The sequence below is a fragment of the Ammodytes marinus genome, assembly GCF_949987685.1.
Source record: "Ammodytes marinus genome assembly, chromosome: 16".
NCBI classification, from domain to species: Eukaryota; Metazoa; Chordata; class Actinopteri; order Uranoscopiformes; family Ammodytidae; genus Ammodytes; species Ammodytes marinus.
This window is the reverse complement of record NC_137220.1, coordinates 25,736,868-25,881,046: the sequence shown is the minus strand read 5'-3', so window position 1 is coordinate 25,881,046 and position 144,179 is coordinate 25,736,868. Positions and strand designations below refer to the sequence as shown.

Below are 144,179 nucleotides of genomic sequence, written 5' to 3'. Positions count from 1 at the left end.
ACTCACCCATTCCAGCAGTGGCTCCCCCCCCCCCCCTCCTCCCCCACGCCCAAACACCCTTACACACCCCGTTTTAACCGTTCCTCGTCTAGACAGAGTGCAAAGCGATTATTATTGGCATTATTAAGACTTATAAAGCAATGCACTTTTTTTTGTCATTGTCACATTCCCAGCGGTACACACGAGCTGCCCAGGCAATGAGCCCTCATTTCCACTGCAGAGGACACTTCCTGGTTGGTCGGGGCTTGCGCAGGGCTCCACCTGGCCAAGCTGTAGCTGCTCGGACTTGACACAAATGTATCTCGCAGTTGGAATTACATCTATTTCCTATCATTTTTTTTCCGTACACTGTGGTTTCCCCTGCCTTCTGGCTCCTCCGGTCCACCTCCCCTTCATAATGCAGTTATTCTGGGCTTGGTCACAGATATTTAGAGTTATTCTAGCCACACCGCCACTACACACACACAAACACACACACACACACACACACACACACACACACACGCACGCACACACACACACACACACACACACACACACACACACACACACACACACACACACACACACACACACACACACACAAAGACACACACCGCCCTTATCTGGCTAGGGACACTCAGAGGAGGATCTTCCAGGAAACGATGCTCCAGCAGGCTTGCAGAGGTCTGTGGCTGCCTGAAGGGACCTAGGATGAACTGAGAAGGGGGAAACAGTGGAGTGGATCTGCGTTGAACAGAACCTACTCCTAGGGGGTACTGCAAGAACAAAGCCATCTGACTGCATTTATAGACAAAGAGGGAAACACATATGGTTCATGTTTGTAGCATGTCGGACTTACACCATTTGCCCCCTTTTATGCAACCCCTCCAGCCTCATTTACATATGTATTCATGCCCAAATGGGAATTATTAGATTAAGATTTACCAGATTCCCTCGTAACGTTTTTTTCTTTTTCTTTTTAAACCATCAGGTTGGAGTTAATGCACTGAAAGAGGACACTTCACAGATTATTATAGTAGGGTGAATCTGATTATGATTATGGTTATGGTTTCAGAGTTAAGACCATTGTTTTTCAGTTATTGGTTAAGTGAATCAATCTTATACTTTGGGTTAGCTTTACAGAGATGTTGAAGGCTGAGCTTCATGAGGCCAAGGAGCAGAGGCCAGAACATTAGACTGAGTGTGCAGCTGGAGACTGGGGGGGGGCACACAGTTGCAGCAACACAGTGAATAATTAGGTTTATTTTCACGTAATGGTCTACTGCCCCCAGAGCAGCACCACTGCTAAGCATATAGGCAAAAAAGCTATTTTAGCGCTGCCACATAAAAAGGAGCTCTCCCACCGCCTTAAAAAAATGGATGTCATTAATGGACCAGGTCTGGTTAAAAAAAGGGGTGAGGGTGGGGACATTGAAGGCAGGGGGGAGGGTCGATACATCAAGAAAGGATATATGGGCGAGAGCTTCCCAATCCAAAATGGCGAGCCTATAGCGGGGCAGGCCTCAATGATACTGCCTTCCTCACCTGTTTTGCATTACAGACAGGGCAAAAGCAACAGTAAACCGTGAACCATAAAGTTTAACTATTAAGCATTGCTATATATTTACCGGCTGTGGCAAATCTGCTCTGAAGTCACATGCTTGAAAGACATATTGCTGAACAGGAACATTCATAATCTTGGCTGTGTAACGGCCACAAGGGAGGATTCTCAGAGCCTTGTTACGATCTAATCACAATCACCTTCCAATTCCATGAGAGCAGACTGCAAGAAATCTGTCTGAATAGCCTTGCTAGCTGAGAGCACATCGTTTACACATCACAAATCAAAATCGATAGTTCACTTTTCATCAACACATAAATATAAAATTATGATAAAATCAACACACTTTAGATCCCGCCCTCCAAACACATTGGTCTGATGTGTGTTTATCGTCATCATTCAGCCTGTTGCCTTGCTTCTGATGTAGCTATCTGGCAGCCTACCCAGCCCCAGTGCAGTCCGAGCCAAGCCTTGCCAGGCCTGTGGCAGCAGTAGGGCCTGCTGGCTTTTACTGGACAGATTAAGTCATGCTTTTTTTGCGTCTGGGAGACATTGTAATGACCGAACGATCATTGAAGCCATCAGTGATCCAATGCAACCAGTGGAGGGGTGCAGCAGTGACGTCCGTAAATCACATCACTCCCCATTCGGTTGCAAACTATCTCACAACCTACTGACAACACTACAGTGCCAAGCTCACCTTGCGACCCCTTTTTCTCCAGAGCTGGACCATAAACTAAATACAAGTCATGTTTGTCAGCAATTTTTTTTGCAGTACAAAGATGTATGGCCAAGAGGTGGTAATAATTATGTAAGATGGACAGGTCCAGGATGAAGGTAATAGCTATGGATCACTGCAAAAAATGGTGGTCATTGGCATGTAAACGATCATATGGAAGTGGTGCTCTGCCTCTGTAGGCCTTTGGGTTTTGGGTGTGTGCCTTCATCTTTGACCTCCATGAGAATCAAGGCGCCTGAGTTAAGTGTACCTCTCTTTGTCAGGCTTTGGGTGCCAGTCAAACAGACAAACCCTAATCACCTCTCTGGCAGTTGACCCAGTTCTTATAGGCTGGCTTTGCAACATGGAAGCTGTGGGCATGTCCAACATATCCATTAAGTATGGATTAATTGGAAGTCGTTACTGTCCCCAGGGGCATGGGATTACCAAAGAAATCTAGGAAAATGAGGACTGGATTATTTATATATTTATATTATTTAGACCAGGGTATGTTTTCTTTAGAAGACCTTTTTCCATGCACGCACGCACACACACACACACACACGCACGCACACAGACAATCGCACACACACACACACGCACACACACACACACACACACACACACACACACACACACACACACACACACACACACACACACACACACACACACACACACACACACACACACACACACACACTCACACACAGCATCATGAGGTAGAGTGAAGTCAATGCTTGGCCCAGAAAGCTAGCGTGGGTACCTGGGATGTCAGGCTCCTGGCTCCACTGATTCAGGCTGTTATTGCCCCTTCCTATTCCTTCCATCCTTCCCACTTTCCATTCACAACAGCAGTGTGCTCTGCCAGTTGGGTTACACTTTGACACAACAGTCTCACAATTCTGTATTGTCTGTGACATGCTAATATTGGTGGTAAAAAGCAAGCGATTCTAGCCAACAATTGACCAAAGGTTTGTGACGTTGCTCAAACATAAACTTGCATCCTTAAACTAAAGCATTTTCAGGCCGTCTCATGTTTAAGTCTTTTAGCCTAATAGCGAAATTAGTATTCATGAAGCATCCTATACTTCCCTGCTTGTTTGCTCTCTGCTGTGTTCTCACCATAAATTTGGCTCCCGGAGCAGCAACTTTCAATGGTGAAAAAATGTTCTGTGAAAGTATTCATGTGTGCCTGACTGTGCACACAGGTCGGACACACATGCAAAAGGGTTATATGCGTTTGCATTATTTGCATTTAAGTAGTTTATTGATACATGTTGTCCACAATGCCTTGCAGTCTGAGAAGTGGATGTGGAATATCCATAGTAACATATGACCTTGTGATGTTTAAATGTGTTAGCAGTGTTTCAGGAAAGCTTGCCATTCTGTTCTTGCCTGACCCTTTTCATGAAGAAACACACACTTTTACAACTTTGAGAAATACATTAAAATGTCAGTGGTGGATAGGGAATTTTAACACACACTTTTAACCACTGGTGTGGAAAACGTACAACCAACAGTGGCTCGCTGGACGTTTAAAACAAGTAGAGTAAGCAGGCTGAGAATGCCCCACTCGCAGAAGCCATATACACCTCAAACTGTTTGAGGTTCTGTATACTCCCCATGACATGGCAAAGGGAATGCACCCCTGGAGGCCACATGACACTCCTAAACCAATCTCTAGAGAAAAGAGAAGTGCAAACCACAGAGGTTATAACAGAATACCTCTCAGTATAATCATCACGTCACTACACAAGCAGGGAAGGACTGATAGGACTGTATTTTGACACTGCGACAGACCCAAAACTTCCTCTTTATTAGGGCTGGAGAAAAAAAAATGTGTCTGGCCTGTATGATATCACCCGTGTCAGACGTGACTGACTAGAGAGAAGTGAAAGTGCATAACAGCCACAGCCCACAGAGATGATGTCAAAACATGTTGGGGAGATGGGACATTTGGTCATGTTGAGAATGTTCCTAACATGATAAGCATGACTTGGAAATGTCCTGTAAAAAGAAAAATCTGAGCTTGAATAATGATAACTCACTTATCTAGCTAGAACTACCTCCTGACTTAATAACAAGGGCATGAGATCAGGTTTTCCTGTTTTTTTTTATTATGAGGAGTAACTCTTTCATCATTATACCCTTCTATTTATCTTATGCTTGTTAATATGTTGTCTAAAAAAAGTATTACCCAGCTGTTTCCTCTTTAGAAAATTGTACTGAATTGATTATTAACAATTGTATGTTTGTTTTTAAAAATTTAAAATGTATGTCACATGATCACCATTTATTTTCAGTATGTAAACCATTTATTATTTTACCTTTTTAAATTATTTCAAATGAGGGACGTAAAAGAAACAGAGCAGATGGACAAGTGCTTTCCTCAGCTACATAGACTCTTTAAAATAATCATAATTGGTATTATTGCTGCTAATGACTCCATGACCCATACAGTGGGGATTCTAGGGGAGACCTGGGGGGACCATGGCCCTTACTGTTCCCCCATTTATTTTTTTTCTTTTTTTTTTATATGTTTTTTTCCTGATATGTAGCCTAGTTCAGAGATGATATGTACTTATTTTTTTCTTTCTTAACTTTTTTTGATAGGTAGTTGCCACGTTCATCACACAAACAAGTGTGCTTGTGACACGCGTGCCACTCATGCACGTGTATGTAGATGTTTGAAGTCTGAATAAAAAAATGCTTAGATTACATGTTAAAAACACAAAAAAAACTTCTGGGGGGGGATGCCCCCAGGGGTTTAGTTTTCTTTCTTTCTTTTTTTTAAAGATTATTTTTGGGCATTTTCAAGCTTTATTAGATAGTACAGAGTTGAAATGGGGAGACAGAGAGAGGGGGGGAGTGACCTGCAGTAAAGGTCCACGGGTCGGACTCGAAACCGCGACCACTGCAACGAAGGCCGGAGCCAATATGGTACACGCTCTATCCACTACACCAGTGGTTCTCAATTATTTTCTGTCATGCCCCCCCTAGGGGACAGAAATGTTTTCGCACCCCCCTAAATTGAAATACTATTGAGAACCTGCTAATATTTATTTATTTATCTGTCCAAATTTATCTGAGATAACTTCTGCAGCAAAAAAATCAAAGTTCAGTTTATTAGCTCAATTTGTAACATTTAAACACGACTGCTCAGTCTATGTGAATCTCAGGACAGAGAAACAAGAGCAAATGATTGACTGAGGTTTGCCTTTCATTCAAAAAAAAATTAAACTGTAAACATAGTTAAGGTGGTGTTTTTATTATTATTATAGGCCAATAGGCAGGGCTGTACGCTTATTTTTTAAAGTGGTAGCACTGGTGCTAGCAAGCAAAAAAATTCAGTAGCACAAAAATAAATTTGGTAGCACACAAAGAATGATCGAAAACTTGCATGACCCTAACCCTTGCGTTTAGCTCTAATTACCTTTGAGCATGTCACCTTGGTTTTATTTGAGATTCTCAATGAATATGATATCCTAGTGTGCAGTAATAATTGTAGAAAAATGAATAGGGGTGCACTGATTGCAATTTAGACAAAAGAGTCTAACCTGCCAATGGCAATTTTTTTGCTGATTCAGAATTATTTCCCCCCCATAGAACTATAAAAATAATGTCTATACCTATATATTTTTATAAACATATCATTATTATATTAGGCTAATAATAACACACATTTTTAGAACATTTCATTCTTTTAATGAAAACCATACTTTAAAACATTGAACATATAGCCTATTAAATACATTAGTAAACATAGTTATACAATTTAGGCCAAGTTAAATAGGTTGTGTCAATCTTTGTTTAAATCATAGATAGTTACTGCTGTTGACTGCTTTCTTTATAGGTCCATGGTTGACTGCAGGGCTGAGAAGCGCTAACTTCCTGTTCTTACCTGCTTCAAAATAAGAGTCAACTCGCATTTGGATAGTAACCGACTTTTATTGTGAAGGCACACAGGAAATGTTCTGTTTGCACACGCACTAACTTGACTGCGTTAATGTAAAGAGAGCCGTCTCCTTCCTGTTTTAACCGTTGGTGAAGTTAGACGCTATAATCGCCGCACAAAGCACAGATCCCGAGCACACATCTTTCACCGGCCAAAGTGGAGGGTAGACTTAATAACTTACTCGCCTAAGACTACATTCACCCGCATTTGGAGAGTGTTAATGTAGAGCCCTCTAAGCAGTATTGTGCATAGCTCCTCTGTGTCTCAAACAGACAGCATCTGCTCATTAGCACTGGTGCGACTGGACTTGAATTCATCATCGCACGTGATCAATTTCAGTAGCAAATGCGATCAAAACTGTCGCACTGTACAGCCCTGGCCAATAGGCCTTCTGTGATCCAATAATTCATTAATGTTATTATTAGTCTACTTGCTTGATTTCTTTTTAAATAGCCTACAGAGACACTTGGAGACACATGTGGACATTTATTTACTGCAAATCGCGGCCTTTCGCGCGGATATGACCATACACAAGCACACATCGCGCTTGCTAGCACTTAAAAAAAAAATTATTTTTTGTTTTTTTTGGTCAGTTGGAAATCAAGGCAGCCCGCGCCCCCCTCGACAACTCATGGCGCCCATAGACGTCGATTACGGGGGGGATGGGGGGTACATGTACCCCCCACTTTTCGTCAAGACTCATTTTGTCCCCCCCACTTTTTAAGCCGGACATGGAGTGCGTCCAGCCGTATTAAAACACAGCGTCAAGGTCTCTCTCTCTCTCTCTCTCTCTCTCTCACACACACACACACACACACACACACACACACACACACACACACACACACACACACACACACTAGTTTGCACACCAGAGAAAACATGCTCCGAAGTCTCCGCTAGTTTGCACACCAGAGAAGACTGATGCATTTCAATCAGCAGCAGAGAGACAACGGCGAGTGGCTTTATAAGTGTCCCGTTGTGAAGTGTAAACTGTAGGGATTACCATCCTCTATGCCCACTAATGACTGTTAATGTAGCGGACACTAACAGCAGCTTGTGTCGCGGCACATGGATACATGACGATGTTGTTTACAGTGATGTGCGGTCAGGGTACTGCCTACACTGGCGCCGTGTGCAAAATAAATAAATAAAATAAAATATTTTTTTTATTTAATAAACTTATATTTGTATTATTACTGTTACTGTTAATTATTTCGATCTTTACATGTAATCCGCGATTACTTTAAAAAAGTGTAGACGTTTTGATTCGAAACGTGGCAGTTAGTAAGTTACGCCAAAAAAATATTGTGCCTTTGCTGTTTCCCATTCATTGTGAACGGCAAAGAATCAGTGCCTTTGCGCCTATTCATTGTGGACGGCAAGAAAAAAAAAGTTTTCGTGCATGCGCACTTGATTCTGTATTATTTAACATGTACGCAAATAAGCATAACTCTTTGTGCCTTTTTTACGTAAATGGTATGCCACATAAGCCTTTACATTACATATCATTCATGGACCAATTAAAATCGAGATATTACTAGACATTTACGCAGTTTAGGCCAACGTCATTATGCTCATTCACGTCGCATTACCCCCGCGGATTTTTAAGTCAACATTGCAGCTGCCGTGCCCGCAGATATTTCAGACTGGAGGAATTTTAACAAATTGGATTATAATTTAAAAAGGAACAGAATGAATAGCAAGAGAAAGGCCTGCGCCAGCCTTGGACGGTGTACAGCAGCAACAGGGACAAACAATGTTCGAGCATTTCAAACGGACAGGTAGCCTACATGAACGGAAGGATGGTAGCTAGCTGTGCTGTCAGTCAGACTGTCACTGGATTACTATCGTCTTGCTTATTTCTACAGCCAGGGAGTCAGATTGGTGAGTCAGAAACTTTTTTGGGGTTTATTTAATAATAAAGTTGGATGAATTGATACCGAGTGCAATCCATTCTGCATTTTATATTCAATTGAGCAGTTGTGTTTTAATTGTTACTGACGGACAAACCTAAGCTCTGCAATGTGGATAAATGGTTACATTCTGATGCTGGACAGGTCCATGGGGCATATGTTACTGGTACTTTATCTATTAAGATAAAGTTTATGGAGTGGAGTTGCCATCAGTTATGCTGTATCCTACATAATGATGAATGCTGTCTTTTATTTTTAAGTTGAATAGAAGTAGTACCGGTAGTTTGAATCGGCGAAGGTTTGACTTGTTGCCTTACGTTTTTTCGGCCCTCGGTGTGAGGGACGGGTCCGTTAAGTCGATGGATGCGATGTTTAATCATTTAGACCAAACTACAGTAGGCTACGGGCAAACCTGAAGTCACCGTCGTGACATTTCATATACGTCCCGTCTGTGTGTGTGAGTGAGTGAGTGAGTGAGTGAGTGAGTGAGAGAGAGAGAGAAAGAAAGAAAGAAAGAAAGGGAGGAACTTATTTGAAATCGGCCGTGCGTGCCGTATATATGTCTATGATCAAGAAGTAATTGCAGCTGATCATGGCTATGCTACTAGCTAGGTTGCCATGGAGACCGAGGCGGAGTAATATTGTTGTGCGACAGTCCAGCCGTGCTTCGGCTCGATTTGAGCACGGTCAAAATGCCTTCGACCAATCAGATTGCTCAGTCGGAACTACCTTTCCAAGCTCCCTTTGTTTACGTCATGTTTGGTTGGGCTACGGGGAGCAGCTAGTGGCTCATATGTCCGCTGCTTTTTGAAAATGCTTTTTTCATCAAATGTGTCAGACATCAGTGTTTTGTATACATTGTATTCATTAGTGAGCGGGTATGCCGTCTTTCAGAACCGTTCATTACCTGCACTAAAGAGAAAAAAAGATGTTTCCTCATTGTCCCCCCCACTTTTGAAAATGCACTCCAGAATGCCTGTTTGTCCCCCCCACTTGTTTAGCCAAATCGACGTCCATGATGGCGCCCCACCATTTGAGAAGCACTGCACTACACTACCGGAACACCCCGGGGGGAGGGGGGGGGGGGGTAGTTTTCTGACAAGCATTACAGTGGATACTAACATGATTTGGGCATTTGGGATTATAAATCATCTTTGAATTGGCTGTACAGCGTATCACATGCTATTCATTCAGGTGTGCGATGGCCACCCCACTCTAGCTCTGTGGCCCACCTTGGCCACCCAAGTCAAAATTTCCTGGAACCGCCACTGCCCTTATACATCTCCTTGAGTCTGTCTTGGCTCCGACTGTAACATTCATGGTTGCACTGCCTGTACCTGCTGCTGTCCCACACTTTCCTCCTTGCACCCACTACGACAAATTGCTCAAAAAAACGAAATGTCACCAAGTCTTTGAGCAACTTCTGTAACTTTATTTAAACAGGGACACTGTACAAAAGAAACATTAACCTTGTTTAAAGCAAGGAGAGATGCATTGTACCAGGTTTTAGCAAACTGCTATTTTCCACCTGTAGTCCCGGTGCAAATGCTATGAGAGAAATGTAGCAGTACAAGGATTTTTCCAGCACCCTTCCTTTTTTCAGAATGCAGTGGAACCAAAGTCTCATACCAAGTATCAGTTTCCACTTTCCAGCTCCCTATAATTGAACAAATTGCTTTGAATCAGATTTACTTGCAACGGTCTGTTCTTTGTTATATGGGTTAAGAGTGATTACAGGATCATGACTGAGCTTTGCCCCCAAATGATGACAAACTACATGGATTCTCCCAGTAATGTGTTGTCCCATGGCCAGATTTATGTTGCTATTATACTGCTTGGCTTGATGCCATATGAAGAGCCATGCTGACTCATTCAGGTAATAAAGGAAAGACGAGGAATTTTGAATTAATTGTTGTATGAAAAAAAAAACGAATCATTTACAGCATCATCCCACTTATAAGACAAATGGTCATTGAGCATTCACTGAGCTGGTATTGGCTCCGAGAAGCATTGCTTCAATTGAGAACAAATGTTTTTCATTATAAAATGATTTGGAAAGTATTTTTCCGCCAAGCTTTCAAGGTTAATAATTGGCCACTCGCTGCAAGCTACTAACAGGTTACCGTACATTTCCTAAAAAAAAAGTTGCCTTCATGTGGATTATTTGCTAAATGCATATGACCCTACATCTGAACTCACACATTAAACATCTAATAATAATCTAGAGTGCAAATTTACACACATTTAGGTGCTGTGAAGGTGGGTATCTTTTTTTGGAGAAAAAAATTGCCCATGAGGAGACGCTTCATTTTGATGCTCTGATGCATTTGTTGTCTTTCAGCTTCACTGGTTCTTTGTGTGTGTTTGTTTGCTTCTTTCTTTGATAGTTAAGTGGCACAGTAGTAAGTGCAGCATGAAGTTTTTGGTTTTAACAATCAAAGTCATTTGAAGAACAATGAGGCTCACACTTTGGATCATCAGCTGAGCTGAACAACAACAACACATCTGCTGGCAAGAAAAAATATCAAATGAATCAGTCTCTTCAAGAATAGGAATAATAACTGATAAAACGAAGATAACAACAATCCACTCATAGAGAAATCTAGACCAACAGGTTCCCCTTTCCCCATTAGACAAGCTATTCAACAATGTACAATCACTGCACAATGCAATAATATAAGTGACTTGAGTTTCTAATCGATAGACATTCCCAGGGTTTCAGCTGTCCTCAGGAGCCTGCCAGGATGTTGCTGGCCCGTGCAAAAGAACTGCCATTTCCTTCCAGGGCCAGGTGATTGACAAGGACACAACAGGCCACAGAGCCAAACTTACCTGCTCTGCTCTACTGCCAAGCACTCTGGCTTATATTCATGAACAAAAGCATCAAGCAACTGGAGATAGCTAGTAATATCAATGTCTTTAATGAGCGCCTTCCACACTGAAGGTTAATAATTAGAGTCAGAGTCCACACCCTTAAAGGAACATGAAAAAAATGCAGTGTATGATTTGCGGTTGTTTCCAAGACCAACAACGTCAAGTCAGCCGGTGGCAGATTTATACTTTGAAAATTGACAGCACAGTTTATATGGGAGGGAGTAAATCATGTCTCTCTCTCAGCTATCATATTTATCTCAACACAGTACACACTGTGATTGTGTAGTGACATGCGTCGGAAGTGAGGGAACTTCATCGCAATAAGAGATAAAGCGAGCAGACGCAACAGAGGGCCAACAAAAACCCTGTGAGTTTTGGTGCTGCCTTGTGCTGTGAACAGCTGCATGTTATCCAGCTTACGGCGATGAGACGTGACCAAGCCTCCCTCTCCGCGGTGCATCAACTCCCAGGATCACTACTAGGCCAGATACCAATCGGACGGGGTTAGCGATAGCATCAGATGCAGGCCCCCAAACATACCTCCGCAAACAATATCTCTAATTTGTTCCTCCCTCTCTCTCTCTCCCTCTCTCTCTCAATTCCCCCAGAGTTCCACTTAGTGTACGTAAGCTTTTTGTTTTGTCAAGCGGAGACAGAGAGACAGATTCCTTGTCAAAACCCTTCTCCTTGCTTCAGGCCTCTTTCATGAATACTTTGACTTCCAATCTGCACTGATTACTCCACTCATCTGTAAGGAACGGTGTGTGTGCGTGTGTGTGTGTGTGTGTGTGTGTGTGTGTGTGTGTGCGTGCGTGCGTGCGTATGTGTGTGTATGTGTGTGCGTGTGTATTTGCGTGCATGCATGCGTGTGTGCATGCGTGTGTGTGTGTGTGTGTGTGCGTGTGTGTGTGTGTGTGTGTGCGTGTGTGTGTGTGTGTGTGTGTGTGTGTGTGTGTGTGTGTGTGTGTGTGTGTGCGCGTGACCTTACATAAGCCTATACACATTTCTTTTGCAGTAGCAGTCGAGCTTGCTGGGAGGAGACGGCCCTCTCTTGACAGGTGTCGTTAAAGTATGAGTAAGTGTACCAGTGCACGGGGACGCACACGGGCTCACTACAGTTGCCTATTATTAAAGAAAACATTCTGCAGTCACCATAGCGATGGCGAGTGCTCTGAGCCGCCTGCCAGGAGTGTGTTGCTGACAGGCCGGTGTCAGTGCAGAATTTCCACCGGTTGCCATTTAGGATCACTCCATCTCTCCACCCCTCTCAACATTTCCTTTGTCAAACCATTGAAGGAGCATTCTCTAATACTACTTTTCTTTTCTCTCATCTCCTTCCCACTCCTACATACATGTTGTCATCTTTTTTTTATTTTTGCTGCACTCCCTACACCCCCCTCCCCCCCCCCCCCACACACACACACACACATATATACACACTTGAACATAGCCACTTCTATTACTTCTTGAGGGACAGGTAGCAGCAGGTAGAGCTCCCTCAGTCTTTCAACCTCTTACCCTGGGCCATACGTCCTCTCAAGGTAGGCCTTCATATTTACCATACAGTCCCATTTGTTCACACTAAACAAAGCCGTCATCTCCAACTGTCTTTAAGGACATTAAAACAATGGGGGAAACCAGTTTGTGCATCACAGCTGTACAACTGTATTCATACAAATGCAACAGATGTAGCAGAGGACATTTTAATCAGGCATGTTCTGCATGAAAGTGTCCTTGCACAAAATGTGTGATGATCTGATCAATGTAAGGGCTGAATAAAAATGGGTTCAAAGAGTTCAACAGACATAAAAGGCAATGAAGAGTACATTGCATTCTCCAAAGTGAAGCCATGCAGGTGATGCACAGCATTCTCAGTCACTGTAAAGTGTATGAAGTAGGCAAATAATGGTTGCTAAACACTCTTGTACTACGAGTGTGGCATAAAGTAGCACCGCCACCTACCCCAGTTCATGTGTCTCAGCCACCCAGCGCTGTTAACTTGGCACGATGCTCTCATCTTATGTGTTTCTGAGTGAGTCAGATTTCCTTATTAGTGGCCTGTTTGCATAGATACAGCACAACAAGAAACAAATGTGGCTGGAGAAAAAAAACTAATGGGCATGTTCAAATGAAAGGAAAGGCTTTAATAAAGTTAAGGTTGAAAGTACGGTCAGTGACAAGTCCATTTAACTGTTGATATCAAAACTGACCGTGATGTAGCCTAATGTGTGCATCACGTGTTTGTATGTATGTCCGCTTGACTGGGACATGTGCTTTCGTCTAATTGTCATTTCAGCACTAGTTCATCAACCCCTTTATCACTCCAACAGAAAAATCCACCACACATGATAAGGTGATGCAACCTATAAGCTTTTCTGTATTACATTGTTTTTCTTTCTATGAGTTCCCATTAAACATAAAATACCACGTTTCCAATGTCAACTCACAGCAGGATTGGGATAATGCATGTCAGTATACATGTGAACACTACTAATATACTAGCAATGCAGTGTATTTTCGGCATCTTTTGGACAGGCTGCAACTGCCAGATCCCTGTAAAGTAATATGCAACAGATAGATGAAGCATAATGCATTTTATGTTGTGGTATATGTGTAATCTATCATCAAATTGTGTGCCTGGTGTTCTCCTTTGCATCACATTTTCTTGACAAAGTACAGCAGCAAATGCAGTGTGTACAGTATATCATTGTAACTATTGAGATAATAAAACATTTAATTTTTTTAAGGACACTGTAATTTATTTTCAATTTGTATTTAATTATGTGTTCGGTTGAGAGCTGAAAAAACTTAAAAGTGGGAAAGCACCGATGCAGAACATTACGCTAGAGTTTGTTGTTCCATTTCTTTCAAAGCTTGTTGTAGTTACCACTAAGGGAACGGAGAACACTGTTGATGTATTGGGCTTTGTAGATGTGTTGACAAGTCACCTGACTGAAAGATGTCAGGTCCCCACCCCTTTTACAGTGGGCAAGCTCCTCAAACTCCTCAGTCATAACAAGTAACATTTCATTGTAGTCAAATCTATCTCAGCATCACTTAGATTGGATGATGTGTTTTCAGATCCATCTACATTTGATTTTTCAGGAAAGCTCTCTTTACTATGACCGGTCAAACTAAACTTTAATTGTCTTTTAATATGTTCCGGCCTCTTGCTCTCCGAGAGATTTGTCATACTGCAGCTACGTGATTTATGAATCATTTTTCCACCGACGTGAAATCGTTACCACTGTGCTTTTACAAGCAGGATAATACCATAAAATAGTAGCACCCCCACCCAACTTTCTTTCATCTCATTCTCTTTTCCCCTCTCAGTTTTTATTCTTAATATCGAAGGCACGTGGTAATGAAGTAGCTAGTAAGGGCTGGAACGGCTGCGATTCGATGACAGATTCATGGCAAATTTAGGAAGAGGCTTTATTCAAGTGACGCACAATGAAATTGTTACATTTCAAGGCATGAATGGATGGAGTTCGGAAACCTTACTGGGTCCAATCGCTTAATGAGCCACGACAACTGTCAAAAGGCTTATGGACAAGGAGCGGTGGATATTGTGCTATGCCAACGTATACATGTAGGGCACACACACACACACACAGACGCATGCACGCACACACACACACACACACACACACACACACACACACACACACACACACACACACACATTTATGCCGATACATCCAAGTGCAGAAACACACACACCATGCTCAGAGCTAGAGCTGCTGAAACTAACTTCCGACTGATACTCTGCAGCTTCATTCACAGGATAGATTCATACACTTTTCATTACCCTTGGCCCCAAGGCCTTTGACACAGTAGGCATTTGCAGCAGGGTGGGGCTCTCATACCTTTTACAGCGGGATTAGACCTGGCAAGGCAGCTTATTAATACTCAAACTGCTAGCCAGCAAATAGCAGAGAACTGTAGAGTTAGCACACGTATGACTACATTGTTAGTCAGTCATAACTGTGATATTATGTTTATTTTGATAGCTCTGTATTATTTGATGCATGCTCCATGACAAAAGAACAAAATAACCTAAATCTCAATCCTTAAAAAAGTGTTGCAAAACTCAAGACTATGCACAAACACACACACAGACACACAGACACACACACAAACACACACACACACACACACACACACACACACACACACACACACACACACACACACACACACACACACACACACACACACACACACACACACACACACAAAGCAGTGCAACATTATCTCACACTGACTATATGGCCATACATGACATCCCACAATTTGAATGCTTTCTCATTCTCAAGTGGTTAGGTATCACCCAAGACAACATCTACTGTATTTAAGCCTGTCCTCCCAGTGAACTGTGCTCTGCGCCCTGACGTAGCGAAGGGGAACAACAGCCCTCATGGCTATGGGACAGGTAAATTGCACTGCAAGACAAGGGGCTGTTTGTGTGAGACAGAAACATGACACGTTCTGATGCAGGAAGTGAGTTTTTTTTCTTCTTTTCTTCCACCATAAAATAAAGAATTAAACCCTGGTAAGAGGACGGGAGAGCATTATAGAAACAATGCTGGCACCTTTGTGTCTGTGAAGGTGTTAGAACAAGGTAATGTATGACTGACAAGCAATACGTTGTACCCCAAGCTGTGCATGTCTCGTCACGAATCAAAGTGCAAAGCAAAGTTTGTACAACAGAGGGATATTACCGTTCAACACTGTAGGTATAGGGAACAGCAAAATTGCCCTTGGAGCTTGCCCAGGCAGTAAGGAGAGCTGAGGAAGTGTAACAGCCTTTCGGAGTGCAAGTCACTGCAGAGCTGACATGGAAGGAAATCTAAAGTTCTCCTCTTTCCCATTTGCATTTGCCTGGAATATGTTGTTGCACTGGGCAACATGGTGGGACCAAATAGAAGAAAGCAGGATCCAGCATGCGGACTCTCATCTCATTTTCAGGGATCAGCAATTTTCTTTTACCCCCATTGCCACTTATCAGCTTCCCCCCCCCCCCCCCCCCCCGGTCCCCTGAGAGACGTCCAAGTGTCTCTGAGCATGCAAACCAACACCCTCACCATCCACACTAAATGGCTATGTATTTATGCCTGTCTCATCTTAATGGGAAAACATTGTGTGTTGATATTCTTCTGTGATGTGTAACAGTATCTGAATATAAAAAATCCTGTCAGCCTCGCCATATAGTAGCCTTGTTTGGCAGCACTGCCGTTTCCCTAACATATCACGTCAGAGAACCATTTTATAATGCCAAGATGCAGAGACACTTATGATTTGTACTGTGTGGGAAAGCGGGTGCAGCCTTGTATGAATGGGATCTTGAGAGATTCAAAGATGAGTAATATGCGACCATGATATGGATACCATATGTTCTCCTGCCTCTCTTCTAGACCTGGAGGTTGAAAGATGATGAGGTGCTAGCAAGTCAGATCCTTGACACTCAGAAAGTTGGGTGATAGAGAGGAGTAAAAGGAAAGAGACGGCGAAGAGAATGAAGATGGGATAGTAGGCTACGGGTGCTGAGAGAGATTCAAAGACAGTTCCCATGCCTCATGCCAAGTATTAGGCTGGGGCATACAGTCTATGACCTCACTGCTCTGCGGCAGAGTGGAGCTGCTCGGCAACCTCACTGCATTAGCCTCTCCACTTTTGTGGTTTTGTTTGGGATGGATCAAGGAAGCCCAAATGGAGCACAGAACATGGAGGTGGGCTGGCAGCCCAAAAAATGAGCCGGAGCCGGCCAAGTGCTTGTGGTCGTCTAGTCAAGTCAATCCTGGTCAGGGCAAAACATCGCCCCATCCATCCAGGCAAAGGCAACTTAGCCCAACCTCTGTAATGGCTGCTTCACAAGAGAGTAGCCCCCTTTCTGTGACCCAGGCCCTTAGTCTGTGCAACCCCTTTGGACTGAGCTTCCATGCTGCTGTAGTGGGGCAGATGCTGGAGCCGGAACCAGGATCACAGCCAACTGGCAATGGAAGAGGGAACCGCCGCTCTAACCCTGCACTAATGTGAAAAGTAAGGCTGTATGTGAGAGCAATGGGAAGGACCATTTGGGGATTAGGGTGCAGTATCCCCAGGGGGATAAATTGAAGCGGTGAAAGAATACATCCTGCTAATACACAAATGGAAAAAAAGAAAATTGATGAGGGATAAACGTCTGAGAAATGAGGAGGATATGTGCTGGGTGGAATGAGCCGGCCCGGGGAGAATGAGATGCTTCAAATCCCATTCTAGCCACAGTAAGAGTCAGAATCCATCCTGCTCAACTGTCAAGCAACCCAGACGAACTGGATACACCTCTTAGCTTAACATTTGGCCACCGTGACCAAACATGGCAACGTCATTATTTAATATACTGTACATCGTTTTTGTACCATTTTACAACTGATGAAGTTAGTGCTACTGTTAGTTTTTTTGTCAAACAAACAAACAAACAAACAAACAAACAAACAAACAGACAGTAAGCCAATGCAGTAACATCTGATTTGTACATCCTTAGTAATGACATTTGAACATTATTATTAAACAAGCCTGTTGATTTCATAACAGCTATGTTGATTATATTTTCCTGTTAGACATTCTTTGCAACCTCTGTCCAACTATATTATATACACTCAAATGTGATTTTGAAGAGATGCATGATACAGCTGCAAAGGGCATAAGGTAGGCCTATATGATGTATAGACATTAAGAGATAGATTAAGCTGTGCATGTGTGAATTGATTTGTAGGTTTGAGGATGTCCATGGGACGTGTGGTGGCATTCACGTCATGCTAACAGTAGAAAAGCATTTTTTTTTGTTTTGTAACTTGTATTCACCCACAGAGCTGAACTTTATCCAGCAGCTCCATCCAACTCTTAGCAAAGATGCTAACCAGTCCCAGGTGCTGTCAGGGCTAGGCTAACACAGTAGGCCCACCTAGACTGCAGGGCCTTGGGTTTCATCTCAAACCGCAGGCAGCCCTCACTCAAAGTTCCAAACTATACCATAAAAGGGCTGTCGTTAGAGCCGGCTAGCCCTTGTTCAAGCAGGTCCCGTCATGCATTATGAATCTATCTACATTTGCATCATGCACTCAGATCCTCAATCACATTTCTGAGTTGTATGGATTACTGTTGTTTGCTCTGGTAAAGTCCTCTGTAAGCGCTGAACAAAAGGGATTGCTCAATGCTCCCTGCGGACCAGTAGGGCTTGTAAATAAAATAACAAGGCCAAATCTGAAACCAAGCAGGCTCTGTCAAAGCCTGGATACTATACTTACTGTCTTTTGTCAATCTTGATCTTGATGAACTAGTGTACATTTAAGGTATTTGTCCGAACTTCCTGTATTAGCCACAATACTTCCTGTTTCTGTTTGAAGTGCACTGTGTGTGTCTGGTTGATTAAAGAGGCAGAACTAACTCTAGTTTCCCTTTGAGTCCCTGGTCTGCTGTCTACATATTTGTACTCCAGAAAACCTGGAAAGTTGAAGATTGATCAATAGATACACATGCTGTTTGCTGTTGAAACGAAAAGGCAAATGCAGCTGCTACTTTGATGCTTGTTAATCTTTACCGCCATTGTGCCTTCGCAGCCATTCAGGTGTGGGTATTCGTCCGTGCAGGCAAATATGGTCTGCACATTGCCTAGATGGCCTTTTGCCAGCAGTGTGTGAGGGCAGGTGAAGGGAGGGGTGCAGTGGATATGTGCATGCAAAATGGTTGTACAGGGGCCAAGGCTTAAGGGGCATGGGAGAGGGGAGAAGGAGAAGGAGGAGAGGATGTCCCATGATAAGTATCCTATACAGCACACTAGGCCGCGCCACCATGTTCTGCATATGCTTGACATACGAGTGCATACCAAGAACAAGCTAAATAACACGTATTCTCTTCCATATCAATTCCATCGCAGACCTTCCCGTGTGCATACATTCGTATAAACTCACCTACAGCCACCCTGAGCCCCTTCCAACCCTTATCTCTCGTTCCACCCCCTTTCGTCTTGTCCGCAAGTTAAAGCTGCCACCTTCCATAAAACCAGTGGGTCTAGATAGCAGCCAAAACGACTTGATGACATCATATGTTCCACAGCTACTATCGCCCCCATTACCCCGTATCCTGCTCGCCAGTGTCATTATCTCACCTGGCATCGCGCCCATGATTTGTTGCCTGTGCTCCCGTCCACTCCCCCCACGTCCCACTAAAAAAAGTGTGTACGTACACACACGTTGACACCACTACCCTGGAAGTCTGAGCCAAAGCCTGCAGCAGGCAAGACTATGAGAACATGTCTCCACACATCCACTTCTTGGAGGCCATTTTAGCTTGTTTAGCTTGTCTAAGCCGTGGATGACACAGTACGAAGCTGTAATACATTTGTCTTCCAATCAGGGGACTGGAATCCTTTTGATAGGATTCTACTGCAGCAACACCATGCCATGAAATGCACATGGGATTGTAAACATCGGACTGACTTCAGCCTGAACACAAGAATCAAGTCACAAGCAGAACCCAGCCCATAGCTGCAATGCTACAGCTTTTGGCCCGGACACACATCGAAGGCACATGCCTCCAAAGACGAGGACAGACATATACCCCACACCCCCTCCCCTCCCCAGGTAATACAATTGAATCATAGCAGGAGAGACGACTCTCTTCCAACATAATGAGATAATTCCCTTCATCTTATTATGCCTTGCTCTCATAACCAGGGCTGTATCACTTCATCTTAAATGTTTGATGAATCGGCTGGGTTTTTTTATCTCGCCTTGCCTTTTGTTGCTGCGTCGCGGGGTCAGCCACAGTCTAACTGATGTCACCTGATTGCGAAAGGCTGATTCTTTTGTAGTGTCTCTATCAGTATAGTCATCTCCTCCAGCTACTGTTTGCTTTGCAGCCCACAAAAGAGACACAACTCTTGTCAGCACTCACACATGACATCATGAGTGAGAGGCAGCAGCTCGTTAGGGCGTGAGTTAGGTCCGCGTTATTTGTGTGTAAGACAGTATGAAAAGCAGAGGTACACAAAGTGAAGGAATTGAGAGAGAGAGAGAAAGAGATAGAGAGAGAGAGAGAGAGAGAGAGAGAGAGAGAGAGAGAGAGAGAGAGAGAGAGAGAGAGAGAGAGAGAGAGAGGTAGAGCACACAGTAGGCCAAGAGTTATGGGGAAATGAAACAAGATATCCTTTTTAAAGCCATGTCCTGTGGAGGGAAGCCCCGCAGAGTGCAAGGTAGAGAGGCCTTTGGTGCCCTCTGTCAATACTGTCACAACAAGGATCCATCCTTAACTTTTAGCAACTACAAGGACCTGCCTGAGAGTGCAAACAACATTGATGCCGTGCAGTAATGCTTGCACATTCAAGTAGGTACAGACAGAACTTGTTTCAGGAATGAATTTGAATCCAATGTGGATTTTACCAGAGGTCCAGTGGGTTGGGCTTGGTTTACATTACAAATATGTATAGGAGAAAAAAAAACACCTGAAATTATAATTTAACTCAGACCTCTCAAGGCTGTAATGAGACTTTACTATCTTGACAGGTCAATCTTGTTGCATGTCTCGTTGCAAACGCTGTCTGAGTTGATTAGTGAGCGTTGAGTGACAGCGTGGGTGACTAAACCAGGAGGAATTAAAAAGAGCATGAAAAACAAGTATTGTTACCTGCCTGCCTGTCACTGGCACCTAACATAAAAACAACACAGTAAAGCACTTCCGTTCATGCACCTTCTGCAAACATTTGTTCATTTCACAGGAAGCGTTTGGCTATGGAGGCTGGTGGTCAGGGGATCAGTGTGTGTGTGTGTGTGTGTGTGTGTGTGTGTGTGTGTGTGTGTGTGTGTGTGTGTGTGTGTGTGTGTGTGTGTGTGTGTGTGTGTGCGTGCGTGTGTGTGTGTGTGTGTGTGTGTGTGTGTGTGTGTGTGTGTGTGCGTAACCCTAACAGAGAGGAAACGAGAGTGAAACTATTAAAATGACGTACAGTACACAGAGTAAGTTCTGTGACTTGAGAAAGTCTTCATTTTCAGTTTGTCAGTTCTCTATGTGAATGTGTATATGCATGTCTTTTTGTCTGTGCAATGTCATGCAGGTGCAGGGCAGAAAGGAGGGACGGAGGGAGGGAGGGAGGGAGGTGAAGTACTGCATGGGGTTGCGCTGCGAAGAGGCGGTGGGTGGTAGGGGTGGAAGTGCAGTGGAGATAATCCCCGGCTTTTGCCCTAAGTCCTGTGCACGCTGGGCAGCTCAGGGACTGAGGGAGGGAGTGGTGCTACCCCGTGGCAGTCACCCAGCCACGAGGACCTTCCACCTGACCAGCCTGGCAGCCCTGCAGCCCATACGCCTGGAGACTCAGCCTTCAGCTTCCATCATCAGGAGCTGCTAAACACTTCTGAGTGAACAGACTTTGAGCCCACTGTTGGTGTGACCGTGTCCCAAACTGCCCCCTGTCCACTCTCAGCATTAGCATGCTCGGAATTCTTGCTCACACACAGAGCCTTTCCATTTCCTGCTCACCTCAAAAGGCTTGGTCGAACCTCACATTCTAAGTTTCATACTTTTTTGCGTCTTTAACTACAATGACTATTGTTACTACCGAGGATGAAGTGTTCTATGTATCAATAAGCAGGACAGAGAGGGGGTCAGTGGTTAATGCGTTCAGTATGGCTATGAGTTTGGCCCTGGGGAGAGATGAAGTTGATAGGTTAGCCCCCGGGGGTCAAAAGGTCAGGTAACCCCGAAGCTCTCCTCCAGGCCGAGCCCCGACTCAGCTGGACACCCCGAGGAGAGTCCCCTTCAACCCACACATCACCCTGCAGGCAGTCGGGAGCACCAGCTGTGAGAGGAGCGATGGAGGGAAGCAGGGAGGGGAGAGGTAAAAAGGGAGCTCAGCTGACAGGATGTGCTCCAGTCTCAAGACACTCCATCCATCCATCCATCCATCCATCCATCCATCCCACATTCTGTGTGTTTGTTATCAGTCATACTAAGCATGTAAAGCATGTGAGCAAGCAAAACTATGTCCCCATGACAGCAATGCTTTAACAATTTTACATAGCATCATAAGACAGCTATAAATAATGCCTTTAAATGGATTTAAATTACAGCAATTTCTACATTGCGGGATGTGAAATCGTAAAAAAACATTGTGGTGTCCCAGTTAATTGGGTCGCCCCAGTGGCAATAAACTGTGGCCCTTCCTCGGCCGGCCGTAACCTCTCGGCAACCCCACCACTACCGCTGTCATTATGGTCGTCACAAGAGTTCTAATCATGTGATACGGGAAGGTTGGCTCCAGCTGGGTGTCCAAACACAGCATTACACCCATTGTCCCTGGTTATAAAGGGTTGTGGTTAGGGTACCAAAAAACAAGAGGACAGCATATTGCAATTCTGGAGGGATTCTTTAGATAGCCAGGCTAAATGTTACCACTATGTACACCACATAAGTCCCTGTCACTTCCCTCCGTCACAAGTCCCTCTCTCGCTGTCCCTCTGTCAGGGGAGTTCCCAGGTGCTTTTAAAATGAATGCAGGGGGTGAAATGTTAGCAGTGTCATCAAAACAGGAACTGAAATGACTTGACTTAGGGGGGCATATAAATGGTTTGATTTCTAGTTTATGTCAAGTTTCAGTACAGCAGTGTGAGTACATTGGATGAAAGTTAGGGCTCTTACAGTAGGTGTGCTCTGAACAAAGGTTGGGTGACTGAGCGGAAATAGAATAATTAAAGCTTTCTCACAGTACAATAGTTACAATACAACAGTAAATTGTGATTCCTAATTAGACCAGAAGATACTGTATATCCCATGAAAAAAACTGTGGGCCTATTTGATCGCAACATGTGCAAAATTACACTCACCTGCAAATATGACAATGTCATTGAACCGTTTCAGGTGTGGATGGGACTGTATGTCAATGGATGTTCTCAGGAGGATTTAAGGTAAGGAATGCTTCTTATCCACCAGTGAGCACAATGGAATTTTTCACATCTGCATCCACGGAAATAGCTTAATCATACTGTGAAGGCATTTACTACACAGTTCTATTCAAACACACCTGACAGAAGCACACAAACAAAGACACTATAGATTCACAATCAAATGCGTTTCCTTCATTTTCGTCAAGCTGAACAGTATACACAATCAGCAGCCAGTATGGGCAGCATTTTGGCCCTAAAGAGTCTTTTCAACCAGATTCTCAGAGGAGGCTTGGAGGCGCACACAGCCCCCGGTCTTGCTCTCCCACACACAAACATGTCCCAAGAGAGAGAGGACACATGGAGCCAAACTGCTGGAAAATGTTGCACAGTCTTTAGACTTAGTCACATCAGGCACTTACCCCAAAAACACCACTCACTGTCAGTGATTGATGTGTGCTCATACGAGCCACATAACAAATCAAAACGTGCCTCAGCATATGAGCGTGTCACACAAAACATCCATATTCAGAGGGTCTGGCCTTTTTGAATTGAAAAAAGCAGGGTTTTAGAGCTTGACTTTGCCTGATCAGTGTGTATTATGTGTCATACGTTGCCACTGACATACACTACTGTTTCTACTTTTGCTCCAGAACACTCACTGACTGGACAAAGGCCAGTGCAATGCATGTTTCCCTTTCCAAATACAATTCCCTTAAATGAGTGAATTGATGTTTGTTTCTGAGCAGAGTAAACCCTCGGGAGTATATAGCTCAGCCCTATAACTGTGTTGTTTTAGCAAATGGACTGGCTGAGTCGTGTCCAGACACTTTTTTGAAACCGCTAAAATGAACAGAGCTTGAATTCTAGAAACACACCTTTTAAACATTTCCATAAAATTATCCAGTTTTGGAATCGGCTTTGAAAATTAGCATCATCATTTGAAGGACATTAAAGTGTCACTTTTGAAGAAATGACCAATATCATATTGTTACTGCCTTACTCTTAATAGGTGCGCATTCTGGAACAACAATCTGTTTTTCATTTTCATTATACCAATTCAAAAACCATAAAGTAGAAAGATTTTCTTGTTTTTCCTAATATAAAAAGGTACCCTGTTGAGTTTTTTTGACCACTAGTGCTATGGAGCAATGTTTTTACAAGTGGGTCCCTGCTTTGTTCTCAATGCCTTCAACGCTATTCAAACGGAACCGCTGGTGGCGAGAACTGACGCAATGTGCCAACAGAGGCAGGGAAGAAGAAGACTGCTAACGAGCACTCAATGCAGGTTTTTAAAATGTTTAAAAAAATGATCAGCATTGCAAATGTTTTGCAGGGGAAGAAAATGCACTTATGGTGTTTGTTAGGCCTCCAAGGATACACATAACAGCATTGGGAAGTGACACACCGCATGTAAACAGAGACGTTGTTTACAAGAGAGCTCAACAGGGGCACCCGAAACGATAAAGAGATAAAGATCACAGACGTAATGTATGCTGCTTATCATGCGCGTACATTGTGCTACTATGATGAACTTGATTTGAACTTTATCTAACCATTGTTTTGCTTTTAACCAGGTTAAATCAGATATTATGTTTATATGTGACACATCATTATATCAATCAGATTAAATTAAGAATTAGTAAATGAAAAGGGTCATATGTTTAAAACATTCATTAAACGTATGTCGACGTCTGTGTAAAAAACAAACATTTATGTAAAAGATCTTTAAGGATCTCAAAATGAGTCGATTACTATTCATTAAGGTGCGGTCACAGCAAACGTGGTACGCGCGTAGGCTGCCGCGCCTAAAGCGCCTAATCTGCCGCATGATCATTTCGTGTCACAAAAGTGATTCAACGCGCCTACGCAGCTAGATGAGCCTAGTCTCTCTCCCCATATATTTATTTATTCCCCTAATCAACCATGGCTGCGATCAGACCCGACACAACAGCGTGTATGTCCGCACAAAAATAACGACAACAACACGGCCAACAACTGTGACAAAAGACAAATAAACAGCAACTGAACAGCACAAATAGCCTTAAAACAACATTGCATATTCACGCCGCTCGTAAATGCACAAACAGCAAGGCAGCAACATACCAAACACATTTACAGCAGCATTGTGTGCACGGCGGTACAAAATAAAGGCAAGTAGCCTACATTACCCTACCTGGCTGTGACAGGGGACCGTGGCTGGCGTATATATAAACACCGGTGCTTCGTTGTACTTGTCGTGAAAGTTCCCCGGACTTAGCCGTCATGTTTGGGTTCATAATATGGAGGTGCTAGCCGCACATAACCGGGGGAGTTAACTAATGCTATCCGACCGGCGATAACTTGGTTTATCGGCTAAAGCACAGCCGCACATATTCACTGAATTAACCAGGAAGCCCATTCTCCTGGCTCACTTTCCCCACGTCTTCTAACCCCGAGCGGCTGTCATACAGCAACGGACGCCAGCAAATACATTTTCCTCCTCTGTGTTTCTCAGCAACTGTGTACACTGTCCTCCAACCGTGCGGATGTCCGTGACGTCGTGTCATTCTCCCAGCTGATTGGCTATCGCGGCTAAGCGTCACGCGTTGGAGCGTAAAAAGTAAAACATTTTGAACTTTGCGCGTAGGTGCATAAGCGCCTAAAAGCGCCTCTTTACCGCGTGTAGCGCATCAACGCGCCTAAACCAATGGTCCCCTATGCAAAAATGACGATTGTTTACGCCTCTACCGCACGTGTTTCTTTTCTAACTCAACTCAACATAACCAAGATGGATTAATCATGATATGCTCTTAACATTTAGGAATGTTCTAAGACCCCAGAGCTTTCGAAGAAGTAGGAAGCGTTTCGAATTTCCTGCGAGGACTTTTCTTGGGGCGTCGCTGATAAAGATCACAGCATGTCAACTCTTCTGGGACACATTTCAAGCAGGATGAACAGAAAGACAAAGCCGCCCTTTGAAATACAAACACAAGTGAAGGAAAACCCTGAGCGTGCAGTATTTTGATCATATTCTGTTTCAAGATAATACAACAAAAAAAACAGACCTAATTCTGTCCTGGAATCCTCATATTTCTCTCTGTGGGGATGCATGCTGGATTTAACCTTTACCCTCTTTGTCAAACCTTATCAAACATCAACAGCCTGAATATAAAGTCAGAATAATAATCCAACCAGAGCTAAAGGTGAAGTCAGCGATTCTGGAGACTCAAATTACTATTTTGTCAAAATCAATTAATATCTCCTACCAACTCTCTGCCTGTACGTACGTAAAAAAATGTCCAGTGTCAAGACTCAGCCTATGCTCTGTAAACGGGCATGTTGCAACTACGGTTGTTCGCCTTTGATGACACACCCTTTGTTTACATACCATTTTTACAGAGACTAGTCTGTATTAACACCCGCTTTTTTTTTCCTGCACACATACAGTATAGAGCAGATGGTGTCAATCTCTTCCATATCTTTGTTATGTCCTTGGCTATGTGCACATATGAGTAACCAGCAGTCATATCAGGTAGATATATGTGCAACAGGAGGTGAAACAGGAGAATCAGAAGTGCATGTTGGTGCTGAGGGCCTCACTGGCTGTGTAAACAGGCCTCCGACCATCCTGAGAGCTGATGGCTATCGACCATCATCAAGCAGTGACAGCTCTTATCTGGAAACTATAGCATTGGCTCTATGAAAAACATGTATGTGTGAGTGAATGTGTGTGCCATTTGCCCAGTGTGTTTTAGGTACTCTGTTAAAATCTTTGTAGGAAAATGTTCAGGCAGTGCAAAAAGACAAGGCAGAAAACATGCACGTTGTAGACAATCCCAGTGCATATGAGTGACACACCAGTACCACCGTGTCTGTGCTATCAGTGTGATAGATGGCTGTGTGAGTTCTTTCCTTGTTCCTCACCCCTCCGCCAGCTCTACACATCGGGAGACGAAATTCATGTGCTGCATGTAAAAAGGAACTTTGTGTGTGTGGGTCAAGGGGTCGGTGCATTCTCCGACCAGAGGATTCCTGCAGTGAGCGTGGGAGGCAGACAAACATTCAGGCATGGTCAGCCATTGTACTAGCCTGGTGCTACCAGACCATCGTACTTCATTTCATTTGTACAGAAGGTCTGGAAGTGCTGTAATTGGCAAACGTTCACTCACTTGGAGGCGGGTGTCTGTTGAAGTTTAAAACTATTGGATCTGCTCAGTGCCACTCTGGATTAGCCAACCAATCACATAACGTTTGGGGTCGTGACGTATGTCATGAGCCGGCTTCTGACAGTGCGTTCAGGGAACTCGGAAATTTCCGTCTTCACTACATATTGTAGTCTATGGATCTACCGGTACCTGGCAACGGTAACTTGCTAGAGCCTAACGTTTAGTTATTTGGATGATAAAGGTTGTAGGCGTCCATACTTTCCCGAGCAGATGTACTGGAACACAGACAGGTCGGAACTCGGAACTACCAAGTCGGAAATTTCCGAGTTCCGAGTATAAAGGAACGCAGCATTCAACTGAAACTGGAGCGCGACTTTGACGTCAACGTTTTCAGCCACTCGCTCTGTTCGCTGATTGGATAACCAAAAGTCTGCTTCCGCCCAAATTTCATTTTCCCTTCAGTAGTCAGTCTGGGGATGGGGAGTATTAGTGGGATTTTGCTCAAACACATTTCTGAGTGTCCAATCAGCGAACAGAGGAAGTGGCTGAGAACGATGACGTCGAAGCCACGCTACCATTGTACAGTGGTTATTGACTATTGCATTTATTTGATTATGCATGATGAGTCTGGTTCCGAAAGCAGACGCGGTGCTTAGCTCATTTTATCATAGGGATTTAAAAGGGAATAATTGATTAGTTTTCTTTCGCATTGTTCCATGAGGCAGACATGACTATCCAGAGACGAAGGTTACATATATTTAAAAAAAATAAAAAAATAAAATAAAATCAAACATTTACAGTATGTTGTTTCTCTGTATTTAACATTATCAGCAAATGATATTTGAGGAAAAATTTTCTCATTTTGATTTGAAAAAAAATATTGCCTGGGTTTTACTTTAGACATAATTTTAAGTGCCTGTATGTAGAAGATGGTAGTATATTGTATTTCTTTACTTTTTTTCAAACTGTAATGCTGCATTCTACACTACAGACAATAACGTGGCCGGCTAATTGTAACACACTTCTGTCCGACAGCTTCACCATGAAGACATCATTTATTATCCCCGCGGCTGACAGGTTGACACCCTCTGTCTAAATTCACCAGAGGCACAATGAGACATCTCTATCTGTCTGACTTGTGTTTCCCAAGGTAAAGCCCCAGACTTTCACCAGACCTTTTCCACTGAAGACGACAAGTACTGACCCGACCTTTGACTTGACCTTTCTCTTTTCACAGAGAGAAGAAATGAGAAACGTTTGTCGGGGGGGAACATGCACCTCTTAAAAACTTTTTAGTCTCTTCCATTTTCAAATCAGATCCTTCCTCTTTGCCAGTCAGTAAAGGTCAGACTACTGAAGCATGCTGCTGCTGAATCACCCTCCGCTGGAAACTTGTCAGATTTTCAAGTGAACAAAAAATAAAAAATAAAAAAAATCATCCGTCACAATTTCCCCCCGGGTTCGGACAAGATTTTGGCTCTTGCGGCCCAGTCGGCAAGAGTTCAAACGTGGTGTTTCTATAGCAGGCTTAGGAGTGACGTTCTCACCAAGCAGGGACAACCCAAAAGCGTTTGAGGTGGTCTCTCCGACTGGAATTCTGAATCCAGGAGTGAAATGGCCTGTCAGTGTGATGTATGATGTAGAGGGGACAGAGGGCTGGCAAATCGTGGACTTGAGAATCTCTACCATTGCTCCCTATCCATTCCACGCGGACAGACAGTTGAGCACACATGAATTTATTATACCGTCTCACACATCCGTATGAAATAGTATGCTATACGTGCGCAAAGAATGTGTCATTAGGAGGTAGAAAAAATAAATAAGTACGCAACAATTCTTTAAATTGACTTTAAATCAGGTTGAATGTATGAAAAAGGCCCTCCTTGCTGCTGATCAAGATATATATATATTTTTTTAAAGCAATAAGCCCTGTGATGTGTGACCTACAATATAAAACACCATATGGCAAAATGACTTATTAAACCCATTTGATGATGTGGACTGTAAAGTTCCTCTGTCTATAAATATCTCCTCTCTTGAAATCACTTCTCTCGATAATGTGCTGCGCTGAATCAAAATGTGCTTGCTCATAAGGTCAAGCCCATATCATCTTGTGTCATGATTGAAAGTGATTCACAACACTCTCCAGACAACTACCTCTTTCCCTCCTGCTCTCATAACCCCCTCCCCCCCTCTTCCAACCCACCCAACCCCACCCCCAAAACTCTCCCACACATCCTTGCCCCCGCCCCTAGCCTTAACCACTGCCTCTCTGCATTGATGCTAATAATTACACACTGAATGGATGTGCAGATTCCCATGGATGTCAGTGGAGCCTTTGGCCTGTTCTGTTGCTCCCCTCCTCCTCTCCTGTTTCCCCACGTTCCCCTTCCCCTTCTCAATGGGGATTAAGAGAGAGAGAGAGAGAGACAGAGGAGTGAGGGATGGAGAGGGTGAGAGAGGGTGCTCTTCCAGGCGGAGCGATGGTTTCCCATGATGCAACTGCCCCATCCATGTCACCTTGCCAATCAAGCCTGTCACCACGGACAACACCAGAAACCCTGCCGCATGTTTTGTGATTTTCAGGGAAGTACACAGCCTAAATGTCACTGACAATATGTGTTCATAATTAACTCAAGGTAAATTCCGTGACACATTAGAAAGTGAAAGCCTTTTGGAAAATATAGGTTACGTCTATAAATAAAGAACAATTGTGGAAAATACAGAGAAAACGGGGGAAAGCAGTGGATTCCCACCATTTCATCTGTGCAAGCGGATCGACGTCATGGTCAAAGGGAGCCCACGCACCCTCAGCATGCCAGAGGTAACCGATACCAAGTCAGCGCTCATCCAAGCTCCAGAACCCACTAAAGCTAGACGCTCTCTTCCAAAGAAGTCCAAGGAGAAGGGGCCAGCCCGGCACACCACAGTTAATCACATCACACCACAAGGAACAGCAGGCAAGGGAAAGCTTGAAAATTGTAAAGAGGTGCACATTAAAGTGGGTAAGAGACTTGGCATAAGGGACAAGAGAAAGACAAAAGGCATATGGGAACAGCAAAAAGAGAAAGTTTCTCAATGTCTTTGTTATAAAAATATGCCAGCGCTGCCCTGCACCATACATGAATCTTTCATGCAATATGTAACGTTCGCTTTAAAAAATTGTGGAGCTTTCCCAAGACCAAGTAGTAATTGTGTAAGTTATTTCTTCAGATGCAGCTCCAATTTGAGGAAATGGTTTGGAGTGTGCTTAAAAGGACGTCTATGCTGCAGGAGTGTTTGGAACCAACAAGGTTTGGCTCGGGGGCTGCATGTCAACCTCACTTCAAATTATCCTCATTAACAACAACTCCAAGGGGAAACGCACACCAGCACTAAAAAGTGGCATTTATTAGCTACAGGGTCACAGGTTGCACCAAGCCGAGCTATAGCAGCTCTTCTGGCTCTGTTTCTGTGGGAGAACCCAGGATTTGTTACTTGACGTCATAGACCGATGAATGGAGGAACACCCCAATTACTGCCTTTCTAAAACTGTGGGTGCATAAGAAAAAAGAGGGAAACAAGACAAAAAAACATGACATGAATCTCTTGAAAAGGCAAAATAAAAATTCAAATTAGAAAAAAAATTAAATCGGGGAAGTTGGATGAAAAAAGGAAAAGGTGCAAATCCTGTACACTGCAGCAAAGTCTTCATTAATTAAACAAAACTTAATCGTTGCTTGTGGGCTGTGTGTCCATAAGGCCCTAGCCCTCTTTAAATTCCCCCGATCTTCCTTTTTGACTAACACACACATTCCCTCCCTCCTTGAACCTTATGAGACAGAAAGTGAGACACAATGAAACTTGGCATAGCTTCAAGCGAGGGCTCAGCGTGCCTGACATTAAATGTTGGTGGCTTCATACTTCTTCCCGGAATCATTTTCTTATTGCAGCGAATTAGGTCATCACCCCCATATAGACGAAGAGACAGTACTACTCAGTTCGCCTCTTCTTCTATCATTTCCCATGACTGTTTTAGCGGCAAACATAGAACAACGCTGCCTGCGCTCATTATGGACAGCCAAGCCGCAATATACTGCCAAGTCCTGCCCCCGGGCCCAGCTCTGTTTCCTTGACAACCCAGCATCCAGGAACATGGAGGGGAGGGTTGGTTTGTGGCCTGGTGCTGGTTGTGATGTGTTGTGGTGTGTGTGTGTGTGTGTGTGTGTGTGTGTGTGTGTGTGTGTGTGTGTGTGTGTGCGTGCATGATGTCATCCTGTGGCATGGAGGGGGGGGGGGCAATCAAACCCTGAGAAAATTATGTCACCTTTTGTTGAGCCGCTCCATTCAGGGCTATAGAAGTGCAGTGAATTGAAGCTGCCGAGAGGTCATTTTTCCTCTGAGCTGTGTGTATGTGTGAGAAAAAGCGGGGGAGAAATAAAAAAAGGGGAGGGGGGTTTTGGAGGGGTAGTGGGAGGGGGGGGGGGAGTGCTGCAGGGAAGTCCATTGTGTACATGCTAATTTTGTTGACCATAAGCAGGGCCATAAAGATGTCATGAAGCTCAACTTCCAAAACATCAGCGCCGGGGCCTTCACAGACCTTTTTTTTCAGATGGCATTGACCTCTTCCCCCCACAAATGTGTTCCTCAATATTATCCCTATGATGCTTTGAAACACTTGTCAGAACATTGTCAAGCGCCCAGATTAAAAAGCCTGAGCACGCTGCAATGGAGCCTAACCCGGACTGCTTTGTTTTATCGCAGAGAAAGACAACAATGAGCAACCCCTTGAGGAATAATTACAACCCTTAGCAACCCTCGCAAACCCATGTTCCATCCCCTGCAGGGCACCATAGCTCCCCTGCTTTTGAGGCAGTCCGCATTGAATCACAGCTGAAATTGACAGTGAAAGACGGTTGAATAGGAAGCTATACTTGCAGAACTTATTTAAAGTAATAGAGAAGAACACAATGCATGTGCTATGTACAAAAGGAGCTGTGGGGATTTCTATCCACATAATGGTAAAAAAACTCCCTGCAGTTTTAAACCCATGTTGACACAGACATTGACATTAAGTACTTCTCTATCAACACCATACATACAGGGTTTACATAAACTAAACTGCAGAAGGTCATCTTTTACTCTTACTTCTAGAAGAATAAATTGATACAAAATAAATTGTGCTTTTTTTGTAATACATTTGTATATACATTACAACTCCAAAATTGACTTGATATTAGTCAAGTGAAATCCTGTGATTTCCAATAACACTTTAGTTTTGTCAGCACTTAAATGTCACAATTTTTTCGATTTCCACTTTCCTTTGCTTCTCTTTGTGATACGTGATAGCGATCCTGGTAGTCCTCCTTGTAGCACAATGGCACGTACCGGCCTAACTAGTTATTGAGCCAGTGTGAGTAATGGCAGCGGACACATAACGAACATCCTAAAAGCTATTAAATCCCATAGATCAAAATCAAACAGACAGCAGCTTGGATAGACTTTTTTATTTCTGCCAACAGGATTTCCCAGACACAACACAGTTAGGGATAGGCATAAATCTTGCAAATAAAAAACGGTTTGACAGGATTATTAATCAATATTAACACAGGCTGTCACAATGAAATGCGGTGTCAATAGAAGATTTCTTTTTTTTTCACCTTGATTACAATGGCTTCTTTGTAAGATCAACTTTCATTTCCAGTGAACGAGCAATCTTCCTGATGAATCTTTATCTCACAGTGTATAAACTATATTGCACACTCTCTACACTAAAAGGTTGTATGTGACTGCACTGCTGGTGTGAGCGGCTGCCTCCAGTCTGTAGAAGAAAAAAAATAGAACTACAAAAAATGAAAATAACTTAACTGATTGTTTTCCATTTACAGTTCCAGCACTTGTTGATCTGGTCTCCAAAATAACACAGTATATGTCACAACTGCAGTGGATGAGCAACAGTGTGAATAAACAGGGCAATATCAGAAGCAGATGTAAACGGAGGAAGACATTTTTTTTTTATCCTGGTTCAATTTAGAAAATAAAAGTCATCCAAGACATCCATTGTGGTAACGACGGTAAAATGTACATTCACAGAGGCTGACTTTTCCTAATCGAGCACCTATTCCAGACAGGGTTGACTGGTCCGTTCCATAATGTCGGAGCAGCATAAATACACTCCATTGTCCCAGAGTTTATGCCACAGCTTCTCCCCATCCAAGCTCCAAGCTCCCGGGCGCTGCATCCTGACACCAGGATTGTCAGTGATGGAGCATGCAGCATGCTGTTTCGCGGGCCATGCCAGCAGCACACATCTGCTGCAGGGGGATGCTGGTCTTCAAGTTCAAACTGGGATTACGTTTTGATCCTAGAAACAGAATACAAGAAAACTAATGACTGACTCAGGCCAAAAAAACACTTCAAGCTTGAACAATGACACATGTTTCTCTTATACACTAAAGGAAAGTTTTAGGTATTTAATCCATATTGGCAACATGTTTCTTTGAGATGTAAAAATAAACTGTTGCAATGATGTTGGTTGAAATATATAAGCAGGGATTCATAAAACGTCAAAAACGTGATCAACACAAACATGTGCTCTGCTGATTTTCTCTTAACAGATATGGAACGGATTTGGGTGCTTTTGTAAAAAAAACTTTCCACACAGAACGGGATTGAGGATTCAAACTGTCATAAAGAAGTCGCAGATGACCGACTCTAGAGCCTGATCAACAGCTGACACGATCCCATTATGAGTGCATGCAAAATCCAGGCTGAGTTTTTTGTGTGGATACAAATGACCAGGCCTTGTAACATAAAGCTGGAACAAGCTACTTATCATTCTCATTCCAGAATTACCAGTATTTATTTTTATTCTAGCCTGAATGTCCCTTGATTTCTTTTTGTCCCATCATTTTTTATCACACCCATTCTAATTATGATATTTAAGAAGAAATACACTGAATTTCAATGTCTACACCATTGTAATTCAGTGTATTTCTTCTAAAATGTCATAACTTGCAATTCAGTGCAAATAACAATATAGATAATCGCGCGATAAAAAAATGTACGCCGTTAAAATGGGTTTGCATTAATGCCGTTAATAACGCATTAAACTGACAGCACTAATATATATATATATATAAAATGTATTATTAAATAAATACAATATCACTTTATCTAGAATAGAAATGTGTGAAAAGTTGATAAGGAAGAGAGAAAATCTCATATAGTCTCATATCCGTAACAGCTGGGTGAGTGTGTCTCTTTCTTGTGAAAGCAGAGTTAATCAGTTTACAACATCTGCTTTTGTCAGAACATCCCGCAGTGAGGTAATGCATGTAGGTGGCCTATTGACAAACCCTCCCCCCCCCCCACACACACACACACAAACACATCTTCCTCTCAGCCCTGCGGTTGTCATGGCAGCAAAGTGGCAGGACCGGCCTGTCCCGCTTGTTCTTTGCCCGGGGAAGGAACGTGTCATACGAAAAGTAGTCATCCATCAGTGTCTCTCATCTCTCTTTCTGCCTGTCTGCACCTCTGAGCTGGTTTACCTGTGAGGAGTCACCTTCCACCAGTGTGTACAGGACTTGGCCTCACTCTCGCACTCTTTCTTCTCCTACCTCCCTCCTCCCTCTCTCCTCTCTGTCTTTCCACCGGGCCTCACGTAGGGTCATGTCCTTCCAGCTTGCTAAGCTAATACAATCTATTGCTTTTCCTTTTTGGTTGTATGCTTTTACAGCCTGGCCGGTCAACAGTCATCATTGGGCCTGATTTCTTCTATCACTCCCTTTGCCCTTTCCTCTGGTTCCTACCTTCCCACGTTTCTCTCCTATGCCTCACCTTGGAGCCCAGCCAGTAGAGCAGCATCAGCACACCAGGTCTCAACCTGCCTATGAGTCTCAGCCTGCCTGTGTGCGTCTGTCTGTGCCTGGGGCTGCCACTGAGGACGGCCCCTATCACCCTCTCTCATCAGCACATCTACTGTACCTGTCTGCTGGCACCCTGCCATCCGCACACACAGTTCCACTTCATTTACCCAGAGAACCTGGTAGAAGGAACAAAAAAGACGATAATGCGAGCTTCAAAATCTATAGAAAATAGAACTACTCATGTTGGGGGTCAAGCATGTTTGACCTCCACTGAGAACACCCACGGTTACCATGAGAGGCGCACGTATACAGTACCACTCATTCAGCCTGCTGGCCGCCTCACACAAGCCCATCAACAGGTTGCTTTGAAGGCCACCGACTCTGAGGTGGGCCATCAAAGCATATCTTCATTCAGTCCCACTGAAAGGATCTGAGGCTCCTGAAAGACGCCGTGTTTGAAGTGATATCTCTGTGCCACTGCATTCTTTACCATGCTGTCATGACTTGAGTTACCCATTAAAACAAAAAAAGCAAGAACATGGGCATGAAGCCAGTGCCACCACCCTGATCCTGTCTCACATACATGTGGACTAGCCTTTTGCTTCCTCTGTTTGTTGAGTGAATGTGCCGTACTCCGGGTGTTTATAGCAACTGTCAGTTCATAATACGACTGCGCTGTGTGCGATCATATATTCCACTGAATGAAGATCAGACAAAACACAGAGTCATCCCTACCTGTTGAATCTCTGGCGATCATGTTTCCATTAGTCAGCCTCTTTTCGCTGCTCACCGGAGATCATCTGAAAAAGATAAAGGATGGGGGAAAAAAAACTCAGATATCATTTGGTCCAGCTTTGCCCAAACTTGCTTGACAACAAATATTTATTTTTTTCCTGCACTGAGGGAGCAATCTGTGTTCATAGGTGTGATGAGGTTATTGTGCGAGTTGGAAGACGACTCTCAAATAAGATGCAAGAATAGATGAATTTTCTGTTTAACCGAACAAGGCAAAAGTTTAATTTACCAGTTAACCCCGCTGTTCGCTAAACTTACGGGGCTGAATATGTCACCTTGTTCATTGCTCTGATTGGTTGTAGTGCTATCCAATTGCATGCAGTGGTATTTGAAATGCATGCGTTGGTGCCGCCCCTTGAGTTGGGAAGGTCTATTGCTCGTGGCCAGAGCCTACATCATCCTATAGATGTGGGTCTGGATTTCCAGGCTACAATTTTAACCTCTTCCCACTTCAAATAAAACTGGTCTAAGAAATCAATCCTTTTTTGACCAATGACAGATAAGCAACCAGTGATGACAGAATGATATACACAATGCTTCAGCTGAACTGGACATAAGTCAAGAAGACCAACTTTCAGAGTCCAAGAATGACACCAATGCCAAAACGTGACAAAAAGTGTTTATCCATTCCTCAAATGAAGGGGAAAAGGTCCCTCACATTTACCTGCTGCGACTGCTACCTTTTTATTGGCATTATTGTCAAAGCTCTCGGTCAACCAAACAGCCACACAGGCTTTCTCCAGTATCTTCACAGAACATTTAAAACGTCAGGAGTGGCGACATAAATCACCTCACTTTGTAGTATGTAAATCTAAGGTTACAGTGGAGCTCTGCAGAAAGTTGGAAGGTCAGAAGATTGGAGGCAGTCAACGTGGCTTTTACTGTAGGACCAATTGAATATAAAAAGTGGTGTGCTGGTTTTTATTTTATGGGGTCAACTGGTTCAGGTAGATACTGAATGGAAGGTTTTCTTGATACGGAACATGTTTAAGACTCTCTGGACCAAATGGCAGCTCTTTATCCAAGTCATGAACAAAAGGTGCTCTCTGCTTCTTCTGCGTTTCACTATCCCAGACCTGTAACCACAGCAACAAATGCAGTGTTTCCGAGTCACACAAAAGCCTGAAATGAAGAACCTTTCTTTCAGGTTAAGAACTCAAGAGAGTCGAAGGGGAAAAAGGCAATAACAGGTCGACGGGGAACAGAAACTGAACACCGGTCAAATTGCTTCCCAGAGTTTTTTGGAGGACATGGTAAAATGAGTCTTGCTTTCCGTTCCCTTTTAAAATACCTTACCCTGGCACCATGCAGGCACCATAGGTAGTTGTGCGCTGGTCCCCCTTTCTTTTATATCCCTTCTTATATTTCCGTTTTATCGTATACTGAGCTACGTGAGTTATCATGTACACCCGAAGAGGCTGGAGCTTCATGTAGCTAGGTTAAGCCTTCGGATGAGGTAATGTTTATTGGGTTGGCGTGCCAGGAGAAGGGTTTGTCGGGTCTTGATTAGCTCAGGGGTAGGGGCTCTGTCTAATATTGGACACCCCTTTGTGTGGTGAGATTACTACCTTATGAAAAACTGCCCCTGCTGACACGCCTGATGGGATCAGAGCTTCCTGCCGGCTGCATCGCCCTGCTTATGAGCTCTCCCCGCACACAGGAGAGAAAACACACAACCACAAACACTGAGCACACACACACTTGAACTCGACGGAAAAGACAAGGCATGGAACCCTCTGAGATACACACAACTATTAAGGTTCTGTGCAATGCTTACGTGTGAACCAACAAGCACACACGTGGCTGCAAATGTCACCTCCTAGGGCTCCCTCTCTTCCACTCGTGTATGCGATGACCACAGCCGATGACCCCCACACGGAAAACAACCTGCATGTATTAACGAGACCAGATGACACACGAACACACACTCATGTGCCTGCTGACTTGCTTTAACTGTGGTCGTCTCCTCCGGCCACTCTTCCAATGAAAATCACATGATGGACAACATCCAGCTCCGAAAAAGAGAAGAAAAAAAAACATCAACAAGCAATGTGCAACCAGGATTCAGAGGCAAGGCTCTCAGGGGATTTGATCCCAGCAGTCCTCTGAAAGAGAGCTGAGGCTATAGGATGATTTCAATTATTTGATATAATTTCTGATGGTCCATTAGTTCAAAATAAAGCTCTGATTATAAGTGATGTGTAAACACAAAGTCGCAAACAAAACCTGCATCAGTTTGAGTCCGAAGCAGAGCTGTACTTTTTTCCAGATGTGTAATGGGCTGATAATTAGCAGTGGCTTTGCTTTCATATAACCTTTCTCAAAATTAATCTTGTTTAAAACAAGGAGCAACTGAATAAATACAGCATTCTGGTTTGTTCAACCGCACAGCAAACTTCAACACCTTTCTATTTATAACTGCTTAGGTGCCTACAATAACAACTGCTCATATTTCTGCTGTGCATTTTGTAGAAACAAATAAATACTTGCAGGGTGTATACACACACACGCATGCACGCACCCATGCACCGTGGCACTGAAACCCGGTCAGGGACACTGGCACAACCTTGCGCCAGTGGTCCTTTAAACCAGTCATGTGAAACGACCCGCTCCCTTCTGTAAATCAGATTACATCTCCGAACTGGGGACTGCAACCGACATGCGCGCACACACTTAAAGCTCGGGGCTCAGGTCCATACAACACACTCACACTCACGCATGCGCGCGCACACACACTCACACTCACGCATGCGCGCGCACACACACATACACACACACCTTAATCAGCTTTTCGTCTTGTCCAGTATCAGCCAGATCCAGAAACACAGCCCTCAAAATGTGCATATAAACATACAGTAAACAGTATGTAATGTATGGACTGTGTAGTTTATACTAAAATGAATGTAGCGAAGGCCACATATTTAATTCAATATATACAAAACAAAATAAAACAATAATTTCTTTTGTTAGGGAAACTCATGGAGGGCTGTGATAAGCCTTCTTTTAGCAGCGCTCGACTGCTGTTTGGCAGCGCTGCAATGGAATGAGCACATGTGGAAACATGTTTATAGTGTGTTTGGCAGGAATGCAAAATGATTCAGGTTAGCAAGAACTGATGTGTTAAAGCAGGAAAATCTCACAAGTTTTTTTCATCTTAAATTAGTGTCAAATGGGATCCTGGGTCAGTGATTTTTGTTTTCGTAACAGGTTTAATTATATCAATGAGTGATAGAGTTGGCACATAAATAAGTAGATTGGATGGTTGAATGAGCACAGTAGGAGTGATACAACAAGGTCAGCAGGCAAATACGTTCATGCAGTTTATGTGGTTCTGTTGACGTCTCTGCACATTTTAGCCTTTCTGATCCGATTTTTCAGAAGAAGGGTCAATCGAAGTCACCATATAAAATAAACTGTTTGGATGATTGCTGGTAAACTGGTGGTGCCAGATTAAAGCCAGACATGTTGGAGGAGGAACAAGACTCCATCCCTACAGGATGAGTCTCCGCTCTGCTAATCAGAAAGAACCTTCAACTACATCAGCATGTCCCTCTGGCCCAAACCAACTACCAAATCCAATTTTCCCCCTCACAACTTTTTCGGAAAACTTTGAAATACATTTTCTATCACGTCTGGAAAATCCATCGCTGCTGCCTCAGTGTGAATCATAATAAGCAAAATCCTAAACAGATCAGCTATGAAGTAATAGCTCATGGTCCGTGCTTCTTTTTGCCCTTGGTGCCATAAAGGTCAGAGGGTGGGAAGTTGTGGGTGGCAGGAAGCTGACACAGTTGGTGCCTGCAGTAGAGGGGGTTCAGAGGGATCTGTCAGCCAGCCCAACTCAAGTCCAACTCTAGCGGGTCATTCTCTCTTCACAGTGACATCTGAGAAGAGCAGCGAACGCAGACCGGCAGTGAGGGGAGAATGGACCGCGCCCCTGGGTTGGATTCCACTGGATGCTCAGATAAGACGACAGGAAAGGGCAGATTGGGGCAGGGCATCAGGGGGGAAGCTGGCTGGAGCTACTGTTACTCACAGGAACCACTCACTCATCCCTCAGATCACCTGCCACACCTGTGGAGGCCCAGCGTCAGGGTCACCTGCCAGAGTTGGGAATTGACACCCAGAGTCTCAGATTGGACTCGACATAAAACAATATAGGTCAACCAACACAGCAACTGTGTATGTTAAATGAATGTATGTACAGGTACATTGACTTGACTTGTAGTGGTGGTTGAACATGTGTTTAGGTCAAATATACACATATATATGTATGTGTCCATTTAGGTTTAACTCAGCAGGCAGCCATTGGTTTTCCATTCATTTACAAATTGAAACACACCTGGAGAGAGACCTGAAACCTGCTTAACATCAAGTGATCTTCTCTACATTTTTGCCAAAGTTACATTGTCATTTGAAAAGTGGTTGCTGCAATGACAGCAACACTGGTCGCAGCTTTGCAATTATCCCGTGAGTGAGAGTGAGAGTGTGTGAGTGTGTGTGTGTGTGTGTGTGTGTGTGTGCGCGTGTGTGCGTGCGTGTGTGCGCGCGTGTACCATGTGACAACAGAATTAAATGCTCCAGGTTGATGTTTATACGATGCTAAAACGTGTGATGACAGTAGCATTGCTTGTTACAGCATCTAAAATAGTCAGGATTTGCAGTTGTTTTATGTAGCTGTAAATCAAATACCTTAAGTCAGAGAAAAGGAATAATGTGGGCAATGGGAAAATGGTGGTATTTCTCTTTGTCTTCTTACATTTATATAGGATAAACAATTGAATAATTAAATTATAGAAATTCCCCAAAACTGCTGGCCTAGTAAAGTAATTGGGTGATGTAACTCAAGAGACATATGGTCAGTCCTAAAGCACGGATTCATGACAACACAAAAACAAACACACACGCCCGGTAAAATAAACCACAATGTTGTATCTTCATCTGGAGTGCATTTCCTGTCCTCCGGGTTGGCATATGAGCACTAGTTCCTGTTTTTACACCACTGTATATCCCTACTGTAGCTCCCTGTCTGCACAGAAACAACTGTCTCACCACTGGAAACAAGACAGAACTTTATAAGGTTAAGGACCATGACCTGAGAATTCTGTTCTGAGATGTGCACGGCACATTTGGAAAAATCTAACATTATGGATAACGTTGGCTTCCAATATAGTTTTGACAAGCATTGTTCCTAGTTTTGTTTAATTTCTCTAAAACAAGAACCAGACCAATCATCAGGGTCATACTCTAAACCTAAACATACTCAGAGATGGAAAGTTAGGGGAGAATTAAGTTTCCTCGAGCTGCTCTTTAATAAGTCAAAATAGACAGCTCAACTCTCTGCTTTAGTTAACATTCACTGGTAAAAAATAAAATGAAAATGGAATGGGTCAAATTTGACCAAAGTGTGAAGCGAAGAAAGGCAATTTCCATTCAGCAGCAACAGTGGTGGAAACTGTCTTGTCCGAAATAAACATGTCAAAAGAATGATCTGCTGCCACCTTTTTAACATAGTACAGGTTACTGACCAGAAGTGGTCACAGGAGCTGTGAAATGTTAGCTTTACAGCAAAGGTAAACAGCCTCTCCCATGGTGGGCCTTTACCCTACACAGTGTACGCACATGTTTCCCATTGTCGTTAAAAGGAAAAGGGGATTAAAGTGTAGTGAAGCCGGAGCCACAGTCATACACCCCATGGTGGGATCACAGTCCTCTCAGGTCTTTCAGTACTGCTGATGCAGCCAAGTTGGAAGTGTTTGGTGTGTAGGGAGAAGCGGTGGCCAGACCTATCTGATGGACTGGTTTGGGTCCCCTATACCCAAATATGAGGCCTTTCTTTGGGGCTGAGGAGGCCTCCATGTTACAATGTTGACAGAACAGCCTGGCTGTGGCTGGGGCAGACACTCACACAAACACAGGCTGGGTAAGGATTATGAAAAGGTGTTGAAACCAAGGGAATTTTGCTGTTGAGTGGCCCAATGCTGTCGCAATGAAAAAGAGATCCCCTTCAAGATTAAAATTAAAGACAGCAACAGTAGACGAGAAAGAAAGAGGTAAAGCAAGGTTGGAAGGAAAACATGAGCAGAAATAAAGCTGGGCAATGATCATCGGTCTTGGCTGCCATATATACGGTTTTCACCCCAGGGCATCAGGGTCAAATAGGCCACATTCAGGTACCACAGGGGACAGTTAAATCAGGAGACTGTGACTGTGCAACCAATTAAAGGACACTTTAAAAAGGCAAATAGTGGAAGGGGCATTGAGGAAGATATGCATAGTGGAGCATATCTGCACTTACCAAAACTGCCAATTAACCAGCACCCCATGAAGCTCAGCTGTGACTGCTTCAGCTGGACAGCTTCCATGTGCAGTGACTAAAAACACTTTCTGTGCAGGCTTAGAAAGGAGGGTTAACCAGTGTTCGAGGGTATACTGAGCTTGAATGAAGCTGATTTTCAAAAAAAACTGGACTCCGGTAAAAGTGATATCTTAAAACTTGTCTTTACTGCTCTATAACGTTGGACTACCTAAAGACTTGCCCTGTGACTTGACAGCCAAAACATTTAGTCACCTATAGTTTCAACCTGATACTAAAATATACAGTGTTTCATAGGCCTTGCATCCCAACACACAATGCATAGTTTAACACTGGGACACAACACATTTGCTTTGTGAAACTTTTACCACAGGTTGGAAATGAACATATTTAAATGCCTTGCCACTGACTTGCATCTTTATTTGGAACATTGCTTATGAAGACTTGACTTGGATGCACCCTAAATGACTTGAAACTGGAGCTGGCGATGCCCTAAATCATGTCTAGTACACTTTCTCCATCCAGTGAGATGGGACTCTCACCCAGACAAGTGGAAGTCAAGCATTCCAAATAATTACAAAGTGTCATTCCTTAACGTTTGGCCTCAGAGCGTACACACATAAACATAGATAATTAGATGTCTATGTCATCTATACGACTGTCAATCCATTATCTGCTTACATTTGGGAGCAGGATGCTAAAGTGTTTGTACAGATTTGCTGGACTTTTCTGACCCCAAAAAAAACCACAGTAGGTGAGGGCGTGCGGCATGTTAATGAGCATGTGCGTGGTCGTGTTATGAAACTGGAAACAGATTTATGTAGTGTGTGGGGATCAGCTCTTTAAAGGTCACACTGAACAAGTTAGCTCTGCTCGGTAAAACCCCGTTCCCTTTCTGATCCAGGTGACGCTCGGCCAATAGTTTCACAACACACGGGGCCGACACGTTAACGCCACTCTGAGCATTTTAACCCTCCTTCATGACACAAGTGATTTCCAATGACGACACACTGACATTCAGCATGTTTGATTAATTGGTTCCTATAGGGCCCTTGGGATGTGTTTCCGTTTGAAAAGAATTTGACCAAAAAAAAAAAAAAAAACTTTTCGGAGCCTTGAAAAATTAGATCCAAACATGCCTCCAGCCCGCAAGCATGGCCACTGAGCAAAGATGCCCTGGCATGGGATAAAATATCAGCCGCAGTAACAGAGTTTTCCTATTGACACTGATCACAGCGTGTCAAACCCTCTTGATTGCAAACATCCTTCAACGACACATGTGAAATAGCACACACACACACACATACTTTAACACACATTAATGCATCGGAGCACAAGCCTAGAAGCACACTACTGCATGCGACCATGTGTGTACGTATACTGCCCATGCACACATTGACGAATCGCGCAAAAAACTCCTGATGTAAATGTCAGGGACTGGAGGGTGGAAAAAGGTGGGTTGGGGATCACCATCAAGGCTAATCCTGCCAAGGATTAGGAGCAGGCAAATATCACCAATAATAAACAAATGACTAACATTCCCTGTCTGTGTGGTTAAAGGCCCCAGGGCTCCAGCTAGAACCCAACAGGGTCTGGATCCAATCCCTGCTGTTTATCAGTGTGAGTAGGAGCGGCCACTTGTGAAACCTCCATGACAAATACTCAGGGAACAAACCCAGAATGGCAGAAACAGAGGAGTGCAACCAGTCACTCCTTCCACTTTCATTTACAGCTCAGACCTCAGAGTCCTTAGCTCGATATTGCCTTTTTATTACCCCTACATTACTCACTCTGCTTTTCTTCTTAGCCCTATTCTGTGGGGTGATAATTGGATTTTGTACCAAAGAAAATTGAACAACACCAGCTATCCTATGTCATTTATTCAGATTGACACGGTTGAGTTAGCAAGCATACAGTTGAGTTAGCAAGCATACAGATGTTAAAGGCAAGTTTAATGATATCATGTCAGTAACTAGAGATCTGTGATGTTTATGCAGAGGGAAAGCAAATGAGTTGTCATGACTTGGGAAAACACACTTCAGAGGGGCATCAAATTCTTTTAAAGTTGAATTTGTATTTATTACATGATTGCATGCAGTTTAATACATTTAGGAGCAGGGATTGAGAACAATGATTAAAGCAGTGCTGAAACTATGAGATTAAAGCTCTGGTTTATTCACAGATAACTAGCCTCATGTGTAGCACTAGCCTAGCGCTACACTGCTTTAGTAGTACATGTGTACATTTGTTTGTTTGCTGAACTATATGTCATTGCTTTTCTTTTGTTTGTCCGTTACTTGGCAACGCCGTTGTATATAACATGATTGTACGAGCATGAATAAAAAACTGTAAAAAAAAATAATAATTAAAAAATCGAAACGGTACCTGTTGGCCAGATGTCCGAATTTTCCACAAACTTGCAAATATGACCAACTTACGTAACAACACTAGGGAAACAGCCACTCACCAACCCAACGCCAGATTGATTTGATTCACTCGATACAATTGTGAGATGTGAGTGGTGATTCTGGGGGTTTGGAACCATGCTACAAAATTCCTGATGCTCAAGGGGCTGAAGGGATTTTATGACAAAAGAAGTCAACGTGGGAAAAGACAGCAGAGGCAGCAGATCTGTTTAGCATTATTGACAAAATATTGATTGCTCGTCTAGGCATCACCATGGAGATTATTGCAGAGGAATGTTGGACAGATAAAGCAATGGGTCATAAATTCCCGTAAGTAGTAACAGGGTTGGTTAAGCGGCAGACCGAGATCAAAGGTAAAACGGTGAAAGCAGGTTGTAATGTAAAGTGCCTCCACTGGAAATGCTGGCACAGCACGTTTCCCTCCATCTCTTCTGCTCTCTCTATTGTCTTATGGGACACCAGATGAGATGTTCCACTAATCTTAACGTGGGTGGATGTTCAGAGGCCTAAATCTTACTCTGTACATGGGTGTGTGTGTGTGTTTGTGTGTATTTGTGGGTGTGTGCTGAGGAGTAAAGTTTTCCCCCTTTGCTTTTAATCCAGCTATTTTGTTTCGGTCCAATGTCCAGATTTAGGGTGGAAAAAGTGCTGAGACGTCCTTCTCAGTCAGTCCGTCTGGCTCACAGTGCTTTTTTACCTGCTGAGCTCAGAGACTCACCAAGCCTTGAAGGACACTGTCCCCGAGAAAAGCATGTCCCTGGCCTGCACAAAAGCCATCTGGGGTGCGGTTGAGAGGATTTGGGCAACAAAATAACTCTTTCAATGTGCACTCTGCGTGGTTCTGACTGCAGGGCGCTGAGGTCGCCAATACTAAAAGACTCTTACTGGACCCTCCTCCTTCTCCTTCTAATCCTGCCCTACATGACTGACTCCGACTGAAAGCACCACACGCAAGAGGTGGGAGCCAGGAGCACTGTGAGATTGAAAAAGAGACCACCTGCTCATCAAAACTAAATTGCAACTCACTGAAGGCAATGGGAGGGAATAGAGAGACTGAAAAGGAAGGGAGCAATTGAAAAAAAAAAGAGTAAGAATAAAGAGAACGACAAGTCACTGCTCTCCCTCTGTGATCTTGGCAGACAAAAGAGCAAATTACATTTCTGCGTAATGGCACCCGGGGGTCAACGTCGGCATAGGGTCCCCACACTCTCAGTACTGTTTGTGCGCAAAAAAAAAACATGTTGATATTGGTTCCCACAATAGAGCCAGAGAGGTGCACGCCGGCCCTATACCTTTCAGCCTTTCATCTTGGCTTCTTTTGTATTCCACTACACTCACGTCTGTTGTCTCTCTCCCTCTATTGGGGCGGAATTGGCTGTTATTATTCCAAACAGCATTACTTTTGTATTAATGCCACAGGTCTCACGACTGTGCACTTGCAGGGAAGCCGGGTCTGGAGAGAGCTGCAAAGCAATCTCCCTAGATAAAAGCTCAGTGGAGAGCTGTATGCAAGCCAGACCGTTGGACAGACCTTCATCCTCCCTCCTCAATCTCAGAGAGAGGTGCAGGCAGATATGGCTTTAATCTTAGCACTCTTGAGTCACACAGAAACATTTGAACCGACAGCAGCACTCAGAAATCACTTCAGTTTGGCAGCCACCAGTCAGAACAAAACAAAATTGTACTATTGTTTGAAAAACTAAAAATCTCTATAATATTTTAAAATTGGATTAGATTAAAAATATCCATTATGAAACATTTGTGTTGTTTTTTGTAAATCAAAGGGGACCATATTTTAGAGTTAAAAACTCTTCAGGTCATGAAACGGTTTATGAGTGTGCACTCTCCATTTCTACTGAAGCTCATGTTGCTGGTGTTGTGGTGGTACGACGTATGTACTTGGAGCCGAGGCCGTTTCCCAAAAGTCAGCCATGTGCAACAAGTTATTTTAAAGGTGGTGTGGAGAGCTGACGTGTGGCCAGGCCCAGACCCAGGGCAGGGCAGCGGCTGGGGTCCTCGGCTTAGCGCCTCAAGCCCCCTCGCTCCAATGGTCACACAGCATCAGCTCCCGGCCCCAGCCCCGGACACTGATTTATGGGACAGGGGGGGGATTACCATCAAACCAGCCGTGAGGACCACCCAGATGGTGGCACAGGACGGCGGCCGCACAAACACACACGGGCACACATGAGCGCAAGTTCAAATATACTTATACATTAACACACAGCACTTGCATCATTTTCACAAAGATATCCACAGAGATCTACACACTTCTTTAAATATTTACTTAAACACACACGCAGAAATCTCACTCATTTTTTAAGATGTTCAATATCAAAGATTAAAACTTTCTGGAAAGAGAAAAAAGATGAAAAGCTGCACATGCCATTGGTAATTGCTGTGTTAACCACTGCAGTGCAGCGGGAGGGATTAGTTTGCTGAGGCTTCATCATTACCACAAAGCGAGGGAGCCAGGTTTGCTCATCTAGGGTTCATATTTATCCACAGGATGTGCCTGGTTAGAAATAATTTAACTGAAGCACGTCATGCTATTTCTATTTCTTCTCACGTCAGTTTGCTGCATAATGCCCGATTGAAGAGTGACGACTTGAGTCATGTTCTATCTCAATTGACCACAAGCGTTTTCCACATATTGGAAAATTGGTAACATTAACAACTTGATAGTGATGTTTTATAGCTTTGCTTTTGACTTTTTCAATGCAGGTCTGAGCTCCTCTCGTTTCCCCAGTCCGGACACACACACAATATAGCCTTAATACTTTTCAACCAGGTCACATTTTCATCCAAGAACACATGCAAATGCACTGAGCAATAGATGGGGGGGAAAAAAAACTAAAGAAAAAGCACATATTTCTCACTTGCTAGGGCACAGCAGAACTCAATCTTTAGGCACCGGTTGGATGAGCTGAACAATAAGAGTCAATGACAAATCGGACATGGTGCATTCCTTGAGCAAACACTCACCTCATAACGGGAGACAGGTAGGCAAACACTCACCTGCCCTAAGCTAATAACGCGTGTGGAAGCAAACACACACAAACACACGCTCTCACACTTGCACACACTTGAGCTTGTCGATATGTTGAGACAATGACGGGAATTAGACTTTGCAAAAACGGTGTTAGCTCAAAGATATGAACAGATTTGCTAATAAAAACAAAAGAACAAAAACAGAAACAAAAATCCCGGCTCAGTGAGAGCCAAATACAAAAAGATTTTATAAGAAAATCACCAAAGAGGAGTGCCACTGATCTGAGTGTCTTTGTGCTGTTTTACTACTGCTACGTGAAGCATGGAAAGAGACTGGTACACAACTGTAATGTATATGATAGGCCTGCTCTGTTTAGGGTTTCTCTTAATCATTGCAATGCAAAAATAAACAGAAATTTTGTTTTTTTAACCAATGCCATCACAATGGCTGCAGGAGGGGGATTAAAGCGACTTACGCAGTATGTATTTCATAATAACTTGCACATTATGAGCCACATGTCTGTGTGTGAGTGTGTGTGTGTGTGTGTTTGTGTGTGTGTGTGTGTGTGTGTGTGTGTGTGTGTGTGTGTGTTTGTGTGTGTGTGTGTGTGTGTGTGTGTGGGTGTGTGTGTGTGTGTGTGTGTGTGTGTGTGTGTGTGTAAATTTGTTTGTGTGCAACCATGTTTCAAAAAACGTCTGCATGCCCGTGTGTCAGGAAATTATTGATGACCGTACTCACTTTCCTACCAAACAAAACACACACATTTTCCCCCTCAGGGCCTTCTTTCCCAGCAAAGCAGAGCAAAACTTCAAGTGACGGCAGCAGCGCTTTCGCTTGGTGGGATGCGCCATCAAGACTTCCTGATCATGTGATGCCTTTTGATTGGACGCTGAAAGGCGGAGAGGATGGAGAGGAGAGGGGGGAGTGGTGGAGGGGAGCTTGCTGGCAGTGGACACATGAGAGAAAACAAATTCCTGCCTCATCGCCATGGGGATGAGTTAACAGTCGTGGGGGGAGGGGGGGGCGCAGAGAGGGCCAGGGGTTGTGGGGCACAGGCTGACCTGCTGTAGTTAACAATTCATCCCCGTATCCGGCTCCCAAATGATTGGGCAAACATGGAGCGCGCAGAGTCAAAAGGGCCCCGAGGGGCTGAGAGAGGGGCATCACCCTGGGGTGACACGCTGACAGGCACACACTGGTTGGTAGAGGGTGGACCAGCTGAGAGAGGGAGTATTGGGGAGAGGGAGGGAGGGGGGGGAGGGGAAGGGCAGTGCGGATGGGACGGTGGAGAAGGGGCTAAGTACATTGAGTTTACCACAGGCTACAGCACAGCCACAACACAGAATTGCTGGCTGTATGGTTTTGTAAAGCAGTGTAATTAAATGATTTGTGTTACGATGCCATTTTGAGGATGAGAACAGTCTTTAAGTGCACCACAACAAACATGACCCAGTAAAGTCTGTCTAAATTCCTCGTGTTAAGCTAAATAATTAACAACATTTGGCTGCCAGTTGTGCCAACCGTTAAAGTAGGAGTTGCGTCAGTTTTACAAGCCTAAAAAACCACAGTAACACTATAAGTCGCTGGCATACATCTGCTGTGTAACAGATACTGCAAACATTTACTACAATCGGGGGGTTGGAAGAAAGGATAAACACTACTAGTGCACACGAAAAAGCTCGGGGATCAAGATATAACATCACCTTATGGCATCTTAATGGGGACACATGGTAAAGCACATTAACATAGCAGGGATTTACAGGAGAGAACTTCCACACATGCACACTGAGACTATTCTGTGGTGTCTTTAGAAACATATATACTCACCAGAAGATCCCAGGGAAGCAATGAAAGGTTGGTATCTCATTCCAAGAATTTGGATTCCTTCACTGGAGAAAAAGAAGAAAAAAAAATCAAAGAGGACAAACGTCACTAACACACACCAACAATATAGTATTACATTGCTATAGCTGCTTAACTCTTCAGCCTCCATTTCCTCAGCTGGGTTCATTTAGGTAGAAACAGTGTTAGAGCGTTTAATGGGCAATGCGGATGGAAAAATGATTCAAAGCCTCAACCCACAGCACCAGGTTCCAAAGCACTGACTACTTTACAGTGGAGCAGAGCGCCACCCGACAATAACTGGTGAGAAAGAAAAAAAACGATCTAGCGACGAGCGGATCTCATCAATGTCACATCACACAGACAGAGAACCACAAGGCTTCAATACATGTCATTACGGCACATTACACTTTATGTAGTGGAAGCTATTATCTCGGTCAGCAGAAGCATGTCATACACAACTTTATGCACCGTCACAACCTGGTTTTACTCATCGGAGTGGCAAAAAAAATCCCATTATCCAATTAGCCACCTCACATTGACGGGCCTTGTAATGCCACCATTTACAACAGGCCTTTCACTGGGCAGTGGTGCAAATAGGGAGTGTAAGCAGAGCGGACCTGTTACTGGCTCTCCACTGCTACCAACGTCAGAGCATAGTGTGTTCCTATAAACACTGCTGAGGCCTGTCTTCTTCTTTTTTTCTTTTTTTTTTAGTGGGAATTAGAATCTAGCTCTATGGTAATCCATCCAACAAATCTTACAAATAAAAACCAGGACTGCATCATTTATATAGTGTGTCTGTCAAGAGAAAAGACAGGAGCAGAAGGGAAGAAAAACAAGGGGAAAAGAGTGAGAGGATAAAAATAGCAGATGTGTTAGAGAGAGTCACTTCTCGAAAGGTGTGTCATTCAGGGAGTTTGGGACGAAAGCCTTTGGCCGTGGCCGAGGTTCTAAATATAGCTTTTTTACTAAAATAAAAAAGTGAGTTCAGTCCCTGGCGCTGGAGCTTTTTCTCCTCCCATTTCATGACCTCAATGGTGCAGCCGACGTCACTCATGACGAAATACAAAAACCATATAAAACAACAACAGAGAAAAGAAAAAAGGAAACTTTTGAGTACATGAGGAAACAACCGCAACTTAATGTTCCCTGTAAATGATCCTATTATGGGCCATCCAAGTCCAAATCAACAGAGAAAGAAATATGGCTCGGGCACACATTCTAAATTTAGAACAGAGTATATGAGCAAATGTTACTTTTTTCACAGAACAACTTTAAACTACTTACTTTTTAAGTTTCTATTAATGTATACCTCGACTGTGTATCTTCGAGAGAATAAAGGATGTATGACGCATGTTGAAAGCAACAGTGTTTGTTTACTGTATCCGTACATGTCGGGGGGGGGGCTGTACCTGTGTGTGGCAGGCTGGGGAGGATGCCCCTGGGGCCAGGCTGAGGAGTAAGCGAAGCAGAAGTCACCATCTAAGCTGGAAAGCATGCGAGTATCAGGCCTGTAACTAAAACACAAGCGTAAACACGGCGATGTTAGGGATTACACCCTGAAATACCGCCGCAGGAAACCACAGACAGCACAGGTGTAACCACCGCCACCGACACATTCTTCCCCATCTCTGTTCTGCCAGGGGAGGTGTGACTGACAGCTCATCATCTACCCTGTTTGGCTGCGTGAAAACTTGTGTAAACATCCGCAGGCATGTTGTATGTCTGTGTGTGTGTGTGTGTGTGTGTGTGTGTGTGTGTGTGTGTGTGTGTGTGTGTGTGTGTGTGTGTGTGCGCGTGTGTGTGTGTGTGTGTGTGTGTGTGTATGTGTGGACTGTGGACACACAGAGGGATTAGAATGGCCTAATGTCATGTCGTGGAAGCCCCGCGGCACAATACCGCACATTCTCTCAGAGACCTTTCCCTTCAAGAAATGGCTGATTAATTCATTCATACATTTCATAGAATTTTGTCTCAGTTTCCTCTGATCTGATCAAGCGTAAGGAATACAGTATGTACTATGAGCGATGAAGCCATGACAAGGGAAAAGGAAAGCACATTTCCTCAGTAAACAGCACCCTCTAGAGCAACACACATTCAACCTTGCACCTCACTCTAACCTCAAATGAACAGCAGGGAATCATACTCAAAACTGTAGATTTTTTCAGTAACAATTACTTCATGCGAAATGAAAGAAATCCTATCAGTGTTGTGCCATTAATTGTTCCAAATGGGACCACGGAAGCTCACAGGCTTATGATTTTTTTTTTCTTTTATTTGAAAGATACCAAATAAGCAAGTTGTCTTGATCATTGACTTATTTCTGAGCCACGCATGACTGTGTGATCACAGGGATGATATTGTAGTAAACCACACATTTTTTCCCAGTGTGAGTTGATAATGAGGCAGGCCAGTATTAAGATGTTTGCTTTAATCGTGTCCAGCAGGGTTATTAGGTGAGGTTTACAGTACACGAGAGAGATTTAAGGTAGGCCACGCATGACAGAAAGACCTGAGGAGGCCAGCGATAAGCCAGCTACCCACTAGTGAGAAATATGAGCGCACAGTAGGACATGAAACCCAGCAAAACAAACTTCTCTCTCTCTCTCTCTCTCTCTCTCTGTGTCTTTCTTTCTCTCTCTCTCTCCCTCGCTCTCTCTGTTCGCCTCAAATAATGTTACACAACCACAAAGGAATGCCATCGTATATCAGAGACAGATTTAAAACAAGTGGAAATGAAATGAACAGTAAAAAGAGAGGAATCGCAAAGGGGGGGATCCAGAAGCAGTAGGTGCCATTTGGTTTCTTTATGTTTATATAAAAGGACAACATGGTGGGGAGCGCTCGCTTGGCAATGTACTGTAAAAAACTCACACAGTGACACACACACACAGCAATGAATGACACACAAGTCCAGACACATACTGCCCTACAAAGGAGAAAGGCAGTAACTCAATTTTTTTCAAAAATGAGTTATTATCATTTTTGTGCCATTGAAGACATCCTTTGTCATGTGGACAAATATCTTTTCTCAAATGTGTTCTATTTTGGAGAAAATAGGGGGTCGTTATTACAGTAACTTCAAAAAGCCCGTCTGAAACCAAGGTAAAAGACAGTAACTCAGAGTTACTGTATTCTTCCTTTGTTTTTCGGTGCTGAAGCAAGAGTTACTGAACTTCACCTTTGTTTTGCCTCACATAAAAAGGAAATTACTGTTTTTCAACAATTTAACATTGATTGATTTATGTATTTCTGCCTACTATCCCTCTCAGTTCCTTACAGAAATCAAGTTTCTAAAATTGTATATCCGATCAAGGCACTATCTTGCTTGCTAGCTAGCTAAGCCTAACCTAGCATTACCTTTGCTTGCGATTACACAGAGAGCACCAAGCTAATGTCAGACAGCAGACAACAGCCTTTTACATACTCCTGTTAAATCAGTTTCATTTAGGACTTCAGAGGGGTTTACTAAACTTTTGTTTTAACTGTCAAGGTTGATAGATAAATTTAAAATATTCTCAAGTTATAAGGCAAAGCCCACCCTGTTAACACATTTTATTTTAAATAAATATTAGTAGTTTCAAAATGCTCAAAAACCTCCCAAAAGCCTTGATATAATTTGATTTTTAAAAGTTACTTTGACACGTAAAAAAGTGTACAATAATGCTATATTATAATAATAAATGGTGTAAATAAATAATATCAATAATAACAATAACGTAAAGAATAACAGTAAAATATAGCCTACAATTTCATTGTACAATATAGGCCGATCATTATCAAACTAAAGATGTATTCACATTGGTCATTAAACAGCTTTTTAAAGCTAAGGTTTCCATATAAAATGGAAGTTACTGCCTTTTGCTTTGGTATGACACAGTTTGTTTTTGTAAGCTTTGCAAAGGAAGAATACAGTAACTACCAAATAAGGGTCAATGATCAAATCAGAGGTAAATATGAATATGTAGAAAAAATTACTTAATATAAAGCTAAGGAATGGCCACATATTCAATGATCTGCCTGCAAATATTTTGGCTGGACAGGAGGAAAACTTTAAAGTCATTTTTCTCAGTTTGGAACTCTCGGGAGTTACTGCCTTCTTCCTTTGTAGGGCAGCATACACACCTAACTGCCTCACCACACATGCTTACATAAACTAAATCAGGCTGAGGCGCACGGTTGTGTGTGCACCAACCAACCAGGCAGCACTGCACGTGTTCCTCTAGAGTTTTTTTCCATGCCATTAATGTTTCGATACGTTTTGTTGGAATTCAGGGAGCACTTGAAAAATCCATCATTTTATGAGCTTTTAAACTTATTCATAGAATTCCAGCTTTTTTTTTCCGTGCATTTGACCCAACACATATAGTATAGTAGCGCTCAATTAGGCGGGCATACAGAGCCTGAAATGAGGCTTGTGCTACTCAAACATGACATAGAGCACCATCAGTTCTTAAAAAGACCAGAGTTGCATTGATAAACAATGCTGTTTCCTGGATGTAGATAATGGAAAGTCATTCATTAAAAAGGTGCACTGTGTAACTTTTGGTGTGTCAGAGAAGTGAACATTTTCTAAGGTATATTCTCATAACCGAATAAACAAACTCTATACTACCAGAAAAATGATATCCCCGGAACACAGTTTGAAGTTAGAAAAGCTTCCTGAAAAGTCACTGTTTCTCTGTTGTTCAGCATGGCCCACAGTTTTGTTCACTGGCATTTTCTAGTCTTGCGTTTGGTTCCAGGTGCCTCAAATCATTTTGTTGATGATATAATTATTACTACATGTAGAGAAAATATGTTTTGTATGACTATGACTAACTGCATGCTCTGCAAATGTAAACACATCACCCTCCCCTGAAATTGTTTAGTGCACCTTTAAGTATACTTAAAATATAGTTCTATCATGAACATTTTGAGAAACCTATTAAAACAAAGCCAAAATGGAGCCGGGATGTGTCACTGTGATGTTATTTACCCTACGAGGCTGAAGCATTTTGATAGTAAAACTAAAATTGGACTCGTTTTTACGTCAATATTATTCATGTCATTTTCATTCAGCTTCACCACATAAACCGCAAAAATTTAAAGATTAAAGCAAACCATTCACACATCCTTTTACAGTGCACAGTGGGTTACGAAAATGTGTGTGTGTGTGTGTGTGTGTGTGTGTGTGTGTTTGTCTATGTGTGTATCAAGTTAGCAGAAGGTCAGAGTGGTGAAGTATTAGAGCACTGTTTGCTTTCTTCCATGTACTCTTGGGGACCAGCCTGTTTGAGAGTTTGAACAGTGACGTGTGAAACCTGTTAAAAAACAGGACATAGCACCGCTCTGTTTGCTGAATGGACTGCCATTACAAAACAAATCCCTCCGCCTGCATTCCTCCTGTCCATCAAACCCTGTGTACCTGTTGAACAAGATATGACAGAGAGCGGAAAAAAGGTTGTTACAGGAAGCTCTACTTAACTGAGTGGGTGACTTGCAATTTGTTCAAAGGTTTGTCAGCTCTCCTGACCTTCATATCTGACCCAGGGAAGCAGGGCACGCATCCACACGTTTGCATGAATGTAAACTGTCTTTCTCTCTCACCTGGAAGTATCAACACTTGCACACTTATAGAGACATATACTCAGTCCCAAAGCCAGACCCACAGGCCAACCCAGGTGGGCTTATGTGTAAATGAATTATTAGAAAATAATAAATATCAATAATTACTATGGTTTATATATATATATATATATATATATATATATATATATATATATATATATATATATATATATACATATATATATATGCATTTTAACTATATTTTGTTCATGCAGGGGAGTCTGAATCTGAATCCGGTCCAAGCCTTCTTGCAACAACAGAGCAATAGGCCTAGAGACATAGAAACATGACAAGACACACTCCCATATTACACAGACACAGTCTGAAAAAGCTTGTGCTGCTCATGATAATCAAGACAATATATATTGCAAGGCCTGGGAAAGGTGGGATGTAATACAATGAAAAAAAAAACCTTACACCTAATATAGCTCTGTCACCTAGGGGTAGGGTGTTTTCAAATTTAAATCGGTATCATTGTATTCTTTTATTTCCTTAATTAATGTCGGGAGGTTAAAATGTGATGATACAGTCTGTTTTCTCATTTTGTATATCACGGTAAAACGAATAAGTACCAATTTTGGACTGTTAATCAGCTCGGGAAACATTTTTTATTTTTCTATAAACATAGATTCCCACACAATTATTTTCATTGTTTGTCACTGTTGTGTATTTCATTAAACTACTGTTTTGATCTGTAAACCACTGAAAACAGAAGAAAAACAGGGAACATGTCTGTAAAATGTCCAGTTTTTTTTCCCACCAGCAGTCCTGAAACCCAAATATACTTAATTTACTATAATGTAATCAATGATAAAATAGCTGCACAATTACTTGATCTTTACAATATGTTTGACACATACTGAGTGAGTTACGCTTTTGATGCGAGGTGTGCATGAAAGTCACCTGTAGTGCTGTAGTGTCACGATAGATGAACACCTTAATGCAACACACCTTTTCACAATAGTACCCTTTCTCTGCCATCTATTATGTCAAACATTTTAATGATCTTTATCAGTAAATAACCAACATGCTCTTATGCAACATGTGCCCATGAAAAGAGTCTGATGGATCTGATAGTAAAAAACTGGGGCGACACTGGGTGGAAAATCTATCAACTGGAACATATGAAAGGGGAGCGAGAGAGGCACCGCAAAGATTCCAACCCCCTTCCCCGCCCTGCCATCATCCCCGTATCAGACAAGCCATTTGGGGAAGAACTGGATGTGATTTGTATGTGTGTTTTTGAAGAGGGGTGCTCATAAACAGCCATGAAAGGGGCCCCCTCTATTCAGCCCCGCCAGCAGAGATGCGCTTCACTGGGCCGGCCTTTTGTTTTCCCCTGTTCACAAAACCTTAAGCATAGGGGGGAGAGGGAAGGGCTCGATTCTCTGGATGTGTGCAGGCCCAAATGATGCCATTAGATTGGGTGCCCGCTTTTGGGTGAAAAAAAAGGCTTCAGTAGCGTTTGAAGTGATTTAAAGATGCAAGAGAGAGCCTGCCTGCTAAATCCTGTTTGGGAATAACACTGGGCTGGAGGGGGAGAATGGGGAGGTAAAGTGCCAAGCGCTAGTGATCATTCTATAGTATGCAAAATTGCTCTCAACTCCCTGAGTGCATGTGGATGTTAAAACAAAAGAGGTGGAACATTCCTTTAGTCACGTGACGAGGGTCAATGTGCTGCGGTGGTGCGTGGGGTCAGGAAGTTCACCAAACTTCCCACGCTGCCTCGCACCATACCATCATGGATATAAAGCCCGTAACGCTCTTCAATATTGGTGAGATAATTTTTTGTTTCCAAACAGGGCTTGTGCTCGCATGGGGATGAACCATCAGAAAAAAAAAAATACATGACTTCCTCATCAGCATGACAACCAATAACAGACCCAGGATGAAAGTATGACTAAGAAAAAAATGTTTAAGAAAATAATAGCTTGAATCCCAGAGAATGTGTGTCAGGTATGTTAGCAATGTCCCAGTGTTTCCACAACTCAACAGCTGCAGGTAAAGTCATCTATCCATACTGCAGCACCAATGCAAAAAAGACAAAGCCTTTTGCAAAGCCTCTCAAGCAGTCTTAAAACCCCTCTAGTCAAGCAAGCAGGTGATAATTTGACAATGACACAGTGGCAGCCAATGGCATGGAGCATGTCATCATGGTGCCCGTTTGTCGACAGCAACCTAATAGGCATGAGAACCTGACAGTGTCAACAAAGGGACAGTGCCAAACAAAACCACTTGTAGTGAGTGAGAGGGCTCCTGCACAAGGCAAGGTCCTGTTCCACTATACACTCATTTACAGTTACAGTCACTCTCCTTGACATCTCAGCTATCAGGAAGAACATCTTGTGTTTGTTTTTGTTTCGCAAATAATTATTTTTAGGCAGACACCCACGCTTGAGCTCAGGTGACTTGAATTCTTTCGGACAATTCTTTTACGTAGTCAAGTTTAGAACGTATTTTGTGGTCTGGTGTTTAAGACTGACGAGAGCAGCCCCAGTGCTTTCCACACACAACTTAGGCAGGTAGATAAAATGGACATACTGTATGAATGAGTCTTATTTTAGAAATATGATTATTTACATGCAATTAGTAATGCAATTACTGGAGGTTTTACCAGGTTATCCTCTTTCTTTCTTTTTTTTAACAAGTGTTTGTTCATACTTGTTGTATGTTAACATTAAAAAACACATCAGCTTGGTTATCTTCTTTTGAAAAGACTTGAAAAAAGAAATCCTGTTCATGGCTGTATATGATTATACAGTCAGGTACATGGGATTTCTGGAAAGTGAACCTCCTGTACCAACGCTCGGCAATCTTGCTACCAAACTTGGCTGAAAGGTAATACAGAAGTATCGGGATTATTGTAATCTGTAAAAAAAAAAAATCATTAGAATTCTTTATTTGTACACAGCAGGTGAGCGACGCTTGCATGGAAAAACATTGAGCGACTCTCATTGGCTTACAAACTGATGGGTTTTCCCCCCACCCACTCTGGCCTGTTTGTCAGCTGTCTGGCCTGCCAGGCAATATCAACTCTGATTGCACATGACAGGGCAGTCAAATGCCCTAAATACCTTACTTATCAGTTCTCATTAGTACCACAGTTTGAAAAAGTTTGAGATAAAGCTCCCGCTGTAGACTACAGTAAAGTCTCTGGGATGTATGGGCGGTAAGTTAATGTGGACACACTCTTTTCTTCTACACGGGCACCGGTCACATGGACAGTTACTGCTTATTGCACATTGTAAATATGTTTCATCACATTTCACATTTCATTTGAACTTATCTACTTTTTACTTTCTATTTTATTTTATACATACTGTTTTATATTGTACAGAAAATGATTTTGCACTACTTAGTATTTATAACTTATCTTATGTAAATATTGTTTATGTTTATCTTGTTTATCTTATTTAACTCGTTTATCGTTCCAACGTGGGCCAGAGATACACGCCATTTTGATTCTGATGTATGTCTTGCATGTATCAAAACTGACAATAATAGACTTTGACTTACTTAATTAAGGTCAAACATTCCTCTTTTGCCTCTTGGAAAGGATACAGAGGCTACTAAGTGACTTTTCAATTCCAGAACAAACACATGGCCAACACTGAGCCCTACGAGGAAGCTTAAACAATGAGCAGAAATGCTGTGAGGAGAAATGTGATCATGACACCTCTGCAGCCGCTCCTTGAGAGCTTCAGAGTATTATGTATCCCACATTGCACTGCACTGTGTGGTTGGTATGTGAAGGATATTAAAATGAAACCCTATTCATCAAAATCTAGGTTTATGAGAATGATACCATGCAATGCCATCCTTCTGGAATGCAGCCACACTTGACAGACTGCAGAAGTCCACAAAAATAAACGTAATATATGTAATGTAAAAAAAAAAGAATATTCCGATTTAAAGTAGTATAATGCGATTCTTGATAGGACTCATTTATACGGTGTGTTTTAAATATAACAGATGCGGTTTTCTACTGGTAATTTCTACTTGTATTGGTAATGCTTCGTTGTGAGGGCAACAGGATCCCAAAAGATGAAACTATAACTTGGGTAAACCCTGGAGGCCATGATGTCAGTGGAAGTCTCTACCGGTGTGATATGGGTCCTGTGGGCTCCTGCTGATAAGATTGAGGAACCAGTCATGAGGAGACCCTCAACAAACTGCATGTTGGCTAACAATGCAGCCTCAGTGCTAGCTATCGAGCCATCTCACCACAGACCACATGTGGGCTAGTCGGACACAGGTAATCAGGGCTGTCAGAATGGGACCAGCTCCTCTTTCAGAAACCCTATACAGTATACGCTACCATCTCCTCCCTGTGCAACTATTTATTTCGAACATACAAGAGAGAAACTTGAACATGGACATATTGTTAGGGGCTGGACCAAATTATTTGAATATGTGTTTGTTAAGTTAGTGTTCAGAGCTCAATTTACTATTCGGAATATTGCATAAGTTGCTTAAACTTCAATACATTCTTTCAGCAAATAATACAATTTAGATATACAAGTTATACAACAAATCAAACGCTAATTTAAAATTAATTCTCAAATTATTTAAACTTTGACCTAGTTTGCCGCTGACCTTTCAAAGCGCAACACCAGTTAGATACCAGTTGTAGGTTATGTGACAACACCAGAATTAAAATAAAAGCAACACCAAGCACAGTAGAGAGAGAGAGATGGAGGAATAAATAGATTATTTGTTTTCCTTAATATATATAACACAACATTAGTGCGATCTCGGAAGGAAAATCAATGCTTGCCACAAGGTATTAAATCATCAACAAACTACTGTCCCGTGCCACAAACTCCATCTCATTGGAGTTATTATGTTGCTTTTGATGGTGTGTTTGATTATTAATTTCCAATAATAATAGCTGGGCCCTTTGGTACGGACTGACTTTGTGCTGCGCTTAGCATTGTCATGAAGCAAGCATTCGCACCTTCTCCCAATAATAAGTGTCACTCCTCCTTGCACAAGCACTCCACCACAGACTCTCTGTTCAACCGGTTGTCGGTGGCGAAATCACTGTTCATTGTGATGCCCGTTGTCATGGATACGCCCAGGTGTTGCTCACCAGCCCAATGCAAGGAGAATCAGAAAGCTAAAGGCGCTCGCTAATCCTTCTTCATACCACAGTGTGTCAATAATCAGGAATGCACTGCTCTAAACTAAACCATTGTTCCACTGCCAACAAAATCACAAATATAAGCACTGACACTGCCTTCCGGGCACTGCCGTCTCTGGGACTGAAAAAATGAAATGTACTGAAGAGAAACAACAACAGTCAGGAGATGGTATTGAGGGAAGCTTTGATATCTCTCCAGACAGCTTAATACTGTCTAGAGATCATAAAGCTTTTCTTCTACAGCGCATGGGGCGATGTATAGGGATGGACTGTTGGGGATTGACTAAAGAAGTTTGAGAAGTTGCCCTTTTTCTTCATACATTAGGACAGAGTTCCTGCAGGAGGCCAGCTGCTGTCAACAGTTGGAAAGGCTTTGAACTAAGCACTAAGCCCTGAGACAGCAGGACATATCCTCTTCACTTCTTTGAACTCGGCCCCATTAGAGTTCAATTCAGAATTTAAAATTGCAATAGAAAAATAATCTCCCAGGGATTTATATACAGAGGCACTTGACAATAGTGTCTGATCTTTGCGCTTTGCTTGACAAAAGCTACCAAACCAAACTAGCGGTTGCCCGCTGTTGGATTATTTTTCCTATAAGAGGATGAACAACTGGGGGATTCTCAGTAAAGTCATTTGTCTCCTTCTGTCATTACTCTTGTGCATCTTGCTTCATTGGCTTGAATGGTAGCTGACATGTTGAAGAGTCATCTCGACATTAAGCAGCAGCAACTCAACCGTCTAACACAAACCCACAGCTCATTCTTTAAGATCAGACATGCAGATGTTAACAGTGAGTCCATCCTATGTAAGCCAGGACAATAGCTTGCTTGTTGTCTCTCCTACCGTCTGTCTTCTTTTCTGTGTGTGTGTGTGTGTGTGTGTTTTAAATGCTGCGGTATCACAGAACAGAGACACGCAGAAACTGTGCAAACGGATGCGGCCAAAAAGCGGTGAGACCATTGTGGAAGGCCCCGGCACTGAGAAGGTCCTCTTGAGACTTTATACTGTGTGGCGGTGGCTAGCCGCAGCAAGTTCCTTTTTTTCCCCCCCGAGATGCAAGACCCTCGCTGCAAGCCACAACAATGAGCATCTTTGTAGAGCAAACACTATTATCTTTGCACATTACTGTAAATGACAGGAGAGAGAGGGTAGTGTGTCGGAAGATCCCATTTAATGAGATCCAGGTATGTGCTTGTCATAATACGAGAAACTGATTCAAATATCTGCAGAGCTGAGGTCATGGGCCATCCATGTCCCAGTACATGCCAACTGCTCATTTGAGAGCTTCTTCTATACACAAAGTCATTTTCAGAGGTATAACGCCTCGTTTCCACATGTGTACATTCTCGTATGCGATCCAAAAGGATCCGACCAAAAGTCCATTCATTCCTATGTGATTCTCCGTAATGTCCATTTGCCTCCGTAACTCCTCCCCTCCGTAATTTGTCTGTCCTGTTTCTGTCCGGTATCCGTATTATATACGTTCAAATAATTGAACTTTTTATGTGGATTACGGAGAGACCGTATGGAAGTTTTGCTAGGTTAGCTTACATGTGATGTCCTTCCACTCAGTTAATGTTGATTGTCAAGTCAGTTAGATGATTAAAAAGTACTTGTTCATATAGTTTGAACACTTTGTGAATCAGAGTGAATGTTATTCTGCTAAAATATTAAATACTTTATATACGTGATACACTGTATACAGTCGGATCGTTTTGTATCAGTTTGATATCAGTTACAGTAATCATCTGTGTCCTTTTGATATGAAATACAGTCATATTTATTAGTTCAATGACACAAGGGAGAGTGCCCGCGATCGCTGCGGCATCGCCAGAGACACGGACGCCCAGACTCTCTTGAGATTTCCTTCCGTTGGACACTAGACACACCTAAAATGGACACGAGTGACATACGTATGTGGAAACGAGGCGTTAGCTCTGAGGATATGATGTCCGCTAAACCTGATCAGTCTAACTTAATATCCTTTACGGAAAACACCTTCGGATACGATACAAAATGCTTTGGAGACTTAAAGCAACAAAGTTGTGCCAAAGTGAATGGACAGTCCCAACAGCCAATAAGAATAGAGAATCGGGGCCTCGCTCTGATTGTTCAAAGTGTACAGCTCATGTTCACTTTGACCAATCAGAAATCACATACCCCAGCTTTAACACATTTAAAACTTAAATCTTAAGGTGCAAGTGGCGGTGTTCCACAGATGAAATGTTTAAGTTGATTTATATTGTTGATGTCAGAGTAGTTTCACACTGCCAATTACTTGGGTCAAATCGGACTGTACAATACATACAACGCACACATATAATGCTCCAGACTGATTGATTTGTCAAAACTTGGTGTAAATGCACCACAAAGTGCTAAAAAACACAGACACATCTTGTTCAGTCAATAACAGGTCAAAGGAAATCCGATAGCATGAGGCACTTGACCCTCTCTGCAAGATTACAGCTTCAACCTGAACTTGAACCCTCTCTCACCTGATTGAAGAGCCTACAGTTTAGACCTAACTGGTTGGTTGAGGATTATCTGAACACCAGACTACTGGGAACTTGGTCCTCCTCACTTGGCAAGTGCTCACTCGTCCTGATGTCATGTGTCTAATTGCTCTCACTGCGTGGGATGTGAGTCTGATATAAGGTACATTGTTGACTGTGTGCATGTGGTTGTGTATGTGCATGTGTGTGTATGTCATCAGGAGCCAAGCTAATACTTGCCTGCAGCAACACACACACACACACACACACACACACACACACACACACACACACACACACACACACACACACACACACACACACACACACACACACACACACACACACACACACACACACACACACACACACACACACACACACACACACACACACACACACACACACACACACACACACACACACACACACACACACACGTCTTCACCCGCCACAACCTATCATTACCGCTGTCACGTAGCCACCTCCGCAGCGGGCCTCACAAGCCCCGACAACCACCGGCACACACACCTGGAGGGCCAAACACTTATAGTTCCCAGCTCTGTGCTTCGTAAACACAGCCTTTTATCACACGCACGCACCACACACACACACACACACACACACACACACACACACCTATTCATGTCCTGCAGCCTCAGCTTCTATACCTAGCCCCTCCCATTCACTGTAAAATATGTCTATCTTTTCTATCTCCCCGACCGCAAATGCTTGAGTGCTATTTAATTTACTTCCTTTGTTATCAATTTCCACACAGCTGAGTTAAACAGCACACACACTGCAGAGCCAGGTTGGCAGCCCCCTTCCATGCCGTTCCTATGACTAGACCAACAACAGGCCCCAGTATGTCTTTCCAGAGCGAAAACCCAGCACGGGGGAAAATGGTTTCTGAGACGTTGAACAGCACAATCCTACGAAAAAAAATGAACTTTCTAATCCAGTTTCAGGTGGAGCACACACACACACATTCTGATTCTACAAGCATGATTTTGTGTCTTCCCCCTTTGCATGTTTCCTCATCTGAGTTTGCTTGAGCCTTGGGCAACTTGAGAGTGTGTACACGGTTGAAGGAGCACATAAGACCACTGAGCAAACACACAAGGCTGACGTCGCACACCTGAGCTCTGATCAACACATGCGTGACCTTTTGCAAAAAGGCTGTCACCATGACAAATTAGACACAAGAAAAAAAAAAACTTCTGAAGATTCAAGCTTGGTGGCTAAGGGCAACTCCATACAAACAGACACTTCAGTTAGACTTAATGGATGGAAGAACGGAGGACCACTGGAACGTGCTACCCCTAACGTAAGCCTTTGAGAAAGACAAGTATCAATGTGGTGTTTGCCCTCCTTTTGTCATGTTACAAGGTTGTCCTAGGCCTGTGCTTTCTCCTCACACATGTCCCATTCAGAGAGAGCTTAGTGTGTAGCAGGTTACTGTGATAGGTGTGTGCCAAACCTGAAACTCGCAGGCTAAAAGAGACAAACCCAAAATGGAGAATCTAGAAAAGCAGCATGTCACACCTTTACAGGCTTAAGTTATCTAGACACACTACATTCAGATTATGTAGAATGTATCAACCCTTTTATAACAATGTTTTATTGAAAAAACGCAAATGCTATGCGGAATGCTATGCATATATATTCAATATAAAATAGTTTGGAATTTTCATGCATGTAGTTCATTTATGGCAACAACGGAGCAAAGAAAACCGACACCGTTTATCATTGGAAATTGTATTCCATTTTACAGGTACTACTGGATATTTAAAAAAGTTGTTGAAACCCTTTGGTCGCTCCACAAGGGTCTGACAGTCCGACAAATTGCCCCTTGTTACAATGTGGTTGAGGGAAAAAACGAAAAGTTTGATAATTAAATAAAAAATCTGAGGGTGCAGAGTAAAAATAAATAGCTTAAAAGTATGCATGAGGCCACATCCACGAAAGCAATGTGAACATATCCCTCAAACTAAACCTATTCTATGCATATTCCTCTCCAACACTCTAAAAGTTAAAATACATTTAGAATGGACAGGCAATGACTGATCATTGTGCAATGCAAAACTTTGTCTCCACCTCATGTCTGTGCCCACAATTGTGTGAGTTATGTGTGCGTGTGTGTGTGTGTGTGTGTGTGTGTGTGTGTGTGTGTGTGTGTGTGTGTATGTGTGTGTGTGTGTATATGGGTATACGGAGAGTTATGAATTACCTCATCAAACTTAGAATATACAGCAGAGGGGTCTGGGCAACATCAGTTTTGGGCTTTGCTGCAGAGCACCGACGGTGTCTCCCCGCTTCATTTACATACAACAATATACAGGTCCACGGCCCACTCCCAAACACACATACACAAACCATTCACGGCATGCTAAACTCAATCTCACTCACGGCGTGTCTGTGCACGGCTGTATGTGTGTTTGTTTGCACGTGGGCTGAAGACAGGGCAAGGTTCCCAAGAAAAAAGCATGTCATCTTCAGTCAGTATGGTGAGTGCAGTGTTTTAGAGGCACTTTGTGAGATGGTTCAGTGGTTTTGTTGCTCAAAATCAATTAGGCAACCCAATAATGCAGTCTTTTTTTGCTGAGTGTTGTAACTGTATCGCATAGAGGCAAGGGTTGACTGCTGTGAACTTATTCTTTCTCTTCTCTGCTGTTAGGGGCACCGCATGTGATTGCTGTGAGAAATATGCAGAGCTGTCTGAAGTGAGAGAACTTGGGGAAAGATCCAGCCTCGGGGCGTGTGTGTGTGTGTGTGTGTGTGTGTGTGTGTGTGTGTGTGTGTGTGTGTGTGTGTGTGTGTGTGTGTGTGTGTGTGTGTGTGTGTGTGTGTGTGTGTGTGTGTGTGTGTGTGTGTGTGTGTGTGTGTGTGTGTGTGTGTGTGTGTGTGTGTGTGCACGCAGAGAGGGCTCAGGCATGATCAAACAAAGCACATCCAGGTACAGTATGCCATCTGTACTCCCCCCTTCAGACCCTAAACAAAAAATGGTACTCTCCCCGCCCTCTCCGTTCTCCTTGCAGAGTTTTTTTTTTGCGGTATATGGAGTGTCAGAATGAAAGAGGCCTTGTCTAAGAGGCTAATCCTTGGGCGATTAGTCAACGCGTCTCGATTAAAAGCTGCTGATGCTGCCACGCCCCCGTCCCTCGAACGGTGAAAAATGGCAACCCACAGGTGTCCATACAATGTGTCTCATTAGAAAAGAATGGGAGGTGGGAGGTGGGTCAAGGAGGGGGGGGGGGGGGGGTGACTTTCACATGAGACAGAGGAACGAGGCAGTAACAAATCCTCCCAAAAGAATGCAAGGGAGCCCTGGGAGAATTACATTTTTTTCTAGCTTTATAAATCTGAATGTATGAATGTATACTTTCTGTAATGCAGGGTTTGTATTAGCTGTTTGGAAATGTAAAGAAAATAAGAAGTCAGTAAGAACGAGAAAGATGTCAAAGAAAGTATGTGGCACATACATGTTTGACAGATTACCCCGTCTTCAGGCAGTGTTTTCTGTAAACAGCCGTCTTGGAGAGGAAGGATTGAGACAGGTATTTCACCAAACCACCTCAACACACACACACACCCATCGCCATCCATCAACATAAATACCTCATATTAAAGGGTGTTACCATTCCAGAACATGGCAGACAATGAAGAAAAGATAGAAGAAGGTAGAACAAATGCATGTCACCATCCGATTCACCATTCATGGGTGAAACAGATGACTGAGGCCAAGTCTGTTTAGTTTTTTTAACAGTGTATTCATTAGCACTTTTAATCACATAAGTGTGTATCAAATTAGTGATGGGAGTCAAGTGTTTTAAAGGGGAGGTCAGATATATATTTTCCTAATATGAAAGAGAAGCATGAAGGCATAAAAAAACAGCTCATAAAGAAAACAATACATTATGAAAATGATTGCTTTGTTTTTACCACTGGCATAATACTTCTAACACATGCTGATCAGTCCATGTACATACTGTGTAACTACAGTACGTCGTGGCTTAATTCCTAAATTGTCATTGTGAGTTTAAGCCATTTTTCTTAATCTGCTCCTAGTTAACCCGTGGCAGCTTGAGTATCAGGAAATGACCTTTGGCCCATGGGGACAGACTACTGTACTTCCCCAATCACATCCATCGTGTGCCTAACGTTGAATGAAAGCTCCAAGAGGGAGGGGTGTGTCTTTGGAGACCGGACACAGAGAGGAATCACTTACTTACGTTCCCCCAGAGACCCCAAAAGAGTTATACAGAGAGGGGATTCAAATAACAATGGCAAGAGGGAGGAGCTGGATGTTTCCTTAGATCCCATGATGTGCAGAGGGCCACAGCACTTGCCAACTAGCCAGCCAGGCTGGCTGTGTGCGGAGGTCCACAGGGTGAGAACACACATGGTTTGAGTTTGGCTCCGTGTAGCACCGGGAGGAAAGAAGGGGCCTGGTAACAGGAACCCACCAATTCTCACTTCCTGCTTCTGCATGAAACGTGATCAGGAGTGCCCGTTGTGCCCATCAACACAGAGCGCAGTGTTTAGCCCGGCAGCCGAGGGGATAGCATGTTCATGCACAGGGCACCCCATCACATCCAATCAGCCTGTCAGCACCCTGAAACCCAGGCTGCTATTTCCCTAATGAGCGGGGGGGGGGGGTGAGCAAAGACAATCCCATTCAATCTTCATGTCAATCCTATACTGTGCCACTGCAACAGGTTAGGTGATATTTTTCAAACACAGGGACTGATAATGAATTAAATCTGTCTCTAAGTTGAATACAAAGATGTGAGGAGCAATTCCAACTCTTTTATCTTTGTTTCATCTCGTTAGAGAAGAAGTTTATTTCGTCAGACGCAGCACCAGAAACAAACAATATCTTAAGTGCCAAAATGGGAGCAGTGACCTTGTTCGACAACTACCTATACAGCAGACAGTTATTTACAGCTGATAACGAGAGAGAATAGGCACTGGGTGACTCATGGGGAGAGGCCCCTAATTATAGGTTTGTGCAACTGTCTTAATTACCTTTAAAGTCAAAATCAATGTCACTTTAACGGCTCCTGGAAGAAAGAACTCCAGCTGACCTTGACAGCGGAAGATGACTCAACCAAGAATAACACAGGTTACATTTGTTCAAGTAAACACCCAACGCAAATAAGACCAACTGGAATCGGACCACATGTACAGTATGCACACATCCCCCTCCTTTGAACACAACAACCAGCATTACTCCGGACAATTCTTTCCGGATCTGAAGCAGCCTTTGGGACAGCAACAATAGCTGCGTGGGGCTGGGGGCTGCTATGTGTGTGTGTGTGTGTTGCACAGGGCCCTAGCCTATAACCTCCATTGTTTATGCTCTGCTGTGTCTGGGTCAGCAGGGCTCTTGACGGAATTCTTGCCCCAGCATGCAGAACGTTTTAACGGTGTTGTTGTAAGGAGGAGGAATGATTACATTATAAAAATACAACCACACCATATGTGCCAGAGAGAGAGAGAGAGAAAGAGAGAGCCCCAAACCGCACGATGACATACAGTAGAATCCAGCAGGGCCTTTAACCCTTGCTGCTTCTTCTGCGCCTCACAAGCTGACACAGCCTTGGGGTCGAGCCGCTCACCTGAAGTTGTCTTCAGGAAAAGAACAGAATGGAGTGACTTTTTAAAACAGCAAAATGCTTACTCTGCAAAAAAAATTCCTAGTGGATGGAAATGTGTAGGCCGGAAGAGATCACAAGGGAGAATTTGTACTTTAGAAAAGCCTTCAGTTGGCTCAACATCTGGTTTTCAATCATCTTCATGTCGTTGACCCCCAGAATTTGGCAGGTTTTAAGTCCAACCAAACACATTAGCAGCTGATTTCAGCGATGTCCACACTCCCTCCACTTAGCTTCCCTTCTCTTTAAGATGTGCCAGTCAGTGCAATTATAGCTTGTGTGCAGTAGTGTGTTTGGTTAGGGTGAAAACATGCTCCTGCTGGGTCTTGATGACACTATTCAGCTAACAAAGTGAAGCACTGAAGGAAAAGTATACCAGCAGAGAGGAGCGAATGGCAAGCAAAAAGGTCATCGGTGCTATTCCACACATAAAAAACACACAGGGTGAACCGACTGCAGAGATGGCTACACTGCTTTTGCATACAGAGTTGTCCCCCTCCGACTGAACCTTCCCACACACACGGCCTCATGGTTTAGGAGCCAGTCGGCTACCTCGATCCCTACCTCGCCCTTTTCCCTTACCATCTCCATTTCACTCTCGTCTGTGCTCTCCTTGTGTCTCATAACAAGCCGGAGCATGCTCACCATAAACCTCTTGGGGGGGTTAGAGGGATTGGGAGATTACATTTATTTTGAATTCCTTCCCATTAATGTGGCAATTACCCCCCCCCTCCCCTCCTCCTCCTTCCCTCACCTCTTCTCTCCTCACACAGCAGCAGTCTGTTCCAAAGCACACATCTTGTTTATGTTTTGTACACAGAAAAGCATTTTCTTTTCACCCCCTAGCCCGAATCTCAAACTTCACAGCAGAATACGACCAGCCACTCATTCAATTGAAGGTGGATTAGATGTACAGTATGTGTACAGCTTGAGTGACTGGGTGCCGTGTGAATTACTTTGTTTGAGAAGAAAACATTATATGCTTGTTTTATAGTTGAAACTAACTACTGACTTGGCAAACATGGGGTTTAAGGGTTCAGAGAATGCATATAAAATGCAATGTAAAGTAAAGCTAACTTTGTTGCAAACTGATTGTCCTCACTTCAGAGTAAATTCCTAATAAATGCATGTGCACATGGGTATTTATTTCTTGAACTTGAAGTTGTTTACTGCCGATTGTAAAACATGGGGTTTGCACTTGTAAAATAGTCTTGTGAAAATGAAATGTTCCTTTAAGAGACAAAAGTGGATGGCTAAAAGCTTTTAAAACCCTAATTCTTCATCTTAAACGCACCATTTTGCAGCGTCATAAGCCAGATCATTTGTGCCTAATCTTGGTAAGCAGATCAGAAACTGTGCATGCAAGAAGAGTGCGTGTGCGTGTGTGTGTGTGTGTGCGTGTGCGTGTGCGTGTGCATGTGTGTGTGTGTGTGTGTGTGTGTGTGCGTGTATTTGCTGTGCAATGCTACTGTGTGACATTTTGTCTGCATCCAAGACAAAAAGTTGAAAATGCTACAAGGTCAACAAAGCTACAGTTACAAAAGTGTCTGATCGTGATGTACAGCGTCCCTGGTCCAAACGACTTGTGTAACAAACACCAGCCGGGGATGAGAGCTTTTTCTACACTCAATTCTTGTGCCACTTTTCAGCGCTCTGTGTCTAACCACTCAGAGGCGACATAGGCTCTCCCTTTGGGAAACCAATCCCACCAAAAAGGCTCCATTTCCCTCTTTTCTTCGCTTGGAGGGCCGGTAACAACCCCCCTTTTCACTGCATTTTCACACATTCAATGCATCCAAAATGGTCTCGTTTTCTATCAGCTAAGCTTCTTAATTGACAGTCCTATACAGGGAGGGATTAGCTGATAAGAGGGGGTGAAGAAAGAGGGGGAAAGCAAAACAAAAAGAGGAAGTAGACGGTCAGTTGGGGGCGGGGGGGGGGGGGGGGGCAGGACACCAAAGGATTACCCCCCCTGTCATCTGTTCCTTGATAAAAATACATCTTCAGATGTGTGGGGAGAAGGAGGGAAGACTTTGTGAGACGTCCAAGGAAAACATGCGCTATCAGGCCCTTTGGAGGCTACCTCTCTCCAGGAGAGGACAGAGGAAGGCCCCCGCAGGGAGGATTCAGTATTTCCTCCACCAGGAGCTATACAGTTAAGACACTCCGAGGACCTGGAAGTCTTTCCATAGGACAGCCTCCGATCTGTTCTCTCACAACGCTTGGCTCACATCTCCCCTGCTCTCCGTTTCTTTATGTTACTTCACACGGCTGCCCGGGGCCCAATCGTGTACTAAATATCTGGTCGACAAGTCATGCTGTTGTAATGTTCTAATCGGTTCTTTCCATTGTATGCAGGGTTGCCAGTATATTCTATGATTCCCCAGAACAAACAAAGAAAGTAAAGCTGTAAAATAAGGTGTTGTGCTGTTGTGAGTTCTCCAAAACTCTTTAGAGCAAAGCAGCAGAACAGGGACTGTTATATAGTCTCTAACCTGTGAGTACACACACAAACACACAGCCATGGGGTGCCAGCTGTGCCACTGACGTAGATGGGAGTCTGAGTATCAAGCCAACACAGGCCTTTATAATGGTGCTGGATTTATAGGTGTGGTGCCTTGTGTTCTATATCTAATTACAGATTTTTACAATGATAGCATGTTAGGTGAAATGTAATACAAGAGCATTTAGAACCATTGCTTTGACCCAGACATAGAAGCATATGAAGCCTTGCCTTTTAATTTCACCATATAGAGTTTCAGCAAAAGAGGAGCTCATACGTTTCCTCCTCAGGGGTGCAGAGATAATGTCACTGGCAGAAAATCAGACAAATATTTCTGTCTCTCCTTCCCTCAATCTACCTCTTCTTTGCAGGCGTATATCACTCCATTCTGTCTAAGCGCTCACTCTCTCTCCTCTGCTTTTCTTTCGTTCTTTCTCTGCACCTTTCTCTTGACCTTGTACGGGACCAACAGTGGCACCATTAAGTGGCATGTCATTCTACCCATATTTAATTTGGTTCAAAAAAAGTAGAATTGGCCAACTTTGACTCCAGGGAAATTCCAGCTGGGGATGACAGGGGCTGTGGGAGGGGTTTGGAGTGTGGAGGGAGGAAGGTGAGGTGGAGGGGGCTGAAAGTAGAGCTCCATAATCTTATTGACGGATTGGTACAGACACAGGAAACTGTACACGTTGTTTATTTGACCATGTGACCAAGTATCATATTTAAAAAAAACACAAGTGTTGAGGAGATGAGTCAGAAAGAAAAAAGGGCTCTTTTTCCTTCAGCCGCAACAATGCCCAAGCTGTTTGAGCTCATTTATGCAACAACACACAGCTCCCAGTGAGGGGGAGAGAAATACACACTGTGTCTCCACCGACTACCGATGATCTACAGTGACACATCGAAGCTGCCATGTGCACAACCAAGCACAAGGACACAGACACACACACACACGCAAACACGCACGCACGCACGCGCACACACACACACACACACACACACACACACACACACAGAAACTAACCGCACAAATGCATCTGTCAGTTGTCGCCACAATCTTCAGTCTGACACCTGGCGATCAGCAAACAATTATACAGCCATCAGGCAACAAATCCTGGTGGTGTTGAAACATTGATAATAAAAAAGGCCAACAGTTGGCAGATTTTACACTGTAAACTTCAAGAATTGCATGTAAAGTATATACTTTATATAATAAATACGTCGTCAATAAAATGAACTTAATCACCAGAACGTACACTTATTCAAAAGAGGCCTATACTTATATATATAGATATAATTATGTATTATATATAGTATACTGTATGCATCTTGTTACATCTGAAATGAAATTTGCAGGAACATAAACATGTCATTATGTTTGTGAGCGGTGTTAACATTGTGTGTGCCCTCACATTTGCAAAGCAGATGTGTTGATTAGAGCATAGCAAGAAAAGTCTGTCAATGCCCCCCCCCCCCACGACCCCGCCACCAACAAGGGACATAAAAATCATAAAAACTGAACCATCTGTTGAACACTAAAAACTGTTTTGTCAACAACATAGTACCCTGATGATTCAACACACAGGACATCAAATTGTACGATATAAGCATATCATAAATAATACTGGATGTGGTATAGGATGATTAGTGAAGGAAAGTTAAATGAATAGTTCAACATTTTTAAGCTTTTTTGAGCTTTTTGCCTCACTCTCAGGCTCAGGAAAAGGTGACAGAAGCCGTTATACTATAACTGTGTATGCATTTTTGATTTAGAGATGGGCAAAGGTTGCTCATCCAGGTTAGCTTAGCTCAAACACTGGTGGGGAGCAGATCAAAAGTTACACTTTACAACATTACTAAAGGCTTCACTGTGCTTTTTGGGAATTGTTTATTTATCACGTTATGTTAATGACGTGACGACTTTTATAATTACATAACGTGTTATTACATAAAATATAGAGCGCACCATAAGATGGTAAATAAACAAGTCCCATCAAGCACACAGGAGCGTTTAGTGAAGTTGGAAAGGTTATCTGGTAACACTTTACAATAAGGTACACAAAATTGTAGTACCTACTACATAGATATGTGTTACCTACTACATAGCTTTTTTGTTGTGCTACTGCTACCTAACACATAGGTTGTTTTGTTTGTGCTACCTAACACATAGGTTGTTTTGGGCTACCTACTACATAGGTTTTAACTACTACATAGGTTTTAACATAGGTTTTAACCTATGTAGTAGGTGTTAGGTAGCACAAAAAACCTGTTAGATAGCACAAACAAAATATGTGGTAGGTAACACAAAAAAAACCTATGTTGCAGGTAACACATATATATATATATATGTAGTAGGTACTACAATTTTGTGTACCTTATTGTAAAGTGTTATCGTTTATCTTTTGAACTGCTCCCATTGACTACCACTGTAAGTGCTAAGCTAACCTGGATGAGCTAAAGTAACCTGGATGAGCAACCTCTGCCCATTTTCTATATCAAAAATGCATGCACATTTGCAGGAACGGTTTCTGTCACCTTTTCATGAGCTGGAGAGTGAGTCAAAAAAGCTATATGCAAAAATAATTTTGAACTATTCCTTTAAGGCCGCCCCATATTTGCCGTAACAACCAAATGCTGTATAAAAGCATTGGCTCTCTAAGTCCAATCACGCATCATAGATCAGACTGTTTATGAGACAACCTGTAAAGACCTGAGGCAAAGGCCCAGCCCCATGTTTTACTGCTCTGTTTGAATAATCAGGTACAAGTAAAACAAACAGCTACAGAAGGGGATGTTTAGCGAAGGAGCTCAGGATCCAACTCGGGGTAATAAGTGTTCATTAGTTTTAATAGCCTGGCTCCCGGAGCAAATGAAATGAAGACCAGGAGACCACATCCAGCTAACATAAATAAACCAAAAGCCTCCTCCACTGTCTGTCTTGAAAACCTTTCTCTCACTTACTACAGATTGGGTAAGAGTGGTGACTGGAAGAGTAAGATATTCTAGAGTGATTATGAATGAAAAAGATGTTTAAGTACAGTGTGCATTAATTATTTTTAACTTAAAAAAATGTAGATTCCGGAGAACGCTTGTTGTCAAAATCACTCGTTGTCAAAATCAGCGAATATCTCGTCTCACATATCTCGCTACCTGTAAATACTGTGTGTACGCTGAACAAAAAGAAATCTGGCGGTAATCCACAGCCTAGCCTCTGTAAACTGGTACAGTCATATGAAAAAAGTTTGGGAACCCCTCTCAGCCGGCATTATAATTGACTCTGCTTTCACAAAAAAAAGATAAAAGTGGTATGTCTTTAATTTACCAGGAACAGCTAACTACTGGGATGTTTTCCAAACAAAGATTTTTTGAAAAGCAGTATTTGATTGTGTGAAATAAAATAAAATGTGAAAAACTGGCTGTGCAAAAATATGGGTACCCTTGTGGTTTTGTTGATTTTAATGCCTGTAACAGCATGTAAAACTGATGACTTTAAACACAAAGTTGGTTGGATTATGTTGTTAAGCCTTGAATCTCATAGAAATGTCTGTTTAATCATGAGAAAATGTATTTTAGGTGCCTAAATGCAAGTTGCACTTCTCTTTGACTCTCTGCTGAAGTGAGACAGAATGGGACCATCAAAACTGCTCCCAAAATATCTTAAAAACAAAGATTATTCATTATCATGGTTTAGGGGAAGGCTACAAGAAGCTTTCCCAAAGGTTTCAATTGTCAATTTCTACTGTAAGGAACGTTGTCAGGGAATGGAAGGACACAGGCACAGTTGCAGTTAAACCCAGGTCTAGCAGACCAAGAAAAGTACAAGAGCGGCATATGCGGCGGATTGTGAGAATGGTTGCACACAACCCAAAGATCACCTCCAAAGACCTGCAAGAACATCTGGCTGCAGATTGTGTATCTGTACATGGTTCAACAAATCAGTGCAATGTTGCCGGCTGAGAGGGGTTCCCAAACTTTTTCATATGACTGTATGTTCACAAGGGACGAACACCGCAGCTAGCAGCCTGCCAGTTCAAGAGACCTAGGCTGTGTTTAACACTGTATTGTGTGTGTGTGCAGGACGCGAGTTGAGGAATATTTAAAAAGTCTAATATACCTGTATATATATCTCCAATGCCTCAGTGGTTCTGTTTCAAGCCCATGTTAGTCCATTAAGCAGATGCTGGTGTTTGGTGGCACATCTTGATTCCACCTGAGAAGCAGCGAGGCAGGCCCAGTGGTCCAGATGGCCCAGCCCCCCTCATAACACGCCTGAACATAAACATGGCTTGGGTCTGGTTGAGGAGAGGGAGACCCCGTTTATTTATGGACATGTCTGGGTCTCGGACACAATTATAGAAAGATAGATAGAGGAGGTGAGAGACAAAGGAAAAGAGCAGCGGAGCGGTGCATCCAAACATACACATGTGGATGCCTTCAATATGGTCAGACGCTCTGGCCCACCTACACGGCAGTAACCCAATGTTAGTGTGTGTGTTCTACTGTGTGTGAGTGAGTGTGTGTGTGCCAGGGTAAATGTGCCTGTGCCAAAATAGTCTTCCTTTGTATCTATAGGCTCAGTCTAATGTACAATCTATAAAGTCAAATATCATTTGAAAACTGGAGGGGTTAAAAGCATCAACCAGCTCATTTGAGGCTCTAATCGATCTCTTGCTGACGTGCCGCAAACAAGCCCCATGTTTAGCCACAGGTATTGGCTGCAGGGCGGCAAAAGTGGAGTGAGGGTGTGAAGCCGGGGAATTCAAAGAATGTTCCGAGTGTTAACCGGTAAAAGCCAAGCCCCACTGTAGGTTTATGAAAGTATGGCTGAAGGGTGGCGCTTTTCATATTTGCTGCACTCTCCTCGACTGTATCGCTTCACGCTTATTCATTATTTATTTTTTTACAATAGGGGATTTTACAGCTTAATAGGCCTGGCTACAGAATCCCAGACATCGTAAGGTGTTTTTATGGCTCTTGTAGCACCTTTATGACGGGGCCAAATGTCATCGCCTTACTGTAAAACGGGATAGGAACTACAGTTGGCTTCGCTTTCATAACAACTGCAGGATTCTACATATAGACATGGACATGAGGAAATGTGGTCAAAGACGAGGAAGTGTTGACGAGCAGATCCTCTGGCCCCCGCGGCCCACACACACACACACACACACACAAACACACACTGGGCTCAGCTCGCATTCACTCAAAGACCGCATCTGAACTTCACTGCAGGCACATTGCGTCACAAACTCTGGCAACTCATGTGTACATGTTTTCTGTTGCCTTTTGCGAAAAAACACAACCCATCCAACTTTGAAAACAAAGCTACACATTGAACCAAGCCTTGTGGGAACTAGATGCAAGATGTTTGTCAAGAAAGACAAATTGATGACATTTTTCCCACTTTTTAACCATTTCTTGATGTTCGCCTTGGCATAATGCTGCACTGTGTAAGAACTGGTACTTGTATGGGAGCTATTCCTTTATTGTCAACATTATCAACAGCTATCGCTAATGCAACAGGCTTCTGCTTGACTTGTTGCTTCAGTGTGGATGTTCTCAATGCATTGCAGAGGGCAATAAAACTCAGGGCTAGGCGATTAGCGCTTTGGCCTGACGCAGCATGCACACGCTCACTCACACACACACACACACTGTAGTATAAACATTACACAATCACACCAAACATACGAGCAGCTTCAGCTAATTAAGACCACGCTGCCTTTTAATGCCTGTTTATATCTGACTCTTAAATGAATGCTGCCCCTGGAGCTCCTTCCAAAACAGCTCAGTCAAAGAGCAGAGGAGAAGGTGGAGGGAAAGGGAGATGATAGGGGAAAGGTGGGCTGAATATTACAGTAGGAGGGTGGGGGGTGGGGGCTGGCAGATCATTTTGCCCTGCGGTGGCCTACACTAAGCAAGGCAAAAAAGGAAATAATCAAGAAAAAGTTCATTGTTGGTATAAAGACAAAATGCAAAATCGGAAAAGCAGTTTGGCCCGAGGATGGTGTTTATATTATTTTAGCAAACCTTTCCATTACATGATTAAAGACATCTCTATAGTACACACCGAGGCAATTTAAGAAAAGCATGGACATTGGAGGCACAGAGAGATTATCAAATGTGCTGGGCAGTTTCAATTTATTTGATGGTCATGATTCAGTGAATGATCGAACGCGAGCGAGCGGAATGGGACCTTTAATACCTCTCAATCAGTACCATGTGGGGCTTTATTGGTGCGCTGCTGCCATGCTGGCTGATGCCTTGGCGGGCATGAAGGACCCAGAGACCCAGGGGGCACAGAGGGACTGGCCATCGCTCGCTCACATCGTTAAAGTCGATAAGCTGGCAGCTGGCAGGAGGGAAGCTTGCCATCAGTAACCACTAGGTCCCCGACCACTTCACTCACATTTTCCTAAAACCCTTTTTTCCCCCTCAATCTGCTCTCCGCCTCCTCTCCCAGGTTCGACTGGACCCAGCCAGGCCCTTACAGAGCGCAGGCACAGTGTGTTTACATGAATGGATGGTGTCGCGGAAAAGTCCAACCTCACCTGAGAGACCTTTGCCCCTCCCACCCCCCCCCCTCTTCTCAAGGCCACCAGGCTCTCTGTCAAAGCCTCTGAGCAACAGTAAACATGTGAGAGCAGCTACTTTGACATCAATACCTCCACATACCTCCCTGCCTTTACAGGCCACGTAATGCACATAACGCATGATTAGTACAGTATATCCCCCATTTTAAAAATGCCACAGTTGTTGTAACATTTTTAATACGCACAATATTCTGGGACGCAGGAGTTTGGATTTCAAGTTGCAGCTTGTATGGACTTGGGGATTAACTGAGACGATGGCAAAGGTTTGTGTGTGTGTGTGTGTGTGTGTGTGTGTATGTGTGTGTGTGTGTGTGTGTGTGTGTGTGTGTGTGTGTGTGTTTGCGTGTGCGTGCGTGCTTTGTGTGTGTGTGTGGGTGTGAGTGTGAGAGGGAGGGACAGATGAGGCTAGGTTGGCAGAGTTGACGGAGGACGAGTGCAGGCTTTGTAAACGAACAGAACAAGGCACACAAAACACATACGTACCCACCTTACACATACTCTACTTCTTGCGCCATACCGAAACCCAATCTCACAACAGCCACGCACCACTGCTAATGTCCTCCTTGTGTGTACATACAGCATGTTGGTGTTTGTGTGCACATGCATACGTTTCTATCCCAGCTGCACACTATTGAGTTGAGCTCCAGATTCCCTTGTCCACAGCTGTCTACACCCCGACACACGTGCACCCCATTTAGGCTGACGCTGATTGAGAGCCGCGGGGGGGGAGGGGGTAGATATAGTTATTCATTTTGATAGCCCTACGGTTTCCCCTGCTTTCTAATTGGGGTACTGCCAATGTTACCCAAGGAGGCCTGGTGTTACAGTGGAGTGAGGTGGTGGGGCTAGGTGCGTTAGGAAGGCCTGTAAAAGGAGCTGCTGCCACTTACAAAACCATATTCAAGTCAACCGCAGCAGTGAGCAAAAGACACACACAACCATAAGACAGAGATATGAAAGAAAGGCTTAATGCTCAATGCACAATATGTTCGATCTTAAATGAGGCTAAAATGCAGCTAATGAGCAGATGTTTTCCTCAAGCCTTTGCTCGTCTGCAAAGTTCAGTAAAGAAAGAGTCCTGAGTGGATGATTAACCTCAAGCGTAGACAGAGGTTAACCCGAGCCATGGACCAGACAGATATATACACTCAGACTTCCTCCTCTCTATCTCTCCCTGAGCTCCACCTTCGACTTGCTCACTCGACCCAATCTGCCATGTCTCAACCCATGGCCTCAACGTATTGTATGCAATAAACGACAGCTTGGGAAAAAAAAACACGTATCTCTTCCCTAAAGGCAAGCGAGCTGCTAGACTGTCTGCCTGCCTGCCTGCCTGCCTGCCTGCCTGCCTGCCTGCCTGCCTGCCTGCCTGCCTGCCTGCCTGCCTGCCTGCCTGCCTGCCTGCCTGCCTGCCTGCCTGCCTGTCTGCCTGTCTGCCTGCCTGCCTGCCTGCCTGCCTTGGACACGTCTGGTCAGGTCCTCATAGCTCGACTAGCCCGCAGTAGCTGTAATCAAAAGCTGTTGAAGGATTTAGATGATCGATTATTGTGAAGAGAGGAGTTACTCTGGAGAGCAAAGAAGAGAAGGAAAATATATACGCAGCTGGGAGCAGTGTCGCAACTCGCAACCACTGGCTCCTGTTGCAGTTTAGCAAATGCGAAAATGAATGGGATTTGACGCAGGTGCAAATGTCAACAAGCTCTCCACCAAGGCCTGAAAGTAAACTGTGGGCAGTGTGAGATTGTACCCTCACTGAGAATAAATAGCAAAGAAATAAAAAATAAAAAAAGCAAATAGTGGCCAACAGCTCCGATAAGACCACAGTTTGGAATTTGGTTTTGGTAAGATAGCCAAGATAGGAGAGTTACGGAGGAATTGTGCACTGTGTATGAAATATTACAAAGGTTATGCAGCACGCTGTGTGGGTGTGCATTGATTTATGTGTGTGTGTGCACAACTTCGTAGCATGGCTCTTTAAGGTGGCTAAAGTCCCTTTACTGACAAACCTAAAATGATTCATCTGATTAGCTGTATGGTGGATGACTTGACATACACTTGTACCAGTGCAAGAGGTGTGGCTATCTGTATAAAGTACACACACACACAACACTGTTCTGACATACACATGCATTAACCTACTCCTGTATATACCTTTAGTTGCCGTACTGCACATGCACACGCACACACACACACACACACACACACACACACACACACACACACACACAGCCCATGGATGCGTAGAGTAAATCAATTTATATCAGACTCACTGTATGTGAATGCACACGGTTGCACAACACTCGGATTAACGATGACACATTATCATGACATGTCTTTCCGATAATCTCCAACCGACAGCAACCTGAATGACTACATACTCTGACATCTGATTTGTTGAAGGCCAATTTGATCGGTGCACAACGACGTTGTGTGAGGAAAGTGCACTGGGAGGAAACCAAAGACTAAGCCCTCTTAGACTAGCAACAGAGCTCTGAAAAGAAAAAGTCATATTTAATATTCAGGAGGACATCTGTTCACAAGAGCCGAACAAGTAGTCGATAAAATAACAGAACGTTATATTTCAGTGGTTATGAAAAGTTGAATTGGGTCAGGAGGACCTATACAGGTCCGAATGTATTGAAAATGTGTCTTATTTTGGTAAGTTCAACCACATGCATGAAACAATAAATAAGACCAATTATAAAACTAACACGTGGCCTGGACATAATGTGACCAACAATATCTTAAATACCTACTTCACCAGTGGAAATATTAAGGTGTATTGAACTCTGAGATACTATGTAGTATGAATGTGCAAAGAAACATTTAAATTGGTGCATCCTAGCCTGAGAAAAGGCAGAAAGAGTGTTTTATGGTCTCACTGTCTAACCCTACATTTTCCCATGTGTGTGACATCACACGTGGGAAATGTAGGGTTAGGATTTACAGGAAAGCTGGGCCAAGGGAAGACTGAGGGAAGATTGAGGGAAGAAAAAACTTCCTTCAATATATTATAATAGCGATTTTATAATGATAGAACGCCGGTTCCGTATGGTCAAAGTATTCCTTTAAAGCACACACATAAAGGACACCTGTGGGAACATCAGTGGCACTGTACTTTCCCTCTTACTGTCACCCTATCATAAGCTGCCCCACCTGTTCCTTCACCATGTCACATGTCACCATCTTTCCTTCATTCATTCATTCTCTGTGTTCTGTAATGTCTGGAGGAGTGAAAGCAACGAAGAGCTGAAGAGCTTTGCCAAGTTTTTTGTCCCATGATTCATACAGCCGGTTGTTTACCGTTTACGCATTGCTATTTAGCTCGCTCACTTTTTTTTTGCTTGCTGTGTTGGTACACACACACACACACACACACACACACACACACACACACACACACACACACACACACACACACACACACACACACACACACACACACACACACACACACACACACACACACACACACACACACACACACACACACACACCACAAAATTGGAATTTTGTTTCATCCCCATATTTCCTGAAATTATTCTGAAATATGTTGTGGACTTACTTTGAGCAATCAACATGAAATGCTGACATGACCCTATATAGGCTTTGCTGGGCTTCACAGCATGTCAACTGTCGAGTGCCGGAAAAGGCATAAGAAAAGCGACAGATGTACAAAGTGAACAACAGTTGGTTTTATTGAAGTTCACTGTGAGTTTATCAGTGTCGGTACACACAGAGGCACACGGCCACTTTGATCTTCAAAGGGGGATGAGCAAGAATGAGGGGCAATAAGAAGATAATAATGCCAATCTGCACCCATTACTCCGTAGATCACAGGGACACTGCGACATGCACAAGTCGCTTTTACTTTCAGGAGTGGGAAGCTTGTATCGTGTTACCACATTGCCATCTAGCGATTAAACTCGAGATTGACTTTTTTTGTCAACTAGGCGGCACTAACAGAAATGTCCTGCATAAACCCATGTATGCTAGCTTGAGTTCATTTACTCATTTAAAAAATCAAAAACAGAGTGAAAAAAATTGTCCATAAAGAAATCTGGGAATCATCTTTTATCAAAGCAACAGAATTATGTAGCTCCTTATTGTACTGTCTTTCACTTGTGGAATTTAAACACCAACAAGTGAAAGGTGCACTATGCAATTACTTTTTTTTTTTTTTTTTTTTTTTTTTACATTTGCAGAGCATGCAGTTAGTTTACAAAACAAATGTTCTCTATATGGACTTCTTCGTATTGAATAATTATATCATTTTAAAATCAAAATGAATATGAGGCAGCTTAAACCAAACTGACTAGAATATGTGTGTGTGTAAACAAAAATGTGGGCCCTGCTGCTGTAAACAACAACCGTGAAACAGTAGCTTTTAAGGAAACTTTCTAACGTTAATGTTCCAGGGATCCTTCAAGGGGTTGGTGTAATAAGCCAGACTTCAGCCTAAACCTTTTCAGTCTCATGTGTTTCTTGTTTATGTCTTGTATTCAATGGTAAAAACATTCATTTGATGTTCATTTAGTGTTAGGTCTTGACTAAGTGTATGGTCTATAAGTTGGAAAATGACTGAAATAAACTAAACTAAACTAAAACCAAGGGATCAAAGAAAGTGTGTTTTTCAGTGATGAGAATATACCTTAAAAACATTTCACTTATCTGACAGTTACATAATGCACCTTTAAACACAAATGCTAATTAAATAATGTATTAATAGCATCATTGCAGATATCTACAGAAACTAACAGTAGAAAACTGCTCTGTGTGTGCTGTAAAACTTGAGGTCTGCTGCAACCCTCAGTTCTTTTAAATCGAGTCTGAAGACTTTTCTGTTTCCATTTTAACCTGTACTTTTTATTTTATTTAAATGTTTTACTTCTTTTCATTCGCTTTTAAATGTCTTCTAATGTGTTTTATGTATTTTAATATTGCCCCTGTAAAGCACTTTGAGTGGCCTTGTGTTTGAATTGTGCTATATAAATAAACTTGCCTTGCCTTGCCTTGTAGAGGATGTTGTAGACCTGTTCACAGTCACATGTCTTATGCAAGAGTGACACCTTGTGGGTAATGAAGTCAACTGCACTACAGTTATATCGTACCCACAGAGAGAAAGGTAAGTAATGCTCTGTTGTTACATGCAACAGGCAAACAGTGGAGCCTTATGTCTGAAGACAAGGATAAAACTCTGACCTCTAGTGGTGTGTGAAGAAAGTGACGTGTTTTTGTTGCTCAAAGATGGGAATTTTAAGGGGATGAAGCCAATTAGTTGTGTTGTTCACATTTTCCCTGCGTTCCAATACCCATACTTCCATACTATTTAGTATGCCAGAAAAATAATTGGGATGTGGGTGGATGACATACAAGCCCCCAAAAAAGGTTAAAAATAAATATTCAAATATTTGACATGAGAATTATTGAAGGAGCTGTAAGCGGAATGGTTCTTTTAGCTAACTTCCTGTCAGTTACTGCAGTTAGCAGTCCCCTCACTCGTCCCTACGTCACCACATTAATGCACTGCGGTCTTCGAGCAGCAAGTTATCTAGCATCATCTCAGATCCATAAGTGTGATAAAACATGGTAAAAACCATCAAAACAGACATTGGGAAGGATTTTTACCTGCTCTGCCATTGTAGGCGCATAAACATTCACCCATGTGTCGCTCTGGCGTGCACCGGCAGTGAGACCATGAGTGAGACGGGTGCGGACGGGTGTCGGTTTGTAGCGTTCTCTCTTGTGATTGGATAACATTTCGGGATATTACCTAAAATGTAATTGCTTATTACATGCAGAGCAGCTGACTAAGAGATCGGCTTTATGAAACGCGCACATCGTGTAAGTGATTACTATATGAATAAAGAGCGATTTAACACTCATGTTAATATAAATAAACCACTTACTTCACCTTTAAGTTTAGTGTTACTGATTCTTAAATTTCTCAAAATGTATGTGGTCTTTTAGATTTGTAATTGAAATATGTATTTATTCACCAATGTGTTTGAGTCTGTGCTTAAAATTGTCATATGGTGTGACATGGAAGTTTTTCTATTTAAATTACAATGGGATTTACTTTTCTTAAGTATACTGGTTTTATCACAATTCTTCATCTTATCTTCATTGAGATTCAACATTTCCTTTTACAAAAACATTACATTTGGCATTATTTTTCTTAATCATCGCCCAATATGGGCCATTCCGCCAAATGGGTGACATTTCTGTCCCCAAGCCTTCAAAGGAATACATTTGAATGAAAATTAAATATAACATCCATTAATGTATTAAGCAATGTGTCTTCCACATTGACCTGAATGTGAATTTAAAATATGTATGTTATAACACTGATAAAAACTACAGTTTACACTGAAAAATAGCATTTTCAACCTGTCCCCACTCTCTAACACAACACTTTAGTATGAAATATAATGAAAAAAATCCTTTAGAAATCTTAATATGTTTGCACTGATGTGTGATTCTATGTTCAATATGCTTCAATGCAAATGTTATCATCAGAAATCCATAATAGTTTAGTTATAATACACATTTTAGTCGTGTCCCCAGGTTTACACTCAGTCCTGTTACCCTAACACATTTAACGCTCTAAAATCCTTGCAACATTACAAACAGCCCTTGCTAAACTGGAATATGAGCACTGTATCTCTTCTGATAGGTCATGGGAAGACCAAAAGTAGGTTCCCCCCTTTTATTTTCAGTATATTGGATGATATTGTAACAATAGTTGACGGGGTACATCTTAAGTCCTGTTACCTAAATTATTTATTTAATTGTATTTGTTTATTTTTTAAATAATACTTTTTAACCAGAATGTGCTGAGTGTACTCATGCTACTAGAATGGACCCTATGTATCTATATTTGCATGTGTATGCCAATTATATGTTAAAAAACTCAGTCCTGTTACTTTCAGTCCTGTTACTTTAATACATTTATATATATTATAAACCTATTTAAAAATGCAATACAATTTCCTGAGATTGACCAATATATGTTTTGAATGGTTAAATATATGTGTTATGAGATTCAAATGTCATCCATTTGGTGGAATGGCCCTGTACTGTATAGAGATGGCGACAATAGGTAAAAGTATAAATACAATACACAGCTTTTACATAGACATTGATCATAAAACGATTTTATATTAAATATCATAGTTTACTCATTTTTATCCAAAAAATATTTTTTGATATTTAGTATTGTTGTATCTATTTAATATCAATAGGACAGCATCACGTAGGTGTAGTTCTATACTAAGTCATTTAGAAAAGATCTTTTGTTATTTATTAATTCAGAAATGTAATTGTCTATTTTACAATGGATGATTCATTTTGAGCCTACCCAACACTGTTAACAGTTACTTTACAGGGAAAATAAATCCTTAATGCATTTTATAAGGTTCTTAGTTAGCACCAACTAGTGGCCAACAGAGAGTATACAGCCCAGTGAACATACTTTCTGTCACTGCCAACATTGTCCACAAGGGCGCAGCAGAGTATAACACATGCACTTGTCGAAAAACGCACCACAGACAGACACTGAGGCATATCTAGCATTCCCCAATGGCATTGTTTTTCAGAAGATTAAGATTTTAAAGTTAGAAAACACAACTCAAAGTTCAAATGTTTTGTCATAAAAACTGTTTTCAAGAACAAAATGCGACCTGAAAGCCCACTGAAAAACATGAGTGTCTGCCTCTCTTCCACAGCCTGTGTTCACAGTGAGTGATGCCCTGTGATGAAAGCCTGAGGTCTGGACAGCCTCCAGTGGTTTTAGCTGTCATTACAGCACTTTGGCACCGTATGCTTATCTGTTCCCCCCCCCCCCCCCCACCTGGTCAGGGACGCTGACAGACACTTCTTCCACTTCCACAGCACATTCAGAAGCATGGGGCTAACTGTGTTAGCTGGACCACATAGCATACCGACCTGCTAGCAGCACCTGCCTCCGAGTCGCTACAGGCTATTGCTTTTACGTGACATGGTCATGTATGTGCCCACTGTACTTGCAAACAAAGCAAAACCAAACATGCATGTACTCAAAGCTGTCTGCATCACACAGATCCCCTACACAAGCGCGCAAGATTTAACACACACATGCACCCACACACACACACACACACACACACACACACACACACACCAGTCGTCTGAGGAGCCTGGTGGTCTGTTGTGTCCCGGGGAGGTCACGCAGGGAATTTCACGCTCCTCTTCACACTGAAAATGTCTCCTTTATCCTCCCCAACCAGAAGGAAATACAAGGAAGAGAGGAGTGAAAGAGCGGAATCCGGATCGAATGGAAAAACCTCTGAATGAGAGGATGGCTAACTGTGTGTAGGTGTGACTCGTTGAAACCCAGTGGCGTCGCTATGGCACACCCACACCCAGGAGAAAGCGAGGGCCGAAACGTGGTCACAGGTTCAGTGGAATGTGAAAGTGGCGCGAGTGGAAGACAAAAGGAGGAATTTCCCCCTCTGAGACCAGAGGCACGGGAAGAACAAGTGAGAACAATTTGAGAGAACACAGAAGAAGGAATGACTGGTATTCAAAATATTGCAGAAAAAAGAAAAAAAAAGATCACCACTTCGATTTATTTGTGTGCAAGGCAGGTCAAGATGACACCTGAAGGTCCACCAGCACACACCTGGGGAGAGGGGGGGGGGGCAAATAGGGGGACACACCCCAAAAGAAAAACAGACAATGGGAAATAATTGCAAAAATTGTGCATGTGATGTCAAAGTACTCCTCTACACTGCACACGCCTCACAGTTACTCACCTCACCTGCATGGTGGGACTAGCTAGAGTTTGTGTTCTTAGCATCTCATTTACTTCTCCTAAGCAGATCCACAGTAGGCTACCCTTGTTGTGAGAGGTGGCTGGTCTGAATGGAGGTCTGTCTGTCTGTCTGTCTGTCTGTCTGTCTGTCTGTCTGCCTGTCTGCCTGTCTGTGTCCGGGGCTGACAGAGATGCCCCCTGTGCGTCGCTGTGTGTCTTCCCTGTTTTTTCCTCTGTGTCCTACTCCTCCACCCATAGTTCACCTTATCCTCCTTCACCTTTCTATGCAACCCATCCCTCTCATGCTCTCTTTCTTTCTCCTATATTCCTGTAGCAGAGTTCAGCATGGCTTTGCCCATACGGAGAGAGAAAGGTTAGCTGTAGGAAGTTTGTCAGGTTTTATCACTCCGTTGGGGTATGGCTGGGCTGGGCCGTGCAGCAGGGAGTTGAGTTAAAAAAGGGCTAAACGCCAGCCAGGTGCAGAGAGAAAGAGAAAGAGAGAGAGAGAGAGAGAGAGAGAGATGTTTATCAAAGAGGACAGGCTGTGTGAGGGTAAGACCCAGAGGCATCATTTTTGGAGAATCCCCCCACTCATGTTCACCACTTCCTCTGAAAGCACCCTGCCACACTCTCACTCAAGCACAAGCTGTCCTTCTCTCTCTCTCTCTCAGACTCCCCACTTCCTAATAACTCCCAAAGAGGAGAGGGCCCTTCTTTAAAAACACACACACACACACACACACACACACACACACACACACACACACACACACACACACACACACGCACACACGCGCACACACACACACACACACACGCACACACACGCGCAAGCACCCCTCTAAGTTGTGGTTTCCCTGTAGGAAATCAGCAATCTGCTGCCATTACCCACCGGCACTCACTCCTCCTCTCTCCTCCCTCCCTTCCTTCCTTCCATTTCTTCACCCACACTCACTCTCATTCACCCCCCCCCCCTGTTTAAACAAAGCATCTCTCCGTTGTGAGCATCATTAGACAAGAGAGGGAAACAATTGTTGGTAGGGCCAGTAGGAAAAAAAAAAGCACCACGCAGACTGTGGCAACCGGCCAGAGACACAAAGACAAAATAGCTAATTAGTCTGAAGCAGTGGTCTGGTGTCATGACATCACAGAGGTCCATAGCTTTGTGTAGCATGATAGACATGCTGCCCCCCCTGTTGTGTATTACTGAGGCACTTGGCTCTATGATGTTTGGCAGTTTGGAAGCTAAGGTCCTAAATAGGGTCTACTCAAAGCCGACCTTCGAAAACATTGAGCTATAACTATCTATAACAAATCCCGCGGGGGGTGGGGGGGTGGGTGGGGGGGTGTTCTGGAGGAAATGAACACTCACAAAATCAAGTGCTATGAAAGAGCTATTGTACCAGATAACTCATCAACATGCCTCTGTTTTCTTACACGTTTCCCATAAAGCAGTGATGTGCACGTCCATCGTAAAAAGAAATCTCGCAGTTAAAAAAATTCAAATAAAAAGGAGGAGGAGGGAAAATCAACTAAGAAAAGAAGAAGAAAACACTTTACAGTGCTCCGAACTTTTTCAAAACCTCTCTCCTTCTCCCTCTTCACACAACCGCACACAAACACACACACACACACACACACACACACACACACACATACACACACATAGGCACAAACACATACACCTCGAAACAAAGGTGCCATTTTACTCAGGAAGGGTCAGCAGTTCTCTCCATCAGACAGGGGCTTGTTCTTGGTCAGAGGCTGCTGCCCAATCTCAGGCCACCCTCCCCTGGCTCCAACGGCCCCCTCTGGCCCCCACCACCCCAGAGACAAGCTCCCCATTGTTCCCCGCACTACTAATAAATGACAGTTCTCCTGTTCAGACAAACTTTAGAGCCCATTCTAAAACACACACACACACGGGTGTAAATGGTGCTCTATATGAAAAGGACACACACATCAGCTCCATTCACAGCCTGATATTTCTCATGGAGCTCGTTAAGAGGTTATCTGACACTAATGATGGAAGGATATTTTCCTGCGCTTCAAGCTTTGCACCCTGAGGACTTGATGAGGTAATGCTAAGGGGCAAATATAGCTGCAAAAACAAGGAATAATTAATAAATGCTCCTGTTGCTTTCCATTTCCCCCCCTCCCAGCGGTCGAAAAACGGTCATGACATGGGAGACGTATAGTTCACCAGCGGGTCACCCTGCCTGGCCGGCGTTGTCACCTGTGTGCCATGTCACATACAAACACACACGAGCGAGCACACATACTCTCGCGCCAGATACCCAGCTCCAATCGAGGGCCAGGGACCCCGAAGTGAGCCTTACGTTTGGACATGATAAATCACCACTCAGCTTAAGCTCATAAACAGACCATTAACACGCTCGACCACAGCAACTCGATCTGTTTACCTTAACCACTGTGGCTTGGGGGACTATCGCTCTCTGGCAGGCCTGTATTAGCATGCCTGGGGGGGGCCTGATGCAAGTGTGTATCACCGGGGCCCCCGCCGGCTCAAACTCTGGGGCCACTACACGCATTCTCAAATGGTGCTGCTTCGGTGTTGTCTCAATGCTTAACATTTAGGTTCCTTTTTCCACCACTTTCGGGCTCTAGGTTTTTAACTTTCAGGTATCAATATCATTTTGATAGGTCAGATGTTTCAAGATAAAGGAATAGTGTTAATCCATCAGACAGCATCGGACAGCATATAACAAGACAGACGACGATACGGGGAAGTCTGAAGTCAAAGAATTGCAAGCGATGGGAAAGTTTTCAAGGAAACGTTGAGTGGAGTAAATGCAGGGTTGTTAAGTGAGTCTGACCCTGGTGTGTATACTGCTCTCTACTGCGGTTCACCACAAGCGTATCATATGACAGCTCAGCCCGGCACACTCAGCCCTGTGAGAAAAAAGGCAAATTCCTGATTTGCTATTTCTCAGCTTTGGGCTAAAACATAAACAAAAGTACCCCCCCCCCCCCCCCCCCCCGCACCCTACACACACACACACACACACACACACACACACACACACACACACACCCCTCAATAAAAAAAAGATTGAAATACTCCAGCTGCTCTGATGTCCAACAGGTCGTCTTGACTGAGAGAGAGAGAAGCGGGTGTGGGAGAGGGGGGCGTGTGTGGATCTGTGTTTGTGTGGTGGTGTGAAGGCCAAACATGGGGTGATGCTGTCGGCAGCGTGCTGGGGACAGATACAGGGCGAGAGAGGGGTCACCTCCACAGACATGCTCCCGCTCCGGTCAAACCCACAAAAGGAGAAGGAGGAGGAGGAGGAGGAGGAGGAGGAAGAAGAAGAGGCACAAGTTGTGGAAAAAAAAATATATAAAAAAGGCCCAGTGTTTAGTCAAGGCCTGCTCACTGACACAAAGTCCGTCTTTGTCTGCCTCCCAGGGTGCCAGATAAAGGAATTCTTGTGTGTCGGGGGCTCTGACCGAGTTTATTTGACACTTCAGCTCCTTTTGTGAAGCAAGTGTCCCACCGTCAATGCTGGCCATGAGAGTCACTTGGCATTAGACAGAGGGTCCCTCTTCAGTGGAGAAAGGGGGTCTTGTTTGGAGAAGATTTTTAATGTGGGGGGGGGGGGTGTGTGTGGTTGTGTGTGTGTGTGCCTGGGGGCGGGGGGGGGGGGGGCTGTTCGGCCTGTGCTCTGCGTTTGTATACAGACATATAGTGGGGGCTCTGTCCCCTGCTCCAACAATAGTCGGAGTTCTCTCATCGCTAAGGAACTGGACAGGATTGGGCAGTGAGAGCACAAGGGTGAATTTAGGAAGAGGAGACCCCCCCACCCCCTCCACCCCACAATAAGGTGAACCACTTCATCAGATAACTTTGAATGCAATGCCGTTATGTCACAGCGGGAATGCCAACATGCAAAACCGGTACGAATGCGTCGACTCCACCAAGGAGTGTGTTCACATGCACCTGTAGCTCCCACTCCAACTAAGCATCTTAACTTCATCCAGATCTTTTTCTATGTATGGTGGAGACTTGATGGCTTGTACATGCCATGTGTATGGTAGCTCACCACTTATGACAGCACCCTCTGTGGGCACAGTCTAGTTACAGAGACAGATTTAGTCTCACCTGAATGGAGTTACTGTAAGAGAGGTGGGAGGACTGCATGTTGCTGCTTACTATGGTCACTGTATCCACACACACTCCTCGTTTACTTTCGCTGCACCTGGTCTCAACTTCTGACAAGTCGTAGCTGTGTGAACGGACTGTGGACACCTGGCACTGCAGGTATATAGGGTCGGTCATAAAGGTTTACATTTTGAAACGCTACATGGTCAAATAGAAAAGGCAGCAACGGTGTTCGGGTCATGCTTCTGAAATACACCTAATTCAATTTGAGTCCGTTTTTGAGTAGGGAGAGATGTGAACCCAGGGTGGTAAAGGAGCTATGGTCTCACACTGAACAGGTGAACCTCAATATGTGAAGCAGCTCAGGGGTCTAACAAGGGCTTTGTATATCCAACACACCCAATGCAGACACAGATAAGAGGCAGAGCCCTAACTGGATACAAAGTTACCAAAGAAACCCATGGGAGAGGAGTTTGGAGTGTTAAGTTATGAAGATGTAAATGGGTGTGTAGGGAGATAACCAGACGCTAACCTTTGGCCAAAACAGCCAACATTTGATTTTGTCTGTAAAACAAAAGCAAAGGGTGACATCAAGGTTTTTTTTTTTTACTTGGGACCGCTCTGCAACATCAAATAACGCACTATGAAGCACTTCTTTTTTTTAACAACTCAAATAAATAAATGATAAACTGACAGAAATATAAGCTACTGAAAAGATAGAATGTATGGGCACAGTTCCCTTGTCTTTACATACCTGCTGGATGAGGAGAAGCCTTCTGTCATTATCCAAATCGCTGGACATCTGCTGAGCAAGCGATGCTCAAAATATATTCCAAGATATTCCTTTTCCCGTGCCAAAAGTCACATTTTCCAAAAAAAAAAGAAAGAGAGACCAATGTCATGGCATAGGCTGTCTATGACACTGGCCACACTTGAACACACGTCAAGTTTCCCCCCCAAGAGACTCGTCTGTCCGACGAACGGATAGTCCAGCAGCAACAGGACTTTGGCAGCAGCGGCGTTGGACACAAGTCATCCCGTGTCAGAGACAGTATTTCCTTATATCCTACAGGACGATCCTTAGCTGGAGCGTTGAATACATCGGCAGTTGCCATCATAAAATTTGACCAATATTCACAATAATAATAATAACTCCTCCACGTGTGTCAGTGCAGTAACATAGCAGCGTAAAATCCTCCAAATGGGTCCAAAGAAACCGTGCGTAAAAGTGTGTGCCTGTTTCGCTCGGCAAAATATAAGCAGGTAGATCCGAGTGATTATTTCCTCCTTATGGTCCAGTGTAGTGATGGTGATATGCTGAGAGCTCCAACTGCCGTCTCCGGTCGCTGATACGATGCGCTCCTGTGTAGAGCCTGAGCCGTACTGAGCCATAGTTGGAGCGAAGCAGCGCAGACACATGCTGCTCTCAGCCAACGTAGGTGCGCAAGGCATGATGGTAGGTGGAGTTTATTGTTGTTGCTGCCAAACGTTTGAGAACACGAGAGAGAAAACAGATAAGAATCTTTGAAAAATGTCAAGGATTTTTTTTTTTTTATGTAGCCTATTGCATTAAAGTATAATTGAAAGTACTGCATACTGCATAGCATTGGGAAGTAACAATGTTCAGATAGGCTACATTAACAAACATTCATTCAAACCTGTATGTGTATTTAAAAAAAAGTGCTATACTGGCATAAATAATAATCTGAAGTGTGATAATAATATCTGTATTAATAACTATTAATATGTATAGTACTCAGTATTAACGTTATATGTAATAGTCAAATAGGTTACTATGTCCTGAATGTGGGCTGTTAGAATCACTCATCACCTGTCAGTCTGATCCCAGGTTGCGTGTGAGCCCTGTGTGAGCAGCGTGGGTGAGTAATAATGATCATCTGTGGCTGTGCAGAGATACAGGGATGTCGGTGCCTTGAATCACCTTCCCATGAATGAATCTCTTGTCTTTCTTACCTCACTTTCATGTCCTAACCACCTCCAGGCTTGCTTGTATTCTTGTGATCATAGCTCCCCTTAAACGTAAAAAGAAATGTGGACTGGATTCCCGGGAACGGAGTCGAGTCTAGAAGACTCAAATTTTTATTATTTCATTTAACCTATATTTATACTCCAGAGATCCTTTAACACGCAACTGAACTTACATTACAACTGAGATGGATGAAAGAAACTCAAGTTGAAGTAAAAGTTTTACCCATGAGAGGAACAAAAAAGATTTTTTTTTTGGAAACTCAATGTAAAAACCATTGTTAACATTTTGCATATATGACTATGTGAATCATGCCTCTAAACAAGCCAAATCAGGCTCAAAACAAGTGATCCTAATGTAAGAAATGTAATTTCCCCTTAGTCAAAATAAAGGTTTATCATATTATAATTTATATGTATGTAATATTAGGTATTTTGACTTTCTACCATGACATATTCAGTTTTATGAAATTAATAAAAAAAGAGTTTAAATGTTGTTGTCTTCCACTACACCTCTATTACCCATCTCACTGTGTACAGTACACTGCACTTTGAGGCAGGTAACACTCCACTCCAGCTTTTCCCTCTCTCCTCATTTGGCCACGCTCCAGTACAATCCTGGAGTACCTGAATTGCACGCGATTCTGTCAATTGCAGGTACTTGATGGCTTTCTTGTGTGCTGGGGTTGAAAAGTTGCTGGTAGGTTTTGCGCACACACAGCATTGCGTGACTAGAGCTGGGAGATGAAAACACAAAGACATTGTTTTCAGTGATCAAACCCCCTTTATAGTAACTCAACAGCATTCCTGACTCACATTCCTAAGCCACCGCTGCTGTGTGAAGGTTTTCTTTTCTCCCCCTTTTGAGAAAAAAAATAGAAAGAAAGACATGGGTGCACATTTTTATCTGGTTCACTATGTTGACCTCGCACAGTAATAACACAGCTACTTAAGCTCATTCATCGTGAATCAATAAATAATTACTAGATAATGATCGTGTGAGGGGGTAATTCAAAGGTTGTTATCTCCTGTGTAAAACTATGTGACGAATGTAAACAACAGAGCCGGCAGTTCCTTTTGCTTTCATGCTCAGCAATCAGGTCATCAAGACAACACAGCTTCTTAAAATGAAATGAAAATGCTTTATTTCCCCCCTTGTGTCTGCAGGATGCATGCGTGTCTGCAGGCTTGGCAGTGTGTGTGTGTGTGTGTGTGTGTGTGTGTGTGTATGTGTGTGTGTGTGTGTGTGTGTGCAAGTGTGTGTGCAAGTGTGTGTGCAAGTGTCTGCAAATGTGTGTCCGTCCCCCCCCCACTTGGGTGCATCCTCCTCCGCCATGTCTCTACTCACGCCAGTGTGTGTATGCGCTAATGTGCACACAAATGTTTTCCAGATTTGGTGTGACAAGGATAATCATACCCAGAGAGCACCAAAGCCATTCTGAACGCTGCTTACACAGATGGGAGGAAAAGGGAGGAATGCATCAATAGACTCAAGGGGTAAACGATGCTGAGTCAGTGACGACAAGATTCAGATATTTTTTTTAATATAAACAGCATAAACAAATTGCACGGTGAACGTACTGGTCAATGAGGACAACTGTAGAATATGTGATGCAGGATCACAGGAGTGATGCATCTGCTCAGTCCAAAGAGCCCATATTCAAGCGGCACAAGGATCACCTGCAGTGGTAAAAACAAATCTAATATTTACCGGAGGCGCATGACCTCTGCAACTTCTGCGTTGGACAGAAAAACCTAGAGTAGGAGGACAATGGAGTCAGTCATATCTCCAGTGTGTGCCCTGAGAGTGATTAAGTAGACTAGAGGACATTCATTATTATTGGGCCCGGCTCAGACAGAGAGGGGCTTCAGAGGCAGGCAAAGCTCTTGTGTTGGTGGGACTGTTTGGATGTCCTATCCCCCTTGTATCTCTTTTGACTACCTCGCAAAACAAGGCTCCATTCACCCCAGACTGGGAACAAATGTTTCCTTATGTGGCTCTCTGAGTGCCCAAGCTCCAGCGACGGGGATTGAGAGCAAGAGCACTATTGGAAAACCGAAAGACAAGAGGAGGTTACAATAATGCAGGCCACACCGCAGCTATTTGATTCACTCACAGCCCATCGTATAGTTTGTGAGCTTCATTATTAGGTAGAGGGTGGCAGTGACGTCATGGAAACCAAGGGGGTAGATGAGAAATTACAAGTATTCCTCCAATAACAGCATGCCCTTTCACTGGCATGTCATCCCCCCCCCACACCCTCTCCCCACCCCCCAGGCTCACACATGGTCCCCCCCCCCCCCTCCTTATTTTCCCACTATCCAACTCTTAACAGGTGTTATTATTTTCTACATCCGCCCAGGAATTAATTCGGTAAAATTTCAGCCAGGAATTTTGAAGGTTGGACTTGTTGGCACTGCATGTAGTGGTAAATGCACGGCCAACACGCTTGTCATCCGTAAGGTTTTTGGCCTTTCTGTGGGGAGAGGACAAAGGGGAAGGTAAACATGGGTCACGTCGAGGTCTCAGAGTGACATTATAGGGATGATTATTACTCACGTGAAAACTCAGTGAAAATGCCTGTGTACCGCGTGTACCTCTTTGCTATAGAATCCCAACAAGGATGAAGAGCTTATCCTCTTGTGCTTATGAGACTGATAGGGGGCCCCCCTCCCACTATGTTATTCTTAACATTTGATTGGTGCTAAGTAACAGTGAAGAAGTTGGACCCTTCTTTTTATTCTTTTAAGTGCTTGTCATCTCCCTTCATCCCTGGCTCCCTTCAGGCCTGTTGCCCTCTTGCCGTGCATCAAGTTGTCAAAAAGCAACAGGGGGTTCTTGTGTTTACTCGAACATGTTTAAGCCTCTTAAGGAGAAAAATAAATGAACTTTTGGCCCTGAACGTGGCATGACTCATTCGTCCTCCTTCCTCCCAAACACACATTTTACACTGGGCAAAGGGGTTAGTGGAGGGAGGGGGGAGGGAGGGGGATGAAAACACCCTCTTCTGGAGCCTTACCAAACTGTGACCATGAGAATATTTTGAACTCGCAGGTGCCTCGGTTTATTGGGTTTGTGTGTCAAAGAGCGCGCCTTGTAAACATCAAATGTAATGCAATAATTACCAACAGAATTCACCTTCGGATCCTGCAGGAAAGCACCATGCATTGGGTGTGTATCTCTGTACATGTACACATGCATATTTGTGTCTAAATGACTGCAATTCTTTTTAAGAGATACATGTGTTTTGTGTTACATACATAACGTTGGATTTGGAACTCCCCAAAGGTCCCGTGTTAAAATGGGCTTAAGTTTTCAAATTGGAATCAGAAAACGGCCAGTGTATGGCCTCAAGTAATGGATCAACTGAGAAGAATAACAATAACTATTTGAAGTCAAGAGGTATCTGTGTGTGTGTGTGTGTGTGTGTGTGTGTGTGTGTGTGTGTGTGTGTGTGTGTGTGTGTGTGTGTGTGTGTGTGTGTGTGTGTATCGGTGTGTCTTTTTTCTTGTGTGTGTGATCTCAGTGGCAGGCTGTGTGTGAAGGCAGCTGGGCGTGTGGCAGGGCTATGCGTGACTAGGAGAAATACACCTGTCTCCGTGCTCAGGTACGGAGGGGGGAGCCGGCACGCAGGGGCCTGCCGGGCGAACAATGCTCCCTATTGTACCTGCGCTCTGACTGCAGACGCTCACAGGAGAGAGGAAGCCCTGAGCCCAGTGTGTGTGCAGTGTTGGCTCTGTCTCTCTCTCTCTCTCTCTCTCTCTCTCTCTCTCTCTCTCTCTCTCTCTCTCTCTCTCTCACACTCTCACAATCACACGAGGTGCGGAGTCAAATTATTTATAGTGCACATATTGGGCTGACCGCAGGCGCCCCGGGCTAAATCCCAATAACTCTGCCTTTTACACGCAAGCTGCCTATCAGAACTGTCACTGACATTTTCTACTTCTAACCAAAGGAGAAGTAGATAGAGTAACTGGCCAAAGGTTGTGTTTGGTTAACGGCTGTCTTGAGAGCATTTGACATGCACGCCATTATTAGGTGAAGTGGAACACATGATAGTTCACACTCTGTATTAAAGTAGATGTTCAAACAAATGCTACTATGTAGAAGTGGTCTTCTGGGTGTGTTTTAGGGGGGGGGAGTTTATCAAGATGAACAATACTAGCCCAGATAGATCATTCAGAGGTGTTACTGCGAAGGTCTGTTATGATAGAAAGCAAGAATACTTTTAATACAAACCCACAATTGTTGATTAATCTAGTATCTATAGTCTTCCAACCGCTCTTGTTTTCTTAGGCCTTTTTGTTCTCAGTACAGATAAGGAAACATGGAGATGGAGAGCCAAGATACTGTAGATGTAGAGACAGAGAGAGATGGAAAGAGAGAGAGAGAGAGAGAGAGAGAGAGAGAGAGAGAGAGAGAGAGAGAGAGAGAGAAGCCGCCTGTCGGTAAATCACTGGGGCTCTCTTTGGTTTCCACAACAAAGGCATACTCTCATTTTGTCTTGATTTGTTGGCCAATTATGATGAAAAACGAACAGGGCAAACCACAGAGAGAGAGGGCCAGTGACGAGGGGGGAGCGGGGTGGGTGGATGCTGAACATCTGCTTTCAGAAGTTTTGGGTTGAGAGCTAGGGATGGACACAAGTACCCCTTCTGTCAAACAGAAAGTCCAGCTGTGCCACAGATGGGCCCAGTTATTTGGTCCCACTCCACTCGGTGTATAATGTGTGGCCACATGAGAGCCAGAGCCTCTTTGATTCCATTATCTGGAAGTCACAAAGGCTCTCTGCACCTCTTTCACGTGGTTTCCCATGGATCGCTGCAGCGTAAGTGCCATCATTTTGTTATCTGTTCCTGTTAAATTCCTTGGTGTGTGGGTGTGTGTGTCTATGTGTAACACCAGTGAATGTGTGTGTGTGTGTGTGTGTGTGTGTGTGTGTGTGTGTGTGTGCGTGCGCTCACACTGACTAACGCAATACAGTCTTCATAAAGGTAGTATTGTTAAGTTGCGTGCGAAGCTCATGCTTTAGGCTTTGGGTCCCCGCCCACCCCTGTAAACCACGGCCTTTTTTTCCTCTCCTTGTTTCCCTTCTACACCTTCCCCTTTCTTTTTGTTACAGGTAAACATTTGATGTCTGCACGCAATCCCCGGAGAGACTCCTCCCCTTGTTCTCTCCCCGGCTCCCTGGCTTCCACTCAGCGTTACTCACACACACTCACCGCACATGTACACACACACCTCTCTCTCCCGCCCATGCACACACAGGCACGCTATCCCCATTCTTATGACATTCCTCTCCTCACTGACTCAGCACCTGTTTCCTATGGAGGTTAGGAGGTTTTCTCTCTCTCTCTCTCTATCTGTTGCCAACTGACTAACCTCCATGTTTTCGATTGACTGGAAATGCTTGTCCACTATCCAGGCTTTACTAGCACCTTGTATTATAGGCCCAATACCTTGTGCTTTCTCCTTGTCTTATTGTCCTTTCACAGCCTCGAGTTTTTACAGCACTTAACAATTTTGTTGGAAGTATTTCGGTAACACTTCACAGTAAGGGGTAAATTGATAAACTGTTAGTTAATGCTTGATTCATGTTATTTTTTTTTAACCTTTATACAGGTAAATCCCATTGAGACTGAAGACTCTTTTGCAAGGGAGACCTGTTCCCATTCACACGTTACCATTCACACACACATTCATACACTGATAGCAGGCTAACTATCGACATTCACACGAGGCAAGGTGGGTGAAGTGTCTTGCCCAAGGACACAACAACCATGACACAAGTGGCAGGGCGGGGATCGAACCTCCAACCCTTTGATCATCGGCCGACCCGCTCTACCAACTGAGCCACAGTCGCCCCAAATTGACGGTTAGTAAATGCTTATTAAGCATTCATTAACTATTAATGCATGGTTATGTTAAGTTAGTTAATGCTTGGTTAACAAATTCTTACTTAAGCATTGATCCAAAAATGTATCCAACTTATGGCCATGGGAATACGTTTACTTCATTCATATTTTGTATTGATTATTATTATATTACAATAACGGCACATTTCAGTCATTTTAAACTTCTGTAAACTTTTGTCGTTATTGTTTTTTGTGTTGTGTGTTCCTGCCACATGGCTTATACAGAGACAATATGTGAGAATGAAATCATGAATATGTATTGGTGCACGTGAATAATTTGTGATCTAACATACTGTAAATATATACTACTATACGTGTCATATAGAGTGCTTTAGTGAGCTCAGAATGCTGCCTGTGTACATTCGCATGCGATAGATCCATTTAGCGTACAAGAATGGGATCTCATTTGGGGAAAGAGACTTCAGTCCGAACAGACACAGATGTGATCGGCCAATGATGTCTAATGTGGGCCAAAATTGACTCGAAAAACATTCTATTTGGTTTTGTGAAAACATATTACCCAATATTTTTAAATGAGTTTGAAACTATAAAAGAGTTATTAAGTTAAATAGGCTATATAGAAAATAACTGTATTGTCAGTCACGTTATTTTCATTGCAGCCATTCCACATCGCTGTCTCAATGTTTAATGTCTAACCTTGATGTATTTTATTTCTTTTTCACTATCTCTTGATGCAATTTCTAATGTCTAATCTTGATGCCCCTGTAAAGCACTTTCAATGGCCTTGTGTCTGAATTGAGCTATGTAAATAAACGTGCCTTGCCTTGCATATAATCTTTATTATTAATTAAGAAGATTAGCATTCAGCAAAACCTCTTCTACATGTATGAACTAAGCCCTTTTATTATTATCAAATCAATGCTATGTTGCTATTTGTTTTGTGTTTTATTTGTATGCGACACATACTGGATCATCATGTATCCAATGTCATATTCATATGCCGTGCGATCTTCTGAATGAAGGATTGCCATATTTGTTGCCCAATGTATTTCCTTGCAAAGAAGGGAACACCCTGTTACGGTCGGACAGGGAGGACACAGGCGCGGAGACAGCACTAGTTTAAGAAGGTTTATTGAACAAGAAATCAGCTGGGGGTTGGGTCGGGATCCGGGGGGGGGGGAATCCAACTGTCCTGGGGAGGGTTCCAGGGAGAGAGCAACGGAGAATGTCCAGGGCTAGGGTGAGAAGAATCCAGAGCAAGCGGGTAGAAGAGTCCGGGGTGGAAGTGCTCGCTGGTGCAGGTTGGAGCCGTGGGGAGTCAGACCGGGAGAGCTGTGGCAGGAGAACAACAAAAATGGGTACGGGGAAAAAATTCAAGCGGAGCTGCAACAGGTAAGTAATGAGAAGTAGAGCTACTGACTGCGTGAACTGAAACTACAATCTGGCAGTATCTGGAAGGTCGGACCGGGTATATGAGAGGCGGTTGATTGGTGATTGCTGGCAGCTGTGAGTGCTTGAGCTGACTCCCCACACACCTGCTCCAACCCTGCAATAAGCCAGACAAGCAAAAGGGCACAAAGGCAAAAAACAACACAGAGACAAAGAGGCCCAGGCAGGATCATGACACACCCACAGGTAATACATCCATCAACCACATCAAAAGGAACATAAACAGCTTCTGTGATTGGCAAATCCAGTATAATTAGCAATAACTCATTACATTCCTTCATTACCAAACTAATTTAATCCTTTCTAAATGTATACTGATTCAAATCCTTATCCTTAATAATATAATAATAAGAGCCTGTTTCAATCTACTTCTGTAAAAGTGTTTTTATATATGTGTGTGTGTGTGTGTGTGTGTGTGTGTGTGTATATATGCTGCTAAATAGTTTTTACTAGGGGTCTAACTGTACACAAAAACGGTTCAGTACGTACCTCAGTTTTGAAGTCACGGTTCTCAGTTAATAGGAACGATGCAAAAACAGCACCTCATTAAAAACAAGCCTTTACACTTGGCATGTTTACGCCAGCTTGATGCTATTTACGCTATAATTACGTATTGCGGCCGGTATGGTTCGTTACGGTACGGTAAAGGCCTGTATTGTGACTGTTCGGTACGAATACTGTTATAACTTACACCCCTAGTCTTTTGCATAGTCGATAGCATCCAAAATATTTATTGGTGCGTGTGAATAAGTGTGATCTAACAGATGTTGAACACTGAGGGAAGGTAATAAAACAAGTCCAAATCTGGTGCAAACTCCAGCACTGCTACCAATGCCAATCTCAGTCACGCACATCTCTCAAGCTGCACTGCCCTATAACTCCCAGACTCTAGGAGGGTCTGACTGCTTCTGACACATCATAAGCCACCATCATGTCCAAAAAACTAAAAAGCCTCTCTGCCAATGTTCCCAGCAGCACATTATGACTTCAATCAGCATTAATGAATGTACGGTAAGAGAAGAACCTTTTTGGGCTTGTTAGCCGTATCAAACAAACCACCCACCCACACATAGAAGCATGTCTGCACAAATAACTCAAGTGCCGCCTATTGACTAACACCAACATGAGGGTTCAGTTAGTGCATGAAGATTTGGTTACCAAAACATATTGCACTTGTATCCTGTATGCAATTTATAAGGATCCTGTCACATGAAAAAACACAGATTTAGTCATTATTCTACAGTTTAAGATGACTTTGTAAGCTTGAAGTTGTGCCTGTTTCTTTTGATTCGGAAAAAAAAAAGTCAGACTCTCCCATGCGGGCATAAAATAAATTATTTCAATCCCTACATTGTTGTGTCTCCCTGTGATAATTGTGGCCGCTGCTCTCTTTCATAAGGAGCTTTTTGGCTCCCTCCAGCCCGCCCAATTAGCAAGCCCTTCTGGAGGTGCAGCGCATTATGCAAATACAAACAGTTACTGTACCGGCATGAGCAGCCCCCACGGGTAGCCTCCAACAAGGCTATAGTTAAATGAATATTAGATTTGTTGTGCCTACAACAAGTTACCTATTGTTGTGCTGGCCTTTATGCTTCTCTGACCATTCAAACAAGATAATCTGTCTGCGTCTCGTCGCTGCAGTGCACTGTTTCACTGGGACAATGGGGCTGTTTGATTAGGAATATGAAACAACTGGTGCGGGACACTGAAGGGATACTTCTCGTCAGCGGACCCCCCCCCCCCCCCCCCCCCTCATTGATGACACAAACACTAATCCAAATGAATACTCCATTGCACTCAACTCGAATAATACCCCGTCATATCTACTGTATGTATTTCTAAACTTTCAACATGTCTGTGTCCTGGCCTATGTGTCTATTGTTTGGTGCTTTGTTCATATCCTTTGCCCCTCATTGGGAACAATTGCTTTTTTTTTGCTCCACTTATCCAATGGATGTCCTGGATATGAGGTGTGACAGTTGGGTTTATGGCTGTGAAAGAGCTTTATTGTGCTTCCCTCACAGCCAAAGGTGTGCTTGGAGACAAACCAACAGCGTGGCAAAGTAACGATGAAATAGGTTTGCTCTCTAAATGCGTACCACATGGCTGCTAAAGGGCTGCTATTGTTCCTTTTCATTACCCGTATTAAAGCGGTGAGCAAATATTTCACTATGTATCCATAAAATACAGTAATACAGATGATGCCTTCAGGTAGTTGGAAGGCAGGAGATGTATACATTTTTGACTGTGTGTCGGTAACTCTTGTTTCTCTTTTAGAAAGCAGCCGTGCGCAGGTTTGCTCTGACACAATAGTTGCTTTGTTGTGACACTTTAACCGTGATGTTTAAACTGTGGAAAATTGTCATCCCCTGACGCAGAGACAGAGACAGACAAGGTCGAGGTGTGTTCAAGTCCATAAAATGTGTGTGAAACTTTCTCCCTGGTTATGTCAGGCAGCTGTTTGTAAACAGCACTCCCCACACCCCAGCCAGCTAATGATAGGGTTGAGCTGCAATACAATTACTGCTTCCTGGCACGATTGAGCAGAGGAAAATACAGCACTGAAAAAAAATGAATGTAATAGTCCATCTACTACAAAAACGTAAAAAAAGTTATGGCTGTTTTTTTAGTTTTTTTCTTCCTTTGATGCATTCCATTGATTTGCATATCAGTGCTATATCAAGGACTATACCATTGACTAGGACCTACACATGTCATGCAGCGCTTGAGGTAGGCCTCAATGCTGAGTTTTTAGTAGCTCACGCAGCTCATCAAGTCAAATTCAGAAACTCAGTGATATATTTCTGTAGGAACAATTGTATTATGATCAACAGAATGGTCCCACAAAGCAGCACAGTTCAGCCAAAGAAGCCAAATGTCAGCCTCACGTGTGAGCTGATTTAACCACTTAACAAATCAATAAGCTGTTGGTATTTGGTTTGTTTTCTGTTTGTATGCGACACGCACACGTACAGTCATTCATCAGGTTGCATGCAAACTGGCTGTGCAACATCAGAATGGAGGATTACCATTTGTGTTGCCCAATGTATTTCCCTGCAACGACGGGAAACACCCACATCAGTCAACCCTGTCTCATCAAATTACGTTCCCAGAGGACTATTCGGCATTCTCAATTACGTTTGACCATTTACGTATTTTGTCCATGATTACGTTTTTATGAACATATTCGGCATTCTCAATTACGTTTGACTGAAAAACGTATTATGTCCGAAATTACGTTTTTATGAACATATCGCAAACAAGTTCGTTCTCAGCCTAGAGCTGTTCAGGATGCTCAATTACGTTTGGCTACAAAACGTATTGATTACGTTTTAATAAACATATCGCATACATTCGTTCTCAGCCTATTTTTTGCCATTTATTTACCTCTAGGATTATGTTTGGTTGAAGTGTGCATTGTCTGGGCGGCTGCCTGAACTACAGCGCTGCAGGAAATTAATATGTTCCATAGATATGTTCACATGTTTCTTCATTCATTCATTCAAACAAACTGGTGCAGGCAATTGACGTTCCGACATGGCCACGCCCCCTTTGGGTGGAAAACAAAGCGATTTTGACTATAATGCAAAAAATTGCGGTCCAAAACAGCACAAAAAGAAAACGATCAGAGGTAAATAGGTTACAATTTGACCGACAGACACAATGTTAAGATCCTTTACAACTTCTCTGCCAGCTAGATAACGTTAAACTAGACTACGGAACTACACAGGGCTGCAGGGAAAATAGGGTGACGTCAGACGCACGCCCCTCTACAAACCAATCAGTATCGAGGAATGCTAAACGAGCCTATCGGCAGCCCTGAGCTAAAAAGATTTCTAGCGAGACCTATGTACTTTATTTTCATAATCTTGATATTGCGAATTCATATGATCTGTCTGAAGTCTGATAGGCTAATTCTCAAGAAATGTTCGGTACACAAATAGGCTACGTGCCAAGCTGTTGATCAACTGGACACAATCAAAGATAGCACACACACACACAGCTGACAAGAGCGCTCCCTCCCTCCCTCCACCCTCCGCCGAGTTTTTTTTCCCAGAGCAAATTTTTGAAGTCAAGGGTTATCATGGTGACACAAATACGTCACACTTCAGCTAGTAAGTGCATAAACATATGTTTTGAAAACATATCTAGCGAGAAATACATCAGAATATCATTATATTCGGTAATTGGGAGTATCTGATCTCTATTTGGTTAGTTTGCTGACGTATTTACCACCGTTGCTATGTAATCCTACATTTCCCATCATCCTTTTTAGGGCTGGGTGGACCCGTTGGACTCCTATCAGAGTGTCTGCCGATTCAGGGCGCATTCCATTTACAATTCAGGGCCTCCGCCGTAAAACCACAAGTCAGACATGTTCACACGGCTGACACTTCCGTTCTGCCCCATCATAATAAAACAAAAACTTAACAGGAAGTAGGTTACATTATTCCCCTCCTCCGAAACGTCCCCGTTTCCACACAGAAACATCATAAGGGCCCTTAGGAATAATGGAACCACTTACAGAAACATGCTGCACTACCAAAAAATTAATAAAATAACTTGAATTGAACACATTCTTTATAGGCCTACCCTAAACCTTAAAGCATGTAGGCTCATTGTAGCCTACCCACTATTCTAGGGAAACTATTTCTGTAAGAAAAATGTGTTTTATAGCCTTTGTGGTTGTATAATTTAAAGTTTCTGATCAAATATGTGGCGGATTATACATGAAATTATAAAACAATTAAATGTACAGTTTAAAATGTCATTGAATAGGCTTCTTGAACTTACTAAAGCAGTACTCTACAATGCGTGTGTGTGTGTGTGTGTGTGTGTGTGTGCGCGTGCGTGCGTGCGTGCGTGTGTCACATCTTGTAGCCTACCCTGACAGGGATTTGGTTGTTTTCTTTTAGTTAATGATATCAAATGTTGCTATAAATTGTGCATAGCCTACACATAATATAAAACTAGGTGCATATTGAATGTGAATCCTGCAACTGAAAGTATTTGGAAGGAGTAGGCCAGTTACTCAAATGGGAGTAGTTTAAAGATTGCTTTATTCATGATTTTGACCTTAAAAAGGTAGAATTTTAGGCAGTCTTATGAACAGTGCTTAATCAGTGTTTGCGGTGTGGTGTGGCAGTGTTTATTATTTTCTGCATATGCAGTTGACTCAGTATATTGTCCCCTGTCTTAATGGTAAGTGGTCTTGACGGCGGTTTGTCCACCACACACTTGGCATGATATACAGGTGAAATTTGAATATCGTGCAAAAGTTCATTTATTTCAGTAATTCAACTTTATAGGTGAAAATAATATCTTATACAGACTCATTACATACAAAGTGAGATATGTGAAGCCTTTATTTTTTATAATTGTGATTATTATGGCTTACAGTTTATAAAAACCCCAAATTCAAAATCTCAGAAAATTAGAATATTACATAAAATCAATAAAAAAAGGATTTTAAATACAGCAATGTCGGCCCTCTAGAAAGTATAATCATGCATATGTACTAAGTACTTGGTTTGGGCCCCTTTTGCATGAATTATTGCCTAAATGCGGCGTGGCATGGATGCTATCAGCCTGTGGCACTGCTGAGGTGTTATGGAAGCCCAGGTTGCTTTGATGTGGCCTTCAGCTCGTCTGTATTGTTGGGTCTGGTGTGTATCATCTTCCTCTTGACAATAGTCCATAGTTTCTGAGTTCAGGTCAGGAGAGTTGTCTGGCCATTCATGCAGAGTAGCATGGTCAGTCAACCAGTTACCAGTGGTTTATGGTACCATGGGCAGGTGCCAAGTCTAGCTGGAAATGGAAATTGTCATCTCCATAAAGCTTGTCAACAGACAGAAGCATGAAGTGCTCCAAAATCTTCCGGTAGACGGCAGTGGTGACTTTGGACTTGATAACACAGTGGACCAACAGCAGCAGATGACATGATACCTCAAATCATCACTGATCCAAATTAAATGTTGCGTTTCATTTGGAAATCAAGGTTCCACAGTCTAGAGGAAGAGTGGAGGGGCACAAAATCCAAGGGGCTTGAAGACCACTGTCAAGTTTCAACAGTCAGTGATGATTTGAGGCACCATGTCATCTGATGGTGTTGGTCCACTGTGTTATCAAGTCCAAAGTCACCACAGCTGTCTACCAGGAGATTTTAGAGCACTTCATGCTTCTGTCTGTTGACAAGCTTTATGGAGATGCTGAATTACTTTTTCCAGCAAGACTTGACACCTGTCCACAGTGCCAAAACCACACGTAACTGGTTGACTGACCATGGTATTACTGTGTTGATTGGCCAGACAACTCTCCTGACCTGAACCCAATAGAGAAACTATGGACTATTGTCAAGAGGAAGATGATACACACCAGACCCAACAATACAGAGGAGCTGAAGGCCACTATCAAAGCAACCTGGGCTTCCATAACACCTCAGCAGTGCCACAGACAGATAGCATCCTTTGGAAGCGCATTGTGAAGCGCCTTGTGACCCTGGTCTGTGAAGGGCGCTATATAAATAAAAGCTTACTTACTTACTTACTTACATCCATGCCACACCGCATTTAGGCAATAATGTGTGCAAAGGGGGCCCAAACCAAGTACTTAGTACATATGCATGATTATACTTTATAGAGGGCCGACATTTTTGTATTTAAAATCCTTTTTTTATTGATTTTATGTAATATTCAAATGTTCTGAGATTTTGAATTTGGGGTTTTCATAAGCTGTAAGCCATAATAATCACAATTATAACAAATAAAGGCTTGAAATATCTCACTTTGGATGTAATGAGTCTATATAATATATTAGTTTCACCATTTAGGTTGAATTACTGAAATAAATGAACTTTTGCACGATATTCTAATTTTTCGAGTTTCACCTGTATTGATAAGAGATTTATTCTTGTTCTTTTCATACGGGCAGCGACATTCCACGTGTGTATCGCGCTGGACCTGTGGTGTAGCATTGGGCGAGGAAGCCTTGACAGCGCCCTGATTTAATCTGCAAGGTTAAGATCTCTCTATAACAGTTTTTCCAATGACTCTAGCCTATTTTGTTCAAACTGCCTTTGTATTTCACATCCCTCAATTAGCACCTGTCACTTTCACATGGGCCTATTTTAATTAAATATTCAGATGATTCAGCAGATGCAAGGTGTGTCAGTTCTGTGTGCAGTTCACAGGACAGTTTACAGGGACAGGGAACAGGTGGACAGTAGTGTTCGGGCATGGTAGGAGCTACACACCTCTTAAATGTAACCAAGGTTGAGAGATTGATATGGATTTTGGGAGGACCAGGAGGATAGGCTAAATCTCCATTCTGGGAGAAGAGGTTGAGTTGATGGAGGGCTACAGAAACCTGGGCATTTAATTAAACAACAAACTGCATGGAGGGACAGAGCAGACTCTACTTCATGAGCAAATCCTTGTTAACCTGTTTAAGCCCAGTTGGTTGTGGAGAGAATGATAATGCACAAGCTGCTGAAGATGATGGACAGCATTACTCCTTCAGCTATTTGACCACTACAGAAAGTCATTCCTGATACAATCCACAATAACTGCTGCTACAATGCCACACTTTCCCTATGGCAATAAATAAAGTACATTATCCATCTATAAGTCCATCCATCCATGCAGGTATATTTAAACAACGCCTATGCATATGGGTTCTGTATTATAATCTCTGAAGGACACACCTTTTGGTTTACTATTTCCACAAGAAAACAAATGAGCAAACAAAAAGCTTAATTTTCCATATTGGGCCTTCAAATTTATCAGAAAATCAACCTTGCGGTAAAGAACACCAACTGAATACATTGCTGGAAAGGTGCTAATGTTGAGAGTGTGAAGATTGTACAATTTTACCTTTAAACACACCTACAATTCACCACCATGCTTTTGATTAGATTTAATTAATTTGCACAATAAAAACAACAAAGAACATTGGCCACAGAAATATAAAATATAAAACATTTTTTTAAAGGCAACATATTTTGCAGGTGAGATATATATATATATATATATATATATATATATATATATATATATATATATATATATATATATATATATATATATATATATATATATATATATATATATGTATATATATATATATGTATATATATATATATATATATATATATATATATATATATATATGTATATATATATATATATATACATATATATATAAAAGTTGTGAATGATATCTTACTTCAAAGATCATTTAATGTAAAATACTGAAGAAAATAGAAGTAATTTAATCCACAAGGTTATGCAGAGGTAAAAAGACAAGCAAAGTGGGTATATGGTTGTAGTTGTCCTGCTTATTTAACTGTAAAGGCCGCCTACAACTCCTTATTCGTGATAACCATCAAACTACATCGTGCACATTTACTGAGTGACGATTGTGTTGCATTTCTCACAAACAACAATGATCATCTCACAACGATTTATGCTCTTCGTAGCTCAGGGCTGCCGCTATAGGCTCGTTTCGCGTCACGTGACATTCCTCGCCATTGATTGGTTTGTAGAGGGGCGTGCGTCTGACGTCACCCTTCCTCAGGTCGGCAATACGTCATCTAGACGGAACTCTCGTGGCAGTAGGCTACTCAAAGACAGCGCGATCATTCTAAATAAGCGTTATAGCTCAAATCTGCAATGTCCTGAGCTGTTTTGTGGTTTACAAAGTAAAAAACAAACATCATGGTTTTATTCCTTTGCCATGCCCCCAAAAATTCCCCTAAAGAAGGGCTGTATGACAGCAGGAAGCTCCCGGCTGCGCTCTGCATTCAGTGGGAGTTTGCTATCGTAACAAACAATTAGTTCACGTGTAATCAGCTTACATAGAGACTCAGTGAGGTGAATATATACATCAGGGCATGATATCTCTGGCCAATGGGTCGGATCATTTCGCCAGCTTGATGCTGAGAGACTACACACATGGTTTTAGATTGATCAAATTAATCATTTATAAGTGTCTTTAACGTTATCTAGCTGGCAGAGTTGTTATAAAGGATCTTAACATTGTGTCTGTCGGTCAAATTGTAACTTATTTATCTCTGATCGTTTTCTTTTTGTGCTGTTTTGGACCGCAATTTTGCATTATAGTCAAAATCGCTTTGTTTTCCACCCAAAGGGGGCGTGGCCATGTCGGAACGTCGATTGCCTTCACCAGTTTGTTTGAATGAATGAATGAATGAATGAATGAATGAAGAAACATGTGAACATATCTATGGAACATATTAATTTCCTGCAGCGCTGTAGTTCAGGCAGCCGCCCAGACAATGCACACTTCAACCAAACATAATCCTAGAGGTAAATAAATGGCAAAAAATAGGCTGAGAACGAATGTATGCGATATGTTTATTAAAACGTAATCAATACGTTTTGCAGCCAAACGTAATTGAGCATCCTGAACAGCTCTAGGCTGAGAACGAACTTGTTTGCGATATGTTCATAAAAACGTAATTTCGGACAAAATACGTTTTTCAGTCAAACGTAATTGAGAATGCAAAATATGTTCATAAAAACGTAATTACGGACAAAATACGTAAATGGTCAAACGTAATTGAGAATGCCGAATAGTCCTCTGGGAACGTAATTTTGATGAGAAAGGGTTGCAGTCAACCACATCAAAAGGTACGATAGGTGGTTTCTCTGACTGGCAAATCCAAGTGTAATTAGTAATAACCCTTATATTGTCATTATCGCCGTTCTCATTGCCTGGCAACAGAGAAAGATCACACTTTGCAACATGCTGTTCATGCCGGCTCAAAAGAAAACTGGTCAGGACACTAGAGCTGATATATACAGTATGTGAATTCCCCGCCATGCATGCAGGCTCAGCGTATGGAGCCACTTTAGCCTGCCTTTGATGTGTGAGAAAGGTATGCTGAGGTCCTATACCTCCCTCTCTCTGGCGCTGACTCACTCGACTGAGGAGCTAGCGTGACAGCCCAGGCAGGTTAATGTGTGTCCCCCCCCCCCCCCCTTCAGACAAACACAATGAAATACGACTGACTGACTGCCTGTTGCCTCAAGCCAGAGGACGTGAGGCGCGGGGAAAGAAAGAGAAAGTTCTCCTGTTTGAACATTCAGGGCTCTTTTATGGAGCAAGTCCTTTGCTGTAAAAAAAAAAAAAAAAGTAATTACATGGAGCTTATCTTGTTTTCGCATTAACCTGCAGTGTGTAGAATTTTGGGTTTTATTTCCTAGCAGATTTTGTAGAAAGTAATTATAATAGCCATAAGTACATTTAATTTAGTGCATAATAGCTGAAATTTTTTTTTTTATTATTATTTTTTCCCTTAGAAAGGGTCTCATATATGTCCATATTTCTGCATATTTTGGACCAAGGCCTAGTGCCGCCATCTTGAAAGTGTCATAGTTGGAATGTCATCAGGTGCATTGTTTAAAATTTAGAATTGTTCTTGTCCTTGAAGGCCACTGTAGCTTCTGTTATTATTCGAAAGGGTTGGGGTTACCCAGGGAGTGTTGCATTCTAGAACTTTGGAGAACTTTCTTGATGATGTCATATTACACACTGCACCTTTAAAGAAGTCAGAGCAAAGTGTGATAGAGCAGAACTTAACGTATGCACATCAGTGGACACATTAAGTGAGAAATCATGGCAAACCCGCCGGAATCCGCAAGTGAATGTTAAATCCAACTTGCCCCCGGGGAGAGAGGGCGCACCGCGAGCTCTGTTTAAAAGTCTTACTGATGTCAAACATGTGTGTCATTTCATACGCTACATACATTGAGTATTCAACTCATCAAGCTGACACAGTGGAAGTTTTTTTTTTTAATTAGTTAAAGCTATAGTGCGTAACCTATGTCGCCCCCATGAGGAAGTGTGACTAATTACAACAACAGTGTTGATGGTGCATCTACATGAGTCGTGCACGGTTTTGAAACCTTCTGCTGTATGTCCAGGTTTTTTTCCCGTAGCAGTAGAATCACCAGAGACATACACAAATACAGAGAGATGTTGTGGAGTTGATAGGCTTAATCTACTTTGTGTCAACTCATTTGGCAATGGCTTGAATGTAACTGACATTTATCTATATGAAAAAGCTAGGCACTTTATATAGCTTCAATAGAAACTTCCAACATGTTGCTTTTTGTCATTAAATGCATTCATTTTAATTATCCTGTTTCATCATCACACTCACACTCAACAACCTTTTTGTTGAAACGAGCATTTAAGTTTAAAGCACCTTCAAATTGGAGCAGGAATAATTAGCCTTTTTCACACAGCTACACATAAATAAAAAAATAAAATTCAAGACCTCTTTGCTTGTTTATCTTCAATCACCTTGCACTTTTTTTTGTAATGTACGTACATATTTGTTTTTCTTATTGTTGCTATTTTTAGGGAGAATGAGAGGCTGTGTATGTATGTTTGTCTTTTAATAGTTTATTTTGTGTATTGTGTTTGTAGTTACTGTGTGCTTTTCTGAGGACCCCCTTGAAAACGAGATGCTACACACACACACACAGGGTTCTATAACGACCAAACAGCAGCTGTCTAAATGAACCTCGGTGCTGCCGTGGTCATGATTCTGTACACACAGACACACGCACGCACGCACACACACTCACACACACACACACACACACACACACACACACACACACACACACACACACACACACACACACACACACACACACACACAGCCTCTTGATGTCTGTGCAACCCCTCCACTTTAATTCTGTCTCAGAGGGCCGACAAAGTTGTAGAAAGAAGAACTCTTCAAAACAAATGTCTCACGCCTACAGCACTGCACTTAATAAAGCCAGACATAGATAGATAGATAGATAGATAGATAGATAGATAGATAGATAGATAGATAGATAGATAGATAGATAGATAGATAGATAGATAGATAGATAGATGGATAGATAGATAGATAGATAGATAGAGAGATAGATAGATAGATAGATAGATAGATAGATAGATAGATAGATAGATAGATAGATAGATAGATAGATAGATAGATAGATAGATAGATAGATAGATAGATAGATAGATAGATAGATAGATAGATAGATAGATAGATAGATAGATAGATAGATAGATAGATAGATAGATAGATAGATAGATACATAGATAGATAGATACTTTAATGATCCCTTTATTGAAAATTCCAGCAGTGGTAGTACAAACAACAGATACAAAAAACAAGTAAGAAAAACACAAGCTAAGGTGCAGCAATAGACGTGGTAAAAAGTAAATACAGGTTTATATTTATAAATACATTTTAAAAAGAAGCAGCAGCAGCAGTTATTATATCATATTTGTGTTTGTTCTTGTTTAATACATAGAGTGTATAGCAATAAATAGATTATGCAAGTTATTCTTATGTTCGATCAGCCTATCCCATTTCTATTTCTCCTTCTATTTCTATCTCTCCCCCCGCCCACTGTACTCCTCCTGCCCCCCCTCCTCCCTCCAAGTGTGGAGTTGTGGAGTGTGATGGCACGATGGACAAAGGAGTTTTTTAGTCTGTTGGTTTCTGCATCTGGGGAGGAGCAGCCTGTCACTGAAGGAGCTTCTCTGGTTGCTGATGACAGTGTGCAGAGGGTGGCTGGTGTCCTCCAGGATGGCCAGAAGCTTCTTTGTGCTTCTCTTCTCTGCCACTGTCACCAGACCATCCAGCTTGAAGCCGACCACAGAGCCGGCCTGCCTGATGAGCTTGTCCAGCCTGGAGGAGTCCCTCTTTGTTGTGCTGCCTCCCCAGCACACCACAGCGTAAAAAAGGATGCTGGCGACTACCGACTGATAGAACATTAACAGAAGTTTACTATAGATATTAAAAGATTGCAGCCTCCTTAAAAAATACAGTCTGCTTCGGCCTTTCTTGTACAGGTGGTCGGTATTGATTTCCCAGTCCAGTTTTTTGTCCAGCCACACTCCCAGGTATTTGTAGCTGCCCACAGTTTCCACCTCTACCCCATCGATTTCCACTGTTTGGGGGCGTGGCCTCGACTTTCCAAAGTCAATCACCAGCTCTTTGGTTTTAGATGTGTTGAGCTGCAGGTGGTTTGCATGGCTCCAGATGGCAAAGTCTCACACTAGAGTCCGTTACTCCTCCTCTTGGTCCCCCCTTATACACCCCATGATGGCTGTGTCGTCAGCAAACTTCTGAATGTGGCACGATTCAGAGTTGTGGCTGAAGTCTGAGGTGTATAAGGTGAAGAGAAGAGGGGCCAGCACAGTCCCCTGAGGCGCCCCAGTGCTGCGGATTAAGATGTCTGATGTGGTGTCCTTTAATCGAACAAACTGTGATCTGTCTGTGAGGTAGTTGGAGATCCAAGTTATCAGGTGGGGGTCCACATGCATAGCTGACAGTTTGTTTTGTAGTATGACGGGCTGGATTGTGTTAAAGGCACTTGAGAAGTCTAGGAGAAGGGTTTTCTTTGGAACCGGAACTATGCAAGATGTCTTCCAGAGGGTGGGCACTCTCCCTAGTTGTAGGCTGAGGTTGAAGACGTGCTGCAGCGGCTCCCCAAGTTCAGCAGCGCAGGTCTTCAGTAGGCGTGGGCACACGTTATCCGGGCCCGCTGCTTTCTTTGGGGCGAAGTTTCCTCAGTTCTCCTCTGACCTGGTCAGCAGTGATGATGCAGGGAGGAGGGTCCACTGGGGTGTTTGAGGAGAGATCGGTAAGAGGGGGGTGGAGAGCGGTGTCCAGTGGTGAGGGGAAGGGGGGATCACATGACGGTGGTGAAAGTGAGGGTGTCATTATGTTGTTGCCTTGGCTGGGAGGGAGGGGGGGTGGTTGGTCAAACCTGTTGAAAAAGATGTTAAGCTGGCTTGCCCTCTCCAGAGGGGGGGACCCTCTGTGCTGTTTTTAGCTTTGTGGCCTGTGATGATTTTCACACCATCCCAGACCTCCCTCATATTGTTCTCCATCTGTTTGTGCTCCACCTTTCTCCTGTAGCGCTCCCTTGCCTCCTTCAAGCAATGTTTCAGCTCACGCTGTGCTGTCTTAATCGCTTCCTTGTCCCTGCTCCTGAAGGCTGCCTTCTTCTTATTAAGGACAGCTTTGACATCACACGTCACCCAAGGCTTGTAGTTTGGATAGCAGCGAACAGTCCGAGTAGGGGCGACTACATCTGTGCAGAAGTTCAGATAGTCTGTCAGGCAGTGTGTCAGCGCCTCAGTGTCCTCACTGTGCGGGCTCTGTAGTACACTCCAGTCTGTGGTTTGGAAGCAGTCTCTGAGGACATCCTCCACTTCAGGAGACCATCTCCTAAAGGAGTGTGTTGTGACAGACTACCTCTGCACTAGGGGGATGTATTGTGGCTGCAGGTAAACCAGGTTGTGGTCCGACTTCCCAAGTGGGGGGAGGGGGGTGACCCTGTATGCATCCCTTCCATTTGCATACAGGAGGTCAATTGTCCTGTTGTTTCTTGTGGGGCAGTTCACAAACTGGTAAAAAGCAGCCAGAGTAGGGGGCACCCTTAGCTCAGTTGGTAGGGCCCAGCAGCAGACTCGGGTTCGATTCCCGCCCGCGGTCGTTCTCTGCATGTCACTCCCCTCTCTGCCCCTTTTCACCTCTGTCTCTGCACTATCAATAAAGCATATAAATGCCCAATAAACATCTTAAGAAAAAAAAGCAGCCAGGTCATGTCACAACTACAGCCAATATTCATCTATATTTATTTTTTTCATCATATTTTTCACAGACATTTTTAAGGCTAAAATACATAGCAGCAGGTGTCATTGAGTTTGCAACATATTGAACCTCATCTGCAGTTCACCCACATCACGTTACAGTGCACCCGTATAGCAAATCAATGTGGATTTGAGCGAAAACAAACCCATAAAGAGTGGAAGGCTTTTTAAGCACTATTATCAACATTATAATCGTTTTTGTTTATTTAGCCAAAGGGTAAACCGTGCATAGTTCCTGCTGCCCGGATCACTTAAGAGGTGGGGGAACTCTTAAAGGAAAAGGCATGGTGGTCCCCGGGCAGATTGAAGTGAAGGAGCTATGGAGGATCTAAGGGCAAAGGGAAGTGGGTAAGTTAAGTAGTATGTGGTGGTGGCCTGGATGGATGTGTTCTGTGGGGTTCAAAGTATGTGTGTATTTTGGAGTGGTTGATGGGGGCTGAATGGGGCACTTGTTAAAAAGGAGATATTGCAATACGCCCACTGCTGGTGGCCCCTTCTTGCCTTTTTTTATATTACGCCGATCACAGTCTCACGGGAAAGGAGAAACCAAGGGGACCATGGTTTAGTAAAAGAGTTGTGATAAGATAACAAAGAAAGATCCAGGCCTATTCATGTGGGAAAGTAAGCCCCTGAGACACGCACGCACACGCATGTACAGAGGAGTTCACGAAACAGGTGTTGCTGCACAGCTGAATTTCCGACTCTCTCCTTCCCATCTCTCTCCATATTTATAGCACCAACAATGGACTGTTAACCTCACAGTAGCTATTTTACGATGGCTAAGGAAGGATCTACATTTTTTATTAGGGGCCAACAGTTGAAAACCCTGCTGGTTCTTCTTCTATGCAGCGCTGCGACATGTGATTTCTGCCTGCGACCCAAAGTCCAGAGTCTGCTGCCAACACACTGAGGATGACGGGGAGGCCTGGTTCACTTTACTCACACGTTAATAGTCAGGGCAGATTACCTGTGTGACAGCACGACAGTCAGGTGACCCATGGGTTTCTTTGGGTCAAAGAGTGTTCCGGCAACTGAAAAATACATGAATGACAAGTGCCTATCTGTTATTCTTGACTACGAAAGCTACTTTTTACTTAAAGGTCACATATTATGCAAAACACACTTTTTAAATGTGTTGGAACATAACTATGGGTCCACGGTGTGCAATGTTTAAAAAAAAAAAAAATTCTCCTTTCCTCACCCTCCCCCTTTCTGAAAACCTCTCCAATATACTCCAGTCAGAATTCTCGCCGACTGTAATGTCACAGTCGGCACAGCCACTTCCCCATATTTTCGTATATGTCCATGCTTCCCCCCCGCATTAGTAACCAGAAACGTCCACCGTGCAGTAGTCTATGATAACCCCACCCCCCCATTTCTTATTGGTCCACGGCCCCGAGATCCGATGGAACATTTTCCGAGCGACAGCCATGTTGTTTTCCCCGCTAAGCGACAAGATGCCCGTAGTGCAGCAAAGCATGCTGAATGTTACATACACCAACACAGAATGCTTTTGCTCATACTCCACTAATTTATCTTAACCACAGCAGTCTATTAATGCCTCATTTTTAACGGATAGGAAGCTACTTGTGCTTTTTTTTAAACGGTGAAACTAAAATAATAGTTTTTATTGGTATTTTTGCCTGCCTGGTGTATAGCTATTAGCTTTGGGACAAGCAACCAGCTTTTGCTCATAACACGCTGTTTATATTCCCCACAGCAGTCTGAAAATGCCTCGTTTTTAGCAAGACAAAGCATAGGAAGGTAATAGAGTCGAAGTCTAGCTTTGAAGCTAATTTTTTCACTGATTTTAGTGATATTTGTAGCCGTTAGCTTCCGAGCTAGCTTCGCAGTAGCCTCCATATTTTGCTGCATTTTTATTGTGAAAATGCCGTTTCCATTAGCTTGTGGCTGTCAGTGCATCTGTATGAACATAGTCTTTCATGTTGACAAGGATCGGTCATGTCAAACTGTTCAAAGTGCGGGTGAGCTCCTGCGTTACTAGCACTAGACATGGTTCTTCTCAGGGTAAACCTAACCGCGGTAACAGTACAGGCACGGCAAGCTATGGACCTATGGGCAGACGCCAATGGCTTCTCTTCCAGACAGGGGCGGGGGGAGCTCATAGATTGTATATTTACGAGGGGTGCTGCAGCTCGGTTTCAAAAATAGGCCATCGTGAGATTAGCTGAAAATCAGGGTATAGAGGCATACTACAATAAATGATCTGAACGGTGTATTCAGCAAACAACGAAAGAAAAACGTTTTAGGGACCTCTAAGACCATATACTATTGACAGAAAAGTGTATAGTATGAGACCTTTAAACGCCTATCAACTATTTAACACAAACCCCCCCCCCCCAAAAAAAAAGACAGCCTTTATTTGTTAACTGAAAACTGGAGAAAAAAAAACTTGAGCAAGTCTTTAGCTATTGCTTTGGTTTAGCAAGTCTCCTGGGAACAGGAATCCAGGTATTTTTGCTTTAGGGGTTTCTTGTTGTAAACAGTACTATTGTGTTACCTAGGTGTGTATGGTTTATTAATATCACACTCAAATGTCAACAGTAGTTGACTGACTCATGTGCTTGTAGTAACTAATCATTTTCCCCCTCCCAGGCCGCTGCAGGTACTGATGGGTATAAACTGACATTGACCCATTCAATTAAGGCCTACCAACACATTAACATTGGATGAACATTAACATTGGATGATGTGAAAAACGAAACACACCCAACTAAATCCCCTACTCTATACAGCTCCGGAAAACATTAAGAGACCAATCCAAATGTTCAGTGTCTCTTGTTTTACTCTTGAGAGGCATATGTTTGAGTAGAATGAAAATTTAGATTTTATAATATATAGGCTACTACTGACAACATTTCTACCGAATTCACAATAAAAATATTGTAATTTAGAGCATTTTCAATAAGTAATGAAGAGATGAAGATTTAAGTAAAATCCAGACTGGTCTCTTAATTTTCTGTATGCAACACGCGTGCAAACAATACATGGTGAGTGTCTGTAAAAGGGGGAAGAAGACTGAGGGTGAAAAAAGGTGATTTTGTACGTGCCAACCTCCATGCCTCGGTGTGTATATTGGTGTATGGATATTAGGTGTGATGTGCGAGGAGGCCGCATCAAGAGTCGTTCCTTTGTTGTGTGCAGCGGTGTTGCCCCGAGGGCTGCAGCAGCAGAGTGAGTGAGAGCTACGTGGTGCGCTGGAAACAAGAAAAGCCGCTCTGTTTTTTTGGATGGCTGTCTTGGCTTTGTGTGAGCACTCGCTTGGCACGCAGTCAAGATCCTGCCCCTAGAGAGGGAAGATTAATGACAGCTAGTCACGGCAAGGCTTTACAGCGGCAGAGAGAGGAATAGAGTGGGAGAGGGAAGATGGAGAGAAGGGAGAGAGAGAGAGAAATAAAGAAAGAGGGGGGAGCAAAGGTGAGGAGAAGCCGCTGTGTTGAAGGGAGAGTGATAGCAGTAGGTATGAGTAAGAGGTGTGTGTGTGTGTGTGTGTGTGTGTGTGTGTGTGTGTGTGTGTGTGTGTGTGTGTGTGTGTGTGTGTGTGTGTTACAACAGAGCCAAGTGCAAACACAGATTAAGCTGATTATAACAATCCTCATAAACGCTCACAAGAGTTGTAAAAACAAAAAAGGAAAACAATGACTGGATGCATTCTTCCTTGGGATTTCATCACACTAATCCAGCTAATGTCCACATGACACCTCTGACAGACACTTACTGTAACTCAACAGAAAACCTCGCCCTAACTCCTCCACCAGCGACAGTGCTCTCGAAATGCTCGACACCTCTGCCAAATGAGGAGGGTGCGAGGTTGCTAATTATATAGGTTTTGTTTAGTTACGGTCTAGACATTACATCGGCTCACTGTCCCGTAATGACACCAGCTGAGTAGGCAGAGGCTGTGAATGAATTCTCATCTAAACACTTTGTTTTCCTGTCACATAGTGTGATGTATTGTTTTCAGGGTTCCTTGTGTGTAAACAGCGAAGGGCATTGGATTTTCTTCAAACGTCAAACTTTGTTCTAGCGATCTACAGAACTATCATGTATGCTGTAAATGAGGTCACGTTTTTGCAGGGGTCCGGTTTTTTGTAGAGCAATGTTTCTTCAGTGGGGGTAACATTGGCGATTGGAAGATACAGTAAGTCAAAGAGGACAGAGACAGGTATTCTAGAGTTGTTCTTGAAGGTATAAGGTAACCTGGACCACGTGGTAGTGTACGAAGAATGAGCCGAGAGCTGAGGAGAGTGTGGTGCCTCTAGGGCTGTCTCCCAGCCCCAAAACCCCAAACCAAAGCTCTGGGCTGAGGGCTCCAGAGCAGACCTAGCCAGGTCACGGTGAACTCACTCTCCTCATCTCCTCTTTCATTCCCCTGACCACACAGCCAATGACCTCACTCATTTCAGTTTGTTGTATCACAGAGCACCAAGGATTCCTTGAAAAGAGAGAGAGAGAGAGAGAGACAGAGAGAGAGAGAGAGAGAGAGGGGGGGGGGACGAGAGTACGAGAGCATGTGTGTGTCTGCTTTTCCAGAGCTGTTTACTTCATTTCTGGAGACGAGATGGATTCCTCCTCGGTAATGCATGGTGAAATGCTCCATTTCCTGGTGCCAGGCCATCCTGACCACAAGAATGAAGGGGAAAATCATTCGGCAAAAACATTTTTATCCAGAGAACATCTTTTCCAAGCAGAGAAAATGACTTCACAAGACAGTGTGTGTTGAAATATTCAGCTCTCCCTTTCAATGTTCAGGAGCAATGCAGAGAGGAGAGAACTTAAGAAAAGCTAAGTTAAGAAGGTGGCAGAAGATTGCCATTGTAATGTGGTCGTTCATTGTGTGCTTACTTTAAAGTGTCATCATGACAAAGGTCTTTTCTGACATCAACACTTGTGTTCACCTTATCTAATTTTGAAGGTGAAAAACACTTATTTGACACATCAAAGTCTGTTTTACAGATGGGCTAGTTTACATGAAAAAAATGTGTTAAATGTAACACAGTGGCTGTGGAAAAATTGTTAGCAAAGAAGTTGAAAATCATTTGGAATCATGTATCTGGTATTAAATCATCTTGTAGTAAAATGAGTTTCCTACTTCTTTCTCAGTGTCAGATTGTTTAACTCCGTCATGACACATTGTTATTTAAAAAAATACTAATTACAGACACTCACAGTACTGTAAGACATTGTAGAAATAATTAATAACATCTTTAGGGGATTTGCAGAATTTCCAATCTTTAGTGAGGGGGTTGCTGTATGTCAAAACCCTTTGCAGAGAGTACTTAATCTATTACTGTCATCACAGCATTAGTAGTGCAGTTGGTACATCACTCACTGAATTCTTTCAGCATTTCTATTGGTGCACCTGGAGGAAATTAATTTAGCTAAACAAAACAGTCAAAGCCAATGGTGCCTCTCAGCACCGTTTTATCTGGCACACACCACACAATACATATTTTCCACAGCTGTGATATCTCTCAATCTATGCTCCAACTGTTTGTTATCTACAGAAGAAAACACTTCACCTGTCTACAATAGATGTTCCCAGCCAGTTACATCAGTACTTACAACTGATTCTACACCCATTTGGTGCCCATACATACTTCCTACCCAACATGGCATTTTACAATGTCACCAGCCATCCATTCTGCTGACATGACCAGGGAGAGAGAGCAGAGGAGTGGGCAGAGGGGAGGGGAGAAGGGAGGGGTGCTATTGTTGGCACGCTCCTGCAGTTCTGTAGGCTGGGGAATGTGTAGAGGTGGAGAGAAGGATTAAAGGGAATAAATATTATTCTTTCACGGAACTGCTTTGAAACAGCCTCAAACAGCCCATTTATAGCTGTATGGATTGGATGAGATCATTCAGGAAAAATAGCTGCTATGGTAACTCATACTGTGCTAAAAAGCAAATAAATGTTCAGTGGGAACAGGGAAAGACAGAAAAGTCGATTGTAAAGTAGACAAACAATCACTTTTCCCTTTTTAAAGATAACTTTAAGGGGAAACGAAGTTAAGACACTGGTTTTCCTTGTTTTTTCCATAGGATGATTGAGTTATTTTATTATCAGACATCTATGAATGGAGATGTCTTAAATAAACACAAGGCATGTTTAGACCCTATTTGGTGACCAACATAATCAGAGAAGCATTTCTGTCTTAAGTCATGTCTACAGGGCAACCTGCAAGGTGATTTTTTGTTGTTGTTTCTAAAGTTAAGGTTGAACTTAAAACAACAACTAGAGGCATGGCAGGCATTGTTGGCAATGACATGCTTGGTGTTTGGGACTGTAATCAATGGTTGCTTATAGAAAAGAAAATGATTCAATGCACATTGGGTTGAAACAATAATTTCTCTAAATGTGGTGCCTCTATGGCTGTCTCCCAGCCCAAACCCCAAACCAAAGTACCGGGCTCCAGAGCAGACCCAGGTCACGGTGAACTCACTCTCCTCATCTCCTCTTTCATTCCCTGATCAGACTGGGGACATCTATGAGTGGAGATGTCTTAAACACAAAACATGTGTATACCCTATTTGCTGACCAACATAATCAAAGAAGCATTTCTGGCTTAAGTAATGTATACAGGGCAACCTGTAAGGTGATTTTTTGTTGTTTCTCAAGTTAAGTTCTTCAAACAACAATTACAGGCATGGCAACAATAACTTCTCTAAACTAAGGGGACATTCAATCAACGTATCTTTTGCCCTTGAAACTTGTATGCATTGGTGTTAAAGTGGTGTTAAGCATGCAGCCAGCAGGGAAACAAGTCTATTGTTCTAGATACCGGTTCTAGATACTGATTTGCTGCTGGCCAGGCTACCAAAAAGAGACCAGGAAAAATGGACATTTACAACAGGAGGAATGAAATGAGTTAACTCCGTACGTAACCCTACTTAATGTACATTGTTTAAAGTGGTGCCATTATCATGAATCGGTCGGTTCAAAGAGCTTAGCAGCAGAGAGTATGTGACTAAAAAATGTGTTAATGGAATAGAAAAACCATAGCGCTACGTTACCTCCAATATCTTAACCCTTGTGTGGTGTTCAGGTCTGTGGAAACCATTTTCATTTTTTATCAAAAGAAAAATTATACTATTTATTATAATTTCAAAGTGAAACTCATTGGCATTGGCTCATTTACTATGAAGAACATACAGTATATCAGAAAATAATTTAATTGAACACATAGTGTACACCCCTCCTACACATTTATATTACATACAGGATGTTGGGTGTTGGGTCCACTGGACCCAGGGCTAATAAAAGTGGGAAAATTGTAGGTTTTGGAAGAGAGAAGCTGTTAAAGATGATGTAGAGTTAGAGGTTTCTGAATGTGAGGAGCATTCACTCTCTCATGATCATCCCTCATCATAAACTACTTATTAGGGGTCAGTCGCGGGGGGCAGAAGCTTATGCAGGGGACCCCAGACATCTCTTTCCGGGGCCAGAGTAACCAGCTCTGACTGGGGGATCCAGAGGTGTTCCCAGGTCAGGGTGGATATATAATCTCTCTCCACCTAGTCCTGGGTCTTACCTGAGGCATCCTTCCAGCTGGACGTGACGGGAACACCTCCCCAGGGAGGCCCCCAGGGGGCATCCTTACCAGAGGCCCGTACCACCTCAACTGGCTCCTTTTTACACATAGGAGTGGCGTCTGTACCCTAAATTTCTCATGATGACTGAGCTTCTCACCCTATCTCTAAGGGAGATGCCAACCACCCTCCTGAGAAAGCCCATTTTGGCAACTTGTAGCCCGCAATCTACTTATTTGGGTCATGACCAAGCCTTCATGACCATAGGTGAGAGTAGGAACCAAGATCGACCGGTAGCTCGAGAGCTTTCCCTAAGGTACTTGAACTCCTTCACTGGTGGTAAGGACTCATTCCATATCTGGAGTTGATCCATAGGTTTCCTACTGAAAGCTATGGCCTCAGATTTACAGGTGTTGATCCTCATCCCGGCCACTTCAAACTTGGCGTTGAACCAATCCAGTGAAAGCTGAAGATCACAGAACGATTATGTCATCAGTACCACATCATCTGCATAAAGCAGTGATGGTCACATTCCCGAAAATCCAGAGTCTGACAATGACTTTGATGTAGAGGATGACATTGAGCATCAGCTAGTTCCAACACTAAGACACACAGGACCAGCCTTCAGCAGCCAGCCCAATAGCTTGGCAGTGTATACTGACCTGAATGGGTTAAATTTCCACTGAAGTTCAAATGAATTAAAATCAAAAGTTATGAAAAACCTTGCTTCATTTGTAAATGTGTTGAATTTATTCCCCTCATTTCTTGCATAGGGTCCACCAGACCCATGAACACTGGCTGTGTAACAAGAATATGAACACCACACAAGGGACAGAGGGACAGACAATAGCTTAGAGGAATTACATAAATGCAAAAAATGTAGGGGGGAATAAGGCCACACTACCTTGATCAGTGTCAATATGACACTTTCACTGTTAATAAAGTCATGCCAACATCATACCGGCTACAATAGCTCTGGCAGTAGCTACACACCACTACTTCCAAAAATCTTCCCATGTGATTAGCTTTACTCTACAAAGAGGTACAGTAAAGGGGGGGCAGTGATCCCATTGAGATTTGGCTAAAGTAGTCATGGGGGTGACACAGTCCACAAAGTCCCATAGTAAGGGATAGATGGCAAGAGTTGGTCCAAGGTTGCAGGGCACAGAGGGGACAGTGTCTAGAGGAGAGAGGAACTCTGATAGACCGGCACAAAGGGACCATTGGTCTGGCCGGGACGCAGCGGGGAATCCAGTTGGAGTTCCGTGGGAAGAGTTGAGCTAAAAGAGAGCGATCGCGCTCCCTCTCTCTTTCCCTCTTCTCAATGAGTTTGTGACAGAGAATAGGAGATGAAGCCCTCACAAGCCCAACAATTCACTTACAGTTACGTTATTTCGATCTAACATGAGATGAGCACTGTTACAATGTTGCAAGCGGGAAAGTAAAACTAATGAAATACAAGGTAACAAACATGTACCATTTGATAAGAAAATAATGAAATGTACCTCTGGAATACATGATCTGTAATTATTAACACACACTTCTAAATCAGGTTTGTTATTATCTGTAATGTAGGACAGACATGATGACGTTAGCAGCACACGGGATAACAATGTGAACTGTCTTATTGATCCCTAGCGCATCAATACCTGGAAACATTTCTTTCTGCCAAATCCTAAATCCCCCCAAAAAAAGTGGTCAAGCCCGCCCCCTTAATGTTATCTTTCTCATGATCCCAGCCAACACATGTTGCAATCCAAAGCACACAACCATTCCCATGAAATAAAAGCATCAATCTGATCCAAAAACGACTACAGAAATCCCATTGTTCTCCATCAGTCAACACTGACCCTCCACAATCAAGCTCTGTTGGGAAACTCTGCACTCCTGTTAAACACGGCACCAAAACACACACATGCACACACTTTTGGATTTCCCCGGCAGATGTAGGGAGTTGGAGGGCAATGCACATTCGAGACAGAAACACTTGTGAGTGCCATTGATAGAAAATCAACTCTAGCGGTGTTCATTGAGGATCTTTTTGAGTTGCCCAAGAGATTTTTATTACTTTTTTTTGAAATCATTACTTTTAAATGAATAATTCCTCAGATACTTACCTATATATGTAGTTAAATCTAACGTATGACAAATCATTTTACATGTATCCAATTTGTCGATTCATCTCTAAATGCTGTTAGTAGCTTTCTTCATTGGTCTTACTGGGATGTCTGGATCGCCCTTTCACACACTCGATTGTTATCACATGTTATCACAGCCGTGAAGGGCTTGTCTGTTTTGGGTAGCTTGATTGCAACTGGGCTTCAGACTGCCACCTGTAGCACCTGGCCTATAAGAGGGGGAAAAAAAGGGTTGGTTAGGATAGGATAGGATCTATTTTATAAAAACTTTAAAAAAACACACAGGGTCCAGAGGGAGCTGTTCCAAACAGTGCTAACATTAAATAAAACCCTCACCACTGGGCATCACACTATATCCTGCACTGAATACAGACAGGAGGATTATCATAAAGTCGTAATAGCACAGTTCCTTACTTGGTATGACCTTACTTTTATATTTAAGGTGGAGTAAACAATGTCCAGGGAACACTTGTTGATATTTTAAACTAATCGCTGCATTTTTTTCAGCTCGTCTGCGATCGACAAAGTGACCTGATAGATGGTGACCTCTAGCCTCCTCCGTCAATTCACCCAAAAGTCAACTACTCTTTTTCTCAACACTTGACTGACCTTGCAGCCTTTTTTGTCCCCCTATACTGCTCTAAAACCCCCTGTGACCTCCCTGACTCTCCCCTGCCTTCTGCCCCCTTGCTCTTCCCCACCCTCCCCGTGCCCTACCTTTGCCCCGCGGCCCGGCCTCATTCATCTGGCCACCTCGCTCCGGCCAGGGGAGCTGAAGGCCCTCTTTGTACGCGCTCCCTGGGAGATATTAACCCCCCGTCTCCGCGCTCCCACCAAACAAAGGAAGCACTTACTAACCGCTAAAGCCTTAACAAACAGCGCCTTTCAAATGAACCCTGCTCCATGCGATGCAGAGGGAGGGGAGCACCCAGGAGAGAAAAAAAGCCCAAAACATTTGCTTGCTTTTTTTTCAGATTTACAGAAAAACCTGGCGGTGCTGCACTTGATCTTGTTGAGTTGACTCGCTACTTTTTAGGTTTCCTACTTCCACTCAGATGGTCGCCACTGAAGTAAGGAAGGAAGGAAGGATGAGTTCATGGACTACACACACACACACACACACACACACACACTCACACACACACACATATCCAACTGATACAACAGTTCCAGTCATAACTGTACAAAACATAAGCCCTGATTTTCAGTCTTACCCTGACTTTACAGTTTCTGCCGAATGCTTACACACATGTTGCAGACTTTGGCCCACTGTGTCAAAACTTAACACACAGGCCGAATAGGACAAAGCACAGGGAGATAAACTTCTAACTTATACGGCAAAATGAAACTCTTGAAACAAAACCTAACAATCCCATTTCAAAACTGTTTTTAGCATCAAAACAATACACACATGCACTTTTGAATTACTCTTTCCTAGCAGCAACAACACACAGATGTGCTTTATGCAAAACACAGCTGTATTCGGTACTTTGGATGGTTTTTGACTTTAAAAGTCTTACACAGATTTTTTTTGTGAAAGATTGATTCACTACAGTTGATCTAGACACAAAATTTAAACGCTTTTTATTTTATTTTGCCATTTCAGGTTTTTGCAAAAGTAAAAACAAAACAAAAACAAAGACACACAAGAAATGGTACAACTAGAATGTTCTACAAAACATAGTGTTGTAGGGGAATGATTGGAAGACATTTAGGCTATGAATCCTGTCTCCTGTTGGCATCTGGCCACACCACCTCATCCACGTCACAGGCAATGTCCTCCCTTGCCAAGAAACGGGGGAAATACCGCCTTGCATGCCGTATCCAACCTCTTGCAGAATTTTTGGGAAAGATTGATCCACTATATTTTCATTTAGACACATGAACAAATATAGAAAAGCTTCTGAAAAAAAGTTTATATTGCAATTTCATGGTTTTGGAAAGAAAAAAACACAACGAATAGGTAGGATCGCAGTTCAACAAGCAATTCAGTGTGTCTCTATGAACTCTGAAATTACAGTAAAAAAAATTAGTGTTGTAAGGAATGGGGTGGGTGGATTATGTATCCTTTTATGGATACCGCCTCATGTTTGCGTCTGGCCACATCGCCTCATCGACATCACATGCAATGTCATCCTTTGAGAAGCAACAGCGAAAATATTCCTGATATCCAGTCTAAATGTCTTACAGTAATTATGGAGCTACTGTGTAGTTGGGCTGGACTCTCTGCCCAGCCTCCTATATTGTTAGGCCATGATCTATAACATGGTCCACTATAGTGACCCTGTCTCCGTCTGTTGTCTCCTTTGTCATCGTCCTCCTGCCTCTCTCTCTTCCTTTTCCCCTGACTCTTACTGTCTCACAAAGGAGCTGAGCTCACCTGAAGTGTATTTGTAATGCTAAAGCTCACACTGATTGGTATTCAATTAGCTTTACTTTTTTATTTTTCATGTGTGTGAGTCTGTGTGCTTTTCCAATTTTAGTTGTGTTTTGTATTTTAAATAGATGTGTTTTCCCAATGATTGCAGGAGATTTCATTTTTGAACAATGTGTCTTGTGTAAAAAACAGTGTGTAGTGTTTTGCAAGAAGTGTGTTGGAGAATTTCTAACACAGTGCAAAGCACTTATTGTGTTTGTAGGGTTGGTGCTTGTGTTTAGGGCATGGTCACCAAAGTTAGAGGTTGTGATGCTTTGGGCCTAGCAACCACTATTAGTGTTAAAGCATTAGGCAAAAACTGTAATCCACTTGCCATAACAATGTGACCCTGGCCTTTAACCTTGTTTGTTTGACTAGGCACTCATTTATTTTGCACAACAGCAGCTTTTTGTCATAGAGTCTATAACTTTCAGACAATAACATCTCTATTATGCAGATTAAGCATGATTATGTCTGTTTTTATCAAATTGTGTTGTAAATGCATGTAAATCACATTTACGCAAAAAAATTCCAGCAAAACTTACTTTAAAAAATAGACATTAAAGGTCACATATTATGCTAAATGCACTTTTTAAATGTGTTCCAACATATCCATGGGTCCACGGTGTGCCTAGAGACTACCAAAATATCAAAAAAAAATAACAATCTCTCCTTTTCTCACTCTCCCCCTTTCTGAAACCCCCACCCCTCAACCCCAATATACTCCAGTCAGAATTCTCGCCGACTATTATGTAATAGTTGGCACAGCCACATCCCCATATTTTCTTTATATGGCCATGCTTCCCCCCCAGAAATGTCCACCGTGCATTAGTCTATGATAACTCCCCTCCCCCCATTTCTTATTGGTCCACGGCCCCGAGATCCGATTAAAAATTTTCCGAGTGACAGCCATGTTGCTTTCCCCGCTAAGCGACAAGATGCCCTTAGTACAGCCTGAATGTTACATACACCAACACAGAATGCTTTTGCTCATACTCCACTAATTTATCTTAACCACAGCAGTCTATGCCTCGTTTTTAATAACACAAAGGATAGGAAGCTACTTGTGGGTTTTTTCAAACAGTGAAACTGAAAGAAATGTTTTTATTGGTATTTTTGCCTGACTGGTGTATAGCTATTTAGCTTTGGGACAAGCATTCAGCTTTTGCTCATAAAAACATAATTCTATTACCCACACCAGTCTGGAAATGCCTCGTTTTTAACAGGACAAAGGATTGGAACTTAATAGTGTGGAAGTCAACTTTGAAGATTTTTTTTTCACTGATTTTAGTGGTATTTTTAGTTTTATTTTATCGAGTCTTATTTTTAGCGTTAACGCCCATGTAAATAAAATAAGTATTAGGGACTACTTAGACCATATAAAATTGACAGCAAAGTGCATAATATGTGAGCTTTAAGGGCCACATCCACTAAACTAAAGGATTGTGCCACTTTTGCGGCCGCTTTACTGGTGCAAATGAGAGGGGAAAAAAGCACCCTATCCACAGAGCACTTGCAATGGTGGACATGCAGACTGCACTGAAACTGGTGCGCCAGGCCCATTTAAATGTATTATATACAAAATATATTCAAATGTTCTTTGCAAATAAGCCTCGTTGCAAATAACACCGTATAAAAGTTGTGTACAAAAGTCGCACAATCAGCACTCGTGAGCTTTAAATTATATTGAATCGATATTGAGTCATATTATGGGGGAAATCTACAGGAAGTGGGTTGTGTATTTATAGTAAAAAACAGTAATGATGGAGCTCAGGTTAATAAGGGCTGCTTATTAAAAACAATGTCACAGTATAATCCACATGTGTGGATGTGAAGCAGATTATAGAACATTCATCACCAACAAATCCTAGACGATATTGGTACCAGGCGTAAAGCGTAAAAGTGCACGGTGCAACAGAACCGCCTGGGAAGAGACCTGTTTCTGCCTGACGCGTGTCTTCCCTGTGCCCGGGACACAATTCTTCTTCATAGTGCAATTAATACCACAGAGCATGACGTGGATCCGTGACTCCTCCTGCAGCTCTGCATGGCTAACATACTCAAATGGTTGCATTACATGCTCCAGCACAATAGTGGGATGATACCTTGTTGAGGTCGTTTTTTAGTTATAGTAAGCTCTATAGTAGTAGCTATAGTAAAACGGGGCAGATTCTGGGCGCCATTTTGCAGCATTGCATGGAGTTATTAGCACGCACAATCCATTCTTAGTGGATGTGGCCCTCAGAGTTGACTTGTTGGCAAACTTCTATTAACTTCAAAATAAACTGCTACATGACCAGTGACACTCACCCAGGCATGCCTGCTGAGTTCGATTGTACGTGAAAAAAATTTGGGACCTAGGACCATGTCTTATACAAACCAAAATATTGTGTATAAGACAAGCCCCAACCTCAGCGATTTTTACCAGCATCCAATAAGGAAGTGACCACAACTGTAGTAACCGGTAGTGCCACTGGGGGGTGATGCCAAGACCGAGCAGTTTTTCTTTGACTCACTTGTTAGACAGGCCGTTTTCAAAGTCTTATTAAACCTATTTACAGCCTGGGCCACGAAACCAATTTAGTCTGTATGTTTAGGTCATATCTCCATGACAACATTGAGGGGGGTGAATTTTTTTGGAGCACGCTAGTTTTTATTCTTTTGGAGGTTAAAATGTATTGGCGCAATCTCTTGAGTGACAGCTCTCCGCCCATTGTCCCTCACTTTGTCTCGGAGGTCAGCTATCTCCCTCCCCCTCACAAAATGGCGATGTGCACAAACCAGGATTATTGGATGCCGTGTGAATAACTGAGGTCAGCCCGGATGCTACATCCATATTATTTACTATGGTAAGACTGTACAAAGTTAAGAAACGAACAGATGTAGCCTACTGGAATGCAGGTCTGAACTCAGTACTGAGTCTGAAGCTCCCATGTCCTGTACAATGGAACACACCGCTGCAGCGCAGTAAATACGACATAGCCCCTCAGATAGTATAACAGGGCAAAGCAGAAAATACAGGCACTTTCATCAGTGGGTCATATGCTCAAATCACCATTGTTTTAACTCACTATTATTTGACAGATATAACACTGCAGGTTAAACTTTTGAAAGACGCTGCCTTTTATTGACAACAGCATTGTATGACTGCGTTTATTGGTTTTGTTCATCAAGACATTTAAAACATGGGATGCCCGGTGGCTCACTGGTAGAGAACATTCCATTAAGGCTCAGTCCTTCCTGCAGCAAACCCGCTTTCGACTCTGGCCCAGGCTGTTTACTAATGTCTCTTTCTTCCCATTTCAAATCTGTCTTATTACTTAATACTTTCCATTAAAAGTGAAAAATACCCCACAAAAAAAGAAGAAGAGAACACATAGCCATGACTGTAACAAACACACAAAATAAACTGGGTCTCATAAGAGAGTTTTTTAAGCAAATGGCTGAGGCCAGCATCGCGATCCAACATCACCCAAGCTGCTTCACCGGTCTAAAATAAATCTGCCAGTGACCCTTGTATCCCCTCAGATATGTGGACTTAATATGATAGGGGAAATGACTTTATGATGACTTTTACCTCAAACGGTTTGGCGTGTGGACTGGTCTCCAGTTCAGGGCAGGATAGAGAGAGAGAGAGAGAGAGAGAGAGAGAGAGAGAGAGAGTGGGGGAGAAAAATCCATGAGAAACAAAGGGAAGGAGATGGAGAGATACAACTCCAGATGCAGAGTAACTGCTGGGATTTGACTGTTTTGGGGGTTTAGTGAGAGTGATGACACACTGCACACCTGTGGGGAACAAAGATAGACCAATCATACGGGTCATTATCCATGACGTACTTATCCGGGCTTGTGGCCGGACGGTAGGTCAACAGCCTCTGAGCTTGGTGGATGTCCTGCTAATTTAAAGTCAACTGAATTGCGAACACACAGCATGCACATGTTGTGTAATTAGGAATGGAGCAATAAGAAGAATATGTGTAATACAAATAAAATGTTTTCAAATTCTATCAACAGTTAAATGCACACTCAAAGTGCATTGAAGAGCTTCATGGCCATTGTACTGATGAGGTAATAACCATTGTTTGAACTGTACAACACAACCTTTATTAGACTTTATTACACTGGGAAGTGCTGTTGGTTTGCTTGACATGTGGACTTGATATTAACCATGTGTATTTGACAGGTAGGGGACAAAGACTGTACGTTTTGTATACATGTGTGCTTACGAAGGGGACAATGTTTGACTTTTTTTCCCCCAAATGTTTGAAGTATAAGTCACATTTGGTGGCGCTCAACAGTAAAGTTTGGCACCTGTTTTTATCTTTTTCTTAAACAGTGAGTCACAGGGAGCAGTTAGGAGAGCTCGTGGGTAAGCTGTCATCAAAAGGTTCCCTGTCCTCTCAAGGTGTGCCCTCACCTTTACAGCTGTCAAGGCTGTGTCTGCAGCCCGCTGGCTTCTGGCTAGAAACGTACCTGTTGCATGGCCAAACACAACATTAGCAAACAAGCACATGAATAAAAAGCTAACTGGTATGCTGTAAGTGATCCAAATCAAACATCAGTTTGACACGCTAATTGAAGATTGCCAGTAAAGATATTGTGGGCACCATATTAACAAATATGTAGTTGTTGTTTTTCAAGGATCTTCTTTGTCTTTTCACATCTGGAAACATGTATGTTTTAGCTTAACTAACTTAAATTCTTAAATTAAAACCCTTTGATAACTTCTTGCATCTAAAACCAGATGAACTTTGGCTTCATCCTCAGCACAATCTAAGAAGCAAGCCACCATTTGCACTCTTCAGACAGGAACACATAAGCCTATGCTGTGTGAATGTCCACGTTACCGTCCAACAACCCTCTCTCCATCCAACACATGTGGTACAACCCCCTGTTAACAACACACAAGACCCAGAAGGAGTGGACCGGCGTAGGTCCAAGTCCCAGAAATTGTCTTCCCACATCTGAGCTTTCTGCCAATGAATGAGGCTTTGTCTGCAGAGGAATGAGATCCATATCTCCCATTTGGCATCGCTCATGTCGTCACTAATCAGAAGCAGATGAGCAGACAAGCTGTGTGTGTGTGTGTGTGTGTGTGTGTGTGTGTGTGTGTGTGTGTGTGTGTGTGTGTGTGTGTGTGTGTGTGTGTGTGTGTGTGTGTGTGTGTGTGTGTGTGTGTGTGAGTGTGTGCGGAGCTTAGATGGGTTTTACTGCTGAGCTATGGAACATGACTGGGGTTAAAAACATGGTTTATGTAGAGATCAGAACAAGCTGATGTAAAACATGCACTCTGTTCTTTATCACGTTTTATGACCACTGTCGGCAAAATTATTCACAAGTACAGGCTTTCGTGTAACTCTTTTTCACCAAGTGTTCATTATTAATCTTCAGAATGACAAGTGAGTGTGTGAGTGAGTCCACATAAGAAGAAAGCAACAGCATGTGGTGTACGATACATCAACAGTGCACGACTTGTAATACATTAATCTCATGTTATTATTAGCAACACTCAAAAGGTCAATGGTTCCACTTGATCAAAAAAAAGGGAAAGAAAACAGAAAAAATAAAACACAAGTCTGGATTGGAAAAATATATATATAAAATCAAACATATCTCTTGAAGACGCAATTCAGAAAATGATGTCCTGTTACTGTAGGTCTGAAGAATAACATGACATAAATAAACAAAAAGTCAAAAAGTTGTAACAGTATAACAGTTAGTATAACCTCAAAACATGTGCTTTATATTCCACCACATGCAACACTTACTGTATACAGCGAATATAATAAATATTTTTATTTGTTTTACTATGGAAAAGGGGTAGGATTAAATAAGTGTATACTTCTTCCTGCTCCTTTTCAGGCATATCACATCAATACAGATAATTTGTTTTCTTTTTTTTTCTTTTTGTGAAGTCATTTAAACATCAATTTTGTTTATTGTATTTTTATGCTTTTCATTTAGTTTTGTATTGTTTTTGATATGTCTGAAATAAAATAAAAAATTCAAATTCAAATTCAAAAATAACATCCGAAAAAAAAAGCAAAATAAGAAAGGAACTGCAATAAAATAGGTGTTCAATGAAAAAGTCCATAAATAAGTCTATTGGGATGCTTTAACGTGTAAGTGCTCGCAAGTGGCTGCAAAACACATTTACCAGCAAGTTACCTGTTTAGAACTCAGTAGTGCAGATGCTTTGAGACAGATTTTATACCTTCTGCTGTACATTGTTGTTTTCTTAGCGGTAGAATCAACAACAAACATTTCTTGGGCTCTTTTTGGGATTTTTCTGAGCTCCCGCACCAGTGTCTGGGGGGGAGGAGGAGGGGGAGGGGGGCGACACCAGTTTGTAAACGCTGCCATACTGAGAAATACAGAGAGAGTTTTGTGGAGCAGATAGGTTCAACTTTGTGTCAACTCTTTTGGCGGTGGCTTTAATGTAACCGGCATTCATTTATATGAAAAAGTTACACACTATAGCTTTAAGGGACGGATCATACAACCACAACCTCTACCAAACACCTTGCTGCAGCTGTCAACAACATCGGTTGAAAACAGTGATAGCAAAGCTGACTGACGTATAGCTGACGTATGTCCATCTCAAGCTCCCACGTCCAAAGTAGATGGCTTTCTTACCAAAGGGGCTTTTTTTATTTAAAAGCAACTTTGTGATGTTTCTCAAACCATGCCGTTCCCAAACTTCTCATGGCCACATTCATCCTGTACAAAGGATCTCTGTTCGCCCTGGCCTCTCTCAGTATCCCTTTGTGAACTTAGTCGGCAAGTCCTCTGCACTGGAATGCTTGTTCTCAGGGTTAGGAGGTAAAACGCACACAGAGGGACACACAAACACATGTGCTTCTCCCCACATATTTTTCCAAAGATGTAAACGAAAGCCAAAAGAGGAGTCACCGTGCATCCCAAGAACACGCCTCATTTAATTGAGACATGTGGCCCTCGTTGTCATTCTGGTTAACCACGGCTCTCAGCATTGATTACATGCGACTCGTGGTCCTGAATAGAAGAACATTCACTCCAATAAAGAGAGGGGGAGATAGAGAGAGAGAGAGACAGAGAGAGAGAGACAAAGACAGACAGAGGTTGAGAAGTGAGGGAATACCTATGAGAATGACAGGTGACGTATAAGGAGAGAGATGGCAGAAAAGAGTAAGAGCTTGGGAGCTTCAACCGACCTCTTCACCAGCAGAGACTGTATGAGGGGAATGAATGTAGCCCTTTGTGCTGGGCAGACTGTGGGCTCCAATGTGTGTGTGTGTGTGCGTGTGTGTGTGTGTGTGTGTGTGTGTGTGTGTGTGTGTGTGTGTGTGTGTGTGTGTGTGTGTGTGTGTGTGTGTGTGTGTGAGTGTGTGTGCGTGTGCGTGTGTGTGTGCGTGTGTGTGTGTGCGAAAAAAAGAAAGAGAAAGCTAGGCGGCCCAGGCTCAGGGTTCTACAGATGTCTGGAGCTGCGCCGTTCACCCCCGGCCTCCACAGGCAGCAAGCAGCTGTTGTCAGAGAGAGAGACAGGCCGCCCCGGAGAGACTGGGAGGGGGCCAATGGGCAGAAAACAAGAAAGAGCCTCTTTCACAGCCTGGTATGTCCTTCTGGATCCCCACACAATGTATCCTTTGAGGGACCCAGAAGAATAACATTTAGATTTAAAGTTTTTCTCATCCTGGGAAGTTTGGGTCAGCTCGCTCAGTCCTGTGGCTCTCTGTTGAAACTGTTGAAGGGGTTGGTGCCGAGGGTTAGAGTTGGGGCTTGGACCATGAGCTGTGGCTGCAGTCTTGGAGCCAGCAACACTGACTGTCGGTTGGATAAAGATAGCTGAGCACCCAGAGAAAGTTCAAGCACCCTGTTGGCTAATACATACAAGGCAATGCGAAATATGTTGAGATATGTAATAGGTTCCATTTCCATCTTGTCAAGCCAAATGATCTTGTATATAGTTTTTGACCTTGTGGTGACCAGCATGGGTGAAAGTCCAGACCGTCAATAATCAAATCCCAATCCCACACAAACACTAGTCCAGTGTCGATCAGCCAGGGATTTAGAGTTCCACTCACTCTAACCTCCCAGCAGGTGTTTATGAAATGTGCTCCCCAGCACCTGCAGAGTGGAGGGAACTGAGCCACTATGTGTTTCCAGGGCTGTGAAGTCAAACCCGGGCACAATGCATTACTTGTTGCAGTAACAGAATGTGCCTTCGCAGTTTTGGGAGCCAGGTTCTGTCGAGATGTTTCCACAGAAGAATTAAGGAAGTACTATACTATGGGTATCCAGGGAGGGAAGGTTTTTTCTCTGTGGTCTCCGTGAAACAAGCTTTGTCAGCTGGGAAGGGAAAATGAGGGAAGGAAGGAAGGAACCTCTCTTTTTTTCAGCTAAACTGCAGTCATAAAAAGGCCAGCAGGCTCGTCATATTATTGGAACTGCTTTAAAGCTCCCTCATTTTACTCACCCTTCTCTTGGCAACAAATGTTACACCTGTTACAAAATAAAAGTCAAATCTTGTCCGGTTACACCCACTGAAAGACAACTGATTTGTGTGTATAAATATTGCAGCGGAATCACTACAAATTAATGTTTTTGCTGTAGCTCAAATCTCATTGTTAGAGACCCTTGAAGGATGATATTGTTACTCTTAATTCACTGTTCACTTCTGAATCTAAATGAGAGTATAAATGCTTAGCCTCACTTCTGACCTCCAGTGAAACCCATTCTAACCATTCATGTTGAGAAATGCTCTATGAATCATCTGAACCAATTTAAGGAGATCATAGATCATGTCAAACATATCCATTATGTCCTAAAGCAATATGAGTATTGGTTACATGTATTGCAATGACAGACTTACTCACTCAAAACAGAGGTAGTGTAGGCAGAGAAGCAAAAGGTTTTCACAAAAAGAAAACCAGAGCTGCTCTGTTGTTATGGTCATCCATGTAAATGTCAGCCAACATGTCAAGTCCTTAAAATAAAATAGATTTTATTTTAGCAATATGCTGGACATAACCTTTGGGCAGCTTGACATGGCTGACGTGGTGTAAAAGGAAAGGGCAGGGTGGCACAGTAGAACAGAGATGGATGATCTGCCAAGACAAACACAGGGGAGAGTCAGGAAGTCCTCCCTTCCATATATGCCCAGGCCTGACCAAAACATTGGCATGCTGAGGCAGGAGTTAATCCCAGTAAGATTAAGTTAAATCCACAGATTAGGGTCTGGCTGTAAAGGAGACAAAGTAAATTAAGACTGTCGGACAGAATTCCAGAAAGTGGGATATGAATGGTAAACTCAAAATTGTTCACTGATAAAAACAAAATAATCTGGTAAAATCAACAAGCATTATGTTCTAAGAGGCAGAAATAACTGCTGTGATCCTTCCACAAACATATTTTGCACGCCAGCGTGATACTGCCATTGAAGAGTTCATTAACATTCTCAATGTGCGGACGGACCTGCTTTAGAGAGGAGCTTCAATACAGCAGTGGACTGAAGAAGCAGACATCTCCTGAAGGCAGTTATACCTTTGGATCATTGCACTAAAGTGATTTTGAATTTCAAGCTGCAGACTGCATTACATAAAGCCATGCATTAAATTGAAAAACAAAACAAGAGCATAACATTTACATCTACATAATCCTAACATTGTGACATACACATACACAGCAGTAACCCCCAAAACAATGCCACTTGCCCTGAATATGACCTTGTGGGATACTCCACCGCTTACGTGACAATTGCTCACACAGAACAGAGCTCCATACAGATCTATATCAGGGAAGATAAAAAGCCAAAGTAAGAGAATACTATTTCCAGGATGTGTGTGAATAATACCTTAAACAAGTATTATGATTCAGACTTCTGGCTGAATCAGTCTAGTCAAATTCCAGGGAATTAGACTCAGGTGGTAGAATATGTCAATTATTAGTAAAGGTACACAATGAGAGAAAGAAAATGTTTCTTAATGTAGAAAGTGTAATATAATATAATAATAACAACGCAATTAAGTAAATAAATCAAGGGCCACATACACTAAGAATGGATTGTGTGCGCTAATAGCTCTACAATTTGCGGTGAAATTTGCCTGCGCTAACACACCCACAAAGTTTTGGTTTGTTTCCCCCGTGGTGCGCTCACAACACGGGGGGAATAAATAAAGAAGTGGCTGGTTTGACCAAGCAAAAACGAGAGACCGCTGGCTTGACCACAGTTGTTCCACAGCCCGATAGTTTGACCCATTATTTGGCGGCGGCTATCGCAGTCCAGCCTAAACCCAGCCCTACCAGTAAGGGTAGGGTCGGCGGTGGAAACACCACGAGATTCTTAAAAGTGAGCTGTCCCTCTCTGAGCAGCTCCGACCCGACCCGCTCTACTCGGTGGAAATGAGGCATAGTGTGTGGTAGGCATGAGTTGTCTTGTGTGTGTGCAATTCTTGGAGATTTGTTTTTAACTTTTTTTAGAGGGTTTATTCAATCCCAAAAAGCATACATGTATTACGGATGTGGTAACACTGTTGGGGGGGCCACCATCACCTTGGGGTCCCTGGTTAGTCAGTGTCCCTGTTGCACTTCAGATGAAGTTCCCCTATAGAAAAACTGTCATAAAGTATAAACTGTAGGCTGCATGCATTCTAATCCAAGACCAAATTATAACTTGAATTAATTAATACAATATCACTGAGAATAGAGTAGTTGTGGAAGGAGATGAGCAGGGATGAGAAAACGAGTAGAACAACATTTTAGAGAGACAACAGGAGAAAGTGAAACATGGGAAACTAGAAAAAAGTCCAACCACAAATTGGCTCTTTCTCTGAAAGAATGTATAAACATACGGTTGGATTTCTTAGGAAGTCTGGCTATATCCCATGAAAGGATTGTTTGTTTGTCAGCCACTGAAATGAATGTGGGGAGCCGTTTATAAAGACAGAAAAAAAACAAAAAGAAATTGATGTGGAGGAGAAAAGAGCAACTGATTACTGAAAAAAAAACATCAGTTTAAAGTACTAACTGTGGGTTAACGTCACACTTTATATGCTACACGGCTTCTACACACAACTTTCATGGTCACATGACTATTGAAGATGCCACTTAATGTGTAGTATTTCTCCCACTGGAATAAAGGAAATAAATGAAAAGATAAAAGACATAGGGCTGGCTTTTAGCAATACAATGAGATTTTGGCTGTCTGGGGTTGGGGTGATTTGTGCCAGAGGGCCTCGGGTGAGTTATAAGTAGGTAAGTAAGTAAGTAAAATGTATTTATAAAAGCACATTTATAACAGTTTGCACTGTCCAAAGTGCTGTACATAGTGCATCAGTAGATAAAAAATTAAGGTAAAATAACAATAACCAAAATAAGACATAAAGCCCATACATCCACATAAACACAGATAGTAGTGCAGAGGTAAGATGGGGAGGAAAAACCAGGGTGTACAGATGGGTTTTGAACCTTGATTTAAAGGCAGAAATGGAGGGGGAATCGCATATGCCAGGTGGCAGTTGGTTCTACAAGGGCGGAGCAGCAAGTGCAAAGTACATTTCTGAGAGTTGTGCCATTGGCATGGCTGTATATGCTGGTCACCAAAAGAAAGTGATTGTCTACAGTAGCTCAGAAGAGAGTGACATCTCCATTCCACTTAACACCACTGACACAGAAAGATGATGATGGTGACTTTGTCATTGTGAGCTTTGCAGGTAAAAGCATTAGATCTGCTAGGCCTTGTTTAATTGTCCTTCAATCTTTGTAAAATATTTACTTTATTTACTTTAAATAAACCTTAAATAAGTGATTGTCTAATGGATTTGTCTTGCATTACAGTTTATGAGATATATATCAATGGAACAATTTACCCCATGGTATTCTCTCCAACGGCACAATTTACACCACACCCGGGGCAAGACAACTTTTTTTCCAAAAGCTATATTTCTTCAACAGTTTATTTCAGATCCAAAGTTTTTATTGCCAGGGATGCACAACACCCTGAAATATATGTACATATTTGAGTTGGAGACTTTACTGTCAAGGCCTCACTTTAAAGTCAATTTGAGTAAAAAGTGGCACATCTCACCCCACTCTCCCCTAATTATAAATAATATTACAGAGCACTTATTGGGCAGTAATCCCAGTAGGTGCAAGATAAGCAGGGGTTATCTCTTACCTGCCACTTTTGCATGACTTGACAGTAAACGGGTACACTCAGTGGCCACTTTACCACAGCCCTGCCATAGATTATATCTTTACAAAGCCCCCCCCCCCCCCCCCCCACGCCCACTTAACAGGTGAAGGTCATGTTCAAAGATGGTGTTTTTCTATATTAAATTGAGAGTTGTTCTAAGTATTGGTCATTAAAGGGGTCAGAGCACTGGAAGCCATTTCAACAACATCACTAACTAAAATGCTAATACATATTATTTACTAGTAACGCCACTTTGAGAGTGTAAAAATAAATCTTATTGGCAACATAATGTATGAACAGAACTGTGCATTGCATTAGATTGTTCAGGAGTATACAGTAAATGGCAGCAAAAAAAAGTCCAATAAATCTCACTACATACTGCATATGAATACAGATGTTCTTGTGACTTAAAAAGATGCAGAAAGACATTTTGAAAACCAAGGGTCCAGACTATGTTTTGGGGCTATGTTACAATTAAGGTTTGGGGCCAGGGGATGCATTTCAAAACTGTGTATGTGCAGTGTGCATCTATGTAGGCAACACACAACACTTAAAGTACTTTCATGTGTTTTGAGATGTGTGCGTACCTGTTTGTGTTTGTGTGTGTATGCAAGACTAATTCTTCCCATTCCCATAAGGAAGCAAATGAAGATGGAATGAGAAATCCAGACGACAGGAGGTGGAGGGACGGGGGGGAGGAGAGCAGGGGAAAAGGACCCCTATGGGCTTACCAAACAGCCTAGGAATGCGGTGGTAAAAATGAGTTGGACTCTCTGGCACAAGATGGGCCGTGTGACTGGGTTTAGAGGATGGCCGTGACAAAGACTTCTTTCTTTACTGACTTTAATAACTACAATGCGCTGCAGAGCCACACACAAGCAACCACTTGTTGTAGAAAAATACACATACACAGTGAAATGCACGCACATAAAGGAACACTCCCCCTTGGTTTCCAAGTACACTCTCACCTTTTCTATTTGGAAAGCTGACACAGTCGTTTAGGATGCAAGGTAAATAAAATAAAATAAATGGTTTGATTAATACTGCTGTGTGCCTATGAGTCATTATTCCCTCTCACGAACATGTTAGGAATAGGAATGCACTGTTGAAAGTAGCCTGTTGTTGGATTGGAAACATTCAACACAAAAACAGAAAGAAGGCAATGCAGCTCTGCAATTCTTTACAACATAATTCAAATGTTGTTTTTTTCTGCAGAAGATGATGAGCAAAATTGTAAGGGTTTAAATGTGTCATGTGGACTCCTGGGTGCACTGTTCCATAAGATATTTAATTCCCTCTTAAGACTTTTCTCTCACGGTCATTTTATCAGAGGAAAAAAGCTCCCTGTTATGAATATGGACAGAAAAGTGAGACCTAGAGGCAAACAATATGGACAACAGACTTTAAAACCACAAGAAACGTGCACACTGAAAATGACCTCTCTCGTACAGTTGTAATGCATGTGATTTTAAGGCAAGTCAACATTACCTGCGGCAGCAAAATACATATAAAAATAAATAAATAAATAGATATATATATAAAAACTGGTTATATTTTTTTTTTATCGATTTATGCAAATTATGAATCAAGTTCAGGAGATAAGAATCGAATCGCGATGTTTACACTTTTTTTCACCACCCCTAATATATATACACACACAGTATATACACCTGTCAGTGGAGCCATCTTGAATACATTTGTTAATTGGCAAAGCGTGCATCAAGATACCAAGTCAAAATATATGAAGGATTGAAGGTATTCACACATATTTAATCTGAATGCCAAAACTTTAAGAATAATGTTAAGGGGACTCTGTTGTACTGCTGCTAAGTGCACATGTAACATAACATCCCCATAATCATTTGTACACTGCAGCCCCCCAACTACCACCACTGCTGACACCCACACCCACATATCCCATATCCCCACCCTGACTTGCCACTCCACATCTGGACAGTGGTTTCCGGCGCATTCCACGGGGTCCCATACCTATCAATTGCTCTATTCACAACCCCTCGCTGCCCTGCGTGACATGCACCTTACATATGTGTTAAGAACAAATCCCCCAGCCCTTCAAATGTTATTTTATGTTTTTAAAAAGAGAAATATCTAGAAATCTCAGCAGCTGTGTCCACCTAATGCACAGGGCACATGTAGAAAATAGTAGGATTTATTTGACCAGGTCCTACTCCCTAATGTATCCCATATGGACTGAAAATAAAGTAATACTATTCACTCTTCATAAAGTCCCTACCTGGATCTGTTACAGCTGATTCTAGTGGAGCAGCTGGAGCAGCTAAAAAAAATTTGGGCAATTATTTATTTAAAAAAAGCATGGGCACAGATAATTAATGCAAGCACGCGAGCAAATACTTTATAGCACTTATTTATTATCATAAAGCGTATCTTCATTAAATATCTGTCAGCAAACATGAACTTGAAAACTGAAAACTTGAAATGTGCAACTGTAAAAGGAAAAACAAAAAAACACCTCTACATACATACATGTCTGTGTTTATCATTTCTATTTCAGACCATCCTATGATGGTGTGATGGTGATGATCCTATGAGGTGTGTATATCATGGCCAGAAAGATAGGGGAGCTGTTCATTTTTTTAACAGTAAACGGTAGCGCCTCTGCTTCATTTTTGCGAAGCTGTCGATCAATTGTGACTGGCTTAATTTGGAGAGTTCTCCTCGCTCAACCGACATGATGGCAAGATGATGAAGCCTATCTTGCCCTATTGTGCTCCTCAACCAAGTGTGAAGGCGTCTCAGTACGCTGAATGTCCTTTCACAACTGCAGCTGTTAGACATTCTATGCTTCCAGAGGATAAAAATGTAACGCTTACGGCCCCCACACACATCCTACCTCTACTGCGCGTCTACCTCACGTCTGCGTCTGACTTTTTGTCACAGAAATCAACATAGAGCGAGCACACATCCAACCTCAGACGCACTGCTGAGGCGCGTCGGAGGCACGTCTGCAGCGACGCTCCCCTTCACCTCAGGAGGCTCGCCTATTTTTTTTCTGAGAGCAGCGCGTCTCTCTCGCGTCTCTGTGCTTTAACTGATAGACAGTCATACCAGCAGCATTCACTCTAGTTACACGTTTACCCGGTGTGTTTATTTCAAAATAAAACATCCCTCAGTCGTATACGCGAATAATCCCTTTATTTCACGATTTAATTGTGCAATCAAAATCCGAGGGATTTAAAACCTAATTTTCGGATAAATGACACATATAGAGATCCAATATAGTGAAGAAATAAAAAAGATCATGATGAGCGCAACAGTTTTCCGTTGCTCTATCTGTGTCTACGGCCTTCTTCTTCCCCGACCACACCCCCCTCTCTCTCTCCCGTATAAATCAGTAAAGTGATTTTTGAAATACTCTGCTGAGAGTCATATTGACTTCATACTGGCAGCTTTCGCTGTAGTTTCACCATTTTCTGGTGTGTCCCCTTCAAAATAAAACTTCCAACAAGCGAAAATATGGCAAAAAAAAATTTTTTAAATGGCAATGGGGCGAACGGATTACTGTCCAGACTCAATATAAATCATATGCATCATAGATGACATGAAATAACTTCATTTTTAATGGGAATTATCTATGAAAACTCTATGTAGAAAGATAGGGCTTTTAGAAGCAGCGCTGCTGCAGCAGCAGCAGCTGCTGAGACGTTGCATGTGTGTCCGAGAAAAGTCCGAGAGAGGCAGCAGTAAGGTAACGCGACGCGCTCCAGAGGTAGACGCAGGATGTGTGTGGAGGCCGTTAACGCGCCCCACACACATCCTGCGTCTACCTCTGGAGCGCGTCGCCTTACCTTACTGCTGCCTCTCTCGGACTTTTCTCGGACACACATGCAACGTCTCAGCAGCTGCTGCTGCTGCAGCGCTGCTTCTAAAAGCCCTATCTTTCTACATAGAGTTTTCATAGATAATTCCCATTAAAAATGAAGTTCTTTCATGTCATCTATGATGCATATGATTTATATTGAGTCTGGACAGTAATCCGTGCGCCCCATTGCCATTTTTTTTCTTTTTTTTTTGCCATATTTTCGCTTGTTGGAAGTTTTATTTTGAAGGGGACACACCAGGAAATGGTGAAACTACAGCGAAAGCTGCCAGTATGAAGTCAATATGACTCTCAGCAGAGTATTTCAAAAATCACTTCACTGATTTATACGGGAGAGAGAGAGGGGGGTGTGGTCGGGGAAGAAGAAGGCCGTAGACACAGATAGAGCAACGGAAAACTGTTGCGCTCATCATGATCTTTTTTATTTCTTCACTATATTGGATCTCTATATGTGTCATTTATCCAAAAATGAAATGCCAGAACTAATTGAAAATTAGGTTTTAAATCCCTCGGATTTTGATTGCACAATTAAATCGTGAAATAAAGGGATTATTCGCGTATACGACTGAGGGATGTTTTATTTTGAAATAAACACACCGGGTAAACGTGTAACTAGAGTGAATGCTGCTGGTATGACTGTCAACAGAGTATTTCTCTATCAGTTAAAGCACAGAGACGCGAGAGAGACGCGCTGCTCTCAGAAAAAAATAGGCGAGCCTCCTGAGGTGAAGGGGAGCGGCGCTGCAGACGTGCCTCCGACGCGCCTCAGCAGTGCGTCTGAGGTTGGATGTGTGCTCGCTCTACGTTGATTTCACAGTCTGTGACCAAAAGTCAGACGCAGACGCGAGGTAGACGCGCAGTAGAGGTAGGATGTGTGTGGGGCGCGTTACTGTTTACTTCACTTCACGCCGGCCGGAGTGAATGGTCGCTGACGCTGTGCTGGACAGGTTCAAAAAGTCGATATCAAGGAGAATGATTCTCTCCTCAGTGTGTGCATTCGTCACGTACATGTCATTGCAGCAGCCGGCCAATGAGGGGGGCACCATGCATATAGGCCTATTTTAAGAAAAAAAAATGCAAGCATGCATTCTGTAGATTGCCAGATGAGTCAGACTTAAATAAAAAAAAATTAAAGGTATAAATAAATTAATTAATTAAAAAATCAGTGCCCCAGGCATACCCAGGCACCGCAGATCCACAACGGGGCACGTGCCCCGGTGAAAAGGGTCTGCCGACGCCGATGGCCTGGGGGCTTTTCAGAAGTTTTAAAAAGTTTCCTTTTTAGAAAAAATTATATATATATATATATATATATATATATATATATATATATATATATATGTCTGTGTAGTGATCTTGAAAACAGTGCTCTGTTCAGAGACTCGCTCAGATCTGAACATGTTGAAACTACAGGCTCTACTGGCAGTTTGTGTAGTTTATGGCCACAGTAGTTTGGTGTGTCTTCGAGTTTTCATACACTTTCCTATGGCACCGACTTAAACATGAAAGAATATGTGTTAAAAGAAAAAAGATTGTTACTGTCTTGGCCTCATTGCATTATGAAGAAGGGTTCAAACAGATATGATATTATTGTTGAACAGAAACAAATATACAAATTGTGTTCATGTCTTAAACCATGAAGAAAAACCCCAGCTATGATCTTGTACAGAAGTTAAAACTCTGACAGGATTACTGAAATAAAAGTAAAGAAACACCTGTGGGATTGATTCTGATGTGGCTGATGTGGTATTTTTTTCAGTTCTGGGTATATATCTTATGCTGCCCATTTGAGACAGTAATATCACATGTATCACAAACACTTTTTCCAG

At 42.8% G+C, this 144,179-nt stretch overlaps 1 long non-coding RNA gene across 1 annotated transcript; it reads right to left on the bottom strand.

Annotated features, from left to right (window-relative positions):
- Nucleotides 1-32,540: 32,540 nt before the first annotated feature.
- Nucleotides 32,541-92,141, bottom strand: LOC307263613. The gene is made up of 5 exons (XR_013845282.1): nucleotides 92,040-92,141; nucleotides 90,963-91,687; nucleotides 49,276-49,337; nucleotides 35,655-35,719; nucleotides 32,541-33,412 (listed from the first exon to the last, which is right to left on the bottom strand). It is a non-coding gene; the product is annotated as an uncharacterized lncRNA (long non-coding RNA).
- Between the last annotated feature and the right edge of the window lie 52,038 nt (nucleotides 92,142-144,179).